Source organism: Zootoca vivipara, chromosome 4, assembly GCF_965207765.1.
Source record: "Zootoca vivipara chromosome 4, rZooViv2.hap1.1, whole genome shotgun sequence".
NCBI classification, from domain to species: Eukaryota; Metazoa; Chordata; class Lepidosauria; order Squamata; family Lacertidae; genus Zootoca; species Zootoca vivipara.
Window position 1 is genome coordinate 38,671,224 of NC_142587.1, and position 121,896 is coordinate 38,793,119.

The following is a 121,896-nucleotide window of genomic DNA, read 5'->3' on the forward strand; positions in this document are numbered from 1 at the left end:
ACTACTCAAATTTGGCCCCAGTGTTTTTCTAACACATACCACCATTTTTTTTAAAGGGAGGATTTGCCATTTTGTTGCCTATTCACTTGGCTTGAGGAGAGGCTTTTTGCAGCCCAACATCTTGAATGTTTGGGTGACATCTGTAGACTTGGCCAATAATCTGCTCACCCTGTGACCCCTGAATGCTGCAGAATTCTCTGCTTCTGTACTTTGTTTATTGTTCTTCAGCTAATTACTGATCAGTCAGATGGCCTGTCTTATGCCATGACAAGAGTGTTCAACAGTTTTTGGTGCATGTCCTTGTCAAAAGCTTTTCGGAAATGTAAATATACAATGTGTTCTGGACCCAGGGGGCAGGAGTAAACAGACAGCACTTGTAATGTAGGGAAGTAAGCAGTGGGATTCCCCATGGATCTGGTTTAAATGCTAAACTCTGTGCTATTGTTAACAAATGAGTTTACATAATGTTTATTTATTTTAAAAAAACTTACATACTGCTTCATTGTGAGAAAATTTCATAAGCAATTGATCAGGATGTTCACTGTTTATTGAGCCTCCTGATTGGTTTGAGCAGAAGTTGTACAATTTCCAACAGTCGGTATCCTACACTTCCTTGTTCCTGCAAAAAAAATTGTGTGTTTCTTTGAAATAGGTTTGTTGTGCAAAAGCTTCAGGGGTTTTTAATCTACTCTAATTGTGCAAAGGCAGAGGTGTATGCTTGAATTCCTCCTGCAAAGCAATGACAGTCTGGAAGCTACAAAGAAGTGAAATATCACTTTATACACGCATCATGGTACATGGAGGGAGTGGGAAAGAGTTGATGGTGCATAAGGCAATAATATTAGGGTAGCAATGTCAGTGCAAGAAATAAATCCCAGTTTCTGTAATAGCAAGGTGCCAAATAAAATTGGGGGGGATCTAGGAGAAAAAGAAAGCAGGAAGCCTGGCTGATTTCTTAACTACGGAGCAGCATTTTAAAACAACAGAGGCAAGGAAAACTAAGGATGATGGCATAGATGTGCAGGAGGCCTGGAAATGGGAGCCACACCAACATTTAATACAAACAGAATAGAGATAGGTACATTACAGAAAACATGAAAGTGTCTTCAATGACAGCAATTACCTCCCTATCTCAGTGTTGTTATTTGATCAGGATCTGGCTGCCAGCTATGTTGCAGTTAGAATTTTTAATTCAGCTGATACAAGCACAAATGCAAGTCTGCAAACAGGTTTATTAGCTAATAAATTCATTACCGTATGTATTGTTCATGTCTTAATGCAACTGTCACAAGTTCCAAGGCACTGCTGGGCTCAGGGGTGGAGGAGCAGGCTGAGGTGGACGAGGAGGCGGAACAGGAGGATGACATGGGTGGGGCTGAGATTGGGGGGCAGAGGCTGGGGGACACAGGCACACCCTCCTTCCAGTTGCCTTGGCTGTGGAAGCAGGGATCCCCTCTCAAGGAACAGAGTTCAGCTGTGGAATTGGAGGTGGGAGGGATTGGTCAAGCACTAGGGGTGCAGAAATCAGCGTCAGAAAGGTTTCCTTTTTGTTTATCACCCCCCAACAGGTTGATAGGTATCTTATTGCAGGCACTGTTGCCTTACTCACAACAGGAGGAAGGCAGCTGGGCTTCACCACATTTGCATGTACTGCAAACCCTCCAAGTGTCTCTGTTTTCCTGGGACAGCCCCGAATTTACAGAAGCCATCCCTGTTTTGATTTGATCCCAGAATATTCTGGAATATCCTTAGGATATCCTTATTTTCGTCAGAGAAATATTGGAGGTGATTGGAGGAGGTTCCTTCATTCATTGGATAAATTCTGGAGTTAATGGAGTTATGCAACCCCCAAGCCAAGGATATAGGTTACTATGCAACCTTTAGAAGACATCTGAAGGCAGGCCTATACAGGAAAGTTTGAAATTTTGTTATGTTTTTATATATGTTGGAAGCTGCCCAGAGTGCCTGGGGCAACCCAGTCAGACGGGCAGGGTAATAATAATAATAATAATAATAATAATAATAATAATAATATAGGATAGGGAGTCCCTGTTTTCATCAGAGAAATGTTGGAGGGTATGGTACTGTGCATTTGGGTTTCTTTCCATGCTTAGGAAACATGCCCAGAATCAGGTTTTCACCAACACAAGCAAAAGCCATTGCTACTTGTTGGCTCACAGTCTCCTAAAGCCTATAGTTTTGGCTGTTCTTTGCTGGAAATGATCCTTTCAGCAGAGACTTTGAACTATTTAACTAGCTAATTAAATAACACTAGAAGAAAGGAAAGCTTGTGGCCCCGAGGAGTGTTCTGTGAGATCCGCCAAGGAGGCCACGGCTTTGATTTCCCATTGCTTTAACTTTGTTTTCCGTGAATCTCTGTACTTTAGCTATGAAGGCAGCAGGCAGAGAACAGTGTGCTACTTTAATAAATTTAATACAAATATAAATCTGGCAGGATAGCCATAAAGGTATGAGTTACAGCAGGGGCTGTGTGGGCTGCCGTGTGGCTGCCTGTCCAATTTCTGTCGTGAATGGGTAAGATTTCCATCATTATGACATTTGAAGAGGCAAGAGACAGGGGTCCCAAACATAGGAAGGACCCAATCAATGCCTCTTTCTGGATCCCTTCAGCAATGGCTGAATCACTCAGTATCAGGGATGGACAAAAGAATGGGGATGCCAAGTTAAGCACTTTTCCCATAGGAGTGAATGACAGCCTTGCACATGGAAGAGAAGGCTTGCTTTCAGAGTCACAGTTAAGGAGAGGGGTTAACTTGTCTCCTTGTCATGGTGAGATCTTGCCCTTTCATCCTTTGGTGTTGGGGTTGCTATTGGACTGGATGGCCCTTGTGGTCTCTTCCAACTCTGATTCCATGATCTCTTTTTTGTTCACTGCTGACTTTTACTTACTTACCGTACTTACTTATTTTATTTTGTAAAATTTATATACCACTTGATTGCAGAGAAAACCTCAAAGCAGTTTCAGTTGTTCTTCAAATTTCTTTCTAACTGTTTTTATTGAGCAATTATTTTTTTATGAACCGTTTATAGAGGTTTTGTTGCAACCAAGCAGTATTTGATTTTTGATAAATCATTAGTAAAACATCTGCCATCTATTTTTTTAAAATCCAGTGCCCTCCATTTTAAGATGAGACAGTCAAAAGGCAGGGTAGAAATATTTGAAATAAACGTCTCGCTGTGATGACAATATAATAATTAAGATGGCCAATGCTAGATTTCAATAAATGTGAGCAACTCACCTAACATTTAGATTGGTGCCTGAAGTTTCAATGGTGTGTCTTGACATATCTTTACAGGGCTGCCTCAGGACATTTTGCTGCCTGAGGTGGTAAGGTACCAGGGCTGGCTAGTCCAATGATTTTGGCACCTGATGCAGAAAACACTCTTCCAGGTATTTTTAAAAAATGCAATAAGAATATCTAACTAACTATTTGCTGCCCTTTCATGACCTTCAAAATAAGCCACTCTATCAAAGGTAGGGCTGGCCCTATATGAAATGAGAGAGACCAGAAGGGGCAAGGTACTGTTATATCTCCCTCTGCCACCAATCCTGGAAATGGGGGGGGGCATGTGGGGCTCCCCATTGACAAGACAGGCAGCTGTTCGCAACAGAAAGGCTTGCTGGATTTTACCCCCATTTTGCTGCTCTCAGTTTCTTACTTGGATCCAATGCAGTCATCAGGCTGGCCCTTCTAACTGACGTTCTCTGCGTTCCAGCAGAGAAATTAAATTGCAATCAGATTTAACGGGATAATCAATAATCCCAAAGCACAGAAGACTCAGGCAAAACCTTCTGCATAAATGCATGAAGAAGGTAAGGAACAGGCTGACTCCAGGGCAGAATACAGCCCATAAGAGAAAGAAAATCACCATCCCTTGACACATTTCCCTTTTTGAAACAGAATCAGATATATGAAAATTGCTTTTTAAAAATTTGTTTCTGTCTTCTCAGCAGTGTCTCAGTGATGTTTCCCGGGCTTTGCATGGAAAGGAGGAGAAAAAAATTAATCCCTGAAGGCAATGCTAAAACAGAAAAATTCAAGTTCACTCTGTTTTTTTTCCAACTTAAACAAGAGAAGGAGAGATTTCTTTTTCTATTTCATCAAATCTGCAATAGTTTGGCTTGCTTGCAACAGAAAGTTAGCTTTCATTTGTATATAAACTATGAAATTGTATAATTCCATGTTTCAACGTTTTAAGAATAAATTTAGGCATTTATTTATTCATTCATTCTTCTATATTAAAGTGTTTTTATACCCTCCAATAATTCTCCGATGAAAATAGGGAAGTCCTATTCCATAATAATAATAGAAATAATAGTAATAATAATGGTATTATTTATACTACGCTCATCTGACTGGGTTGCCCTAGCCACTCTGGGCAGCTTCCAACATATATAAAACCATAATAAAACATTAAACTTTTTTTTTTAAAAAAAACCTATACTGCACAGGACTGCCTTCAGATGTCTTCTAAAGGTTGTATAGTTACTTACCTCCTTGGCTCATGGTTGCAGAACTTCAGACCCTCCAACATTTCTCTGATGAAAATGGGGACGTCCTAAGGGAACACGGGAGATTCTGGGATCAAATCAGAAACCAGTACAGCTTCTGTAAATCTGGGGCTGTCCCTGGAAAATAGGGACACTTGGAGGGTCTGCTCTTACAAAACATCAGGGTGATTTACAACAACTTAAAACACTTTAAAAAGCAATGCAGAGCAATCATTAAAATGACTGCCTACTTAAGTGTCATTTTACACAACTGCATAGGCCTAGGCCTATCCACATAAAGAAAAGTGTGTGTGGAGACCCTCTATCCCAGGCCTAGAAATAAATTCAGACATAAAGGCCACAACTTTATAGATTAAAAATCAAGTGAGTGGTTGCATAGGCTCTGCTTCCCAAAGCTACCCAGGGTAGCACTGACTCAGAGCATAGCATGGTTAGCAGCCAGGTACACACCTGGGACGGGGTTACCCAACTGGCACTTGCCAGCCAGGCCCTGATTCCCCCACATGTGCCCAGAACACTGGATTAGGGCAACCCCGCTTGGGGGAATACCAACCATCGGTCCAATGGATTCCTTTAAGAGGAATACCTGAATATAGGGTGGTAAGGGATCATTCCACCCTATCAGCATGAACCAGAGCCTATCCGCCAACTTACAAGTTGTGACGAATTGCTAAGCGGCAGGCGAAACCCAAGTGGCAACAGCCAATCAGCCAAGTGGGGAAAATTCCTGCCGTGCCCCTGCAACAACGGCAAACGACACACGACGGCATAGCAAGCTCAATCGAAAGCCCTAAATTCAGGCCCGTCTTAACTACTGTAAAAGATGATGTCTTATTTTCGGAGAAACACAGTAGGTGAAAACAATTTAAAACAACATGCACATAAAATCAATTCCTATCCAATACAGACACCAACTGGGATCAAAGTCTCCACTTAAAAGATTTGTTGAAAGAGGGAAGATTTCAAGAGGCACCAAAAAGATGAAGGAGGCAATGCTTGTCTTGAACTCCCTCCCACTGCATAGCAGTACAGCCACATTTAAGGCCTGATGCTGACACTGTGCAGAATGGGCCTCCAGATAGGCTGGTACCTGCAGGATGATGCCCTCTCATACGGAGTGCAGTGATCGGTTGAATATAGAACGGATGGGACATTTAGGTATCTTGGTCCCAAGTTACACAGGACTTTGCAGCCCATTAGCTAATAGGCACTAGGAGAAGGGGACGACAGAGGACGAGATGGTTGGACAGTGTTCTCGAAGCTACAAACATGAGTCTGACCAAACTGCGGGAGGCAGTGCAAGACAGGAGTGCCTGCCGTGCTATGGTCCATGGGGTCACGAAGAGTCGGACACGACTAAACGACTAAACAACAACAACAACAGCTAACGGGTAGCCAATGCAGCACTGTAAATGCAATACGATGCTGATATTTTACCTCAGTGAACAGTCAAGCTGCCACATTTTGCAGTAGCTGCTGTTTTCGTAAAACATTTGAGAAAGTCAGTGCCATTAATCATGTTGAGAAGATAGATCGTTTTGAGGGTTTCCTTTAGCTAATTACTGAAGCTTAATGTAAAGAGGCAGACAATGTTACAAGTTAATCAAGCCTTAATGGACATATTGACCAGCTAAAAAAGATTACAGTGTCTTGTTACATATTGTAACCCAACAAAGTCATTATTATTCTTTAATTGTTACCTAAACCTTTTTTAATTTTAACTAAGAATATTGGGTTTTTTTTGCTATTCTTGTAAACTCTGGGATAAGCTTGAGCAATGCAATAATTAACAGTAAACAATAAACTCTAGAATACCTTGATATGAATTCATCATTAAAGGTCTTCTTTTACTTCTGGTAAAAAAAACACAGTTATGCCGGGGTGAGGTAATGAAAGCATCCATTCCCAACTTTTACCCTTTTCTACACAACATAGGGGCCATTTCCATTTTGCCTCATAACCAAGTGTCTTTTCCCATTCTGCCATAACCATGTTTAGCCTGTGGACCTCACATTCTCATTAGATGACATCATGCCTGAATCCAGTTCCTTGGGGATCCTGCCATCTTCCATTGCGTGGACATGACCAAGCTAGTGTAGACATCATTGAGACAGGAGTGTGTACATGATTGGAATGTTCGGGAGAACACACCTTTGCTTGAGAGTGTCCTGCCATGCGGTGCCCAAAATCTTCCTGATGCAGCACATGTGGATGGCATTGAGCCATTGCTCCTGGTGGCTGTAAATTGCCCACCACAGCTCACTTCCATAAAGCAGCGTGCTCAACATGACCCTCATCTTGGTATTGGACGTTAGCATCACATTTTTCCATACCCTTTTGGAGAGGCCAGCTCAGCATCGATTGAGGCAGACAAAATTATCAACCGCCTCAAGTGTGTGGTCACCAGTGCTGATGCACAGAGTGCTGGCAACATCCTGACCCAGGATGTTGGCGTTTGCCCTTACCATCAGATCCTTGGTAATTTTTCAAAATTGAAAGCAAGGCCTCTTCTTATTTCATACTTTCTTTCTAGACTGCATACTCAATCCCTGTTCTTTAGGTTCAGGGAGGAAAGGAAGTTGAGTTTGGCCCAGATGTTGTAGAACTCCTAACTTCCATCAGCCCCAGCAAATGTGACCAATGGCAGGGATGATTTATTTCTGGCACAGGCAGAAGAGCAGAGGGGCAGTTCATCAAGTACCTGTTTTCAGCACAGACAGCAAATATCTTGGGACATGTGTGAACGCAATGTACAAGCCAGTCCTATAATGAGCTGAAATGCAGTCAGGATATCGACAGCACAGACATCTAGGCTCTAGATTCTAGAGGGACTGAGATCCCATCAAGAGAAAATTAAATTGTAAGCTTAACTTAATGAAGTTGTTTCCTCGAGACTTAAGAGATGCAGCACAGCAAACCGAAAGATTATGTGGGTCACGTCCATCCAATCCATTTAAAGCCCTCTTATACCACTTCAGCAGGCATGGCTCCCTCCCCCCAAAATCATGAGAACTGTAGTTTACTAAGGGTGCTGGGAATTGTAGCTCTGCAAGGGAATACTGGGATTTGGGAGAGGCTATAATTGGGGATGGGGGAGAAATTCGTTGAATTTGCACATTCTGAAACAATATGTGAAGTGAAACATTGACATTTACACTTGTGCAAATTCTGCTATGCAGTTTGCCAACCAGTGAAAAGCCCACTGAGCTCAGAAGATGCACTGACCCAACATGCTTAGGACCTGGAAGAGGAACAGCTCTCATTTTGGTTCACTCTCCTGAGGCTGAACTCCCGAGGCCTGCACTCCCTCCAAGTTTCACTTTAATGGCTGCACAGGCTTTCCCTCCAGGGCAGGCCCTACTTTAAGGCAGAATGAGGCAGCTGCCTCAGGCGACAAATGCTGAGGTGCATGCAGTGGCCAGAGCTGTGTAGCCCTACCCTGTACGTCCAACTAACTTGCTGCCCTCAAGCACTGTCCTTTCACCAGTATTGGAGTAAGATTCAACTAGCACTCCAGTTGGCTTCTGTATGTGCCTTGGGGAAGGGTGCCATTTTGACCTTTGCCTCAGGCAACAAAATGTCTTGAGCCAGCCCTGTTTCCCTCTCAGTTTGCAGCAAACTGTGCTCCGCTGTTCACTACGCAGCTTGCATACAATTCCCATAAATGTTAGAAGGTTTTGTTTCTGACAAAGCAGGTTAAATACATTTCCTATTAGAAGAAAAACAAGCAACGCGTGGGGGCACAAATAAATAGCATGCTGTTGACTGGTGTTTTAAAGTAAAGTTCAGACCCTTTCACGCCCATTCAGAAAAGCTGAGGTGAATAACTGGCATATGTCATTCTCAACATTTGACCCTAAATATTGACATCTGGAAGGGTAGCTGCTACTCAGACAAGTGACATTTGGCACAGCTTTATTAAATTCCAAATCAGGTTTGTTCAGTTTGCTATTCATTTGCTTATTTTTTTTCTAAATGCCAACCTGATTTTTCTCTATATTAAATTGAAATCCAAGACCTAAGGGGCTTTCATTCCTGCATTGTTTATTTTTTTTATTTTTTTTATTTAAAACAAAACAAAAACAAAAAAGGAGTAAAGCTTTTTAAAAACTCCGTTGCTGTGTTAATTGGAGCTATCTTTTAAATTAGTAATAGTGTTTATTGACCCCAATGCTGAACAGTTGCAGCTCTGATAAATAAAGTTTAACTTTATACATAAAGTTCTCTCTCCAACCTGCATACTCTCTCTCTCTCTCCAACCTGCATACTCCCTGTTTTCTCTGTACTTTGAGTGGGGCTCAGAAAGTAGCACTGAAAATGAAGGATGTACCTCAACCCAGTGGCATACATAGCATGCCTGGGCAGTTGCCCAAGGCACAAAATTGAGGCAGGGTTGCAAAATTTCAACACTCGGTGCTGCCTCAGTATAGCTGCACACTTCCACTGTTGGGCTCCAATGAAAGCAGCTTCTCTATACGAACCAGGAAGTGACTTCTCCAGACAAGGCCAGGGAACAATTCTACTTTTCTCATCTTTGTGGCTACAATCTCCTGGGTGATGTGGATGCCGTTAGGCAGTTGAATACACATGTGCACTCTGTCCATTTCCTTCCCTGCCAGCCACTCAGCCTCTTTGCGTGGCCACGGGTTCTAGCAACCCACGCTACGCCATTGCCTCAACCTAGTACCTCCAAATGTTGCTGGACCCCCAGCTTCCACCATCCCTGATCCTTGGCCTTGCTGGCTATGGCTGAATGGAAATTGTTGTCCAAAAGACCTCTAGAGCAGCTAGTTGGGGGAAGGCTGGAGAAAGCATAAACTGAGAAGAAGAAAAAAGTGGCAGTATAAGTGTGGGTTTTTCAATTGCGCCCCCCCCCAATACAACTGCTCCAATGGAGCCAGTTCCTAGGTGGGATTCAGGAATCAGATGATAATTAAATCCATTCCTGATGCCAGTTCTGCTGATTCATAAGTTGAGTGAACCATTGCCAAAAAGCATCACAATCCAGCTGTCAGGAGTATGGGCAGGAGTCAGGCTATGGGGCCTGACTCAGCTTGTGCTGGAGAAGCAAGGAGTGGCCACTCAGGTGAGGCCTCAGCTTGTGCTGGAGAGGCAAGGAGTGGCCACTCAGGTGAGGCCACTTGATACCTCACTGCACCTGGTGGCAGGAGCTGGGAAGGATAAAAGCCCAGCATTTCCCTTCAGCTCTTTGCCACAGCAATGCTATCCCTGCCTGGTTGCATCTGGCGCCTTGTTCCTCGACCCTTGGACCCTCGCCTTGCCGACGCCTTGCTCCTTGACTCCCAGGCCTTCGCCTTGCTCCTTGACCTCTGTGACTGCCTGCTGCTGGACCCTCAGCCCTGCACCTGCTCCTGCTTCTACACCACCATCTTGCCTCTGGTCCTGACGTCCTCAGCCAGGGCTTCAACCGCCCGCTGACCGTGACACCAGCTGACGTATTCCATAATGCATGAAATGCGGAAAAGATATGTGCAAGAATTTCTGGTGAAGCAGGGCCACCCTAAATGTGTCTATATCCGCTTAACCATGTTTCTAGATGCCAATTTAGACTGTGCACCAAATTGCTGTTTCTTTTAATCAACGTTTAGCAAGCAGGCAATAAGGGGATTCCTTTCTCCTGATTGAATTAACAAAAAAGCTTCCATGTCAACATGCATTCTGGCACCTTGTTCCTAAACATATTAAATGGAGAAGTAAAATACAATTGATATGAGTATGGGTGGGGTGGGGAACTAAAATTGCTCAGGATTACAGCAATAACCCACAATGCAGGTGGCGCTGTGGGTTAAACCACAGAGCCTAGGGCTTGCTGATCAGAAGGTCGGTGGTTCGAATCCCTGCGACGGGGTGAGCTCCCGTTGCTTGGTCCCAGCTCCTGCCAACCTAGCAGTTCAAAAGCACGTCAAAGTGCAAGTAGATAAATACAGCGGGAAGGTAAATGGCGTTTCCGTGTGCTGCTCTGGTTCGCCAGAAGCGGCTTTGACATGCTGGCCACATGACCTGGAAGCTGTACGCCGGCTGCCTCGGCCAATAATGTGAGATGAGCACGCAACCCCAGAGTCGGTCACGACTGGACCTAATGGTCAGGGGTCCCTTTACCTTTACTTACAGCAATGAAAGCTATATTTTCCCTTTATTTCACCCACATCTGAATAGGGAAATGTAACATGTGCAGTTGCATCAGTAAAGATTTTAGAACCACATACAAGGTTTGGTACTAGAATAAACTTCACCCTATTGGGTTTTCACTACCCCTACTTTTAAAAAAAACTCTTAAGAGGTTTGAATGGGCAAGACTTGAATTCTGAAGTTTACTCCGCTAAAGACGTATAGGAATTCAAGTTTGCTAAGGATACACTAAGCATACCCTTATAAGAGGCTTAGCCTATTTCCTTTCTTCACCCAGATCATTTGCAATGAGTTAAGCGCCATTTATCAAGGGATCTAGCCACTATGGCATCGTTATGACAACCAGTTTACAGCTGAAGTACATCTTTCCTTTTACAAACATCAAGTTCAAGAAGGGAAAATTCTAGCAGTAAATAACCATTATGTTCACATGGGCAAAAAGTAGGAATTATCCAAATATCAAACCTGTTTTTTCTGGCTCAATCTTCCTGCTTATTCTGGGTTGCAATATGACATCACACTTTTGTCAAGACAAATTAACTCACACACATTTGATCTGCTAAAATTGGGAGAACACAATTGAACGGGGGAAGGGGTAAGTTTATACAATTAAGGAGTCACATAGGTTTGCTATTCTTATCTATATTTGTATTTTGAACCAGTCCTCAAAAGACCTGGATTGGAATCTCTTTAGCACATTGCAGGTTAGGGATGAGGAGATAATGCCAGTTTAGGTTCTCATTTATCCATTGCGTGGCAAGGTCCCAAACCCTCCCGTGAAGTGGAATAAAGACAGGTTAGTGGGCGAAAAAGGCCACAACTTTACTGGTTACAGAATGTGAGTGGTATTGGTTTAGGCATTGGAAACCACATGACTATATCTGACTCCTGTCCGTCCGCAGGAAATCTTGGAAGTGTTAACCACCAGTAAGGGGAGCCCTGCTAATGCACATCAACTAGGAACTCCCCCAGGGTCACTGCTAGGAGTCATGCCATGGCCCTAGCCCCCCGCCTGGGGCTTCGGACAGAGACCACGCCCCTCGGATACCTTTAATGGGATTCCCTTGAATTAGGAGGGGCAGGTGATAGCTAATAATAATAATAATAATAATAATAATAATATATTTATACCCCGCCCATCTTCAAACTAATACTCCAATGCCTAACTGCTTAACCTTACAAAGTTGTGACTATTTGCTACGAGGTAGGCGAAAAAACCAAATGGCCGGTGCCATTGTGCCAAGTGGGGAAAAAATTCCTACCAGGCCCCTTGGACAACCAAGGCGACCAACCGAGGTCCATAGCAAGGTCAAGAAATAAAGCGCCTAACCTAAGGGAGGGAGGGCAGGAGAACTGACCAAGCAGGGAGAAAGCAGAGGTGAGTCTTAATAGTTTAAATAGCCCGCACCACACCCCTGGACCGTCTGGACAGCCTAAGGATGACGTGGCTGAGGACCATCCAATGGTGCAGAGGCTATCCCCCCATGCGCGAGGGGAGGGCTTGCTCCCAACCTGTGTGCCTGATCCCTTTGCTGTATAGGTGGTATCTGTTTTGGGGCGGCTCCAAGGACTCAGCTCTTCTTCATTATCGTTCTTTATCTTTAAACTGGTCTTGGCCCAGATAGCCCTTCAAATAAAGCACTGTCTTTTGACAACCTTTCAGACAGAGGACTGCTATCTGTAGACACATGGCAACCCTGTTGGATCGGGAGGAGCAGTTTTGGCTTGGATGAATTTGCTGACCCTTAATTGGGGAATAAACAAGAAACAGACAATTTCTTCTCCATTCCTAACCCTTTGCAATCTGACTGGAAGTTCTGCCTTTTTTAAAAAAAAGTCTTTTATTTTCAAAACATAGCTGCCAAGTCTCCCGTTTTTCGCGGGAAACCCCCGTATTTTGTTACCGTTTCCCGCTGTTATCCCGAATTGATTATATCCCGTAAATATCCCGTAAAGCTACTACCGGCGGCCATGTCCCTGCTCCTGGCTGTCTGCGCATGTCTGGACATGCACAGAAGCGATTTCTGGTGCCCAGACAGGCAGACACGGGCAGCCCGGCACCAGAAGCCGCTTCTACGCATGTCTGGACATGCGTAGAAGCAACTTCCGGTGCTGCTCTGCCCATGTCTGGGCACCGGAAATTGGGCAGGCACCGGAAGTCACTTCTACGCATGACCGGACATGTCTGGACATGCGTAGAAGCAACTTTCGGTGCTGCTCTTCCCATGTCTGGGCACTGGAAATCAGGTGGGGGCGGCACCGGAAGTCGCTTCTACGCATGTCCAGACATGCGTAGAAGCAACGTCCAGTGCTGTGCCGCCGCATAGAAGCAACTCCCGGTGCCGCGCCGCCGCTGATCCTGGATTTTTCAATCCGGGAGTTGGAGGGTATGTTTCAAAACTTAGTTAATCACTGCAGCTGATAAGCTAATAAATGGATACCAATAGTTAACTTCTTGCATGTTTAATGCAATGTTTAGCTTCACAGTGGACCAGATAGGATTCTGTGTGCAGAAGCTGCAAGTCAAACCTGCTCAGCAGTATATTCATTAATCTGGACAAGTCGCTGTGGGAGAGGAAGAAGGAAGCTTTTAAAAAGTAATGCCCCAAATCTCTCAAGACTGCACAGCAGAGACAGAGACAGTGAGTCATTAGTCTCTTGGGGCAGACCCTGGAAAACAGAGGTAGTTGGCACATAAAAGAACTTGATTTATTTAATTATTCCCGTCACACTTTTGCAATCAAATGCTTCTCTGCTCTGCCGTCTATTCACAGTTGGGCTTTGGCCAATTCACCATTTTTTAAATCACCACATATGAAATCGGAACTGTAATTAAAGGCGGTGGAGAGATACAGTGGTACCTCTGGTTATAAACTTAATTCGTTCCGGAGGGCCGTTCTTAACCTGAGGTACCACTTTAGCTGATGGGGCCTCCCGCTGCTGCCACACAGTTTCTGTTCTCATCCTGAGGTAAAGTTCTCAACCCGAGGTACTACTTCCAGGTTAGCGGAGCCTGTAACCTGAAGCGTCTGTAACCCGAGGTACCACTGTAGTCCACACCTCACGTGGGGCTTATTTTGCAGATCACATAGGGGACAACAGTTGCTTCCCTCAGTTTTCAGAGGTCAGAATGGAGAACTGGAGAAGGGAAGAAGAGCAAGACAGACGGAAGGCGACAGATGGGTGACCTCCATCGCAGTTTCATGTCTTCATGTGTAAACAAAGAAATAATACTATCACCCATGTGATTTGTGCAGCTAACAATATTAGGCTATGAATTTGCACTTTGGCCCTGCGCAAATTGCTTCCCTTTTGTAACAGACGACGTCTGATTTGCAGGCATGCTGTGCAGAAGGGGGCAGTTGGAGGGTAAGACAGATGGATCACAATCTCTCTGATTCAATTTTTGTTAAAAATCATATCATGTATTGTGGCTTTCTAAGAGTGCAAAGGCAGATGGGTTTCTTTGTGAAGTACCAGTTGGGAGTGTAATGGGTTTTTATTTTATTTTATTATTTGTTTATTATGACATTTTCATCTTGCCTTTCTTCTGCAGACAAATAGCAGCATTCATCAATGAAAAAATAATCTATATATGGTGTTTTTTTATATAAAAAAGACAAAGCAATAAAACAACAATGAAAGCAACAAAACAGCAATATCAATAAATCAATACACCAGATGAAGCAGGGTAGGGCACTGGCTGCCAGCTTCCTTTTTCTTAGCCTCAGTGTCACCATTGCACCACTGAGCAAGGAGAAGGGTGGGGACAAACTAGAATTGGTTGGCTCTGCCTACACAAACTGTCGGTCTCCCTGCCTTCTGCCCTGACAGTCCCAATGGGCTGCAGCCACCGCAGGTGGTCAGAATGGAAGCACATGGCAGGGGAAGAACGTCAACAGCTGAATAAGCCCAAAAGTTTGGCTCCGGTGGTTAGAATGAATTTGCATTCAGTGTTTGGAAGAAACATGGCAAGGAACATCTCCTGCTACAGTCATACCTCTGTTTAAGTACGCCTCGGTTTGAGTATTTTCAGTTTAAGTACTCGTCTGGAACGGATTAATCCACTTTCCATTACTTTCAATGCGAAAGTTCGCTTCAGGTTAAGTACGGACTTCCAGAACCAATTAAACTCATACCTCGGGTTAAGTACGCTTCAGGTTGAGTACTCCGCGGACCCATCTGGAACAGATTAACCCACTTTCCATTACTTTCAATGGGAAAGTTCGCTTCAGGTTAAGTACGCTTCAGTTTAAGTACTCCATGGACCGTCTGGAACGGATTAATCCACTTTCCATTATTTTCAATGGGAAAGTTCGCTTCAGGTTAAGTATGCTTCAGGTTAAGTACAGACTTCTGGAACCAATTGTATTTGTAAACCGAGGTATCACTGTATTCCACTAATCGGAAGGAATCAATGCATGGCTTCTTGAAGTTGACTTTAATTCAAAATTCAGCTTTCACTATAACGACTGGCATGTAGTTTCTTTTCACCAGTCTAGACAGGCATTGGCCCCTGGAAAACATTTTCCCACAGAGACATTATTTGCTGGTACAGCAAGCAACTATTTACTGGTACAGCAAGCACCCTCTGCGTACCTTGAGAAGATTGTGTTTAATATTGCCCATTTCTTTTCAATGTGAGAGTCGTTATCTTTTCTAACTGCAGGCAACTCATCAATGCTGCTTTCTGCCTTCATTCTGCTCCAGTGAATTATTGTTACAGATTCCTCTTCAAATGCTTTGGCCATTATAGTCAGTTCTGCAGTTCATCCTGACAGTTGTGTTGGTGTTTGACTCCATGGCAAACACAGATCACAGTCATTGCTGGAATATTTTGGGTTTCTAGTGTGTGATGCAGTGTTCAAATAACAAACTGCTCTGTTACACAGTAGTGAAAGGAGAAGTCCTTGGTTTGTGTGTTATAAATAGACCTGTGTAAAAAGAGTTGAACTGTCTGCACCTTTATTCATGCATGTACATAACATTCGCCTAAATTGCATCCCTCCCACAACTTGAAAACTATAAGGCATAGGAAATATTTATTCACACCAGTGACTTTGACATGTGAGATCATTTTAATCAAAATCTGAGATGTAGTAGTTTTAAAAAATGTGGGGATCTATCATGGAACAACCCCACTGAAGAAAAGAACAGTGATTACCCAGACCTTGTTGCTGGTTGTGAAGGGAGGCCCCATAACAGTTCAAACTTGTAGGTTTGCCACTGTGTTAAAATGCTCAAGGTTGCTGAAAGTTTGCCTTGTGTGTTATAGGCCAGGGACAAAGGGCTAGTATACTACTTAATGCATCCGCCAGTTGCTGTTTTAAGACTAATCACAATACTCAGCATCTACCTGCTACCTAGACACAAATGGGAAATGGAATGAATTTGCCTGATACAAAGGACTCAGCTACATCTTACATTTACCACATGATTACTTGCCATGTGATTCTTTGTTTATGGCTGATAAATGTGGATGAATACTAGGTGGTAGCTGGCATGCAAAAAGCAGACTGGTATATTCACCCCACTTATCTGAACACCCAGAATTCCTGGGGATGCAGCATTTGATCCAGGTTTCATTTCCACCTGAAGGAGGTCACTATAGACATATGGGTGTTTGGTTACATGTTCATGGGTTTGTTTGTTTGTTTACAAATGTACAGATTGAGTGGAGATGCAGCTTAAACTATCTGAAAGATAGCCAGTGACTACTGACTGCTTCCACATCAAATCTCCAGGAGAGCAGCCTGTGATGCTTACAGAGCCCAAAGTCAGCTCTACGTTTCTTCCACTTTTTCACTCAGCTTGCAGTCTCTCTTCACACATCAGCATCGAGAGGTAGGAAAGATGAGGGGCAACCATCAGTGAGAGGCACTCCTGTTAATTCTGCGTCTGTGACACATGCAAGGCAACTTTGCCAACTTCATCATCACTTTGCCAACTTAAAGTTAGAAGGCATGGCTTCGAGAAAAAACTGAACTCCAGGAGCACCTCTCCTCTTAGAAATGCACTGCGAATGAATAAATAAAATTCATAGCTGATGGTGGGCAGGATATGCAGTGCGGTTTCAAATTCAGTACATGACAGAAACAGCTCCATGTTCTTTAGTCCATGGATATAAGGAACCACTGTGAGTTTAAGGCATGTTGTCAATTTACTGTTTCCCTAATACTTGCAGTGTACCATGCAAGGTAGCTTCTATAAATTATGAAGTGTCTTTCAACAAACAGAACACTTCTAGAAAAAGCGTTTCTTTGTGTACCTCCTCTGCAAGAGGACCAGAGGATGGCAACCTGAGAATGGCCTCTGTTTGGGCGGCTTTCCATTTGTGGAATGCTCTCCCCAGAGAGGCTTGCCTGGCTCATTTGTTACTTTTGCCTGTAAGTACCAAGCTTTTGGCTAATTAAACAATCTATGGCCTTTTAAACTGGGGGAGGGGTTGTTGTTTTTGTTAGTTATTATGGTATGAATATATATATATTGTAAACCACCCTGTAAGCTTCAGCTGAAGAGTGGTATAGAAATTTAATAAATAAAAATAAAAAATTGACCACAATATCTTCAATGAAAGTATTACCTGCTTCTTACAGCCACAAACTAGAGGCCCCTCCAGACTGGTGGATTTATTCTGCTTTGTAGATTGCTCTGTGATGCTTCCCCAATGCTACCACATTTTGGCTAGGGGAGGTGCACAGCACAACAAAAGTGGGACGAAACAACCCTAGAAGATTAGTGGATGAAAAATTAGGGAATTTCAGCAGGAAGTTATAGGGTATATAGGACATGAAGCAGCAGGACTTACCAGGTGCAAACTGTACGGTATTAAAGGTGGGGTGACATAAGACCACCCCAACTGCATCATGGGCACAAATCGGAATCAACATGCAATAAAAAGGATGCCTAGAGGGACCCTAGTGCTCGGTACCTCCCCTCAGCCACGTCTGCTTCAACCACAGGAGCCTACCTGTACCTTGCACTCATGATAAGAGGTCCTCTGTCAGACAGGTGGGCAAAGGCTTCAGAAGGGGGTCTTCTTATTTGTCGCACCTTGTGCTTAAATGCTTTCACAAAAGAAACAAACTCCTGGCACCAATACTGATGACATTTCCATGCTAGGTGAAGCTGATGACGACTGCTGTTAATTGTTGTTGTTGTTTATCCAGGCATTTTGGTATATCAGAAGCTGGTTTTAGTGTGTTACACTTTCTTTGGGTTTTATGATCTGCCTCTGGTTTGCTGCCTTTTTAGTTCGTATTTTTGTTTCATCTATTTGTACTGTTTTCAAGTGCACATCTGGGAGCCTTTTGCTGAAAGGCAGCATATAAATCCATCCAAATAAATAAATAAATAAATCTACTGCCTGACTAGAAACATTTGAAAGCCTCCATGGCATTCTCCGGGAAAATACTACCCCCCCCCAAAAAAAATGACCTTCCAAGGGTGATTTCACACCAACTCAAACCTCAAGCGTTGCGGGAAGGGGCTCTTGTGTAAAGGTAACAAAATTGCCCAGACCTATCACATACTTTTCATTTGATTAGCTCAGAAACAGAGCACCAAAGCCTGGATTTCACCAGCAGTATCTGTGGCGAGAAATACTTATCAGTATGCAGAAACTGTTGTGAGTAAAAATTATGACTTCGGTTGATCACTTCAAATACTTTGCTGAGAAATTACATACAATATGTAATATCGTTAGCGGTCTTGCTTGTAAGTAATTGCTAATGCACAATAACCCCTGGCAAGCTACTGAAATTAATAATTAAGCTACCTTTGTTGCGAAGATATTTCATGTATAAATGACTGTCCTAACAATTAGCTAAAAGGGAAACCACGTAGGGATCCAGTTCTCCACACTCCAGGTTCTCATGTCTTATAGCAAAGGTCACCAGTAATGAACCACCACTATGCCTTAAGCTGGCAGCAAAAGCTGTATAGAATATAGGGCTTTGCTGAATCTTTCTTGGCAAGGAGTTCCAGAGTGGAAACAACACAGAACTATCACCCCCCCCCTCAAAAAAAATCTAGCTACGGTAAAGGAAGGTATGAAGATTCTATCTGCAGATCTCAAAATATGGGGTTATACACAGTGCTTTTAACTACACTGGAACCTCGGTTTATGAACACCTCGGTTTATGAATTTTCGGTTTACGAACGCCGCGGACCCATCTGGAACGGATTAATTCACTTTCCATTACTTTCAATGGGAAAGTTCGCTTCAGTTTATGAACACTTCAGATTATGAACAGACTTCCAGAACCAATTGTGTTCATAAACTAAGGTACCACTGTAGTCCTTTTTTTGTAGAAAATAAAGGTGCCGGTACTGAGTACACTTGTGTACCCCCCGGGGGGGAGCACTGGTTATACGGATTATATGCACTTATTAGTTTGTTTATGCTCACAATAGGTCACTGTTATCCTCATTTTACAAATGAGAAACTGAGGCTGAAAGCAAACTGTCCGTGAGTCCATTGCAAATATGTTTCTTAGGCCCATTTGGTCCAGCTTCCTGTTCTCACAGTGGCCAACCAGATGCCTATGGAAAGCCTGCAAGCAGCACAGGAGCAACAGCCGCAGCACGCTCCACATCTGTGGTTTCCAGCAATGGTATTCAGAAGCATGGCTGCCTCTGACTGTGGAGGAAGAACATATCCATGAGGGCTGGCAGCCATGGATAGCCTCATCTGCCGTGAATTTATCTAACCCTTCTTTAAAGCCATTGAAGCTGGTGGCCATCACTGCCTCTCGTGGGAGAGAATTCCACTTTTCAGCCCTTTCTGGAAATGCCGAAAATTTGGCTCACCATGGCAGATCTCCATGCTGTGACCTACACAGAAGTAATGTGTGCAAAGCAAATTGGGTGTTTGTTTTAAAGGGGCTGCAAACAGAGCTAAAATGAATGCATTCATGTCAGTATTTTTATTCTGCCCATCTATACCATGAAGGACACAAACGTAATACTAAACATAGTAATACCAACCACCTTTTTTTTAGGGGGGGGGATAGTCCCAAACAATAAACTTGATAAATCTACATTATTAGTGCTAAATTAGGTGGGAATGAGGGGAGGGGAAAATAATATAACCATTTACTGTGATAATTAAAAAAAACACCCTTAAATTAGGTGTCCAACTAATGAACAAATTATGGGAAGTGGTCATTAAAAACTTTATCCTTTGTGACACAACAATTTCAAGTTCCCATGTTAGGCACTGCATACAGGAACTGTGCAATTTTATAGGCATTTATTACTGTATTTAAATGCCCATAAAGGGAAGCTGCAGACTAGCATATCCAGTACAGCTTTGATTTTTTTCACCACCTTGAATAGTAATTTCTCCATCCTTGCAGGGCACAAATTGTATTCAGGAATAACCCAGAAAGCTTTCACATACTGTGTCAAACCATAGGTCTATCTAGCTCAGTAGGGATGTGAGCGTCCCTGTGGTCTAAACCACTGAGCCTCTTGGGCTTGCTGATCGGGAGGTCGGCGGTTCGAATCCCCACGACAGGGTGAGCTCCCGTTGCTCTGTCTCAGCTCCTACCAACCTAGCAGTCTGAAAGCATACCAGTGCAAGTAGATAAATAGGTACTGCTGTGGCAGGAAGGTAAATGGTGATTCCGTGGGCTCTGGCACCCGTCATGGTCCTCCATGTGCCAGTAGTGGTTTAGTCATGCTGGCCACATGACCCGGAAAGCTGTCTGTGGACAAATGCCGGCTCCATCAGCCTGAAAATCAAGATGAGTTCTGCACCCCAGAGTTGCCTTTGACTGGACTTAACTGTCCAGGCGTCCTTTACCTTTAGCTTACCTAGCTCAGTATTGTCTACACTGACTGGCAGAGACTCTCCAGAGTTTCAGGAAAGGATCATTCCCAAACATATCTGGAGATGCTGGGAATTGAACATGGGACCTTCTGGGTACAAGGCAGATCATCTATCACTATGCTTTAGCCCTTCCGTGTACCTCTGTTTCTTCTTCTGCAATTCTGCGAGCAGTTAGGCTGCTCACATCCCACTGGCTTTCAATGGGATTTAAGTAGCCAAACTGTGTATAGAATTGTAATCTAAGCTACTCTTTAGCCTGTGTAATAAAAATGCGTGCAAAGATGACCTAACTTCCATATGTGACAGCTAATGGGCAGAAATAATCATAAAAAAACCCCACAGGGACACTTTCCTAGTTGAAGTGATTCATAAATCCGATCAATCCTATGGTTCCAGATCCTATGGACTTTGAATGTGATTGCACAGGCTACGTTGGAATATCGCTGGCCTAAGTTTTGTAGCGAAGGGAGCCAAACATCACCTGCCCTCAAAAGTGCCATGTTTTTGTTCTAGAGGTGTCCTCTTTGGTTCTCAGTCAGGCGACAAAGCTGTGCCAGGTCTGGCCCATTTCAGGTTGTAGATAGACACTCATAGAGCTGTGAGCCTCTATGTACACACAACATATCTTCTATATGGAAAACTGTAACATGTTTCTGAGCCTTCTACCCCCTGAGGTCTCAAGCTTCCCCTCTTTACCTCATTTTAGGCCCCAGGCTAAGAGAGGAACACAGCAGGCCTCTCTTCAGCCTGTCCACCTCTCACCCTGGCCAGCTGTCATGCTGCTCTCTGCTGCCAGGACCCCCTGGCAACATAAGTCCACCAGGGATGCACACATGTCAACCTTTTCTTGTGGAACTGGAGTTAAGTAGGTAGGTCCTTCTGAACCCCAACATTTTCCTAAAATGTTAGCCTCTACTCCTTGCCTGTTTCCTCATTTAGGTCCGACAGCTGTTTATATTTCGAGAAATAAAACTACACCCACCCCTTTTTTCTCACCACAACATGACATTCCAGAGAGTTATCATGCAAATACTGCATTTTACAGCACTATTGAATATAAATTGGAGTTGGTGGTTTATCGTTTGGAATATAAACCAGTAGAACTTATTTTGACTTGGCAGCATTGGAGATATTGGAAGCCAAAATCATCTGTCCCCATATTTTCCCTGAACGGCCAAAGAAACGTGCTTGGAATACATCTCTGTTTTAATCCACACACACACACACCCTTGTACATTTTTATTTTCATCTGGAGCCCTTTGAGTATTTCCATTTCTGTTTTCATCCAGTACAAACGAACCATTAAAAGCCAAAAGGGTGCTCAGTCACAATAAGTGCTTCCAGCGACAAAATGTGGAGTTTATTTTATTTTGTTAAGTGATTGAAAAGGAGCATTAAAAGGTAGCAACTTATTTTGAGAGTTGCACTAGAGTGCCTCAGCTAAACAGTAAAAGAATAATTACCAACAGTGCTCATATGGAAAGTGATCGTGTCCTAGTAGGTGACTGATGCTTGTGCCCTTCATCTCAAAGACCCTGTCCAGCACTCTAAATGCCTGAGGTCTACTTGTGCTTACTTAGTAGTAAAAGAACCCTCTCCACCCAGTCTGTGACAAAGCCTTTATGCTGACAGAGTATCCTTTGTCTTAGCCCTAGCGAGTCTCCACCCATATTACGTCTTTCTGAGACTTAGGGAAGGCTGCAGTATCAACCTGTACATTAGTACACTCACGGACCATTACTGCTCGCCATCTTCCAGCTTCACCCCTATTCCATAAGCATTTGCTTGAGCCAGTGAGCTGTTATAATAGCACAAACGTTAAGGTGATTATCGAGCAATAACTGCTAACATCTCACAAATATTGTGAAGGGTGAACCTCATCCCAAGCAGGTGGTTGTGCAACCAATACTCTGGACAAAGTAGACACAGTCAGAAGGCCCCTCTTACTTGCCTGAAGCCTCTGCGTATTTGACAGTGATCTAATGAACTATGTACAATTTGTAATGTCTGCTGTAGGAACGCCATTACAGGTCCAGGTGGGGTGGGAGCAAGGTTAGGGCTCAAAGGTCTTGGATAGAGTCAATACTGAATTGTTAGAAGGCAGTGGATTTTAAGAGTATTTGTTGTGGTTACATTGATGAACATAGATATAGTAATCATGTGTGGTCTAATCTATAAGGAAGGGGGAGCTATTTCCACCTCCCTTCCCCAGGCTTTTAGAAGTGGTGCTTCTGGTCCATTTACTTGCCTTCTGTTCCGAGAAAGATGCACTATGTAAGATAATAAAAAACCACTTAGGGTTGATGTGTCTACACTCTGAAACGTAGGTCATTTAAAGTCAATACTCCCAGTGAACAATGTTATACTTGGAATCCCAGTGCTGCCCAATTGGCATATAAGGATGTTCCCTGTGCAGCTGAATCCATCCATTCAACTGTGCACAAGAAATGCCACTACTGAAATGAAATTCAAGGAGCTCTTCCTTTCACAAAATGTTATATCTGGATCCAGTGCCGTGAGTTCCCATGTGTACACATCTCAGTGATGGGCCTTGTATGAATCAGCCCAAACATGAGCAGTCTGATTCCCCAGAATTAACAGCTTGAAAACTTGTGACATAATGATTATTTCCCAACTTTGCAGGTTGTACACTAATTTTTTAGAGAGCTTTGAAGGCAAAACATTATACTTGTAAACTTCAGGCTAATTGACTGCTAATTGATTGCCCTGAAACATTTAGCATTCTTAGGCAAGATGTGCCACTAAGGTGTGACACTTCACTTCTCACAGCTGGAGTTATCAAAAGCAAAAGGCTGCTATTAACTGAGCTAAGAAAGGGGGAGGAATCATTATTAAGGGCACAATCCTTGCAAAGCTATTGATTCTGGATATCTCATTAAATATATTAAGCCTCATTTTGTCATTACATGGCACAGCAGGTACTTTGAGGAGAAAAGCATTTCCAAGTCCCTTTGAACAAGGTTGGTTTTTTATTATTATTATTTCTTAGGTCCCACACATCTATCCTTAACAAGTGCTACCCCAGCAGCAGAGTGCTCTCTTAGTTATTTTGCATATACTTGCTCCTACACAACAAGCCCTTGGCCACTACATTGCAAAATTCCAACAAATTAACTTGCACAAATACAATTATATTTGTGTTCTGCAACACTGTTAAATGATCAGTGGTTTCATTCCTAAGTTGTATATTCCAACAGTAGAAATCCAGTCCAAACCAATTTTGAAGTGCTCCTCAAAATACTGTAAATAAAAACATGTCTGAATCATAGGAAAGAACACAACACAACAAAGACTGCTTTTTCTGTAAACATACTTCACTTGAGTTCAGTCCAACAGCTATTGTTTGGAAAAGAATGCATGCCCAAGTGTTCTATTATATTCAATCAAACATCTTGAACCAAGGACCTTTTCTGTTTTCTAAACAGTCATTTGTCCCCACCAATTAATTACCGTGGCAGATTGAAGGCACCGGCTGAAGACCTCTGCCTCTGGCATCAGATCTTCACTCAGCATTGCTCTCTACAGCAGGATTGCTTCACAACTCTTGTTGTGTTTATACACTTCCAGGACAACCCCACTCTCTAGCCAGCACAAGAGGTTATCCCACCAGGTCCATAAACTTTGCAATGTTTAGTTACCTTCCTTCCAGATTCTGTCTTCTGTCTTCATTTGCCCTCCTGCCCAGAGTAACTTATGGAGAGTGACTGGCTCTCTTACCTTGCCCTCTGCAGAAGAGAATTAAAGCCATCTGATGAAGGCTTGCAACACATATTGCTGTAGCATCTGGTAAAAGTTTGGGTCTCTAACCAGCTTGGGCAACAACCCAGTAGAAGACAGGAGGGCCAGTGGTCTCTCGCTTTGACACCACGGTTATCCCTGCAATGTGTATCATTACTTCTTCTCAGTGCCGTGAGCTATGTAACAGTGCCTGAAGATGTTGGCCTCAGCACTAGGACCTCATTCTACTGGCAATTGGATAATACTTCAGCCCTGGAGAGGAGACCTCATCCTCCACCACTTCTGAGGGCAGTTGGCTAGCTTAGCAGGTGCCAGGTAGGCAATGTGTCACACACAGCTCTGTCTTCCAACATCTCACTGCCATTCCCTAACATCCGGTGACTGCCTAGTTTTAGTGCCGACCCTGTCAGCACATTTGCGACAAGGCTAGTGAGCTTTGCCTTTAACAAAACTTAAATCCATGGGGTTTGTTAGATCCAGGTTTAGTTGTGTTTATGATAAACCCACTAAAATCAATAGCAGTTTTGTTGACTACAGTGGGCATGACACAGAAAGCAATCCCAGCCAGGGAGGTACAGATTTTCTTCTTCACCTGCAGCCCTGCCAACTCCTGCCAACAGAAAATGGGAGAGGGAGCTTGCTTACTGCACCAATTTCAGGATGACACAGGGAACAATATTGGGTCTCCTGTCCAGGAAATGGGCCAGCTTTAGATCTTGCAGACCCATCGCCAGCTCTGTTCCTACCATACCCCTATAATGTAATGACCCATTTCAGGGTCTTCTGATAATTGATGCCTGAAGGCACACTTACAACAGTTGTGTATGCCCAACCGTGCTTTCAGTGGGTACAGCAGGGTCCTCTGTGGCAATGGAGTCCCCCATCCCCTGTGCTGATAGAGACTGATGGAGCCTATGTCCTAACCCCCTAGTCCTAACCCCCTCCAACAGTGCAGATTGGGTGTTAGGATTGCTCTGTAAGCCTAAATCCAACCATTTGCTCAAAATATTATTTTTGGTTGTTAAAAGTTCCAGGTCTTTTAAAATCCATTATAGCTATGTCCTAAATGTGTCTTGAAAGGAAACATTTGTACAAAAAGAAATATGAAGCAAAAATTCTAATTTTAATAAGAGCACGCACACGCACACACACACACACAGTCTTTGTTTTTTTCCTGCAGTGGAGTTATTGTGGTTTGCTTTGTGTTGCCATAGAAATGGCTGAAATATCAGGTTCTGTGCTATGATAGTCCCAAAGTAGCCAATATTATTTGCACAATGTCATTGGTCTTCCTTATTTGTATTGATGCTTCTGTCAACTTAAATAATATTCCGCCCCTGAAGACTTAGTAATTCATTGGAAGAATTATGGTGTATCGCAGAGATGTGAAAGAATGCATTTTACACAGTAGAGGTAGAGGCACAAATATTACCATATTTGTGCCTCTACTTCTACTGTGTAAAGGCTCATTTCCAATAGTCCACCTTGTTAAAATCTAACTGTACACTAGGTTTGGGAGAATCAAGAATAGATTCCATTATCCGAAGGTCCACAGAGGTCTTTGTAAATAAGCATTACGAGAAGGATGCTGACGGAGTGGGACATAAAAATTGCACAACAGAGAAAAAATAAAAGTAGAAATAAAACAAGACAGACAACAAGGTGTACAAGGTTTTAGAAATCACACTTTTAAAATACATTTTATGCAAAAAAAAAACCCAAACCCTTTCACTCATACCTGGCTAAAAGGATGAGCCATTGTTACTACCAGTATTTAAGAATTCATGTGTTTCTGTATCTTTTTAAAAATAATGAATCCAAAGATCTTTCATCCAAGGATCACAGGGCAATTTATAATATAAAAACACAAAAGTACATAACATAGTAACAAAACAACAGCCCCCCCCCCCCGTGTTTAAAAGGCCATAGATTGTTTAATTAGTCAAAGGCTTGGCAGAAGAGGAATGTTTTTGCCTGGCGCCTAAAGCTATGTAATGAAGGTGTCAGGTGAGCCTCCCTGGGGAGAGCATTCCACAAACAAGGAGCCACTACAGAAAAGGTTCTGCTGTTCCCGTCTTCCAAACCTCTCACAGAGGAGGCACATGAGAAAGGGCCTCAGATGATAATTGCTGGGTCTGGGTCAGTTCATATGGGGGGAAGTGGTCCTTGAAGTATGGTGGTCCTAAACCATTTAAGGCTTTATAGGTCAAAACCAGCACTTTGATTTGGGCTGAGAAACTAATTGACAACCACTGCAGTTGGGACAGGATTGCTCAACCTGTCTTGCCCCAGTGAGCAACTTGGCTACAAAATTCTGCACCAGCTGAAGTTTCCAAAGTATCTTCAGAAGCAAGCCCATGTATAACGTGTTGCAGTAATGTAACCTAGAGATTACCAGAGCATAGGCAACAGAAGTTAGGCTATCCCTGTGTACTAAAATGAAGGCTAAAAATAAGAAGGATCCGGCTGTTGAGTGCTGCAACATTGCAAGACTACTAGGAAAAGGGGGGTGGGAATCAGTGTACCCAAATTCCCAGCAATATTGGGAAGAGTATTGGCAACTCACAATAACCTTTCTAAGACGAATGACAGCTTGAATTTGGATATGGCTTTTCGGAGCACTTTTGTCCAGGGAGGCACGTGATTTCAATTTGAAATTGGCATTGTGCCATACCATTTTTTAAAAGGCTATTATGGTTTTTGGCAATGAAGCAAGTATTTTATAGCAGTACCATTTAATGGTCTTATTCAGCATGAAAACAATCTGATTGATGGCTATATAGTTGATACGTTTAGGCTTGGACTGCTTGCGCAGGTTGGGGGGGGAAACAGTGCAAACCATGGGAAATCCTGAAAAGATATTCTAAAGGAAATCCTCCTCCAGCTGCGCATTTTGGGCATATCATAACATACTTTCAGCTTTGATTTTACACCTCCTCTTGAACAATGACACTTAAAGGATCGTCCGTTTGTGGTAATCTCTCTCCAGACTTTGATTATGTTGTGTGTCAGAGCCCAAACTGTTTACTTGGGGGAAATCACAGAGATTCCGCAGGGCTTGTAAGTACCAGTAACACTCTGAGAAAAGAAACTGTGTGAGTAGGCGCTATCTAGTGGCAGAAGCCCTGTACTGCATACAACCTAGCATTAGGAGGGCTCCGTTCGCATACGGAGGAAATACAAAATGTATCAGCATAAAAAGAGACTGCTAGAGCAGGCCAATTGGCTCATCCAGTCCAGCATCCAGTTCTCACAGTGGCCACCAGGATGCCTCTGAGAAACTGGAAAGCAGGTCTTGAGCACAAGAGCATCTTCCCCTCCAGCGGTTTCCAGCAAATTGAATTCAGAAGCACCTCCGCCTCTGACAGTGGGTGGAGGCAGAGCTTAACCATTGTGGCTAGTAACCATTGGTAGGCTTGTGTGGCATTCTCCAACTGAACCACAGGAGTTGGGTTAGGGAGCAGTAAACTGCCCATTCAGAAAGTTGGTATCTGGGATGCTTAGAGTGTGGCTTCGTTTCTTAGAGAGGGATCTGCCCAAGGAAGGACTAAGCAACGTCCTCTTAACTAAACCAGCCCTGGCCAACAGAAGGGAGCATTGTTGGAAGTTTATGGGTGGGCCTGAAGGCTTCTTTCTGGTTGCTGGCAGGAAAAACACAATGTGTCTGACAGAAGAAGGCTGGAAGAATTACTAGGCTTAAAAGTAGGTCAATTTTCAAGGAAGATTCGGAGAGCAGATGTAGCGAGAGCCAACAACAGAAGCTGGACGCACTATCTGCATACAGGAGACAAGAGGCTAACTCCAGTGGAACTGTCAGTTTGCTAAACTACGGAACAGCAAACATGAATTCTGACCCATTTTAAAGCTCTAGATTGCAATCCCAGGCTGTGCCTTTTGAATGACTTCTTCCAGCCTGTCTCTGACCATATCTGGCTATTTTGATCATTGTCTAAATAATCTGGTACCCTCCACGACTATGACTGCATCATGCACACCTTAAAGCATATTCAAATCACATGCTTCTTTTAAAGAATCCTGGGAATTGTAGTTTACCTCTAACAGAAGTACAATTGCTAGCACCCTTAGCAAACTACAGTTCCCAGGATCGGGGAGGTGGAAAAGCCATGTATGTTAAATGTGTGGTGTGTATGCAGCCAACATCTCTGGCTTTTGGGAGCCACATATACCTACATCCAAACTGGAACTCAGCTGAAAACTGTCTCAGCACTAGGCCAAGCTCTGAAAAGGATATGCCTTTTACATAGCTGCCAAGTCTCCCATTTTTCGCGGGAAACCTGCGGATTTTAATCTGTTTCCCGCTGTTATCCCGAATAGAAAAAAATCCCGTAATTCCCCCGATTTCCTACCTGCCAGGGAGGCTCCTTCTGCGCATGTCTGGACATGCACAGAACCGATTTCGGGTGCTGCTCTGCCCATGTCTGGGCACCGGAAATCGACCAGCACCGGCACCGGAAGTTGCTTCTAAGCATGTCCAGACATGCGTAGAAGCGACTTCCGGTGCCGCGCTGCTGCTGATCCCAGATTTTTCAATGGGAGACTTGGCAGCTATGGTTTTAACCAGAAAAATAATAACTCGTTGATGGCTTTGGCCTTTCCCTGTATTTCATTCACTTCAGAAATAAATGAATTCCATACTACTGTTCATTAAACATGATTTCAGGGCAGTGTAGAACAATGTTAGTGTTAAAGTATAGGACTAGGACAAGGGAAACCAGGGGTCAAACCCTCACTTTCCAACATGAAGTCCGCTGGGTGGCCTTGGGTCAGTCACTATCTCTCAACTGGGTCTACCTCACATGGTTGTTGTGAGGAAAGGATTGGGGGGGAGAGAAGCAGGTGTCCTTGGGGAAAAGACAGGATATGAATGTCAGAATAAATAAATATTGCCATATAATATACACAAACCATTGCTAACAACCATTATCAACACCAGTGGAGCAAAATTAAAAAGGAAGACAGGAGGATTATAGAAATTAAAATGCCTGGGTAAATAAAAAGCCTGGCACCACAAATATTGTAACGAAGGTGCCAAGTGTACATCCCAAAGCCATGGCACCATGACTGAAAAATCCAAAACCAGCTAGCGATGGGATAGTTTCAATGATGGCGAAGATGAAGCCCAAATCCCACCTTTCCCCAAGTATTATTGGGATAGTTATCCGAACACTGCAAGATTTACAGACAGGGGCAGGAATACAAAAACCCAAATTGAGCAAGCATTTATAAACTTTGCATTCCCCCCTCCCCTTTAGAACCAGCACTAGAATAGTTTAGAACATACTGTTCATATTACTGAACAAGAAATGTCCATTTATCTAACAAGAGACTGTTTTATGGATTGCCTTTGGGTGTTTTTAATGAACATACTGAACACAACAACAAAATTGGAAGAGTTAAACTCATGCTGTGAGAGTTTGGATTTAATACTGTACATCAATATACTAATGGAGTACATAATTAGGGCTCTGGATGAAATAGTAAAATGTGTATTATCCTCTTCAGTTTAATTCTTTCATGGAGGAGGCTGAATGTAGGGATGTGATTTGGACCGAGAGTACTGTACTAATGTATTTATTAATCATGACAAAGAAATGCAAATTCAGGATGCATTTTTTAAAAAATAGTTTTTATTGTTTAAAATAAAGAACACACATATTTACAACAAACCTTACACAAACATACATACATTACACAAATAAACAGCTTTAAACAAAATCTCCATACATAATACATCCATTTCTCTTTTATAAACAATAAACTTCCAATTATTCTCACTGTAATTTATATTTTACTAACTCTTTATCGCACAGTTATGTATTTCTATTTATCCCTTGATTTCTTATATTCTTTATACTCTTAATCATAATTACATTTCAACCAGGTCAGTATTTTTCTGCCATTAGGATTTCATTTATACCAGTATTCATCAAATATTCTTTAAACATCCTCCACTCCTTTTGTATTGATTGTTTTGTTTGTCCTCTTATTCTTCCAGTTGTTTTAGCTAGTTGTAGTTATTCTAACATTAAAGTTTGCCAATCGGTTATATTAGGTAGATTTTTACTTTTCCAATTTCTGGTGACCAGTACCCTTGCTGCTGTTACACCATACATTAGTAATACTCTTTTTGGTTTCTGTATTTCCTCCGGTAGAATGCTTAATAAAAATATCTCTGGTTTCTTCTTAAATGTGCATTTAAGCAAGTTTTTAAGTTTTTCGTATATGTTATTCCAATATATCTCTATTTCAGAACATTTCCACCACATATGACTGTTTGATCCGCTTTCTCTCTCTCACCTCCAACACTTGGGTGACCTGTTTTTGTACATTTTGGCTAACTTCTCTGGGGTCTGGTGCCACCTATACATCGTCTTTAATACATTTTCCTTTAAAATGTAACATGCAGTAAATTTAATGTCTACCTCCCACAGTGTTCGCCACTGTTCCATTAGGACATTGTGGCCTAGATCTTGGGCCCATCTTACCATCACTGATTTTACTTGTTCTTCTTTGAGTTCCCATTCCAGCAGTAGATCATAAATCCTTGAGATGTACTTTCCTTTATTCTGGAGCAATTCCTTCTCAAATTTTGACTTTTCTTTTGCTAGACCCCCTTTTTATCTATGCTAAACCCCTGATAAATTTGAAAATATTGCAGCCAAACAAATTCAGGATGCATTTTAGCATAGTGTCATGCCAGTATTTAGGTGAAATGTTAATGACATTTTCTTCTACCCTATACTGTACTTCCATATTTATTTAAAAAAATTTGTTCCATCAGCATATAATTTTCTGATGCAGTTCAGTTTGTTTCAGGTCACTTATGAAAACTCAGCTGTAAGGCTATTAAGTATTTAATACTGCTAACATAAAATTTCATTATCTTTCTTGGCTTTATTCAAATGGATTTTGCCCATGAGGAAAATTTGAACCTTAAATTGGTGTTAAGATGTGTGAATTTTATTAATTGATGGTGTCGCAATCAAAATAGCTCATAAACTCTAAAAAGAAAAATGTTATCCGAACAGAAGGAACACAAATTATTTTTAAATAACACGGCTGTGTTTAAAAGGTGATAACTATATTGGGGATTTTTAAAAAAAAGTAAACTGGAACCATTCACAAGACCTTCTAAAAGATTTAAAAGTAGTGCCGGAGATAGGATCAGAGATTCTGTGGTCCAGAGGATGTAGAGTTGGACCTTCATCTGAAAGTAACCTTGCAATCCTGTTCAACCTCTGCCATAATAAGCCTTGGACAAATCACACTCTTCCACTACCACCGCTGTTCTTAACAGTAAAATAGTACTAATAGAGATGGTCCTTGTAAAAACATGCGTACAAATAACAGCGGAAGTCTTTCAGGCAGGTGCAAGGACAATATGAGAACTGTGCTCTCCAAAGAGGTATGAACTTCAGTTCATTTTCTAACCGTTGGTACCATCAGGGCAGAACTTGAGGGGCAGAAGTCCTCGCAGAAAGGGCAGGAAAGTTCCCAAACACAGCAGGGTTGGCTTACACTATTTTGAACTAAGTGAAGTGCAGGCAATGACCAATTGATGCGCAACCATGCATGCCAACCAATGGACGCTCTTGCACTGACCATTGAGGCCTGTAGTTTGAGCAAGAGAGCTGGAGTTTGAGCAAGGATGTTTGGAGGGAGCAATTGTGGTGGAGTTTGGCATTTGGTAAGAGCTGCTGGGTTTTTCGAGGATTTCCAGAGGTTTGGAAAGTGTTTGCTTTTCCATTGGTGTTTCAAGTATACGCGATTTCACGTAAACATGTGGTACCTCAGAATGTAACCCCCATGTAAATTGGGAGATGTATTTAATGCACACTGCTCCTGTATTATGTTGTACTGAAGAAACCACTGGAGGGCCAGAGGTGCCCCACTCCTGCTATATGGTGACCACTTAGAATGGGATTGCAAGGAAACGGCAGCCCAGGGAGGAGGGGACATCTTCTTCAAACACTTACACCACTGAACTTTTGTCAGCACAAGCCATCCAACACACTGTTTGTTGAGGAATCTGGGCACAGAAGCACAATAAAAATTACTCTTCATCAACCCACAAATGATTTCTTACATTGGCAACTTGAATAGATGGCCTAAATAATGCTAATCTATTCAAATATCTCACAGATATCCATTTTCATCTCATTCTGTACGAACGCTCATAAACAGTTCCATAAAGCAGCTTTATTAGAAAGCAAAACCAGACAACATAAACCTGCAACAGCACCAAGGAAACTGTAATTGGAAATATAGTAAGCAGTGGCTCCACTAATTGAGCACTACGAAGTTATCCAAACAAACAAATGAGCCCAATACATTTTCCTAACAAGGGCTGCCAGCGGATTTATGGCATAGAAAATATAAGCAGACATAAACTACAGAAAGGTTTTAAGGGAAAGGTATGAGACAGAGGCTTGGCATATATCTCAGCTATTTTGGCTGCTACTAGGAAATCTAAGGTCATTCTATGCTGAGCGAATATTCCCTCTGCCAACACCAGATTTTTCAGCAATTCTAAGGAGGATGGGAGTGAATCAAACTGGTCTGCAAAGAAGTGCAGAACTTTGTAAAAATAATAATGGGGGGGGGGTAATTGCGCTTGCCATATTATATGTGGCCGAGTGGAACTCCCTCCCCCCCCCTCAAAGTTAAAAAGCAACACAAAACTCTATGCAGCACAGGGCTCTTCTCGCAAAGGCTTCCATTTGGGCAGTGCTTCTTAAGAGGACCATGTGGCTAAGCTTCAAAAGAAACATGAAACGGAGACAACATCCATTTCACTTCATACATTTAATAAGGTACACGTACCTCCCAGAAAACATCTTTGAAGTTCTTGCACTCTTTGGGAAAGAAGCATGAATAAACAAGTACCTCTTTTACAGAAAGCAAAGACTTTCATTTAAGTTTTTTGGGGGGCGCTTCACGCAGCAACTAATCGTAGGAAAAAAATGCACCAGGTGTATATCTTAAACGTGTCTCTGTGTGTAACAATGCAATTATACTGAGTCAAACCATTGGTCCCTATAGTTCAGTACTGTCCACACTGCCCAGCAGTAGCCATTTTGGGTTAATGACAAGGGTCTCTCCCAGTCTCACCTGAAGATGCCAGCAAATGCCCCTGGAACTTATCATATGCAAAGCAGTGTGGAGCCTGCGGTGGCACAGTGGTTAGTGATGGACTAGGACCTGGGAGACCAGGGTTTGATTCCCCACTCGGCCGCGACGATCACAGGGTGGCCTTGGACTTGTCACTGCCTCTCAGCCTAACCTACCTCGTAGGGTTGTTGTGGGGGGTTAAATAAGGAATGGGAGGACTACGCCACCTTCAGCTTCATGGATAAATAAAAAATAAAACACCGCTATGGCTCTTCCCAAAAATCACCTTACTGGTTTCACAGGGGCTTGAAACCAGTATTTTCTGCATGCAACGTGGACATAACTTCTACACTATGGAATTCAAGTGCATGCTTAAAATGCATTTGTATGTGGGTTTTGGTTTCTCGTGGATTTTTCTGGCTGCAAATGCCAGCTCTCATTATGTTTCTATACTGTCTTGTCTATTCATTTTAGTATTTTTTAAAAAACGTTTTATACTATGATATTATTGTACACTGTCTTGAGATACCCACATAACAGGTGGTATATATTTTAATAAAACAATTAAGCAAATGGTGGTGCAAAACGGCTCCACAGTTGCACTGATCATTTCAAAAAGGCAAAGAGATCCCAGAAAGGAAAGCAACCCAGGAATGTCAATCCGCCTTTTGTTTCCTGCTTAACTGTTCAACTTGCTCATCGTATGCAAAATAAATTGATGCTTTGGATTTGCTTTCAAGCAAGTAACTGAACTACAACTATGAGTAAGCTTTCCAAACCTCCACTGCAAATATTTTTATTGATCTAATAATTTATAGTTGCATCTTCTCCACATGTTCTCTGGAGCACTGGGGAATCATCAAATTTGTCCCAGCTCCACTGTAATAACAGTGGGAAACAACTAAGTACACAGATGAATAAAGTATCCCTCATGAAGTTCAGATTTTATGGGATATGTTTTGATGGCCTGTTTTACTGCCCTTCCATATAAATTATATGAACAGAGTATTCCGCCATAATAATGCACGGCTTGCTTTAACTCTTTGTGTAGTATTCATTGAATCACAGAATGGTAGAGTTGGAAGGGACCCCAAGGGTCATCTACTCCAACCCCCTGCAATGCAAGAATCAAGCTGATTCAACCAAGTCTTAGACCCACTGTAATTAATGAATATGATGAAGCTAGGTACGTTCATTTCAGAGAGTTTATTATTATCGTAATTTATTACCAGCCCTTCATGCTAAAGTCCCAGGGCAGGTTACCAACAATTAAAACACAATATTAAGAACAGTTTACAGCTACTTACCATCACGGAAATAAGCTGGATCGTAAAAATATACCCCAAGCAAAACTTATTTAAATACCGCCCTGAGAGATCAACAACAATTTCTAAAAGGAAACAATCCCAAGGGATGAATATAAAAGAGCTGTTGAGATTTTTGTCATTTATTTCGTGGAAAGTTAAGGACAGCGCTCAGAGGCATCTGAAAAAAACCTGTAGGTGCAACTAGAAAACCCGTTTGCCTGCTTTCTATAGCCAGTGTTTAGGAGTCAAATATTTACTGCATGGAAAGATTAGCCAAAATCCTCAACAACTTCCACAAGATTTATTAGTTTATTTAGCTGCACTCCTTCTGGCCACAACAGAATAGTAAGCCGCACAATCAGGGCAGCTTCTCTATTGCTCCACTGTGCTTTAATGGCAGCAAGACTCATTCTGTCACTGTCCCTCTGAAACCCTGGGCAGCCACTGCCAGTCAGCGCATACTGAGCTAAATAGACCAACGGCCTGACTCAGTATAAGGCAGTTTCCTAAAATTGGTGCCCAAAATGCTCCTAAAATTGGTGACATACCAAGGAACTGAGGATTATACCCTGAGCAACCTTGAACAACCACAATAACTGACATTTGTAATGTACCACAATGGTTGTGTGAACTAAACCGAAGTCTCTGCTGAAATCAGGCAAGAAGTTCAGCTGCTGTCATCCATAGAGCTGATACAAATTGGCCAAATATTTTTGTCACCGCCCACTGATCTTCTTAGAAACTCATTAGATCCAACATCTAAGGCCTCATCAATAGTTTACTAAATAATGGTTTTGCATTTGTCTTTATTACTTTTTAACCTAGGTGAAAGGTAAAGGTAAAGGTAAAGGACCCCTGGGTGGTTAGGTTCAGTCGAATTTAACTAGGGGGTGCAGAGCTCATCTCTGCTTTCAGGCTGAGGGAGCCGGCGTTTGTCTGTAGACACCTTTTCTGGGTCATGTAGTGAGCATGACTAACTTAGAAGACCTTATCAACACTTTTTTGCAGCACATTTTTCTCATAATACATTATTTTTACAAGTACAGATAAAAAAGTTAATATCTGGTTTATTCAAATTATGTGATCTTAATTAGCTGCCCCCATTTCGAAAAACTCCTAGTCCTATTCAAAATCTATATGCTTCATTGTACATATTCTCATTAGTACAGAAGTGAAGTAAATATCAGCATGAACATGATCGTACCTGTCCTTGGAGACTGGTTATGGTAGGTCCAAAAATATTTATTTTTATTTAATGTATTTATTATGTTTTTGTACATCCAAGCAAATTCTTTGGGTACTTTACATAGTAGACATTAAAAGAAAAATACAACTTACAATTAAAAACCCTAATAATGATGATGGTGATGCAAAAACCCAATTAAAATTGGCATAAAGCATCCCACCTAAAACAGGTGAGTTTCTGGGAACAGAGGTGCCACCACCGAAAAGGTCGTCTCCTTAGTAGCCACCCACCATACTTCATTAGGTGGTGGTGGTGGAGACCTGAAGAAGAGCCTCCAAGGAAGATCTCAGGGTTTGGGTCATTATATATGAGAAAAGCAATCCTTCAGGTAACCTGGCCCCATGCTGTTTAGGTCTTCAAAAGGTCAAAACCAACATATTGAACTGGGCCCAGAAATGGACAGGAAACTAATGCAGATTATGAGCCGCTGTTGTAATGTGATGGTTATTTACCCGTCTTCACCCTGTTTGGGATCAACTGTTTTCAAGGCAGGCCTACATCTAAAACATTGTAGTAATCCAACTGGGAGATTAACAGAGTACAGGTAACTGCCACGAGACTATCTGTCCAGGTAGGGTCATGGTTGATAGAACAGGTGAAGCTGATAAAAGGCACTCCTTGCTACTGCCACTACCTGAGCCTCAAGTGACAGTGCTGGGTCTAAAAGTACAGTACCTGCAAATAACAAGCCTTCCCTTTAGGGGGAGTACAACTCTATCCAATGCAGACTAAACAAAACCCCAAGTGGACAGAAGCACCATCCAACGACACCAACTTTGTTTTGCCTGGAATGGGTCTGTTTAATCGCTTCAATAATCTCCTTAGCAAACCCAAGCACTGGTTTAGAATGCCCACTGCCTCATCTGGGTTAGATGAAAACAAAAAATAAACCTGGATGCCATCTGTATGCTTAGGCCCCTACATTTTGTCAGTTTTTACTCCTCATGTATGAAGTGTGAATTATAAAAACATAACAAGAGTGTGCACCCTAACGCTGCTTATTTTGTAGCAGAAAATGAATTTTGAATCGTCAGAAAATGCTATTTGCCATAATCTAGCCAGCAGAAGGAAAGAGGACATGAGCAAAAATGTGAGTTTTACTTTCTTTTTAAAATCCAATCAAATTTCCTAGGCCAACAGAATAACAGAATTGTAGAGTTGGAAGGGACAGTGAGGGTAAACTAGCCCAAGCCCTGCCAAGAAGGACTGGGGCTCGAACCCACAACCCTGAGATTAAGAGTTCCATGCTCTATTGACTGAATGCAATATAAAATAACACACATATCTTCATTTAACATTTTAATACATTTCAAAATTCAATTTAAACTTACAGAAAATCTTTAAGAAAATCTAGCATGCTTTAGATGGCAACGATCAATGTATGATAACTGAGACTCAGTCATTTAGCAGCATCAACTCTCGTAAAATTTTCCAAAGCATTTATATATGCATTAAAAAAATACAGGAACAAAGTTACTTTCCCCAGTTTTCTCTTCACATGTTACACTGGCCTGAACATTAGGAAACTAACAGTTTTCTAATGCAGTTGGTAAAATATCATCATAAGTATAGAATTTTATTTGGAGGGGAAATCGCTTTAAAAACATACAGCACTTGAATAACAGGGCACTGTCCCGTAATTACATAGGATATTAAAACACACAGCTTCTTATTCCCTTTCTTCCTCTAAGAATAATAATAATAGGCATACCATCAAGTTAGCTGGTGTCTGGACATATCTCCACTCACCTCAAAAGGGCTCTCAAAACAAACAGTGCAAAAAGCAATCCTTTGCTGCTGCAATAGTGACACAGCTACTCTATTGCAGCAGACATGCTGAAAAAGGTTCTACCTAAAATAAAGGTACTGTATCTGGAAGTTACCAGAGTCTCCAAACCTCTCTGGGGCCCAAAGAGAAACACATCTCTGTCCCTATGTCCCTAGTAGCTGTTTGAATTTTCCATGAATTAGAGCATCCCCAAACAGATGAGATCACATGGCACAAACTAGTTTCTGCTGGGAGACCAAAAGAAGGAATTAGGATTTAATCCATGTTCACAACCAACTCCCTAACAAGCTTATGCCACAGATATAGAAACTAAGATATGGGCTTGTGTCTAACTATTACTCCCTACTCTGTTATGTTAAATATATGATGAACCCAATTATTTTTCATTAATGTAGTCAGATTTTATGTATCTATAGCATCACAAGCTTCTGCTCTATTATTTATTAGATTGGTACTGTGCAGCAATACTTTCTACATTACTTCTGTCCAAGGACAATCATCGTGTACAATGGTGGAGACCAAGATTTTATTTTTATACAGAAATAAATCAACATCACTTAAGGTATTAGACAGGGTTATAATGCATCAGAGGCGTCTGTCAATCAAATAACAATATGAAGGAAACAGACCTAAAACAAATCTGTACTGATAATATTTAAGTATATTGGACAGTTTCATTTTTTAATTTGATAAGCAACGCTCTTAAGGGATTCTGAAATTTCAAATGATTTATAAATGTATTCAAAATATTCCCATACCTTCCAGTCATCAAAAATTAGCACAAAGCCAACAGTCACCTGAAAACATGAGACAGGATGAGACAGTCCTTTATGCAATTTTAAAAGAGCTATAATGCTTAAATGGAATTGATTTTTTTCCTCTGGGTCAGCAGAAGCATTGTTTGGAACGCAGGGAGATCTTCACAAGATCTATGGAAAGCAGCTGTGTGATGTTAGTCTTCTCTGGTGGTTTTAAAATGTAATAAGGTTTCCCCCTGCTTGGAATGACCTTTTCAATTATGCCTTTTCTTCCACTTCGTTTTTTATATTGGAAAGAAAGAAAGAAAGAAAGAAAGAAAGAAAGAAAGATAGAAAGAAAGAAAGAAAGAAAGAAAGAAAGATGAAAAAGAATTACTACTATGCAACCACCTTTTCTACATCTGCAATTAATATCTCTATATAAGCAAGCCCATAAATAAGCAACTGAACCATTTGACCTTGAAGCAAATGGGAAGAAAATGTTGTCACCTCTAAAGCTAGTATTTGGTTCGGGGGGGGGGGGGGAAATCTCCAACTATGGATCTAGTTTACCTGTTTCTTCCATGCTCTTCCTCTTCGTAATAATGTTCAGCCTCTTTCTGATTCGGGATATTCTTTTTCTGTAAAACTGTCATCACTAAAGTCGCCATAGCTGTCACTGAACAGAAATGGATGAATGAATCATAGAATCATAGTATTGTAATTAGGAAGGGACCCCGAGGGTCATCTAGTCCAACCCCCTGCAATGCGGGAATCCTGCCCGTAGCTGTCCTGAGAATGAATAAGAATCGTATTTCTTCCCCTTCAACACTCAATCTCTGTTAGTGCAATACCAATCAATATAAAGCATTTTCAAATCCCATTAGTTTTGGTGGAAGAATTAAACACACATTAAATGCTCTTCCTTACGGAAATCAGTAAACCTTAAATAACTTCAGCTGCTCATTCCCTCAGAATGATTAACAAAGTAGTACTGTAATCGCAACATATGAGAGCTTTCTTAGCTGCGCTAAGCAGATGAGGAATATATTTTGTGATGAGTCACTAGGTGATTAATACTTGAAATGCTTCAGCAATTGTATATCAGTCACAATAAACATGCAACACCCATAAACAGTGTAGTCATCTGAATCCACCCTTATTTTAGCCAAGAGTTCCAAATTAGGAAAATGATTGCAAATTTACTGTAATATTTTCTGAAGTGGTAGGTTAAAGTCTCTTTCAGGTTCCATTTGCTATGTAGTTTGTAAAACGCCCTTGAATCTCACTAGATGCAAACATTTGTTTAACGAAAACCTGTTTTTATTGAAGCCATATTTTTAACTTTCAAAACTGAGTCAATCTTCTTACATCAGTAGAATAAAATATCATGGTCCCTCTTATAAACTACTGTATTTCATGGGTGCTACTTGCAACCTTTGTTTGGTTTAAGCAGCTGTTCTGGTAACAGCCTTAACAGCCTTCGTACAGCATTCGGTATTGATTTCCATCTGATGGCAGAGTTGTAATTGCTCGTGATTGCTGATGATGCTTTGGGGGTGCATTCAGAAACTGTCTTCTGGTTGAATACCGGTGACTGGATGAATCCATTGACTCTCTATTTCTGAACAAGAACTTCTATTGCTTTGGTAAATAGGGATCACCAAGATTTCTGTAACTGTGAGGAAGTGGATTGTTCAACAAGCTCTTATTCTAGCCCTGTGTCGTTGGGCACCCAGGCACCCCATGGTTATCAGCTCCCCTTCACACCTGATTACAAAACAACAACAAACCTTCTCTGTGCTCTGACTGAGTGAAGAAAAGTGACTGAGGAGACGGGGGCGGGGGAGGGACACTCCTATCATTCCACCCAGTCTCAATAACATCTCTATCATTCCAACCCATCCTCAGCAATGTCAAGCATAGGAGAGGGTTTAAGGCTCAGCTGAAAGGTGTCCTTGAAAGCAGCACTTTATTTTTTTGCTATTCAAGACAAGAATAGCAGCCATGCAGTTCTTTTGGGAGGTTGGGGAACACAGCACTGTTCTCAGGGATTCAGTTGGGATTCAGCTTCCCCCTGACCCTGAGAAGCAAAGTGCCTGCTGATGGGGACTCCATAGAGAGGAGGGACTAGTACTATCTTCTGTTGTAATGAGGGGTGTTTTGCTAGTCACTGATTTTAAAAACACTAGTAACAACATGCTCAGAGAAACAGATCTTGTACTTACTGCTGCTGTACTTACTTTCTTCTGAATGTACCCAAGGAAGCATGGAATAGAACATGGTATTATGAAACAGTTTGGCATATTTCAGGAAAAATTTTAAAAAGATATTAAAATATGATGACCTGGTTCACACATCATACCGTTAAACTATGGTTGCACACCCTTTCCAAACCTGAGAGAAAACAAACCACGAGAAGAACAAAATATTTGGTCTTGGCTTCTTCTTGCAGTGTGCCCAGAGAGAAACAAGCCACAAGAACTGTTCTGTACATAACACTGTGCCAATACTTTGGTTTGTCTCTTCCTGCTTTGGAAAGGGAGGAGCGGTGTGTGTGTGTGTAATTTTAGCATGTGAAAAAGCATGTTGAGCTATTTTAGGCTGCAATCCTAAACACACTTACTTAGAAGTTAATAGCGCGGTTAATATGTAATTTCAAGAATTAATTCAAGAACAGACGTTTTATCTCTTATTATACAAAAGCCATTTCTCTTCTTTTATATCTCGGTACAGATATAACATTATCAGCTTAAAGCAACCAATTTCTGTATGAAAATAAAAAGCACAGCATTTTGGAAGTCTGCTACAATTTACAATCGCTGTTATAAATTAATAATACAAAACACAGTATTGTTTAGAGATGGCTCTAGACTGAACATGATTATAAGTTGTTACAAATTGTTATTATTTTAGTTAAGGGTGTAAATTATAAATAATCCTAATAATCTAAGGATCTTGTATGAAAAGAAGGTACTTGCTCTCATATGGGGTGGGGAGGTGTTGCCAATCTTCTCCTCCCACTGTCACTCCAGGGCAGAGCTTTCCAAACTGTGTGTCGTGACACATTAGTGTGTCAGCTGCAGTCTATAGGTGTGTCACGTGAACACGCATTGCGCTCCTCCCGGGGCTGGAAAAGGGTTAGTTTAACCTCTGGTCTGCTAGTAAAACTGAATTACTGAGTTGCAAAATGATGCATGTCTAAAAAGCATGTGGCCAACAGAAAAGTTTGGAAAGGTCTGCTCTAGAGGGTCCCTCTTCCTCTGTATTTGGTCAGTGACACCCCCTCCCCCAATCTCCAGGTAAGTACATTTTACTCATTCAGTGAGATCTTTGAATCCAAGTAATTGTTTCCTGTTAAACTTCCACAAATAAAAAAGTTAAGTTAGAAATCCTGAAATCTTTTATGATAATCATCTTTTATTCCCTGCAGACAATCATGACTTAATTAATTGCCTGGGATTAAGGGATGGGTTTCTCAACCTCTACATTTATTTGGCTCTCATAGAAAACGCAATATATCAACTTATCAAATGACCTTTTAAAACTAATCATTATTCAGAACTTTTCTAGTACACATAATAACTAATAATAAACACTTCAAAAGTAACATTACTTTTTATCACCCCCATCCTTTATCATCCTGGATGGAAGCATCCATCACACAAAACAAAAAAACAAAGTTACCTAGGAGACAATTTACATCCACGTTGCAAGTAAGCACTGAGAGACCCTGTTGCAGCAAGCAAAAGGCCAAGGTAGGCAGGTGATGGCTTCATAGGCCTTGAGGAAAACTCTGGATGGAACTGGACACCAATGAAATATGGGTGATCTACAGATAAATCCCAGAGAAAAGTAAAAAAAAAAGTTAAAAGGCAAACATATAACACTAATAATATACAAACTATTTAAATTACAATGACTTTAATCCTGATTTCAGGCATGAAAATACATATTAGTTAGCATTTAAAATATAAATGCTAATGTCTGTAAATTTTAGATAGCTTTATAGTTCAAAGAACATCATAGAAATTATCTTGTTATAAATCTTATTGCAACATAGGTTAGTATGAGTGGGAACTGCAATAAAATGTTGCAGTGTGGTCTATGTTTCTGTTCAGCCAGCCACACCCTCCCACCACCATATTCCATTTTATTCTTCCTTTCACCCAATTATCTTCCTCCCTTGAAATGCTTTCCACTTAGCTTATCAATGCTGTGAGGCTGGTGGAAGTGAACCTCCAGCCCCTTCCTTGCAATTAGCTACTTTCAAAACAGGCCCCCAGTTGAAAAACACTTGCCATAGGGGGAAGATGCTTCAATCGGTAGAATAAACACTCCGCCCCGCCCCACAAGCATATCTCAACTTGCATGCTTTGCCTACTAGTGGCAAGGCAGCTCTATTTCTGTGCTTAGCTGATTTGTTTTTCTGTTAAAGCCTACTGAGATATGATATACAATGAATTGAAAAAGATCTTTAAATATACTTTTATTAAAAAACTGGAGGCTTTTATATTGGGTATTATGGGAGAAGAAATTCCAAAAGTAGACTTAAATATGTTTATGTATGCTACCACAGCTGCAAGGACACTTTTAGTCCAGAAATGGAAATAGCAGGAACTTCCAACTTTGGAAGAATGGCAGATAAAAATTATTGAACATGCAGAACTGGCAAAACTGACAGCGAAAATCCGAAACCAGTGTGACAAACTGTTTGAAAAGGACTGGAGTAAATTTATATAATATATGAAAGAACACTGTAAACATTTGAGAATGTTTGCAGTTTGATTTAAAATATTTTGCAAAGATAATTTTTGAAACTGATTTACAAATATTAAAGTAATTTTCTTAAAGTATAGTAAGAAGGTAAATAGGGTGATATAGAAATGCTAAGAGGACTGTGATTGCTTAAGAAAGCCAGGGAGTGGGAGGGTGGTAAATTGATGCTTGGTATGAGCAAAGTTGTATGTGATATGATTTGATAGGAATGTGACAAAGGAAAAATATGAAAACTATATATACATTGCATTGCTTATGTTATTTCTTTCATAGCAGCAGTGTTTAACAACACTCTCAGTTTTTATCAAGATCTGTGTAGAACTATTTTCAGTATGTATATCAGAAGCAATATAGCAGAAATAAAACAAATGCACTTAGACAGTTCTTTCTTATAGGTTTTGAAATATCTCCAAAAGGACAACCTACGTTTTGTTCCATATCAGCATGAGACTATAGAAAGAATTCTTTCTGTCACATCCTGGAGCCAAATTTAATCACTATAGGCTTCAGGCTTTCATAATCAGGTAAGTTTACATTTTTGTTTTTACAGACAACTAGTATCTCTGCAATAATTCAGTTTTTAATATCAGTATCATACATTTGTGACAAAGGATATGTACATTCCTAAATGTGAAGTACTGACAAATGTCAGTACCTGGAATTCAAGACTTTTACACTGTCTGCTATCTGTCAGGTGTGGTTCTGTACAGTGAAGCCTCCATTTCCTATATATGAGAATGCTGCAGCTAAAAACCAAAGCCCTTACCATTCAGCTCAATGACCTCCATCCTTTTCCCTTCAGTATCATGGCCAACAAATCTCAAACCTTTATCTTCAAAGAAGTGAGTCAACTCAGGGTTCACCTTTGAAATAGCAAAGCAAAAGAGAAGATGAACATACTTTTAAGGTGAATATTGCAATACTGGTGGAGATGTGCATCCACATGTGAATCAGTATTGGCAATGCATATCGATGGCTATTGTGCTACAATGATCTCTTGCTGAAACATACCTTTTTAGATGGCTCTAATGAAAGAAAGCTTCCAGGACTAACAATAACATGGTAAGACTGTTTCAGACATAATGTCCAAACCATGGTTTGGTATTTGTGAGTCTCACACACACTTGCACTCCCCCTTTCCCCCCTTGTGTATAGATACCGGTACCCCTTTGCTCAAACATGGTTTGGCCTGACTTCCACATCAGGAAAACTATGGCTAAAAGCTGTCTCCAAACCACCATTTGAAACCAGGTTTGAAATGGTGAAACAGGGTTTCCTGAATAGCATTTGCTCAGTTTGGATATCCCGATGAACAGGAATGGAAGGGATCCTGAAAGGCACTAATGATTACCAACTCCCGGTTCAATCCCAGCACCAATAACTGAGACAATGGATTTCAAAACAGCAATCAGCAGATGTTGCAACTTGCAGATATTACAAAATATGGAAATTAGTTTTAAAGGAAATACTCATTTATCCTTTCCAGAAGAGAGAATAAAAACTCAACGTCAAGAAGTACAATGGATAGAAAGAAAGGAAGCTGCCTTTGCCTGTATACTATTGTGTAGCCTAGTAACAAAACAAACAGAATAAGAAAAAACTGTATTTAAGTCCTTTGTTGCCAGAGAGCAGTATTCTGCTATTGTTCTATGTGTCCTCTCAGAAGCAGCTTGACTTAAAGGCTTACTTTTGTCTGCAAACGTTAGCTTGCTAGATCTTTACCAGACTAGCTAAGTCAAAGTACAGTGGTACCTCGACTTATGAACAACTCAACAACCAAATTTTTCGACTTACGAATGGTGCAAATGGCCGCATGCTTACGAATTTCTCGACATCCAAACGGAAACCGTGGCGGTTTTAGATAGGGTTTTCTTGACTTACGAATTTTTAGATGGGGTTGCTTTGACTTACAAATTTTACTGTTTCCAATGCATTCCTATGGGAAATTGCGTTTCCAATGGCGCTTTTCGACACGAATTTTTCGACCTACGAAGGTGCCTTTGGAACCTTTGGAACGGATTAAATTTGTAAGTCGAGGCACCACTGTACACTTGAAAATTTCCCACCTAACCCTATTAAAAGAAACAAGGGAGTGTCCACCCCCTCTGCCATCCTTCTCCAAACTGGTGCCCTCCAAACTGGTGCTTCATCAACCCTCACTGCGGCTGACAAGTGTTTCTTTAGCTTCTTTTGGGATTGTACTCCTATGTGAAGGATTTTACCCCCTCCTCCATATTTAAGGAACAGCACATAGAAGGAAACACCACCTTGCACTGAGTTTATTTGCAGCAAGGTTTGGGACTTTCCTTGTTGAATGGGTATGTGGGACCACATACCCATTATGCAGATTCTATGAAGACTTTCCATTCCAGAGAAGGGAAATGCTAATAAAATACATTTCTGCCACACCCCTTTAAAGCCTACATTTGTCTGTAGTTTTATACAGGCTTAGGTAATAGTTCTCATGGCCTTACTGTGAAAACCTGATGGAATGAACAGGTGGTGTTGCCTTGACTCCAAATTGAGCATGGCTGATAGACAGCAAAAATTACGTTAGCAGTTACTTGCCTCATAGCGATGCCTGTGTCGTTCTTCCACAAAAACTTCATCACCATAAAGTTTCCCTACAAATACATTTAAAGGGTAACTTCTGCAGTACTGTTACAAGTAAAAATAACATTTTTATGTATAAACTAGTATTTTGCAAATCAGTTATGTATAATAATAATAATAATAATAATAATAATAATAATAATAATAATAATTTTTATTTATACCCCGCCCTCCCCAGTCGAAACCGGGCTCAGGTAAAAGAACACAGATATTCAAATAGATGCAGTCTAGCCATGTAATGTAGCAGGACAACGTTGAACATATCTAAAAGATATATAAAAGCAAAGAAGATCATTAGAATTTTAAAACAAACTTTAGGGCTACCTATCTCCCTGGACTACATGAGGACTTTGCCAGAGGCAGCTAGACACTTCCTGCATCTTATAACATACACAACAAACAAGGACAAAAAGCAGATCTAGGGGATATGTAGAGTTTAAGAAATTGGGGAAGAAGGACTGGAATAAAAGAGAAATACTTCAAAAACACATATTTTTGAAGATAGTGAAGCATGTATCTAAAAGACATGTCAGATGGGGAGTAGAAGTGCAACTTCAAGAGACCTCATGTCAAATTTTATGTCATGTCCCTTCACCTGCAGCTCATAATATTTTCTGTACTTCCCTTTTTGTAGCAAAGCATAAACTGGAATATAGTTTTTTTGCAGCTATCTTGGATGCTTGTGAAATTCAGCAGAAAGAATGGACAGGAACATAGGAAGCTGCCTTATACAGAGTCAGACCATTGGTCCATCTAGCTCAGTGCCGTCAACAGTGACTAGCAGTGGCTCCCCAGAACCTGGGACCTCCAGCGAATAAGGCAGATGCTCTGACACTAAGCTTGCCCAGCCATCTTAAAGTATTACACACTACAACTACTACTATTTAAAAAAGTGAAATGGTCTGAGAGTTCAGGGGTCAACCTCACTTTCCAGAAGTTCACATTATAAATCCAAAGTATTATGATTATGCATATTGCAATACTTGTCAAAAACAATACTGCCTAAAAGCAAAATTATACAGCTTAAATGAAAATGAATAGCTTAATAGGTTTGTTATTTGACAAATTCTTATCTTCAGTGGCATGTGTGTTGTGGTGTGTTATTTTAGCAGGCGAAACTTAATTTTTGCTAATTTCTTCAATGAGGGGTCCTAAAATATGTTTTTGGGTGTGAGAAATTCAAATCTGCTATTAATTTTGTGATTGGAGAAGAAGCACGTGAACTGATTCCAGAAAAGCAAAGAATTTTAATTTTACCATCTGAAAGTGTCAAGTAATGCTTCATAACAACAAGAAGAAGAAGAAGAAGAAGAAGAAGAAGTTCTTAGCATTCATTTTAAATGATTTGTATGCAATTTTACACACATTAAACTTACCTAAACATATAAATGCAACCCAAATACTCACTAAATGCCTAAGTCATGTTACAACTTTTTAGCACCCCTCATTTTCTGGAATTTGAATGTTGAAAAATGCAACACAGTCTATGTTTGATATTTATTGAACCACAATTCTGAAGGAATTTTTTTAAAGCCAGTTTTCATGTGAATGTACTCTTTTTCAACCCGGGATGGAAAGGTTAGAACAAATATGCAACAATAATAAAGGATAGATTGTAGTCAGGTTGTGCTTGGCTAGTGCACAACTTAGAAGTACAGGTTTCCAGGGATGCCCACAATTCAATGGCGGTTGTTCTCCGTAGCCCTTCCAGGGGCTTCAAAGAAGTTCAGGCAGTGGAAAGGGAGGGCATGAGGCATAAATCCTCCTGGTGCTTTCCAGTGGGGTCTGGGAAGTTCACTGCATCCCACAGTGTCGAGCAATCCCGTGTCTGCCAACTTGGAAGACAGAACGGGAGCGATCTGGGAGTGTGCCCCCGTCATGGACGAGCCTCTATTACTGGCATGATTTGCGGAAGGTTCCTCCTTAAACTGGATAATTGGCAGTAATCAAGAGGCACTCTCGAAGCACCATATGCAAATGGGCTGCAATCAATCAACTACCGAAAGAACCAGGACTGGTTTTCTGAAGGTATTCGAATGGTTTTCTGAAATTTGAAGATCCCTACTACAGCCATGAAAGGAAAGGGGGAAGACGAGGTGCTTTGTGCCTTCTTATGGTTTCCTAATAGTCTTTTTTCGCCTGCCCTCCTCTACATAATGAAGAGACATGTGTAGCTACTACTCGGTTTGATACTTTGAAAAAGAAGAGGGCTTTTAATTTATGCTTTACAAGGGAAGCACACTTTTTGGAAATCTGAACAGGTCATCAAATTTTAGTTGGTCTTATTAAACCATAAATACTGTACTGTATGTTAAAAAGCAGGACTTCTGAAGAAAAGGGAATATGGCTACTTGCCTTTTTTTAATGATATATATTAGGGCCCTTATTTTTCCATGATCATAACTAAATATTAAGAAAAGGTACTGAATCAAACCATTATTACACTTAAGGCCCGCAAACATTATATGAATATGTATTATTTTTATATACAGATATGGTTTTTTAAAATAAAAATCACAGAAGCAAATACATCTACCAAAGAACTTAAGACTTACTTAAGATAGAGTCCTTTGTATTAAAGATAGTTTTCCTTTCCCCTAGTCTCATTGTTCCTCCCATGTCTCCAGGATTATGTTCAGGCATGTCAATGACCTTAACGAAGAAAAACATTTACTTTGGTTTACATTATTTCTATGCCATACAAAGCAAGACACTTGGATCACCATCTTGCATGCCCATAAATCTTCCCATGTTTCTAGTACAGCAACATTGTATACAATAAAAATAGGTTCAGCCCACAGATGATGCTACCACTGAAACTGAGATGTTGAGGGTCAATGAAGAGTTTCAACATTAGCTCTGTTCTTTATATTACAGCTTCTGGCAGCATACTGGCATAGCTGCCAAGTTATCCCTTTTTTTCAGGGATTTTCCATTATGCTGAATAGGCTTCCTCGCGAGAAAAGGGAAAACTTGGCAGCTATGCATACTGGGTGTACTTTGCTCTACTGAAGGTGTAGCGCCCAGTGTATTTACTATGTGGATCTTTTGCGTTTTAGCAATCCTTTCCCAGAAAAAAAGGGGCCTGAGCCAGTTAAACTTAAGCAGTTTAGAGTTCCACTGATTTCAATGGGGGAATCAAAACTTACAAAAAGAAAAACAAAGACCGCAACACTGTCTAAAGTGAGTTGACCAGGTGATTTCTAATAATATTTACATTGATTTAATTTAAATTAACATATTAAGCATTTTGCTAAGACTGAAGCTTAGAATGCAAGAGGCTAAAATATTTTTGCTCAATTGAGATTTTAGTTTATCATCATATGGCGATTTTACTCTTGCACTTCCTATGTGTACACACTAATGAAATTTCTGTCAAATCTGGTTGAGGATCAATGCTACACAAAGAACACACCATTCACTCTTATGAAAACAATATAGAAGTTTCATAACAGCAAGCAGCTGATACAACACTGAAAACATAATCTGCTGATAAAAAGAAAAATCTACTTTTTTTTATTAGCTTGGAAGCTCAAAGCATCTGTAGCAAATATCCTCCCCCACAAAACAAAAATTATTCCTGTCCTTCAGTGGCCCATCAGCATTACAAGGATAGCTTAAAAACTGTAAAAAATATAGACAACTCTAAAACAATGCTAGAAGAAGATAAAACTCACATGAATAAAAACAACAGCTTAAAAGAGTGAAAAGCTAGCCTAATTGGGGGGGGGGGGCTGGGAAAACAGCAAGGTCTTTGCTTAGCACCAAAATGGTAACAAACCCTTCACTAATGCTAACCTATACAGAAATGATTTGACCATGATATTCTACATGGGGCTGCCCTGGAAGATGACCCAGAAACTTCAATTTGCCAGATTACTTGCTGAGATGCCTATCACCTTTTTTAAAAGACTTGCACTGGATCCCAGTGTGTTCCCAGGCCCAATTCACTGTGCTCACACTAGTGTTTAAAGCCCTAAACAACTCGAGTCACAAATATCTGAAATATCTACAGGTGTACAGAGGGACTCTCTTGCTAAGTCCACTGTCCTCAGAGGTTTGGGAGGTGGCAGTATGGGAAAGAGCATTTTCTGTGTCAAGTTCCAGGGGCCATCCTGTTAGGCTGCAGTAGATTGCAATGGATTGCTCTGAAGTTACATTAGCACCAGATTTTTTTGGGGGGGGGGATCACCCCCAACCGCCCCTCCCCTCCCTGTCCTGTATTTTGCCAGAACAAAGGTGGCAACCCTAGTCAAAGGGAGTTCTTTCTTGCGGAAATATGATTAGGAATTTTGAAACAAAGACATGGGAAAGAAGTACAAACAAACTTAAACCATTAATTATTATTGTTAATAGCAACGAACAACACAAACATTTCACAATCAGGTTGACACTCCTGCCTCAAATGACTATAAGAATGCCAGTCTCAAACTGCATCTTTTAAAGCTGCCTTGACAATTTCAGGGGGTCTTAGGTTTGCAGAGTAAGGTAAGTAAGATCTGAACTTCATGTGATAATCTATGCTTGTTTGTTTTATTGTTTTAAATAATTGCCCTGGAAACTGTAGTTTACTCAGTCTTGGGCTACTACCCTGCATGGCATTGAGTTGTAACTTCTTATCCATTTTAAAACTCATCTGGTCAGTCTGAAAAACAAGCCCCATTTTCAGCCTGCAGCACATATTAATTTAGAACTGGCACTTGAAACTAGTTCCGAAATCATTTGATATCCATATTTAAATTGCTTTACCCTGTTGGTACTATTGGCAGTATTGTATCACTTATTATTTAGAGATGTCATTGCTAACAAAACAGCAAGTGTTGTCATGCTATTCTACTATATAATATTGCATTGTGGGAAATGCCATATGAAAAGTTGTGTAATTTTTTTCAACCTGTAGCAACCCCCCTATCAAGGCAGGGTGTGTGTGTGTGTGTGTGTGTGCACGCACAATATTCACACACACCCCAGGCCCCTTCTGAGGGGCATGAATTGAAAAACCACAAAGTATGCCCAGGCACTAATCCTCCATACAGTTCAGTTGCTTAAATGCAATGGCTCAAATCCTATTATAATCATGCTACAAAAATGTTATTGTTAGAATTCACAATGCGAGACAGTGGCTATGGAAGCGCTTTTCTTAAACTGTTCAACAGAATTAGGATTGCACATCCCCACCAACAATGAATACTCCATCTGTAGCTGATCATTACAATTCCCTCGCTGGGTCAGGGAACTGAACTTTGGATGAAGTCCAAGTTAGTATTCCTAAAACACACTTAACTGGAAGTAATTTGAAATGGGCAGGATGTGTTTCCAAGGAAATGAACCTAGAAATTGTGGAGTGACTGGGTATCACCAGGCGTTTTTTTTTACCTCCACAAAGTGGCAGACAGAAAGCCGGGATATCAGGCAATTCAGTTTTTTCAACTTTTATTTCTTCATGACATATACCATTTTTATTTGCTGCTCGCCTCTTTTCTGTGTTGATCACCTGCTTCCCAATCTTGCTAATACTGTTCCAGATAAAAACTCTGTTCAAAATGCTGTTTGTCCTTGCATGCATCCTGAGTATTTAACGTGTAAATTCAAATATATTACTCTATTGCTTTTGCTTCATACTGGTGCAGTTGTAGGTAATCTTCGTCATCATCATTGCAGAGGTGTCTGTGGACGGGATATATTGATTGAAAATGTCTAGTAAACCAGATTGGTAGCTGGGTTCCTACTGAGAGTATTTTTTGAGCCAACATGACAGAGATGTGGGACTGAAGACTGGAGTAATCATTCTGTGATATTATGACAGTGGACAAAGCTGTATTGTAACTTTTGAATAAATGTGTAAAAAAACACCCCATATATTTTCTGCTGCAATAAATCTGTTCAGGCAGTCAATAGGCTGCATAAAAACAGGAATGTGTGGGGCCGTCATTGGACATGCAATTTGATCAGGATAAGGTAAAGGGATTAAATATATGAATTTGCCCTGTAGCTGCAATTGTGGAAGACTGAAAAACAGAAGCTGCAACGTGTACAGAAAACTGTTCCAGATAACAGTTTTAAACAAAGTTATTTACACTGCTTTTTTAAAAATCCTGATCAACTGTTATGACTGCTTTTGTTATCTTTTTATTTGTGAGTCATGTTGTTTAGTTTTTCATAGAACAGTGAAATATAAATAATAATCAAGTGACTTGCATATTTCTATCCTCTTTTGTGGTGATTTTTTGTTAGCTTATTCCAGTTTTGTGTTTTTTCTTTATTTCTAAGTTGAGCACATTGGAACATTACCTTTTCAGGGGTTCTATAAAATGGCCAAGACATCTACTGAAGAACTGAGAAAGGTTTTCAGCAAGTATGCTTCAAAAGGGGGTGATCCTAATCAACTATCCCAATGTGAACTGAAAGAATTAATTGAGAAGGAATTTCCAAATGTACCAAAGGCAAGTCCATAATCGTTTCATTGAGACAGCATATGAAAGTGTGTGGAAATATCCAAGTGCAATTACAGAAGTAATATCTCCCAAATATTTAACTGGGGGTGAAGAGAGCAAGACTGCAGAAAGCACAGAATTTAAAAGAATGAAGCCCCAAGCATTTCCATATAGCACTAGTGCTTTAATTTTCAGTTTTAATATCTTATTTATAGTAAAATCTTTAACGACTGGCATTCAAGTCCTTAAAGCACTGACTTAGTTATTACATTGGAAATTATGGGCTGTATCTTAAAAGTTATAAAGTGGTACCTCGGGTTAAGAACTTAATTTGTTCTAGAGGTCCATTCTTAACCTGAAACTGTTCTTAACCTGAGATACCACTTTAGTTAATGGGGCCTCCCGCTGCCGCTGCACGATTTCTGTTCTCATCCTGAAGCAAAGTTCTTAACCCGAGGTACTATTTCTGGGTTAGCGGAGCCTGTAACCTGAAGCGTCTGTAACCCGAGGTACCACTGTATTCAGAATAGGCCCACTAGGTTGCTAACTTATGTCCATCGATTTTAGCAGATCTACTCTGAGTATGACTTAGTCCAAGTGAGTGTGTAGGATTACAATCTATATGGAGCCTCATTGTTAAACAATTGGGGAAGCCAAATATCAAAAAGTAACCTAAGAAACTTTAAAAATGAACCACACAGTGACTTGAGTAAGTATAAGCCAGGGACTGCTTAACAGAGACAGCAAATCTCAAAGTAGAGAGAAAATAGCAAAAATTATTGTCACTAAGGTAAGTCACCATCCATTGAATTGATCTTCTTGTTTTGTATTAAAATCACAGGCTTCTACTACTGGTGCCATATTCAAAGAGATGGACAAAAATAATGATGGAGAAGTCAGTTTTGAAGAATTTGAGGCTGTGATGGCCAAACTAATGGGGTGGAGCCAATAGTACGCCCTACAAGAATATGAAAGAGCACTGCAATTTCGAGAAAGAAAGCAAAACAAAATCATAAAGGAAGAAACCCTAAAGTAACAGACTGGTTTCTTTCTGAGGCATGAGAACAAGGTTATGACAATAAAAAACCTCTCAATAAATGTGAACTGCTTTATTCTCTAAGCTATCATTACATTATGTGTACGGTCGACACAGGATATTTCTTTCAGTAAGGCTGTTAAACTGAATGGTAGCTGTGCAAGAGTACAACAACTTGAGCTAAAAAGAACAATTTGCTCCACAGGGTGTGGTGGGGGTGATGACAGGAGGAGAAGTGATACAAAAGCCGACACCTCACACATCTCACTTGGGTTTAATATAATCGCTTCCTCCACTGTAGTATAGTGTAATGTGAGAGTAAGCTACACATAAAGTTGAGTTAAAGAGAAGTCTTGTAAAAAGTGCATTCCTATTATCTTAGGAAAAGGAAAAGAATAAAGTGAAAGACGAGTGTTTGAAGTTTCTGAAACCTGACACATTCCATCCATATTTAACATATGCCCATTTATTAGAATCAATGAAATGTTTGGTTCATTGGATAAGGACTGCATTAGTTTGCTTGGATTCTATCTCATGCTGCTTTATAACACGCCACTTATATCTATTTGTCATGAAAAATTCCCTATCAATCTATTCTCTATTCTCCAGCCAGAGGTAACTGTGCCTGGAGCAACTCCAACCCACTTTTCTGTTTCAACAATCCCAATTAGGACGTGAGCCGTACTTTGTGATACCCTAAATCTTGGCTCTTTCCAGGCTTACTACGAACAATGCACACACACGTAATCTGATGTTTTCCACTTCAACACTCTCTGGTGACCTACATTTTCTGTTTATGAAACACTAGTTACATGGGGAAAGGTAAAGGTAAAGGACCCCTGACATTAAGTCCAGTCGCGAAGGACTCTGGGGTTGCGGCACTCATCTCGCTTTACTGGCTGAGGGAGCCGACATTTGTCTGCAGACAGTTTTTCTGGGTCATGTGGCCAGCATGACTAAGCCGCTTCTGGCAAACCAGAGCAGTGCACGGAAACGCCGTTTACCTTCCCGCCACTGCGGTACCTATTTATCTACTTGCACTTTGACGTGCTTTCAAACTTCTAGATTGGCAGGAGCAGGGACTGAGCAATGGGAGCTCACCTCAGTTACATGTAACACTAGTTAATTAATAGTAAGATGCAGCCAGCCACTTCAACGGTACTTGAATGAGCATCCTTATGCACTTCCTCACTAGCAATATTTTTAATATGCTCTTTAGCCAAAAAAGACTATGAGAACAGCTTATATAAGATCAATAAACACAGGTACTCTCTTCCCCTCGTCTTATATTCTAAAAGGCAAAACTCAAAAGGAAAAAGTCATGAGGTGGAAGCAAACTTCAGATATCTCCCTCTGCTGGAGCCTGACAGAAAATCTGCTTTTACAAATGGATCCAAATTAAAGTGACGGCCATTATTGTTACCTATATACTATCACAAAGTTATCTTCAGGGGAGATAACTTTCTACAAGCATTATATTCAAAACTGTTTATGCATTTTCCTATTATTCCTGATGTGTTTATGCACTACGTTTTTGCATCATTACCCCAGGGTTTATATAATGCACTTTACCTCAGAGCAATATCTACAGGATCTCACATTATGCTTGAGATAGTCTTTAGGTACGATCAACTGGGTATTTGCATATCTGTAACTGAATTATTTTAATGATTGTGTAGATGCAGCTGCAAAACCTCTTAGCATAGCAAAACGATAAAACGTCATGCATGTGCCAGCCCAAAGATTCATACTGAACTCAAAACCATGTACACTATTTTAATTATATATCTTCTTAAGAGTTATCTGCAGCACACACCCTTTTTGCCCCTAAGGGTTATTTGGAACTTTTCCTTTCTTGGGAGTTAAAGGATGGCAACTTTATCCATCCTTATCAGACTTCAGAGAGCAAGCTTTTGGAAACCACACCCTAAGATGTATTTAATTTTAGGGTGTATTCAACCGACTTCTTTCTTGCCACAAAAACATTTTTAAAACTTTCCTTCCAGTTGCTTCTGGATATGACACATGAACGGTGTAAAGAAATCCCCCCTTTTCTAGCCCATTTGAAAGTGGCTTTTATTCAGACTTCACTGGATACAGTTTTCAGTGAGGGAAAAAATTCAATTGAATGGTGCTTCATGCCGTCTGTGAGAGTCTGATGGTGTGAATGTCACCATGACTCTGCAGAAATCAGCTGAGTGGGTGTGTGGCGAACAAGCATGTGCACCTTTTTATATTGGAAATATGCCTAAAGGCCCAATTGGCCAAGTAAAATCCACCCTTCTGTATCTAGGTATTTTAGTATAAAAACGGTCTCTGACTTTGGTCTGATGGCCCCCAAGTGGATGAGGATCGTTGATTGAGCACCTATGTATGTCTGGATGCAGCTTGCTGGTTCAGTGGCAGTGACTCTAATGGCTGGCATTAAGGTGAGGCAAGTTATTTTGTAATTGAATTACCAAATATTAATTACCAATTGTTAGCCTCTTCCTTAATTCTCTTTTTCACTGATAATGTGTTATTATGCTTAAGTTTATAACCTCCTTAACAAAACAATGAGATCGTTTTATAGTGAATATGTGACGAGTATAGGTGATTGCAGCTGTAAAAGCCGTGGAGAAAGCCGGTGTAAAGAGCTAGCTGGGAGAAACCTGTTGTTTTGCAGTCGGCAATCAATAGATGCACTCGCTAGCAGAAAGACCCTGTACCAGAAGGCTGGGATCCGCAGTCTACCCGGAGGAGCAACGTGAGCTATTCTGAGTGAGTACACAGACACGGAGCCCGGGGGTGGACAAGATGGCGGAGCAGCTACAGGAGTCATTTGTCGTGCCGTTCCAGAGGTTGAATGGCGACAACTATGCAGAGTGGAGAGAAAGGGCCAGAATGTGGTTGCTGGGAAAGGATTTGTGGACTTGTGTGTTAAATCCTCCAACCCCTGTCGCTGATAATTCAGCAGCTGAAGCACAGAGGTTTGCAGCAGAAACCAGGAAAGACAATAAGGCTCTATGTGCCATTGCCATGAGCTGCGATGCTACACAACTGCCCTATGTGCAAAATGCTGAAAATGCCAAGGAAGCCTGGGACAGTTTGGAAAGGGTCCATCAGAGAAAAACAGCTGGAGCTAAGCTGCATGCTATGAGGCATCTCTTTGAGTTGAGACTGAGACCAGGGCAACCCATTAAGGAGCACATTGCCAATGTGATTGATGCATTCCATAAGCTGCAGCGGCATGAGCTTGTGTTCAAAGAGAAGGAAAAAGTTTATATTTTGCTGTCTAGTTTGGGAAACGCCTATGAACATTTGTGTTTAACATTTGAGTCAATGCCTGAATCTGAACTCACGATTGCTTACGTTTCTGGGCGTTTGGCGGATGAGGAACTGAGACGCCAGAAAGAATCGGCTGAGAAGGGGGGCCGTGGGCGCAGAGAAGCCAGTGGGGGTGCAGTAAAAAGCACTGAGGAATCCACTGTGAGTGCGTGCGCAACAAGGCTTTGTTTTCGGTGCCAGGAGCCGGGGCACGTAGCGAGATTTTGCCCAGCTCCGGAAGCAGCCAAGGTCACTCAGCCAGGTGCCAGGCAACCCAGCGGACGTGGTCGTGGGACCAGCCAGCAGCGCCGAGGCAGAGGACGTGGGAAAACTCCAGATAAGCCTGTCAGCCGTCTTTCTGCTGCCTTAGCAACGATTCGAAACAAAGGACAGGACAGTTTCGCTTTTATTATCGACTCAGGCAGCACCCATCATCTTGTACCGCCTTCAGGACAGATCCTGAACTGCAGGCCACTTGAAGATGAAAAGAGCCTGCATCTTGCTGATGGTTCTTCTGGAACAATTAAAAGCAAGGGTGTTTTTTATATGCAATGCTTAGACACTAACCTTGATGTTTATGTTGTACCAGGCATGGAGAATGGTCTTTTAAGTGTGTCTTGCTTATTGCGTGAGGGTTTTGAAATAAGTTTTGCCAATGGTGTTTGCAAAATTGCCAGAGATGGGGCTGAGCTGGTAAGTGTTACTGTTAGGTCTGATGGTCTGTTTGTCCTAGATGGGAGGGGGCAAGCAGGTGGAAGTAACACTGGTGATGCTCAGGCTAAAAGTGCCAATACCCCAAAGGGCACAGAGGGCGCTATCCATAAGGATTGTATTCATGCTTGGCACAGAAGATATTGTCACATGTCTTTTCCTTATGTGCAAAAAGCCCCTGATTTTGTCAAAGGTTGCAGGTTCAAGCCATGTCAAAAACACCTGCAATGCCGCGCATGTGCGAAAGCGAAGACGAAGAGATGCTCTTATCCTAGGTCTGAGAGGAAGAGCACAAAGCCATTTCAGTTAGTGCACTTGGATATTTCTGGGCCTATGTCAACGTTAAGTTTAGGTGGTTCAAAATATGTTTTGTGTCTTTTGGATGATTTCAGCCATTTTTCCTGGGTCATAACACTGAAAGAGAAGGGAGAGGCTGCCAGAGTGATACAGGAGTGGGTAGCCGAAGTAGAACTACAGTTCTCCGTCACTGTCCAGTGTTTTCAGAGTGACAGGGCGGGAGAGTTTTTGAGTGCAGAACTACAAGGGTTTTTCCGCAGCAAGGGAATTAGGCACAGAAAAACCGCTCCTTTTAGTCCACAGGAGAATGGTTTAGCTGAAAGGAAATTTAGAACGCTGTCTGAACTGGTGGAGGCAACGTTGTTTGATGCAGGACTACCCCAGAAGTTTTGGGGGGAATGCTATAAATTTGTGAATTATTGTTCAAATCGCGCTTTTAATTCAGTTGTGGACAACACACCCTACTACATGTTGTATGGCAAAGTTCCGAAGGTGCACTATTTCAGAACTTTTGGGTGTGAGGCTTGGGTTCTAATTCCAAAGCAGAAGCGCAGAAAGGGAGGATCAAGATCCAGAAAAATGATCTTCTGTGGTTACGAACCAAACTCAAAGGCTTGGAGGTTTGTACCAGCAGAGGGGGACCAAACCCGCGTTCACATTAGCAGGAGTGCTACGTTCTGTGAACAAGAGGGCTGGAGACGCATTCATGCTAACCCCGAAGTTCTTCTTGACTGGTCTTCAGGTTTTGACCAGGAAGAGGAAACTCAGGTAGCTGTTGCTGGAGTTCCAGGTGCTTCAGGACCAGATCCAGGTCAGGCAGCTGGTCCAAGTGGTGTAGCTCCTAGGGAAGTGAAGCAAGTAGTCAGAAGCGCACCGACTTCACCCCAGGTCAAGCCTGGGAAGTACAGCAAACGTGGTAGGTCACCCACTTCACCCAAAGCAAGCCCAGAGGGGGCTGCAAAGCGTAGTAAGTCTCTTGACAGTGCTGCTAGTCCGAGAGAGCCACAGTCAGAGACAAGCTGTTCGGATTTAGAGGGGGAGGATGTGGGACCAAGGCGTTCAAAACGCACCACGAAAGGTAAACCACCTGAAAGGTTTTCAGCTGTCAGTGTATGGGCGAACCTAGCAGTGTGTGAGCCTGAAAGCTTTGAAGAGGTGCAACAGTTGTCAGTGGAGGAAGCTAGTAAGTGGAAAGTTGCAATGGAGAAAGAGTTGAACTCCATGCAATCTCTTGGTGTGTATAGCCTAACACAGTTGCCAGAAGGTAAGAAAGCAGTCAGTTGTAGGTGGGTCTACAGGCTGAAACCCACAGTGACTGGAGAGCCTCAGTACAAGGCTAGATTAGTGGCTAGAGGTTTTACTCAGAAGAAAGGAATCCACTACACAGATGTCTTTAGTCCGACTTCGAGAGCGGAATCTTTCAGGATGCTTTTAGCGACTGCAGCGCAGAGAGGCCTAGTGGTCAACCACTTTGATGTGGACACCGCTTATTTGAACTCTGACCTCCAGGAGGAGTTGTACATGTTGCCTCCTCCAGGGTTTGAGAGTGACGTGCCAGGTCAGGTGTGGAAGCTGCACAAGTCGATCTACGGTCTGAAGCAATCCGCTAAAAATTGGAATTCATGTCTTGATTCTGTTTTGAAGAGCCTAGGTTTCAGGAAGAGTCTAGCTGACAGTTGTCTGTATCTCAGAGGTGAAGGAGAACAGCAAGAACTGTTGCTTGTCTATGTTGATGACTTGATCTGCTTAGCAAAGAGCCAGATGCAAGTGCAGAAGTTTGCAAAAGAGCTAGGCAAGAGGTTCAAACTCAAGAATCTAGGTGCAGTGAATGTTTATCTAGGTGTGCAGATAGACAGAACTGAGGATGGAAGTTTCTTGCTCAGTCAGAAAGGCAAGATTGAACATTTGCTTGAGAAGTTCAGAATGTCTGATTGTAAAGGGGTCAGAACACCCATGGAGACAAACTTTGTGAAAGAGTCACAAGTAAAGGACAAAGTAGCGTTTGAGAGTCCTGAAGTGTTTCAGTCAGCGCTAGGGAGTTTGTTGTATTTGTCACAATGGAGCAGACCAGATATTGCTTTTGCAGTCAATTTGCTCAGTAGAGAAGCATCGAAACCTAGCGTGCATGCTTGGAATGGCATTAAGAGAGTGCTTAGGTATTTGCAGGAGACCAAAGAGTATTGTTTGGAGATGTCAGCGCAAGGTGAGCCACAACTCACTTGTTTTGCAGATGCTGATTGGGCCAATCAGGAAGACAGGAAGTCAGTGACTGGTTTGGTAGTCAAGTTTGGAAATGCCCTGATTGGTTGGCGGTCGCACAGGCAAAGCCTAATAGCAATGTCTTCCACGGAAGCCGAATTCTGTGCGTTGTCTGCGACATGCACTGAATTGGAGTACTACAGATGTTTGGTCCAGGAAATCTGGGGTGATTGTAGCCAGCCCATCACTGTTTGGGGCGACAATCAACCATCTTTGAGACTGGCGGAGTTTGGACAGTTCAAGGCCAGAACCAAACACTTAGACATCCGCTTCCGAAACGTATGTCAGAGCATACAGGTAGGCTTGGTAAAGTTGAGGTATTGTCCAAGCCAAGAGAACCTAGCAGATGGGTTCACAAAACCCTTGAGTTTCCAACGGCATGGGGAATTCTGTGAAGGGTTGGTTTTGGGGTAAGTTTGGATACCCGCTATCCCCAGTGTTCAGGTGAGAGGGGGTGTGAGGAGTAACAAGAAACTAAAGAGTTAACTGTGTTCTGTATAGCACCTGACCACTGAGGAAGATCATGTTACAGAATGTACCAGAAGTGTTTCTGTATGTATCTGTTGGTTTCGTTTCTGCCTGGGAGACGGTCGCAAGATGTCTGCGCTCTCACCAGGTTGTTTGTTATTTTCTCTCTAGAATAAACTTAAGTAGTTATTAGAACACTTTGGACTCTGTGTGTTCTTAAGAGGCTTTTTATCCAACGGCTATACAAGTTTTCGCTGTGTGAGAAGAAGAACTCTGCTGTGTGTGTGTTTTACTGCCAGCCCGGGTCTACGGAAGCAGAGAAGCGCTAGAGAAAGCGCGCTGGGCAGATAATGAGTGGCTCCTAATTGAGTCATAAACAACTCAACGGAGCCCTATACTCGTCACAGAATATGCTATTTTAAATGCTTGGGCCCCAAGCCATTTAGGGCTTTGTATGCTACCGGTAGTACTAACACCTTGCATCAGGCCCAGTAGCTCATTGACAGCCAAAGCAGCACTTTTAGGATTGGTGACACACATTCACATTGTGTTGTCCAACTTAAGAACATAGTAACCTCATTCCCACATAGAGCACATTATAGTATTTCAGGGAGAAGATCACCTGAGTATGGACAACAGAGACCAGGCTATACCCAGTGTTTGAAACTCCCATTGTTCTAGGTGCATTTTGCAACAGGGAATTTCATTAGCGTGAGCAGTTTCTGAGCTCTGAGGCGCAGTACTGTGCCAAAGATTTCAGATTAAAACTGCAGAGTGGAAGGAAGGGAGGGCCTTTTTCTGCCTCCCCACTTCCAGCTACTATCTGAAGACTGGAGAAGAGACCCTCTTACCGTAAGAATATTAGGGGGTGGGCAGGGAGATGACTAGACCATGTGAAAAATGAACATAATATCTTAGCTGCTGTTCATTCACTTTCAGCTTTGTATTCTTGTTATTAAAAAGCGCACCTAGACATTCTGTTGTTGCGCCTATAACCTAAGATTAAGGTTCCATTTAGCTCCTAGATTTCACGTCTCAGTTTCTAACGTTGGCTATCCCAGTCCACAAATGACAAGCCAGCCTAAGATGGACATAAGCACAAAGTCAAAGAAGCTACTTGGGACTCCAGTGACAAGCTGGAATCCAGGAGTACTCCCAGACTATGCCCTGGCACAGTATCGCCATCATATCAAGATTCAGCTTCAATTGATTATCAATCTTCCAGCCCATCATGGTTTCCAACACCTTCATAGCTTCTCCTAATTCAGATGGAATGAAGAGATAAGAGCTGTGCACTGTGCTCGAAATTCTCAGATGACAACTCACAGTGTTTTTCTATAGATGTTGAGCAGCATAGAAGACAGAATGGAACCTTACAGTAACCTATAGCTCAAAAGCCACAGAGCTGAGCAACAGTCTCCTAGTACAAATAGCACTTTAGAAATGCTGCAGGTAGTAGCAGAACCGCCACAGTACAGTGCCTCCGAGTACCATCTTCCAGAGTGATTCCAGAAGGACTTCATGGTCAACCGTGTCAAAAACCATTGAGAGGTCAAGGAAAAGCTACAGGGAACCAACTCCCACTCCATCTGTCTTCCAATAAAACCCATCAACCAGGGAGACCAAGGCTGCTTTAGTGCTAAATTTGGACCTGAAACCATATTGAGCCAGGTCTAGATAAACTGCCTCCTCAAGGCATATCTGTATCACTAGAACATCTTGCCCAAGAAGAAAATATCAGAGACTAGGTGATAGTTTTCAGGCAGGACCTTTTCAAGCAGGACTGCACCACTGCCTCTTTCAATGACTCCCTTTCACAATGAGACATTAACCCTTCCCTGCACCCATCAGGTCAGTCACTTAGTTCTATCTAGACTTTATCAGCCATGATGAGCAAGGATTGAGAGGGCATGTAGCTCATCTCACTGCTACAAGTCTCCTGACCACATCTTCAGTCTGCAACAACTGATGTTGAAACCACAAGCTGCAATTTAACAATTTTATCTTCAAAGCATTTAGTAAATCTCTTGCAGCAGGCTATTGAGTAGCCTTTTATTAATGATACAACACTGATCTGTTTTATTAATGATACAACACTGATCAGTTTACCACTCACTCTGCAAGGCATAAAGCACACATTGGTTCTAGCAGCAACTGCTCCATCACACAACAATGAAGAAAATAAAAAAGAAAGCAGACCTTTTTTTAAAAAGGCCTGTCACACACAGATCCCTTTTTAGAGACTGAAGAGAACAGTGTGGAGCAGACTTTCCAAAAAGTTCCCACCCCATAAACTAGCATCACCAGTAATGTCAGCTGATGCTTAGTGGGGCATGATTTGGAGAAAATGGCCTTGTGGGCCAAACTGGACCTTCTTGTAGGCCCAGATTAGGACCTTCTTGTGAGCCCACAGGCCAGAAGTTTCCCATCCCATGCTGTATAAAGAATGGATGTGGAACCCCCTACCCCGGATTTCCCTCGCTGGGATATTCATTTAAAGATTCCCTCACTCCCAGCAAAGGGTCCCACAACCCACTAGAGCCCTCCCTGGGGTCCTTGTCACCCTGACTTGGCCAGCCCATTACATTCTTGTCCTTTGACCTGCTAGAAGTTTATTCAATTGCATATTCCAAAGGATATATGAATTACCCTATGTTTAAAATAAATTGCTACAGACCACAAATTAAGTGTGAATATTCCAGCCAACAGATAATTAGTGTGTGGCGTTGATTAACCACAAAGAATTAAGGAAGGGATAGGTGGTTTCATTCTAAGATCCTAACATCTGCTGACTCACAGGACACATGTGACAATTACAACACAATCCCAAGTATGTCTAGTCAAAAGCACACCCCAAAAAATTCCCTGGGGGTTACTCCAGTTTAGGATTGCCGCCATAGATTAATTGTTCCAGGCTTAAAAGAGTACCAATAGAAGCTGCAATATGATGTTAGTCACTGTTGTCTGGAGCCTTGTTGAATGCAAGGATGCTGTGCACCTCAAAATTTTAACTTTGCTAATTGTTTCCTAATAGGCCATCTGAATCTAGAGATGCAGGCACACCTTCATTGTACATCATGACACATACATGGAATGGAAAGTGTTGGGAGTGGTGCTTATGAACAGAAACACATGGGCAGGTCATGAAGTTATGTTCTACTATATCTGCCAGTGCTCTGGATATTATCTAAACCAGGTATCTCCTGTCATGAGTACAAATCTGATTGTCTTAGACTGTTTACTGTGGACGATATCCAGCATAGTTATATTCAGAATAAATGACTGAAATCAATAACCTAAGTACAGATTTCCAGGGGTCTACTCTTAGTGAGACTTAGTAGTACCGGTATACATCTAATATTACTGTGTGCCATATTTAATCTTAAATATTCTATTCTATCCAGAAACCATAGTGTCATGGTAACGAACTACAGAACTTGTGATCATTACAAGATATGGTATCAATCACATCCACCATTTTCATGCACATTTATAGAATTCCTATAAGAAATGTTCACTGAAAGCATAGAACTGTAGGGCTCTAAGGTCCGACATTTCATGAAAGCTTCTGTGTTATATTCAGACACTGGCCCAATTAAACTCTGTCCTATAGAATAAACCAGTAAATTTTATTCTGTTTTTCATTAAAAACAAAACAAAAACTAGAACTAAATATTGCCTTTATTCACTGCCATTCTCAATTGCCTGAACAAAACAAAACCAGACTTTACAAGGTGAAATGCCACAACCCACTCAGATATGTTGTGTAATAATGGTGTATTGGAGACTGTTAATTGCTGAACCCTATTTTAAAGATATGTTCCTTTTTCGAATGGGATACTTACTTCATGGGGTATTTATCACCAAGCAATTTAGTCCTAAAGTGCTGCCATAATAAGTCAGGATAGGCAAGCATGCAGTTGACCACACTTTCCCAAAAATTCTGTCCACATCCTCAACTTGCACAAACCAAAAGGTATCCACCAAATGTGGAAAAGAAAGAGCTGTAGCTACATCTGAGGCTGGATCTCCAAACTGGATCCCTAAAACAATCCACAGCATCCCTTCCATACATTATTGAATCACCTTATGGATTAGGAAGCTGACAACATTATGGATTATGTACATGTGATTCCAACCCCCCCCCCAAAAGATACATAACCTGCCAAAATTGCAGAATAAATTTCTGTTTTTCCCAGTTTAATGTACAGTATACTTTAGGTAGATTTTATAGTTGGTAACAGGAAGAAATGACATTTTGTAGTGAAACATTATGAGTGTTTGACCTGTTTGAGTTTGACAGAGCGGGATGGAACTCAGGAACTAACTTTTATATGGTGATTGCTTCTCTTGGCATGCCTTCATCCAAACATACAATACTTCTGCCTGTTTGAGTTAGAAACACCACTTCCAGAGTCTCCTGCTGCTGTTGCCTTTCCTTTCACCCTGTCAAACAACATCATGCCTCTCCCCATCATGCTACCTTTGGAGCAGGCTTTGAGAATAAGCAAATAAATTCGTTAGCAAAGATTTGTTCTGTTGTAAATACATATATCAACACAACAGATGGGGGTACAGGAATGCACAAGATGAATAACAGGTTATAAGTGAGAACTAATAAGATTTCTTAGATCTTATTATCAGCAGATATCAGAAATGAAAAGGAATGGTGAAAAAGACCATATTCCTTCTAGGCCAGCGATAACTTCAGAATGAAATATCCTAGCGCCCTAGGCCAGTCATTAAGCTGCCTAGATTCAATGTACACACCCAGTTTATAGAGCATACGCCCTATGAGAAATGTGGGGGTGTTTAGATGTAAAGGAGATAAGCAGGGAGAAAATGGCAGCAGGCACCACCATGTTAACAAATCAGTGCTATGCAGCCCACAATACAACAGTAGTAGTGTTCTTCATTGTCACAACAAACAGAGGTGTCGTTCTGAAGATTTAAAACATCATCACTAACAAGGTGCAGTTAATGCAGTAACCTGAAGCAGACCAGGAGTAGCACCCACCCCACTCCCTCACAAATACTTACTCGATTCTCTTAACACATCTGTGTGACTGTTCCTTCCCTCATTCCCACATCTGATCTCCTATTTCAGACATCGTAATATATCAGAATATTGCGATGTTTAGCTGCTGATATATCATAATGTTGAAAACCAGATATCGCTCAGCCCTAGTCTGTTTTTTAGTATACCTAAAATCCTTTGGTGATTAGGGAACTAACCCATATTTTGTTCAAAAAATTGCTTTGCAGAGATAACTACCATGGAGCTATAAAAAAATTTCAAAAGTAGGGGGTCTGTGGCTTGGCCTTTGAAAAATAGGGGGTCCTCAGTAAATAGCTAAATGGGAACCAGTGATATAGAGCAGGCATCCCCAAACTTTGGCCCCCCCCAGATGTTTTGGACTACAGTTCCCATCTTCCCCAAGCACTGGTCCTGTTAGCTAGGGATCATGGGAGTTGTAGGCCAAAACATCTGGAGGGCCGCAGTTTGGGGATGCCTGATATAGAGAATTCATTAAAAGTATCAGCTTAGTTTGTCCTGAATTCAGATTTGAAATTTGATATACTACTACTGGTCAATGAAGTCAGTATACTTTGCTTAAAATATTATTTTACAACCTACAGGTAGGCCATCTACCTGTATTATCTATCCCTTCTGAAAACCATTATTTGTCAAATATCTTATTAGTTTCTAACATCCTGCTAAAATGCCAAAACTACATGGAATTGTGGTAAAATCAGGATGACTTATAGTCATTTTATAACTCATTCTCTCTCTCTACTTGACACTCTTGTTCCCTTATTAGTTTCGATAAATCTGTTTGAAAACTAAACACAGGCAGAGCAGTGGAAGAAAAAACCCCTAGGTTACTTAATTCCTTTGAAAGGATAGATGTTTTCAAGGGTTACAGGTGTGCCATCTGGTATGAAGCTATGCTAAGTGCATTGCTTTGTCAGGGACTGGCGGGGCTCTGAAGAATGTGTGGCGGAGGCAGGGGACCAGTGACTTAAGGGGTTTGACGCCACCCGCAAGCAGGACCCAGGGCCCGGGGAGGAGGGAGGAGGAAGAGTTGGAGGGGAAGGAAGGTGTGCAGGATGTGGCAGAAGAAGAGGCTGTTCAAGCGACAGATGGGTCAGGAGACTCCCCACCTTCCTCTGCTGCACTGTCTCCAAGAACCAGGAGGGGCTTGAAGCAAGAAGAGCAGCAACGAGTTCCAGGCAGAAGTCTCAGGTTGTCAGTATACAACCCACCAGGTGAGGGAATATACCGTAAGCCAGCAGAGGGGCAGGGTCTCACTGTTGCTGCAACTGCGCTGCAGGGAGCATATCTGTGGGGGGACAGTTGCTTGGAGGGCTAGAGGCGTGTTTTTGCATATGCACCGCGGGAGTTGCTGTAAGTGCTTCTTTTATTGATAAGACTTAACTATTAGACGTGTGTCTTCTGGAGCTGGCATGGGCCAGGCATGCGGTGGCATGGTACTTACACCACAGATGTATTACAAGTATGAATGAGGGGAAACAGGAAAAACTTGTAATATTGCAATGTGCCTGGATACAAAGATTCTATATAGCTCCGACGAAGGTGTGGGCTGCTGTTAAAAATATAACAAAGTTCTAGTAATATCCAGCTATTTCCGTATCCCAAAAACACCTCTGAAAAGGGGGGGGGGACAAAGCTTCAGGGTGAATCCAATTACCATATTTTGTTCTTTAAAAAAATAAACTTGAATGTTAAAAGTATGTAACACATCCAACATCTGTCAGCAAAGACAAATTTCATAATCAGGGCGGAGTGAAAGGCATGACAGGGTGGAGCAGGAGAGACATAAAAGGATGCCTCAGTCTTGAGCTTCTCACATTGCATTTGCAGAGCCTCTGCTTTTGGAGTATTAGGTAAATATGATTTATGTATTCTATGTCTTTTTGGATGTCTTCTACGAATGTCCTCAATTCTACTACTTTCAGAATGCATTGAGCCACAGTGTATAAAGAAAAATGTGTTGTCTTTTTCCCAAGAAAAATATATTTCAGGAAAACATGATAAAGTTTTTCCACAGGAGAAAATACCACAGCTTCTTATATGTCAGAAGTTTCACATATGATATAAGCTAGCTTGCAATTAATGTTGTATGAGCAGAATTAGCAACTTAAGAGAAAATGATTTCATTGTAATTGCTATATAAAACTACATTTTCCACATACCTATGTAGCTGTTGTATTAAATCAATGTATTTCCCCCCTACAAACTTCAAAATATGTTAACTTTGTTTGCTCTTTTACAGCTTTTGAATATACAAAAATATGGCAGAATTTAATAGTGATCAACTCTTAAGTCTCTTCACTCAGTATGCTATAAAAGAAGGTAGCAAGCATCTGCTTTCCATGGATGGACTTAAAAGTTTGATTCAGAGCCACTTCTCAAATGTTTTGGTAAGTCTTTCCAAATTGCACTGCCAATTCACTAGATAACATTAATATTTCCCTAAGCCTGCATCTAATTTGTGGTATTTTCCAACCAAATCCAATTCACTAAAGTACAAACAAGGGACATAGTCCAACAAAGCTCTGAAGAGTTTAAAACATGACTGGGCAGCAAGGGAGGGATGGGGAGGAACAGCAATGTGGGAATAATTCAGTAAGATAGACAATAGCTTCCATTCATTGTAATAATTTATGTAGTTTCATATCCAGTTCTGAATGAAATTAATACAGACTTTACTTTGGTGAACTGCTTCTATAATGATTATTTGTAGCTGTTGGGCAACCTGAGAAAAGTAGGACAATCTGATCCTAAGAAAAGCATGTTTTACAAAAGGTGACAAAGCAAAAAGAAATCTAGTACACTGATGCTTGACTGAAAATATTGTTCAGAAAACATTTACAATATTTAGATTGCTTTTATTGATCGTACTTGAAAAGTTTTAATTTAGATGAAATCACATTTTCAAACATTGAAATCTCTCCATCAAAATGTTTTTCAAACATTTTAATTAACATTTTAAGGGTTTCTTCAGGCATATATATGGGTTTGATTATACAAAACACTGGGCATTCTATGAATGTGTTATGGTGAAATTTTAGTTATTGCTAGAATCTTAAGTAGCTGGAGACAAGGAAGTTGATTATAATATCAAATTATGAAAACAAAATTATTATTTTAGCTAAAGTTAGTGGTTGGTTTTTAAGGCGAGAGTCCTCTCTAAGTTACTTAAATAAAGAGCGTCAGTGGATTACAGAATAGGTGGGGAAATTATAAATTGAGAACTGAAAACCACAATGGAAAGATGTCAAAGTCAGAAGGACTTAAAACAACAGAAGGGTGCTCTAAGAATTACCTAGTGAACTTGCTAAATATTCCAACAATATAAAGCCCTCAAAAATTTCTTTCTCTTTTAATATGGTAGCATCCAGCATTTTTTTTTAAAAAAAAAACAGTCCCCAAGGTGTTCAATGGATATAAACAAGACTATGTCAGAACAGGCCAAACAAGAATGGGTTAATACGTGTGTGTAGAGTAAATGTTAGCAAATTTGCTTAAGTTCTGTTTAAGATCATAATAAGCATTCCAGTGTCTTCTGAAACAAAGAGTCTAGTCCAGGCTTCCTCAAGCTCGGCCCTCCAGATGTTTTTGGCCTACAAGTCCCATGATCCCTAGCTAGCAGCACCAGTGGTCAGGGATGGTGGGAATTGCAGTCTCAAAACATCTGGAGGGCCGAGTTTGAGGAAGCCTGGTCTAGTCTATCCATTTATGTACAAAATGAAATCTAGAGAAAACTATGCACAATTAATAGGTACTTTAAAATACATATGCTCCTTGCTAAGATGTAAGTGTTTCATTTATGAATTTAGTGAAAGCTAATATTTGAGATAAATTGTACATAAAAGTAATTTTTATAATAGTTTTGGAACAAAATTATTGTTTCGTGGTCATAAGTGAGATGAGTTCAGCAAGGACAGTGGGAATATACATTAAGGGAAAATCGCAGCTGAAAAAATGTAACTCACCAGAGCTATTAGGACCAGTACAATCTAGTGGCTAGACTGCTTGTTTTGAATAAGGAAGAAATACAGGTTCAGATACCCACTTAGGTGGGCAATCACCATCTTTCAGCTTAATGTGAGTCATAGAAGTATTAAAAGAAATAATAATACCCAGTAGATAAGAATGTCACAAACACTTTGGTTTCAAAATGTGCATCACAGGTCACATTCACAAACAGCATTTGCTAGCACAAAAGCTGAAATACAAAGAGATAAACGTACACTCTCAAACAACCAGATAGCGTGCTAATAAAACAAGGTATGAGAAAAAGGGTGCAGCTGCACTTTTTAAAAAGCAGTGCGAAAGTAAACGCTTAAAATGCTAATATGCTCTGCAAAAGTAGACTGAACTATCTGCAAATGTATCTGATTTCTGTTAGCGTGCCTGGTACAGCTACTGATAGTAGTGCAATCTTTGTGCCCCATGTAGAGTGGTGAGCAGAAGTCCTAACCCACTCTCACAGGGCGCACAGCATCATGGTCATGTAATACACTTCAATGCAAAGTTCCTTCGCACCTCTCAGCAACAGCCAAGAGATGGTTCTTCATCCACCGATCTACTCTTGCTTTTCCCATAAGCAGCCTATGTGGCAGGAGCCTGGGAATGAAAATAGTTGCTGAATGTTCTAGGGAAGCACTGTTCAGTGAATGGCAGTGCTGTGATCCTGGTTGTGGCCTGGAACAAAAGCAGCTTGGCACAGAGACACCATGTCTGGTTTCTATAACAATAACAAAATCCCAGCCACAGGCTAATGGAGGCTTACTTATATGGGTCTCATGTCAATCTTATGTCATAAGCTTTTAACATTTGCCCTGCCATTTCCCTAAATTAAAGGCACGTTTGGGCAGAACCAAAGCATACTTGGGCTGTGATATTAAAGGTGCAGCGAGTTAGGTTAGCCTTCTTGTCCTATTATACCTTTTGGTAGACTGTTCAGTACAGGAGGACTGCTAGAGGGGGAGAATGCAATGGCCAGAGGCAGAGCCACTAAGTATCGAGAGCAGTGCAGATTTTGCACCATAACAAAAGTTCAATGGTTTAGCTTTCTAGCTTAACCGCTCCAAGTACAGTGCTTTGTCTTTTTTCCGCAGATGTGGATGGTACTCAGTAAATTCACTGAGAGCCCTTGTGAACTAAGCCAGGTCCTATCTGCCCCACTTCTTAACGTCCCTTTACTCAAGCTACATATCTTGGTGTGATACTAGAGTCAATTATTATTGTTTTCGTTGGTATTTTAAGTTGTTACCCACCCTTTAACGCTAAGGTCACACGGCGAGTTACAACTATTTGAAAAACAACTTTGAAAACAGCTTAAAAACTTACAAATACAATTAATGGCATTTGCATATATTGGTTAGCAGAGTATTTCAATGTTTGTTTTATAAACTTCTCCTTCTGTTTCAGTATTTAAGTTATGATCTAGGTATCTGTTTTGATATGTTTTAATTTTATATTTCTATATTTGGAAAAATATTATATTATATTTGGGAAAATATTTATATTTTTATATTTCTAAATATGAATATAAAAATATAAAAAATTATATTTATCAAAGTAAGGGACAGGGCAGGTCTGCTTTTTTACACCTGGTCCCACATCCTGTTTTCCCAAATCAAGTGTAGCCTCTAACTCCTGAGAGAAAGGCAAGGAATATTGACTCCTTTTCTAACTTGGAAGAGGTACATAGAATGGGGCTGATGAAAAAAAACAGTGCTCCACAATTGTTCACATATGATACCCAACATACACCCTGATAGAATTGTACACTGTCTATAAAAGGCTTGCTCAAAATGATTGTGTATAGATAACCATGTTTCAAGGAAACAATTTAGCTTAAGTATGTTCTGTAACACTGTTCTTAAATTTACCGTATATAAAACTATTTTGCTTTGTTTCCCACTCCTTACCACCACCCAAATAAAACTTACAGGGTTCAATGTCTCTCAACGATATATCCAAATATGCGGACTTGGATAAAGACGGAAAAATCAACTTTAATGATTTCAAGGTACTGATGAGCAAGTTAGGCAGTTTGGCAGGATTGTCTAATTTGGCTGGAATAACCGGTTTGCTCTCCTAAGGCATCCAATGAAGAGACAACAGACAGAAAGTACTTCCAAGATCCCCAAACCAACCTATTATGGACATTTACAATTACATTTGTACAAAGAATCTCTCTAAAACTAAATTTAATCATTGTGGAACGATGGACGTCACTGAATAAAAATCTACTTTATTTGCTTTCAAACCATGCACCATCTTGTCCAGTGGATTTAGAAGGTTTACACAAAGCATATGCAACTGGATGAAGTCTATGGTTAATACTTCTTTTTACATCTATCTAGACCCTTTCCTATAAACTTTCCCCTTTTCACTGTTGCAGTACACTGAGTTGACATTTTATATGAGCTTTCTCTGCTATGGCTCTAAGGAGCACTGCACCACCAACTCAGTCTGCCCTCAGCCACCCATCTGTCATGTTGCTTACAATCAGTCTTGGACCGGGTCTGTCGGTCGCTGGTTCTGGCTCCACCAGCTGTTGGTCCCTCTGCCTTCCATCCTATGGAATGCACCGATGGGCACCAACCACCACCAAATAATCCTAATCTTACTAGCCATATGTTTACATCTCTCCCCTGTAAAATTCTCTGTTATTCATAACTTCTGGTTCTTTGTTTTGTAGCTGGCTTTTGAACCCTAAAAACAAGAGTAGATCTCCATAATGCAAAGCTTTTTAGAGTCTGGGAGCTTGGCAAAAGCTATTTGAAAAGTCCAACCAGTGACATATTCTTTAATTTGGGTTCTATTATCCTATACAAAACCCTAGTCAGCTCTTGATCAATGCATGATAATGGTTAGGGTGTTTTTGTCATTAAAGTAATTCCGGAATTATTCTGACCACGTGCAGCTGCTAAAATTAGTACTTATTATTTCTTCATTTACTAATCCTCAAGATAATTATCTTTTTAAACAGATTTATCCAAAACCAATCAGCCATTTGCAAATGATTCACTTATTTGCTCTATGACCTCTGTTATGCAACCGCTTTACAGTATGATCAATTGCAATGGTGATATCCCATTAAATTCGTCTAATGGAAAGTCTCATTAACTGAGACCAGAGATCATCAGGGCAAAGTGCCAAAAATGTTTTCTTTGTTGGAGCTGAGCACCATAACATACAAAATGGAATATTAACAAATGTGCAATTATTTCTTTGGATATGAAAAAGGTGTGGGGAACATGTGACCCGCTGGACTGAAACTTCTAAAATCTTTCAACATTTGGGCAGATTGGTGCTGCCCTGCTATAAAGGAACTAACTCTCAGCCTCTCTTAATGCCACTATGACTGACACAATTGTTAAGAAGCCAGCACAAAAGATCTATCAAAAACATACAGGCAAATTCAATACTTACAACAGGATTCTTTGTGTTTGGGTTAAATTCTGTAGAATTTGCATCTGCAGAAAAAGAGCAACTACATTTTAAAATGTTAAAGATGGTTAAACTAAATATAGCACCTTTGTCATTTTGAAGGAGAGGTTTTTGGCACATATATCAGCAAAACGTCATTTTGAAGGAGAGGTTTTTGGCAAATATATCAGCAAAACGTTTGGGCGGATCATATGAATTTTAACATCCACAGAGAGACATATGTTGAAAATTACAGCACTTCACAGTCTTGTCCTTGTTTCAGGAAATAAAGATAAGCTAAAGGCCAATATAAGGAGTACATCCACAGCAGAAGAATGAAGATGAGGGTCAGGAAATGACAATTCTTTGTCCACCTGTCAAATTGGCATGGCAGGGAGATCTACCCATTGGCTAGCAAATGTCACCCATCCCTGCTTTAAATGAACAATTTTCATAGAAGGTAACACACCTTGCCAGTTTAGACAGTTTCTTGCAAACTCCACTACTGCCAGCTGCATCCCCAAGCAAACTCCTAGAAGAAACAGGAAAGAAGAATGAACGAGCACAAAAATTCTCACTTTTTATATTCTAGGCCATGACCCAGTTCACATTGATCGGCTTCTGAGAACTCAATTATGGGAAAGTGGGATTTAATATAAAAATGAAATCAAATGTGTTTGCCAAAAGATTTTCCATTAACTGCTGCAACATATCACTTCTCGATAACCACTATTAAAATTCAGAGTAGTTTGGGATGGGGGTGGGGGAGGGACACTTCTTCCTTAGAACAAGGCAAAGGGTAGGCAATGCCAGAACCCTGTAAGTTTGATTTTCTAGTACAGTCTTGACAGCTCACCCTCAACTTGCCAGCACAAAACAGTCACAGGATTTGCAAAATAGGCAAATGCAGTCTACCCAGATTAATCAATGAAAACCTTACCAGAAGTGCCTGCTATAGGTAAGTACCTATATATTCATTAGTGGAGCAAAGACTGCCTCAAGCTACAACAGCAGACTGTAACATAAGATTCCGTTTTCTTCTCCTATCACTCGGACCATATTCTCATTTTCCCTTTGGCTCCTGCTTGATCCAGAACCATCAACATCCTATACCTCTTTCCCCTTCTCCCTACTTCTTCTCCTATTTAGTATTATACTGCACACTTCATTCTTCTCTTCCCTCGCTTCCTCATATATTATGATAATGCTCTCTGCCTTTCCCTCATATGCCCCATTTGCTTCTAACACTTCACCCATTATTCCATCTCCTTTCAGGGACAAACCAGATGTGATATTAATAATGTGACTGGCCATTGCATGCTTGCTTTTTCTTAGCTAAATGACAGCTATGGGGCATCCAGATTGGGACCATGGCCTGGAGGAAATGACTGTTAACACTCTGTACCCCCCCTCCCCTCCCATAGTCCCAATCTGGATCCCCTCACTTCACTACTGCTATTTGGGAAAACAACAACAACAACAACAACAACAACAACAAGCATGCACAGAGCAATCACTGATGTTCCATACATTTTCTCCCTCTATTTACTTGGTCTGCTGACATCTAAATTCCTTTCTTCACTTCCCCTATACCTTGCTGATTATTTGTCTCTAGTCGCTGCCTAGAGCTCATATACAGGAATATTAAAATCCAGGGTTGATATTTGACCAACTGCTTTGGATATTCAGAAAATGCAACTTCCACGTGCGCAGTTTCTACAATATATGTATTTGTACATCATTTAAATCAAACCTTAATAGAAACTCTCAGGTACTGATTCCATAGAAATTCTTAGATGTTATAAAACAGCAACAAATTGTTTCCAAACACAATCCAAACCAATTTCTTTCCCACTCACTCAACATTGTAGCAACATATCATAATAAAAACAACCCTTGGTTTCAAATGTGAAAACTGAAATTCTTTCCAGTATGCAAAACTAATGATGCATTTTTTTCACAAGAGACCAATTACATTTTATATTCCTGAAATGTTTAGCCCAATTTACAGACTTCCTAAACTGTGTGAGCATTTTTTCTGGCACTAATGACCACAGTGGACATTTTTGCCCTCATAAAAATTCAGAATTATCTTTGCAACTATTGGGGGTAAGCATTTGATTTGGATTTAATTTGAAAGGTTAGGTTCTTCACTGTTTAATACAATCTCAACAGGATTCATTATGCCTGCTAGATCAAAACTGAGCAGTCCTAATTTACTCCTGCTAAAGTGATTTAAATGGGACCAAACCTATAACTGTATACACCAACGAAATGGATATATGGACCTATCTACCTAAGAACCAGAAAGCTTTTTTAGTTTCTCTTTTTTGCTTTTTCCAGCAAAGTTTGGTTTTACTTTACAAACACTGGGGGCAAAATTAGAACAGACAATAGGTCATACACAATCACATAGCCACAATGATATAAAAAGTTGGATAAATGAAACCATGACAGACTTGGATTGGGGCCATGAAAATGGAAAGGGAAATTTAACCCTCCTCCCATGCACTGTTTGTTTTCCTGGTCTAAATCATCCTCCAGTATGGTTTCATCTTGTCTAGTTTAACCTTATAGCTAGAACTCTTATGAGGGTGTAAGTCTTCTTGAACTCAGTACAATATACTTCTGAGTAAACATGCTGCATGTCAAAAACATTCAGTAAGAAATGGAGTTGTACTGCAGGAATAGTCAGAAGCAGTGTTAGAAACTGAGATATGAAAGCTAGGAGCTAAATGGCACCTTAGTCCTAGGTTATGGGAGCAACAACGGAATGTCTAGACACACTTTTTTCTAACAAGAATACAAAGCTGAAAATGAATGAATTGCAGTTAAGATATTATGTTCATTTTTCACATGGTCTAGTCTTTTCCCCGCCCATCCCCCTAATATTCTTAAGAGGGTCTCTTCTCCAGTCTTCAAAGAGTAGCTGAAAGTGGGGAGGCAGAAAAAGGCCCTCCTTTCCTTCCACTCTGCAGTTTTAATCTAAAATCTTAGGCACAGTACTGCGCCCAGAGCTCAGAAACTGCTGACACTAATGAAATTCCCTGTTACAAAATATGCCTAGAATAATGGGAGTTTCGAACACTGGGCACAAGGTAGGGTGAGCTGATTTCCAGTAGATCCCTAGTGCTGCTGTGATTTTTGCAAAAAATTAAAATGCTGAACTAGGTGAGCCTTGATCTCAATTAGTAGGAAGTGCATATTCAGGCCAACTGATCACAGATTAGTCATGCCTTAATTAATAGTCTCCGAGTGCACACTTATGTTTTGTAAATCAAAAACAAATCAATTAAGCAGATGGATTCTAGTTTATAAATATGAGACTGTGCAAGTTGGCCCACTCCTGATGTTGAAGTCTTACCAAGAAAAGGTTTTTTCTTTTTTCTTGCCCATGAAATGGCTTGAAGTTTTCCCTCTGTTCCCCTATGTCCAAAACCTCCAGGAACTAATATACAACTGGAATAAAATATAAAATGAAAACACAGCAGCAGATGAGAAGATAGAATGGCGAGTTAGTTTAACATGTTACTTTGGGGGGGGGGGGGTGACATGTATGTGCAGGAACAGCAGCAAGACCTCACTGTGCACAAAAGCTTTCAGCTTGTTCAGATTTCTGAGCCAAGAGTAATACGGCTATGATACAACTAAAATTCACACCATGAAAATTGGACAGTACAAATATATCACAATCGCCATACAGCAAATCACTTCTGCTTCAAATACTGTAAAGTTATTTTTTATTTTATGTTTTATTGTGGGTGCAGAATGCCGCGGCGAGGCTCCTTACAGGGTCCCGGCCGTGGGATCACATTCATCCAGTGCTTTACCAGCTGCACTGGCTCCCGGTGGAGTACAGGATCAGGTTTAAGGTGCTGGTTTTGACCTTTAAAGCCCTATGTGACTTGGGACCCTCGTACCTACGGGACCGCCTCTCCTGGTATGCCCCGCGGAGGACCTTAAGGTCCACAAACAATAATATTCTGGAGATCCCGAGTCATAAGATGGCTAGATTGGCCTCTACTAGAGCCAGGGCCTTTTCAGTACTGGCCCCAACCTGGTGGAACGCTCTTTCCCAGGAGACCAGGGCCCTGCGGGATTTGTCATCTTTCCGCAGGGCCTGCAAGACAGAGCTGTTCCGCCTGGCCTTTGGGTTAGACTCAGCCTGACCCCTGTGTTTTTCTCCCTCATGGCTTGGATTTATGGCCTACTTGAAATGAGGCTGCACTTTAAATTTTAATACTGTATTTTAATCTGTATTTTAACTAATTGTTTTTATGTTTTATTGTGGTTCTGTTGGTGTCAGCCACTTATGGCCTACTTGAAATGAGGCTGCACTTTAAATTTTAATACTGTATTTTAATCTGTATTTTAATTAATTGTTTTTATGTTTTATTGTGGTTCTGTTGGTGTCAGCCGCCCTGAGCCCGGTTTTTGACTGGGGAGGGCGGGGTATAAATAAAAAAATTATTATTATTATTATTATTATTATAAATTTCTATAAACATTCACCAAATTGTTCAAGTTACTCCAGAGTTTCAAGTCACAAATTACAGTCCAAAATGCCTAAGTGTACATTGTACACACATTATGAATCCTAGCAGGTGCTTTGAATTGTAAACTTGAAATAGTGGAAGCATTCAGAAAGGCTTCCACTATACTTTAATGAAAATACACACTTTAAAATATATTTGTTTTCTTTTAATTATGACATTTGACAAATTTGTGCAAAACAAACTAGACTAGGCATATTTTAAAACACAAGGCATTTGCAATATGTTTAAGCCATCTTTATTGTTTTCACTTAACAACTCATAAACATTACATTTGTCAAGTTTTCAGTTTTAAAATTCCATGTCTACATGGCATTTTATGTGCCTATTCAGAGTCTCAGAACAAATTGTAAGTTTTGCAGAAAGCTTTGTTTTAAATTAACATGTTCAAAATCATAATATCAGTTCAGCATGGATAAGCTCTAAATACAGGAATCCCAATGCTTAAGGCAGAGCTTTCCAAACTGTTTGTCGTAGCATGCTAGTGTGTCAGCGGCAGTGTATAGGTATGTCGCGTGAACGCTCCCCGTGCTCCTCCCGGGGCTGGAAAGAGGTTAGTTTAATCTTCAGTTTGCTGATAAAACTGAATTACTATGTTGCGAAAGGATGTGTGTCTAAACATTATGTCACCAACATGAAAAGTTAGGAAAGCCCTGGCTTAAGGTCTAATGTGAGTTTTTAACAAATCAAAGTGTCTTTGTACAATATATTTGCAAAGGAATAAACTAACAAAAACAAGCACTTGAAATTATAAGGCAACAAGGTATTGAAACTGGAAACTTTTAAAATTATTCGAGCTTAAGAACTAGACCATCACTTACTCTGCTTTGCATAGTTTTTGCCAGGCTTGGTGGAATTTCACTGGATTCTCAACCTCTGTATTATTTTCAAGGTCTGTTGAATCTATATACTAATTAAGAAAACACATACACACTCACATTCATGTGTAAGACAATATAATTATTTTCATATAATATAACAGGCACCCCCAAACTTTGGCCCTCCAGATGTTTTGGACTACAATTCCCATCATCCCTGACTACTGGTCCTGTTAGCTAGGGATCATGGGAGTTGTAGGCCAAAACATCTGGAGGGCCGCAGTTTGGGGATGCCTGCTCTATAACTAATGAAAAAAACTATAAAAATTTCCAATTGGGAAAAAACTGAATACATGAAAAATACCATCGCCTCAGAATGGTACATACTTTTTTCCATAGATGACTAGGATTGCCAAGTTCTTTGGCTGTAATTTAAACAACATGAATCTTTGCTATGCTACGAAACTATCTTGTATCACTATATCCCCTTTTAACTTTCTGATAGAAAACAGCTTAAGCAGTTATTTTACATTTTTTGTTTTTCCAAATGGTGGAAAGGCAGGTGTGGAGGAACTTTCAGCCTGGAGGACATTAGGGGGTCCAGTTTGGCCTGCGAAGCCATTCCCCCCCCCAAAAAAACCATGCCCATCTGTCAATCAGCTGATATCCCCCATGACATCAGCTGGGGGAGGGAGGGCAGGGTTCAATTTTGCACTGGCTGCAGGTGCCTGTTCCCAATAGCAATTAGCTGATGAGTGGGGGTGAGATCCTGCTTAGGTTATGTGCCAGGCACATGCAGCCAAAGAAAGCCTGTAAAATGCAGAAGCTTGCTGCTATCAATACTTCACATAAATGCTCCAAGGCTGGCATAGTTTGATCTCCTTGTTTGGGGCTATGGTGGGGAATTGAGATGTCGCTGGATCTTTTGGATCCAAATCTTCCTCTGGTCCTTGCATGGCACACATCCTACTGACACTACTGACACTGCAGCTACAGGCCACGGACGTTTCTATGGGGAGGAGCAATCCAATACTGAATATTCCCCTCTTCCCTCTGAACTCTCTTTCCTGCTTCGGAAAGTGAGATCTGATGTTTCCTATGAATACTGAAATACTCTCCTGGGGAACACAGGAGTGCAGAGTTAAAACCACAGTCCACAGAACACTTACACCTAAAGTAGATTAGCCAGTTGAAAAATTGTAAGTGTAAATGGATATTCCTAGTCATATGTTAAATCAATGCCTTAGTACATAATACTGCAAATAGGATTAATGAAGTCAACAAATGTCCACGTTAAGTATTTGTTAAATGTATGCAATTCCCTTCATAATGCACAAATCCAGTTAAGGGAATTACTTTATCGTTTTTCAAAATAAACATGTTCAAGTCACTCCATAGTTCTATGCCCATTAAGTTATAATCAACTAATCCTTTATTTCTAAGCAATATTCATGAAGTGAAAGCCTAGCTATTAAGGAAGGAAGGAGACAGCAAAAAACAGAAGCAAGGTACCATATTTTTCCGTGTATAAGACGATGTTTTTTGATAAATTATGTTATATTGTCTTATACATGGAAAAATACAGTCTCTCTCTTTGAGCAACACAGCAACCAAGATTTCCTTGATCTTCCCAGCTGCAGTGAAAGCTTCCGCCACCAAAGACATGTTTCCACATGGGAGGCAGGCACAGCTCCCCGCAAGTGTCGCCTCCTCCTCCTCCTCCTCCTTTCCCCCTCCCCAGATGCATGTGCTGCTCTCTCTCACGCACACATGGGTGCCAGGTAGTGCAATGCCACAAACTGTGCAAGGTTAAGGGCAGCAACAGGAGCACTGCAAGGAAAGTGCATCTGGGGCCTGCTCTACCCATTTGCTTGGCAGGCAGCATTGGAGAAACATAGCAAGTGAGCACAGCTGCCTAGGGAGACTTAAGGCATCTTAAGTCTTGAGTTTAAAAAAAGTGGGGGGTCGTCATATACATGGAAAAATACGGTAAGTCCTCACCATTAAATTGAGTCTGTGGTTAATTGCTAGGGCTGAATGTTCTAGGGCCTTGAAAACAGAGGTATAGCAATCACTCAGCTTTGTATACTTGCCAACCAGAGCTACAGAACATGTCTTCAACATCCTTTCATACCTGATAATATAAAAGATCAATCAATGTGCAAATTTCCACAAGGAAGAAGGAGAGAACTTTTTTCTTATACTCAGTTAGTCACTAAATCAATGATAAACTTGAATCACCTTTTAAAGTGATGGAGATGCAATGTTGGGCAAGGAAATCAGAGGGGACAAGTTGGATACAATTTATCTTGCTAAGTCATATAAAACCTTTGTTTCAGTGTTCATTGTCCAAAATGACACATTTCAGGTTTAAGAAATCATATTAACCTATGAACATGTCTTACTAAGCCATTTCCCAGGATTATATATTAGCCCTGGGAGCACACTATAACTACTGACTTGCTACAGTCATCACAAAACAAACAGACCCTAAAAATTATGCTTGCATGTTGAGTTACTCTCTACATTGCAGCAAATAGACTTGCAAGTGCAAAGGAGGAAGAAGAAGAAGAAGAAGAAGAAGAAGAAGAAGAAGAAGAAGAAGAAGAAGAAGAAGAAGAAGAAGAAGAAGAAGAAGAAGAAGAAAAAGAATACCAACAACAAGAACTACAACAATACCTATCTGCCATTTTCTTCCATTTGAAAAGAAGATCACTTGGCTGGTCATCTATTGGTAAATTCAGCCTCTCTTTAAAATATTTAATTATCCCTTGCTCTTCCAGCAGAAGAGGCACTCGGTAAGTGGAAGAAACATCATGGATGAATATTACCTATGAAACATAAAATTTAAATTACTGATATGTGAAACTTAAAATTGAAAGATACATCCATACATATCATATACAAGTTATAGCTATTTTAAAAAATTTGCTTAAAAGGAAGAAAATACTTTAAAGCTCGCTGGTAATCAGTTTAATTAATTAATCAGTTCAATTAATTCATTAAAAAGTGCCCCAAATGAATCTGATACACAGTTCTTCTGCTATGGTGCCTACCGCAACATACACACAGATAATCTAAACACAAAGGCCTGATTCACACATCACACCAAGCAAAGCCAATGCGAGGAGATGAGCTCACAGGTGCTTCATGTAGCATTGAACTAATGCAAGCTGGAACTAATATTTGTTCTTTGTTAAAGCTTGTGCTTGTTCTGGACCCCAGGTTTCTGACTACTCATGTATAACATTGCACCACAAATAAGCTTGTAATATACTGGCAGTCCAATATGTATTATTATTTTCAATGCTAAAAAATTGCACTTCCTGCAAACCCAATTTTTTGGGGGGGGGAATCTGATGGGTCCAGTATTTTAACTTGTATTGAGAAGGCATAATTTTCTATCAAACATATAAAGAGCCTGCTGGATCAGGCTAATGGCCTGTCTAGTCCAGCATCCTATTTTCAAAGTGGCCAACCAGATGCCTGTGGGAAACCAGCAAGAAGAGCATGGGCACAAGTGCACTCTCCCCTCCTGCAATTTCCAGCAAGTGGTACTGAGACACATTGCTGCCTCCATCTGAGGAGGTAGAGCATGGTCACGGTGCCTAGTAGCCATTGATAACCCTCCACTCTATGGATTTGTCTAACCCTGTTTTAAAGCCATCTTTCCCTCTTAGGAGAGTGAGTGCTAGTGTTAAAAGAGAGGGAGAAAAAACTTTTCTCTTTCCACTTTCTCCGTGCTATGCATAATTTTATGGACTTCTATTAGAGTATGTCACCTCTTCCTTTGATTTATCAGCCTCAGTCTAAACAAACAATTGCACTTGGGGGGGGGGGAGCTCATGAATCGGTTTCATTTCATGGTTAGACAACTTTGAATAGTACATTTTTAATCTGCAAGCTTGTCTAAGAATGCAACACTGACCTCTGCTGGGATGTACAGTAATGGGAGTCTGATTTCTGAATAAGCTAATTGTACTAGTGATGAACAGCACAATCACCTGATTAAGTTTATGTAAATCACACTGAATTCAATGATGCTTACTCCCAGACAAATAGAGTAAGGTTTTTAGCCTATATTACTGTATGTAGCATAATGCATAAACTATTATAAATTACAGATAAAGAAAACCTGAAAACAACTACAGTATTTGCTTTTTTCTTTTAAATCATTTTTATTGATTCTCCAATAAAAACAGCCAATTAACATATCCATCAAATCATAATCATAATCCAATTAAAAACAATAAAATTAAATTAAAAAACAACCAAATTACAATCCAAATTATTAATTATTAATTTTTCCGGGCTTCCCATAGTCTGGACCTCTGAAGTATATCTGAAGTATAACTATTTGCTTTTTGATTATCTCAATGAGCTGCTGTTTGTCCCCTGCAACCCGCCTCCAATGTCCCACATACTCAGTCACATGAACTAAAAATAAAACACTTAGAAAATGATTACAGACATTAGAACAACTGTGACCGTAAAAGACCTCACCAACCTGTTCAGGTTCCACATGGCAAAACATGGAAATCTTTTCTTTCACAGCCATTTCTATAGGTTTAGTACTTCTGCAGACTATCTGTCAAAAATACAAATCTACAGATAAGCAGCACAAATTGTGAAAAGACCAACATTTTCCTCCTTTTTATTTATTTAAATAATTAACACAATATTTAAATGTCCTGTTTTCTATGGAAGAAAAAACACACTCCCATTGAACAACTTACAGTGAAACAACAGCATATTATCATCTAAACGATTATAAGTTTCTTTTTCTGCCCTACAATGAGCTGCTCTGCATGAGCAGGGGATACACCAACTGCCTCCATGTTAAGAGCTTTTCTGACAGAAATAAATGGACACATTAAGTGTCTATATGCTGGGGCCTCACTTGCATGTCTTGTACTTTTGCCAGAGAACATTCAATAATATGTGTTCCTTTTTTGGAGGGGAAGGGGTTCACTAACTAATAAATAAGCATAACAGATTGGATCCAGAATTTGCCTTCCACGTGTGGAAAAGCTCCTTCTATCCGATGGAAGTATTTTGTGGATGGAGACGTGCTGTGAGGTGTTGCTGGGGCTGCAGAGCGATGAATAAATCAGCAAATGTTGCCTCCTCACACCTCTCCATTCCAGGACAAGAATCCCCCCCAGTGGAACTCTGCTCACAAAACACTGAGGGAGTGAAGTCCAGAGCCGAACCAGTATGCACAGCCCAAGAATGAAGGCAAGTCCTTCAAGCAGAAAACTTATATGCATGTCTTCCCCAGAAGTATAATAGGTGGAAAACCAAACAGGCACAGAAAGAAACATAAAGTTGTGTGATCAACCAGACCCCCTAGCTCAACATTCCATTAGCATATTACGTTCCATCCAAGAATACATTGCTGTATTTAACAAAGTATTTCGATTCTGAATACGTTTTCATGATTTTATTGAACACATTCCTACTCAAACCTGACAGGGGCAGCTGGTGGATTGGATCCACCACTGTGCCAACTTCCCTGCCATCTCACACACACCCTCTTGATAAGTGCAATGATGATGTTGAAGAGATACTACCAGTAGGTATGTTGCAATGCCCCCCCACCCCCCGGGCACTCCTGCTGCCTGAGTTATAATGCTACCTTTATACTGGCTTTCCTTTCTAACATGATATTGTATAATTTTATCAAACTCACCAAGTCAGGAGAAAGGCCAAGCCCTCTTAAAGCCCGAACACTATTCTGAGTAGGCTTTGTTTTCTGCTCTCCGGTAGCATTAGGCTGAAAAATAAATGTTTCAAATAAATGTTTTGTGACATTGACTGCCATTGCAAAATTAATATCTGATAGGCAACTATATTAATATGCACAGAAGCCACTAAAGTAGCTATTTCTCTGCTTTAATGACTTGTTCTATGGTTGCCTGAGCACAAACATCCACAGTGCACAATAGAGTATGAAAATGACTTACTTGTGGTACAAGGCTGACATGGATATTGCAGAAGTTCTCTCTTTTGGCCTTAAATTGAAATTGTCGGAAAGCTTCTACAAAAGGCATTCCTTCAATATCTCCAATAGTTCCACCCAGCTGAAAAGGAACATCTATAGTCAACCAGTTTGAGCAACATGAAAGGAAATTGACTTATATCACCTCTAAATGCTTCAATTTTAGTTTAGTGTTGCTTTTTTTTAAAAAAAAAGGAAAGCAAAGAACTATCATCCTATGCAGAATGCCAAAAATAACGTAGGTCAATGAATGGTGGCTATTGACTGCTTTGACAACTGCTTCTGTAATGCAACGCACATACAGGTGAAACTCGGAAAATTAGAATATCGTGGAAAAGTGCATTTATTTCTGTAATGCAACTTAAAAGGTGAAACCAATATATGAGATAGATGCATGACATGCAAAGCAAGACGTGTCAAGCCTTTATTTATTGTAATTGTAATTATTTGTCGTTAGGCAGGTCAATTATAAATGGAATGTAATTAATGAAATGTAATAGCGATGTTTATTTTTATATTATTGTAACTATTTGTTTTACTGTGGAATTTCAAAAAGAAAGCATTTGTAAAAATTAAAATTAAAATAAAAAATAATAAGCTGCATTACTGAAATGAATGCACTTTTCGATGATATTCTAATTTCCCGAGTTTCACCTGTATGTAATAGCATTAAATATTGATTGTTTAATAATTATTTCCCTGCAGTTATTCAAAGTAGCTTTAGAATGACAAAATAAAACCAATGAGGAAAAATACTTTGCATTCACATTATAAAACAAACCCTGCCTTTATCCACAATTTCTTACTTACCTCAATTACACATATCTGTGGTTCTTTCTTATCAGCATCCACAGGAACCTTTGCCTGATTCATTACCCATTCTTGAACAGCATCTGTAATATGTGGGACAACTGCAAGGCAAACCAAATTGTAATGCTAGAAAAGGTGAAAAATGCATGACAAGATACAACTCCGTTCAAAGTAATAAATCAGAGGTAATCCAATTAAATTTGAATAAAAAGATAGCAGCATTTAAAGCTGTAGCAAATTCCTTTCATATATGAATCTGAAAAGGTCCCTCAAAGACTCAAAAATAAAGTACAAATGCAACGGATGATATCTAGGAGTAGCATCCCACTTGTGCAACAGAGTACTTCTTGCACAAGCTTTAGGAGAGTGGAAACAATATGCTTAGGAGGGTTGGGGGACTGTCTGACGCAGCCTGGGGGAAAGGTAAGAGGGTGATTCAGGGGGGAGAAAAGGAATGAGAAGTCCAACAGTTGGGCGGGTTCTAAACTATTGGAAATACTGGTACTGGTAAAGTGGGTTTGAACACTTCTGCATAAGATTTTTAAAACATGCTTCTGTAAATACAGTACATACGTCGTCATTATTTACTTTCAACATTTTGAACAGTTTTATTGCTACTTGGCATCCAGGACATGTTATGCATTTAAATAAGAAAACAGTATTGCAGAGACAAATATGGCAACAGTGGGATGCCAGCCCTGCAAATATTATTTAATCAGTCAAATACATTAGGTGTGTGTTTTGAACTCTAAGCTAATAAATAAAGAATGCTTTTTAAAACTTTTGGCAATTATACCACACTTTGGCTATGAGACACTAAACTAATCATATGAAGATGACTGAAGACTTTGGATTTGGAGGTCCTATATCAAACTTCTGCTCAAAGATCACTGGGTGGCTTTGGCCAAATCACAACCTCTCAGTCTAATCTAACACCCAGGGGTTGTTGTCAACAAGATAAATTGGGATGATGACGACAGAGGGAGGAAGGGCGGGCAGGATATAAATATGATAAAGCACCTTGAACTGTTTTTCCCATGTAATCTCCATGCCTTTCTTTATTGATGACATGCTGATAAATCTTTCCAGTGGTGATGTTGTTATCCTTGTAAAGGTTAATATCCAAGAATCGTTCATAGTTTCCCAAGTCGAGGTCAACTTCTCCACCATCGTTTAGCACAAAAACTTCACCTAAAGGAACAAATCATGCTTTTACATATTTTAGTGAAACATACATATCTATTCTTCAATCTCACAGTTATGCACAGACATATATTTCAAGTACATCTGTTCTATATGTCCAAATTAAAGAATGTGCCTTTTATATTTGACTATGAACCAGGAGCTTTTACTAGTTTCAGTATGCAGAGAAGTAAAGGTCTGCTCCAAATATGTTAAAATGGTTTTTTAAAAAAATCAAAGTCAATACAAAAGTAAGAAGAAGCACAAAAACATAAAATAAGACAGGCCAAGTTACTTTTGCTAGACACAGTGCATATTTCAAAAGTCTTGATGTTGAACAGAGGTAATTTCTTAGTAGCAGAAAGGCAATGTATAATGGTTAAAAGTAAACTAAAAATAAAACTAATTTCCACTAGCAGATGCATTGCAAACAACTTGGAGAAATCTTAACACCATTTTAGGGGTGGGAGACTCCACCTATTTTGGTAAAATCATGAAAAAAATTCATTTGGTAAAAATATCCAAATCTGTATAATTCATGAAATGACATGCCCATTATATATTGGAATGAGGCTGAAAAGGGATTTCCATTTTCCCACACTGTTTTTCTGTTCTGGGCCTATCATATATCCTTAATGCCCTGAGACATTTTCTTCTTTTATGCTTGGGTCAAGGAGAAATTAACTAACACAAAAAGAATGATTAGCTCAACAGAAAGGCCACCTTGCATCATGTCTTACAAAACAATAATAATTAGTTAAGTCGTAAAATATATTCCATGATCTGCATTACCATGGTCAGCTACCTCTACCAGAAATCATATGTCACAGATGTCAGTGCCGAAGGCTACCATTAAAAATTCACCTACTACATTAGGTCTAATATAAAATGCATCACATTTTACAGCCAGTTCTTTTGAGTGATTCTATGCTGTTGAGATTCTTAACAATAAATCTCAAATTAATTACCCTGTAATGTATGAGAATAAAAATCCTACAAATTAGTCACTCTGTCTTAGTAGCTATGTCCTTGTAACCTCTGTCTGCAAATGTGATTTTCTTTTCTTATAACTGCAAGATTGCATTGGTTCACAAGTGCCAATTATTCTAAAAACTTGGTTAGAACCACATAGAAAACAGAGGCCCAAATTAGACATGATTGTGATAGCTCTGTCTTCAAATATGGGCTGGCCTCAATAGTGGAAAACACTTGATTTATAATGCAAAAGGGACACATGGCTGGGAGATATTGAACTTTCCCCATCAGCTACTCCCAAAGTTCATCAAACCCTGGGAGACCAAGGGTTCAGAATCACCCACCCGAACACCATTCTGGTGCTTTAAATCTCTAACTCCTCAGTTTATATTGTTACATAGGTGGCACACCAACCCCTAAACTCTGCTGAGATTACAGGGGGTTCCAGGCGCTCACCACGGGATTGTGTTTCTGTTGAGAATCAAGATGTGGCAGAGGTTGTTGTATCTTTGAAAAATATGACTTATTCACATATTTACACCTAAAATTTGGATGGAGGGAGTTCAGATCTTACAGCATGGTCATCTCAAGAGGGGTTTGTTCCCCACAGCACTGCAAGACTGGACTCCAAGGCATCTCTCCCAGCCTGCCTTCAGCCAGTCTACCAACATAGATCTGGCTTTGCTCTCCTTCTTCCCAGCACACCTCTTACCCAAATACCCGTAATTCCTCCTCATCCACCTGCTATTCCAAACCTAGTTTTTAAGAGGATCATTTTTCCTGTGAGCACAACCTGCCCCCTCCCTGTCATCTTAGCAACTCCTGTCTGCCCAAGCCCAGGGATTCCTCTTGAATGTGGATCATCAACACCTTTTGTCATAAAATAAAAAAATTCCTTCAGTAGCACCTTAAAGACCAACTAAGTTTTTATTTTGGTATGAGCTTTCGTGTGCATGCACACTTCTTCATGACCTTTTGTCATGTTAACCTCTCGAGCCCAGGGGAGGCCCTTGCTTGGAAAGGAAGCTTAGCCTGTATTTTTCCACTAGCCTGGAATCTTCCCTTCAGCAGCACAAATATTAACTAGATTCTGACATTCATTAATTTCCTGGGTTTAGGGGAGGTCTCTCCTCTCCCTCCAAATTTATGACAATATATAACTGGTTTGCATCAACAGCAAAAGTCATGTAGGCTTAGGTTGGATCAGAGGTTACTAGTGATAATCAATGCAGAAAGGAATGCAACCAAATTTGTAGGGAAAAGAAGTTTGTGTCACTCGTACCATGTTCATACGGCGAGAAGGTTCCAGCATCTATGTTAATGTAAGGATCTATTTTGATTGCAGTAACTCGTAGACCACATGATTTCAAGATGGTGCCTATGCTGCTTGCAATAATTCCTTTACCAATGCCTGAGATGACACCACCAGTTACCAGGATGTACTTCATGGGATAATTTTGGATGCACTGTGGTACTTGAGCTTGAAATCTAAAAATGAAGAGTTAAAAGTGAACTTATGAAATACTACGAATTTCCCTGTAAAAAGAAGAAAAGCAGGAGCTATTTTTAATATGGAAAAGTTAAGTATTTTTCACGCTTTTCATGGAACTCCCTGTGAAATTCATGGTGTTCTAAAATTCTTCATTGACACCAGAAGACAGCAACATAAATAAGTTCAAGAAAGGACAGAGAAATTCCTAAAGACAGGACCTTCAACATCACCAGCAACAAGACAGAGTACCCAAGAAGGCACTGTGATGTTCAGAGTATTCCTAATGACAAGAATCATATCGACCATCAACAAATTTAGGTGCCATGGGCGTACCCAGGATCAAAACTAGGGGGGGGGCAAGGGGAGGGGCCAAGGCACGGAAGGGGAGGGGCCACAAAGTGGGCGGGAATGGCGAACTCGCGCTCCGCCGGGCTGTGCCCCTCCCTAGAAGCAGGGCTGGTGGGCGGAGGCGGAGCCCAGCCCAGCGGAGCGCGAGTTCGGCGTTCCCGCCCACCGCGCCGTGCTCCCTGGTTCCCCGCCGTGCTTGGCCTTGCCAGAGGGCGCGCCGGGGAGCTGGAGGGAGGGTACGGCGCGGCGGGGCGGGAATGGCGAACTCGCGCTCCGCCGGGCTGTGCTCCGCCTCTGCCCACCAGCCCTGCTTCTAGAGTAGGGCAGCTGCCCTAACTTGCCCCGTGGTGGGTACGCCCTTGTTAGGTGCTAAGTTAATGACAGCTATGTAGCCAAAACTGGGTTAAGGAGAAACAAGAGGAGGGTGCCTCAAAGCTTACAATAGTGGGGGGAAAATCTTTATAACAATAAATGTTAAAGTGATGGGGGGAAACATAACAGTTCAATGAGGACTGGGTATGGTGAGGGGCCACAGATTGCTAAACTTGATTGGGAGCAACAGAATGGAGAATTCTGAAAGAAGGTATGGCTGGCTCCCTAAAACCCTGAACAAGTGAACTCCAAAGGGTCCACTCACAGTACTCTTGTTCTTGTACGTGATGCATTGCGGAAGGCAAAATACTGAGCTAAATGGACAGTGGTATGCTTTGCTTGCAGAAGGTCTCAGGTCTAATCCCTGGCATTTCTGGGAAAAACACTTATTTGGCATCCTAGGAATCAGCTGCCAATGCCGAGGATAAGGCCCTCCAGAATGGGTCCTTCCAGTTTTAATTATCCACCCTTGCAACGAATTATTTATTAACAAATAAATACTTGTTTTGTGGCACAGCACTGCACTTATTTTTTTTAAGCGGCAAAGCTAAACAACGGCAAAGCTCAATACATTTTGGCACATGAGGCGAATAATAGTGCAACGATTGTACTGTTGGGACGGCAACGGCTGGGCCAGTCACAATCTCCCCGGTCGATCTACCTCACAGGGTTGTTTGGAGGGCGAACTGCGGAACAATCAATAAATAATCATGCTCTGGAAGGGACTCTAAAGTGTGGCGTATTAAAAGATCCCCCTTCCCAGCAACTTGAGTGCGGGCGGTAGGGAGCTGAGGAACGGAAACCCCCCCATCCTGCACCTGTTATCGCAGGTTGCGGAGAGGAGGGATCTAAGCAAGGAGGAGGCCTGAAGCTTTGCTTTGCTTTGCCTGCTGTAGGAACCAATTCCCAAAGAGTCAGCCTTCATGCCGCCGCCATGGCCGCGGGACGGAGCGCCCACTGCTCCGCGGAGCCCCAGGGGGCGGGAGAGGGACTTGGCCGCCGCCGCCGCCACGGGGCCCCTCAGGTGACGCGGGGGCCTCTCGTGGTCGCTCAGGAGAGCCAGCGCACTCGCCCTGACGGGGAGGCCCGAGAGGCCGCTTACCTGCGCCCGGAGCGGTCCGAGAAGCGGCGTCGCCACCGCAGCCAAGTTCCCCGGCCGCCGCCGCCCCCTCACCGCCGGCCCGTTGCAAGGAGACGACCTCTTTCGCAGGAGCCGTATCCCAAGCAGCCGCTAGAGGGGGGCTCAAAACTCTCCGGCCGAGCCGCTGTTTTTTTTCCCTTCAGAAAAGCAAAACAGGTCCCTGAGGCGCAGAAGTCCTGCCTTCTTAACCCCAGAAGGAATGAGGCGGAATGCGCTTTGCACGCGCACAGAGGTAGCGCCGTTTGTCTCCTATGTCTCCCTTGTTAATAAAGACAAATGCTTTCTATCATGCATGCGAGCCGTCAGATTGGCCCACAGGGTAGATTTGTGAACCATCCCTTCTGCCTGTGGGTGACTGAGGAGATAGGCAGGAAGCAAGGAAGGAGGAGCGCTGGCTTCGTGCCATAACCAGGTCCCCAAGACCTTCTTCAGCTGCTCCTGCCACTTACGGAGTACCAGTGCCACAGGCTGTCTGCCAGCTGTGTCGGAGTTTTTTGGCCCACAAAATACCTACGGTTAGCTCAATACATTTTGGCACATGAGGCGAATAATGGTGCCCCTTCCTCGCTAGGGAAGAAGCAGGAGTGGAATAGAAGTGTATTAAGGCCCATTTTTACAAAAGAGGCTGAATGATTTGCACAGGAGTCCATAGCAGATGTCTGCTTTATAATATTGTCCCTTGTCCTACACTAAAGGCAAATAATGATTTTTTAAAAATATTCAGCCACTCAGTTATTATCTTGAGACAGATGTGGGAACCTGTGGCCATTTAGATACTGTTGGACTCCCATCAGCACCAGTCAACATTGGGGAATGGGAAATATGGGAGTTGGAGTCCAGCAACAGGGGGACAGCTAAAGTTCCCTTCAGCCACCCATCCAATAGCCCTGGGAGCACTGTTAATATGCTTACCTTAGTAAGCTATAGGGTCGCAACACAATCCTGCATGCTTTATATGGCCAAGAACAAGTTTTACTAGAGCTACGCTCTAGAATATGCACATAGATATTGCAGCTTTACTAGCATGCATTTTATTCTCCTTTTAAATCTACGGGACTGAAGAGATGGCTGTATCATGTGCTAGTTTATCCTGAGATCTCTTTGGACAAGCTCTGGGACCTAAGTATTCCTTTCTGCTTTTCATTATTTGCTCTATTATAATTACTCTTTTTTTCTTTTTGGCACAAAACTCTGGTGTGACAGCCTTGACTAGTCCCTTTAGCATTAGTGCTCCTTAACAGTGTTCAGGATGGGAAATGAAGTTCAATTAGCTGTATTTATTAAACCATGATTAATGTAGGATTACTAGTAATCACTGCAGAAAACCTTCAGAAGGGAATCTGCTACAGTAAAGAAAGCAAAAGAGAGTTAATAGCTGAAAGTAATAAGATGGCACTGGCAGACCAATGTACACCTGTGAACTCAGTGGGGCATCCTGAGCAGACAAGCATACGGTAGCATTGCACCATTACGTATTTATGATGCACACACTTTTGTGGGCTACAGTTCCCTTCATGAAAGCTTATGCCATCATATATTACAGCGCAATCCTCTGCATGTTTGTTTGAAAGTAAATTCCCCTGTGCTGTGCCCACGTTAAGCGCGGGCTAGCCTCATTCTTTCAGGTGCTGCAGCCTGGTTCTTTGTAGGTTAGCCCGAAATATTGCATTTAAAAATATCACGCTACAGTACGCGACTACGCGTCTCAAAAAATTATTTTTCAGGAAACAATATTAACGTTGCCGAAGAAATGAGCTCTTTCGAACAAACGCGCACGGGCGGGAGCGACAAAATAACTAGTATACTCAGCCAAAGCCACTTGGAGGAGTGGAGAGAAGGCCTAGAGCGTCGGTGCCCGCGGTGACGCGTCGGGGTGACGTACCTCGGAAGTAGCCGAGCACCCCTTTCCGGAAACAAACAACGTTGCCTTCCTCTCAGGAAGGGGCGCCGTTCCCGTGAAGTCGTTGGAAACGGTTGAAGGGGTGGGGGGTGCGGGGCTTTGGCGCTGCATTAGTAGGCGACCTGCTCGAAGGGTCGGCGTTTTGCCACTTAGTTAGGATGCTGCGCGGCCTGAGCGGCTGGTTCGGCATGAGCAGGGAAGGCGAGGAAGAGAAGCCGCCTCTCCTCGAAGGGGAAGCCGGAGTTGCTGCCGAGGAGGGAGAAGAGGGGACTGGAGGGGACGCGGCAGTGCGGAGCCAGGAGCAGGTGGAGCTGCAGAGGGACTCGGACCCGTTTCTGAACCAGGCGAAAGGGCTGGGCAGTGAGTGTCTCCCTTGTTCCCCTTTAACGCCCTTTCCTCAAAGCCCTTCCTCTCCTCCAGACTCCCAAAGCATCCCTTCAAGCCAGCCCAGCTCATGTAAATAACCCTCACAGCCGCCCTTTTAATATAGCAAACCACCTGCTCAGGTACCCTCTTAGCAGTTGCTTGGAGTTAAGCCCCCCCCCCCGACGTGCATTTGCGCAGCGTGGAGCATCGCAGGAGTGTGCTCACTAGGGATTACTGCTAACCTAAGTGCGGCTTTCAAAGCAGCAGCCTGTAGCCTGTTTTACTCCGTGAAAGTTGCCTCGGCTTTCGTTAGTATGGATTGTGGGTTGCAGCTAAGTAGCCCTATGTGCAAGTACTCGGGGAGTAAGCTTCGCCCACTTCTGCGGGCCTTATTTCTGAGCAAACCTCCTTTTGAAATTATTGCTTCTCCTTCAGTGAGCACCCCCTCTCTTAAAGAGTTGCATCTTTTAAGCAGGAGGAAAACGCAAATCGCTCACCTCTTTCAGGGACAGTAGAAAAGGTTCAAGAAATGCCATGCCATGGATATTTCTTTAAAACAGATATGTTCTGTTACAGTTCCATACATCTTAAAACATAAATGATATTAACAAAAACAGTGGGATGTCAGCTTTGTGCCTAGTGTTTTCTTTGTTTTTGTGAAGTATGACTCTTTAAAATAGGAACACTTCAAAATTATGGTCTCTGGATGCGTTATTAATTGGGAAATAATGGTACTGTATCTTTATGCAAGCCCTGTTCTTTTCCAATTTGCAATAATGATACCGCTTGAGTTATTAAAAGTAGTATGTGACTTCTCTGAACATAATTAGATTTCTCTATCAACATTTTGTACTTTACTGAATTGTCATTATTTGCTTTGAATTTAATAGAAACTACCCCAATTGACTTTAAATTACAACTGAGGAATGGATAGTAAGCAATAAAGCACTAATTCCATAGTAGTTAGGTTTTTTCCCTAATGTAACGGCAAATACAGCTAAAATAAGGCATTAGTTATCAGTGATACAGATAAATGTTAGCTTTTTATATCTGCAAAACAGATTGTCTTCATATTAAATTCCATTTCTGTTGCTGTGTACTTTAGTACAGCTTCAAATGCGGCATCTTGAAAAAGGTACTGTTACCTTAAATTTTTACATGATACACATTGCTCTTTCCCACTGTGCAAGATGCACAGTCCAGAATTCTTCACATCTGCCACACACACACACACACACACACACAGGTAGAGGGAAATTAATGTGGCCTGTGCATCAATATGTGATTTTCTAGGACCGGGTGGCTTAACTTTTCATATAAAGTGGGCCACAAGAGTACTTCGGCATGGAACCCACAGGCCGCAAATTGCCTTATCACGTGGGGGGAGAAGCAAAAAATTGACACACCCCAAGCCCTCGTGCTGCATTCCCAAAGCTGGGTGAGGCCAGAGGTGGATTTAGGGTAGCATGGCCTGTTCAGTTGCAGTTGGCACTGAGCCTAGGGGGCACTGCAGAGTATTGCAACTATGAGGTAGTGAACTGAGCAAAATTAAAATCAAGAAGACTGGGGGCGCCAGATTTTGGCCTCGCATAGGACACTGCTGAAATTTGAAAGACCAAAGTCCACCCCTGGCAAGGTACCAGGCTTTGGGAAGGAGGAGGGAGGGCTCTAGGACCCTGCCAGAACCACCTGGCTTTGGTGAGGCAGCACAAGGCAAGGTGGGTATGGGTGTGTGTGAGTGTGAATTATTGCTGAGGGCTGCCAAAAATGCCTCAAGGCCTGCACATTAGACCACACTGTTCTAGGAATTGTAAGAACTGAATGACTGACACTGTAAGGCCCTAGTAGGTTATCATGCAGCATATCTTAAAGACTTTGTAATAAAGAAAAATGTAATGTAATTGTCTTATTTCCAAAAGGTTATCTCTTCAGTTTTGCCACTACTGCCACAAAAAAGATATCTGAGTCAGTTGCTGAAACGGCACAAACTATAAAGAAGTCTGTAGAAGAAGGAAAAATAGAAAATATAATTGACAAGGTAACTTTTCTGCTGTAAATAGTTTCTTAATAAATTTAATATCTGTTTTTGCATGTTCTACTTATATTTAATGAAAAGGTAAACCAAATCTACTTGATTATTGGACTTTATATTGGACTTTTAAGACTTCGAGCATGAGATTTTGTATACATTTTTGAATCTCCTTGTATATGTGAAGGTTGTTTATACATTTAATATTTGCACCTCATGGTGGTTTACCTTTTCATTGTTTCACCAACATCACCATGTTGTCTGTTTGTTGCTGCTACTTATATTTAAGGCTACTGACATTATGGGTTTAGTGCCAATAAAGTGTTTTGATCAAGCACTGTATTCAAGGAATAAAAATGGAAATGTAAGCCAGATCAGCAGCTAATAAAAACTTGATTGAGCTAATTTAGAAATATTTTACACACATGAATTAATCAGTACCACTCGTTTAAATTTTTATTCTTAATAATGCAGTAATATAATTCAGGCAAACCAAGCACACATAGAAAATATCCTGGAACAATTGTAAGCAGTTTACAAGAAATATATCAATTTGTGTTGCAAAAAAATATTATTTGTGAGGCCAATATTTGATATTTTATGCTGCCTTTTCACAGTTGTGTTTATCAAAGGTAGTATCCTAGAATGAAAGCAATTAGAAACTTGTTGACACTATAATGTACAGTCTGGAGGCACCAAAGTTTGAAACACCAGTCTAGAATGAGAGCCTTTGGTGTGTTGTGGTTTTAAAACTACACACAGCGGTAGCAGTTAAGGTTCTCCATGATGTGTTATTAGAAATAAGTGTAGTCATGCTTTTTCCAGCGAATATGACATGACAGTCCCAGATCTGACTATCATTGACTTGTTAAACCAAAAAGTCAATGAACCTTTTCCCAATGACACAGCTCCTTTTTAGCACAAACAATCAAACCAGAAGGCCTCTAATTAACCATAGCTTCTCGTTTCATCCAAACTAGGAAGCTTTGGTTACCAGATTCCAAGAAACACAGGATATTAAACTATGTTTAAAATTAAACATATTAAGCTATGTTTTAATATCCTGGCCTATTCAAAATGCGGCAGCCATTGCTTTCTGCTGTGGATGAAATGGGAAACTGGTAGGTTTCCTCACACCAGGAAGGAACTGTGTAGATGAGCAAAAGGTGTCCCAGCTTATTAAACAGAGATATATGGCTTGAGTATTATATTTGAAAACTACAGTTGACATTATGCAAATTTCTTTGTGTAAACAGTTTTAAGAGATGCAAAGAATAACAAAAGAGATCTGATAATGTTTCTCTTCTATTCAGTCAGTTAAACCTGCCCTCGAGCTATTATTTGTTTCTGAAACCTGTTACACATGAGCCTGCTATAGGTGTCCCTATGCTAGCTCAGAAGATTGGAAGAAGAACTGCATTGGTCTTCTAGCAGTTTCTGTCGGATACAATAGAAAATTCCCAGTTGGTTCAATCACAGCTTGCAAACACACTCTGCACACTTTTTAAATGGTTTAAAAAAATGTTTATGGGATACTATTGACTATTCGTCTCCTCTCATACCTATATCTTAACAAATAATTATGCTGCTGGAAGAAAGGGGGCAGAGTCTGACAGGTTAAGAGAGGAAGGCATGTGGAGGTATCCCAGTACTCAGTTTGAAGTACTTTAGGTTGGCTCCAGACCCACCTTTCATGAATGGAAGAACTCCTTTCATGAAAGCAAGAGATCAAGATCCAGTGGAGGTTCTTGTTGAAGAAAGGTGGGTAGAGACTCTTTTGCCAATTCCCCCTACAGCCCTCTGTGCCATCTCCCATGCTGTACCAGGACATACGGTACTACAGCCCTTTGGAAGAGATTTTCAGGTGGCAGCAAGGCAGATATATGAAAATAGCCTCCCCAGCCTTCCTCCAGAAGAGGGCTGCATGGATGGAGTTGTATCTGTGCATAGTCTGGATCCAAACCTTTGTATTGAGGGCAGTTGCATTCAAGTCACTATACAATGTGCAAGTATTTGGGTGTACTATTGGAATCTGATATATACATGTTACAGATTTGAATTTGGTTGACTTTGGGCAATACAAATAAGATTCCAGTTTTGCATGTAAATAAGTTGTTGCTAACAGTGAGAACCCAAGTAGTCTAGCAAATTTGTTGCTGTTCTATATATAACTTTGTTTTTTCTTATAGACAATTATAGGAGATTTTCAGAAGGAGCAGAAAAAATTTGTTCAACAGCAGCAAACAAAGAAATCAGGTAATGCATAACAGCGTAATCTTAACCAGGGCTGGGAAGACACAGGGCAATGGAATCCCTGCTGCATCTGCAGCCCTGCCAGTCAGGGTGTAAAGGTTTTGGGGTTTTGTTGCAGGCCGGCACAGCACAGGTGTTTAGATTGGGTCCCTCTTTTGGAGCTGAGCCAGCTTTGGATCTAGTGGGTCCATCACAGGTCCTGTCCCACCACTGCAGCGTCCTATTTTGAAGCTTAACGGTGATTTCTTTCTGCCAGTGGGAACACTGGCAGTAGTAGCATGCATTCCCCTCTGCTTTCAGATAGCACAGTAGAGATCTCTGTGGCAGCAGACACATGCACACACACTGCCAAAGGGACACCTGGAGCATCCTAATTCCCTCAGCTAAAAATGAAATTTAGTTGGGAAAACTTTTCACACAGATCTTGGCAAGAGGCCTTTTTCAATCAAAAATGCCTTTAGTTCACATGTCTTCTACTACTGAATGTAATATACATATGCTCCCCTTTTCCTTCCAGAAGCAGCTATGCCTCCTTGGGCATACAGCAATGAAGAAGAAACAATTCAGCAACAAATACTGGCATTATCAGCAGTAAGTAGTGTTGTGTTGTTTCTGTTTAAGGTTCTTCTTCCTTCTCCTTTTTGCCTACCTAAAACAGGACTTTACATTTTGAGGCATCAATGTGTTAAATAATAAAACTGTTGATGGGATTTAGTGATATCATGTTAATTGATGATATAAAGACTTCTTTTATTGAAAGGTGTTTTCCCATGTATCTGGCAGAGCTGCTTGTGCTGTAAGTTACTTTTCAAAGTAATTGATTGACAAGTGCTCTTTGGAAACAGAAGCATAACCTTTTCACCATTGACAGATGGATTATTATTTTTTTGCAAAGGACCGAAGAAACTTCCTGCGTGACCCACCAGCTGGGGTTCAATTTAATTTTGACTTTGATCAGATGTATCCAGTGGCATTGGTAATGCTCCAAGAAGATGAACTTCTGAACAGAATGAGATTTGATCTTGTTCCAAAGCAGTGAGTGATCTTCCTATATTTTCATAAGCTGTTGAACAATTTTTTAAGTCTGAGTAAAAATAATAGCTTCGTGTAACTTGCAATATTTACTAATATTGTGTTTCTATTTGTATATTAAAATGTGGCAATAAATAGTTCATGGTATTCTATTCTGAAATTTAAGTCACAATCTAAACTTGAACATTAAATTATTTCTCAGTGGGGTTTTTTTGTTTTGTTTTGTTTTTTTGGAAACCTAACTTCCCAAATACTATTATGCCTACCTCTGAGGAATTTTATTTTATCTTTGTCAGAGCTAGTAATAGTTTAGTGTGAGCTCATAGCACAACCTTACGCATAACTACTCAAAAGCAAGTTCCATTTAGCCCAATGGGAATTATTCCTGGCCAAATATACCGGTATGTAGGTTTATAGCCATCAGGTTGGATCCAGATATGCCCACCTGCAAACTCCAATCCAGCAGAGGCTTCCAGTGGAAAAGGAGGAAGAGTGATTTTTGTCATTTCCCCCTTTTTCCATGCAATCTCTCATACTGTTCTGGAAGGTCCTACAACTCTTCTGAGCTACTTTGAGGGGAACTCCTGCTCCGTTCATCTCTCCACTATGCATACAGTAAACTCCCATCTTGCATGCATGTTTCATGTTATATAGTGTAGTTATCAAAACCATATATTTTATTGTCTCCAGTGTAAAAGAAGATGTGTTTTGGAGGAATTACTTTTACCGTGTCTCCCTGATTAAGCAGTCTGCACAGCTCACAGCACTGGCTGCACAACAGCAAGCCGTGAGGAAAGAGCAGAATGGCAGCCAAGAGGATAGACAGCTAGCAGGTAGAGATTTGTTTCACTACATTGGATGGCGACTCCTTTCTCACCTGGCTGACAAATGCACATTCCAGACTTTCTCCTTCAGTCACTTTTTAAACATTTCATGTGGTGGAAGTTTCATAAATATTTGCCTTCAACCAATTGAGAACAAGCAAAATAGTTTCGTTATAGCTCCACAGATATTGTTATTGAGGAAGAAAAATCTAAGATATATATTTCCACAATATATCACAAGTTCAGGACTATAGTTCAATTTCTTCACAATAGTCAGTTATACTACTTTCTCTGTTAAGAATTAAAAATAGTTTCATGTAGAGAGTTTTGTTCTTCATGAAAGCTGTGCTGCTACCTTTTGGTGGGGATGAAGCCCTAGCCTTTCACCTCAGGAGCTGAACACGGGAACAACACATTGTTCCTTCCTTAGCTCTAAGGCTAGGAGGAAGATAGAGTGGTTTGGCCATTGCACTGAAACACAAGGAGTACCTTGAAAGCACAAGGTTAAACTACCAAGGCTCCAAATTTGGAGCCTCAGGGGGAAGCAGAGTATTATCACTAATCTCACATTATAGCACAGTATAAGGCCAGGGACAAGGGGATGGGTAGCTCCTGGCAACGACAAAATCCGTTTCAGCTATCAAGGCCAGTGAAGAATTGTGGAATCATGTTCAGACATGTGAATAAGCCGTGCAGATGCATATGAGCTGCAGCAAGCATAGAAGTTGTGCACACACACTCTTTCCCTTCCACAAAAAAGAAAGCAAAGACACCTGTGACCAAAAACCTTCAAAGTACATTTTGTTCAACCATAGTTAACAAACCAGAAAATCAAACTTGTTAACGTGGCTTGTACAAACCACAATTTTACCATACATAAAGGGAAGCTGCAGCTTGTTATAAATCAGAACCAGAAGCTTTAAATATCCTTGGTGTGAAGAGAGGAAGGGGAGGAAGTGTGTGAGTGTATTGTACTTCATGTATAATGATAAAACCATGGCTTGTTATGTTTGAGTCACTGTTCACTCAGCCACAACTTAAGCTTTAAATGCTCTTCTAAATTCTATCCTTTCTGTCTCTTTCCTAGAAACTGTACGACCAAAGACACCACCCGTAGCGATCAAATCTCAGCTAAAGCCTCAAGAGGTAACATTATTCTCCACTTAAGATTAGTATGTGTATTTACAGCATAACCATTTTTTATACTTTAAGTTTTTTAGTTGCCTGTTAGTTTGGCCAACTCCTAAATTGCTTCACAAAAAGCCCTTAAACAAATGTAGTGGAGGAATCAAGAATTTGGCTGAAACAAGGTTTAAAATGGTGGCTGTTTGAGGACCTTCAGAATACTGAGCAAAGGAGATAACCCTTTTAATTGAGCGATTGCCTATGATTGGCAGGTTCTAGCTGAGCAGCTAAAGTGCAATTCCCCCTTCCCAACACAGCACTTTGCTTCCTCTCTTTGGGACACTTTTTGGTTGATTCAAGTGTTTTATTTATACCAGGCATCCCCAAACTTCAGCCCTCCAGATGTTTTGGACTACAATTCCCATCATCCCTGACCACTGGTCCTGTTAGCTAGGGATCATGGGAGTTGTAGGCCAAAAATCTGGAGGGCCGCAGTTTGGGGATGCCTGATTTATACCATTAATGCCAGATGTGGGATGGGACAGTGGAATGGTCCAAGGGCATAGCTCAGTGCTGAATTTTCCAGCTGGAAAAGAGGTAGCTGTTTTTGTGTTGTTGGTCAGCACCAGGTATGCGAAACCTTTGACCCTCCAGATGTTGCAGGACCTTCATACACAATGCCCAGGTTTTCACCCTGGGGACATCACTAACGGCTTGACTTCACCTCCGCACTCCGTTGTCTCTTGAGACAGATGGATGCCAACAACCGCTCCCACTATCCCTGACAATGTCTGCTGGGACTGATGGAGTTGTAGCTCAGCAACATGTGGAGGGCCAGAGATTCCACATCTGACCTATGCTTTCTGCTACAATGCACATCTCATAAGATAGTAATACAGAAGGAAAATGAGGGCAAAAAGACTTTGTCTATCCCTTCTACCTGCCATGGTGATTCTCATGAAGATAAGCTATTTTACAAATTCCTATTAGGCCTTTCTTCTGTGTAGAGATTCTGTGCATGTGACCTCATTGTTTTCCCTTTCACTATAGGGAAACGGAACATAACATTAAGGAGAAATGTCCATGATATAAGTATATATATATATATATATATATATATATATATATATATATATACTTTTAAATTCCTTCACCATTTCCTGTAAATAAATATTTCCTTCCTTTTTCATCTCCAATTTAAGGAGGAAGAAGAAATTTCAACTAGCCCAGGTGTATCAGAATTTGTGAGTGATGCTTTTGATGCATGCAGCTTGAATCGGGAAGATTTGAGGAAAGAGATTGAACAACTTGTACTTGACAAGAGCAAGGAAACAACTACAGTAGAAGGTAAAAAAAAACCTTTTTGCAAATTCTGCTCCCACTCGTTATGGGTATATTAAATTTGTAAATTTATTCCATATTTTAATCAAACATAGCTTTAGAAATATCCCCTTACCCAAAGAGGATAGGCTACCTGAAAGAGTAAGATTTATGCCTTTATTTACTTATTTGATTTATTTATTAAGTTTCTATACCACCCTTTATCCAAGGCTCACAGGGTGGTTTATAATAAGCAAAGCTAGAAAGGTGTCCTGTTCTTAACACTGCTCATCTTCCCTGCATTCTGAAGTCTTGAAGTATCTTACCATAATTGTTAACAGCAGTATCCTTTATATTCCTGGACTGTGGCTTAAGCAGTATGTGCAGGAAACTGGTTTTGCGGATTTAGAGTACTTGGATGTCTAGGTTTATAGGAAGTGCATATCCCAAGGAAGAGAACAGTGTTGAAAAGAAAATGAAAATGTCACTAATTTGGGAACAGCTTTTTCATACATCTTACTTACAAGCAAGGGTTTGATTTCTATATGTGCTCAGATCTGGCCCTTCCAGAGTATTATTTCAATTGGCATGCCTTGCATGTGATTCCCAAGTGCATAGCATTTGGAATATATTTTAGTCAAAAATATGGCAGTTATTTCTTGATGTACAGGTTTGTTTTCTACACGTTCGTGCTTAAGAAAGCTTGGAAATGTGAATGCCAAAGAGAACAGACTATAAAGAAGTATTTAAACAATTGTGATTTTCCCTTACTTGCAGTTTGAACTGGTACACATAATTTTGTTTTGTGGGTAGACTAGTCCTTATTAGCAAAATTAGTACCAAATTAGTGCAGCATTTATTCAGTCCTGTGACCTGTATATGTTTTGTTTTAGAAGAAACTGCAGACTGGGAAAAGGAACTACAACAAGAACTTCAAGAATATGAAGTAGTTGCAGAGTCAGAAAAACGAGATGATAACTGGGACAAAGAAATAGAGGAAATGCTACAAGGAGAAAATTAGCCACTGCAGAAATCTTTTTTGGAAACTGATGTGAACCCATTTTTATACTTGCTTCAGAAACTTTTCTAAGGCATAAAATTGCTCTTTGTGAAAGAAAGAGAGAGAGAGAGAGAGAGAGAGAGAGAGAAAGAAAGAAAGAAGACTTCAGGTGATATGTAATCGGGTGTAAAAAACAGTTCTTTGAAAATACTGTCAATAATCCAGTGGCATATGAGGCAAGTTTTTAAAAGTTAAGGAAACAACAAAAGTTAGCTGGAAAATGTTAGCTGGATAATCAGAAGTGAATTTTAAAAATATTTTGTGAGCTGCTTTCTGTACTGGGGTTAAAATTGAAAACTTCTAACTATACTCCTACAAGTAACAGGAAGTCATGTTAATATTTTGATCCCTTTGGCTCATTTATAAATATAAGTTCATAATGCATCTAGGTATTAGTTCCTTAATACCATATGTTCTCTTAGAAAGTGTTATCAGGCTTTGTCTATAGCTTTTTTATCTTAGCAGAACCTCGGCACCTGGACATCAAAAGCAGTAAAGGTTTAGTGTGATGATATGGTGTGGCTAATCAAAAATTCGGTGATTCAATTATCCTCACTTTAGTCACTAAACAGATAAAGCAATGACTGCATAAGATATACATAAATGGCACATCAACTGGCTGAGGGTTCACTTACTTTATTGGGATTTTTTCACTCCAAGAATAATCAAGCGTTTTAGAAGAAAAACTGTTCAGTTCTTCTGTTTAAGATAAAAGTATCTCTTCATTTAATTGCTAAAATGTATAATGTACTTTAGAGGGAAGCATAGATTAAAGAGTAGAACCAAAATGTAGGAAGAAATTCAGGCTTGACCTGTGGGTGTGGTTGAGTAGTGCTATACTCATAAGTGTTAAATGTTTATTAAGGTGTGGGAGGAACACTGTAGTGTGAATAATCAGAAGTCAAAATATGACTGCCATCCTAGACTGACAAGACAACACTACAGCTGGATAAAGGAGTCAGAACTAAATGGAAGGTAATATGTTATATTTAGCAGTGTTGCAGGAGACTACACATCTAACTTTGGGTCAGTAACTAACTTCTCTTGCCTTTGTTTAAAATGTAAAGTACTAGGAACTTGATTTTATGAGCAAACTCCTGGAGAATAAACTGGTTACTAGTAACTGAAATGATGGTTGCTAAAGCATAATGTTAATTTTGCTTGATGTCCAGATGTAAAGAATTAATGAGACATCTTTTCCTACTAATTCCCAAATAAAGATTTCACAGATCATAAATAAGCTATTGTTTTCCTACAGAAAATAGCTTGGTTCTCTGTAATACATGAACAAGTTATTTGGCTTTGTGTGAAGTCTGCACTTCTGAGGATCTTTATGCTAATGTATACAGTGTAATACACTGCTACTATACTAGAAGGCTAATACAAAATGGAAACATTATATAAAATGAAGTAGATACTGTGCATTAGAAGAGAATTTATCTGAAGTGGTAATCGGTGTTGTCAATTTTTTACAATAGGCACCCTTTTTAAAAAATGTAACAAATGTTAAAAGTCCAAAAATATTTATTAAGAGATGTTTCTATGCAGATTGAGTTTTCTGTTGCACACTGCCAGATTGGATTAAGTTTTTCCTTCAAAGGGCACAATGGTTGCAAAACTAGGCTTGGGATGGGGGTGGGGGCTTTTCCTTTAGCAGGTATAGCCAAGCTGGGTCTTAACTTGTCTTGTAGGATGTCTTATAGGCTGTATTATTCTTCACCCTTACCAAAACAAGTACTAGGGGTGTGATTTACACACAGGAATACATAAAAGGATTTGACGTCCCTGTATGCCTGCTTTCAATAAACCTTGTTTATTTTAGATGTGTAAACAGTACAGTACCTGGACTGAGGTTAGTGTTCACTTACTACACTGTGCTGAAATTAGATAGGCACTAGGGTTGTATCCAAAGTTACTCTTACCTGGAGTAGATCCACTGAAAATAATGGACACGACTCCCCTGAGTCCATTAATTTCGGGGATCTATTCTAACTTAGTTGCATACTGTTCTAAAAGTGTCTCCAGGCCTCCTCTTTGCTGATGCTACTCCTTTAATGCGAAGTACATTTCTTCCTGGATAAAGCAGGGATAATCAGGCTGTGTTCACACTGAATTGCCCCACCCGTTGAGAGACCACGGTTTCACCCACCAGCATTCCATGTTTAGCAGCTTCAGGAAACATCAAAATACCTGTCCAGGATTACAAAACAACTCCTGAAAATGAAGTGGACTCACCCCAGCCTGGAGTGGGGCGCTTTGCTGAGAAAGCGCCTCAGGAGTAGAAGGCATCCCGCAGCGGACATGTGCGCACCCCGCCACTACCAGCGAGAGAAGGAAGCGCGCCTTGGACTACAACTCCCGCGAAGCAATGCGGGCTGGAGGGAAATCGAGAGGGCATGCTGGGAGTTGTAGTCTAGTCAGAAGTCTCATGGCTGCTTCTCGAGCGAGTCCTTGGCTCGCTCCCTCACTAGCCTCTTCACCCGGGCCCAATCTGTGGGCGTATCTTCTGCATCACATGACACGGGAAAGGGTGGTCGGTGATTGGCTGAGGGGAGGCGCTTCCGGCGTAGGCCGGCTTGTTTGGGTACTGCCGTCACACTATGGCGGCGCGCAGAGCTGAGCTAGCGTGTGTCGACCGTAGCCGCGCTGTGGGGACCGGACCGAGTCCTGCACCGCCGCAGGAGCAGCGAGAGGGGCAGGAGGCGGCGGCGCGGGCGTCAGGAGGCGGCTCTGAGGTAAGAGCCCACCCGTGCCGTTCTCCGTTGCCTGGGGCGGGGGGCGCCTGCTCTCCACGCGGCCTCTGCTGCTGCCCCGTGGCGCAGTGGAAACGGCAAGGGGCTTCTCGAAGGACTCCTTGAGGAAATGGGGCACGGTGTCCCCAGGAGCGCCTGCGCGCCTGCTGTTCTTGGGTGTGGGGCGACTCGGGGCAGAGGCCCTTGGGGAGGTGAGGGCTTCAGGTACGTTTCGGGGCGCAGGAACCGAAGCTTGGCTGCCCGTGGCGCCCGCTTGGTAAACTGCAGCTCAGCTAATCCGGTTCTTGCGTTTCTATTTCTCCCGGGGCGTTATGGCTTCCCCGCCGAGGGCCGGCCGTTCTCGCGTAGCCGCACAAAGTAGTAAAGACTGCAGCAGCAGGAAGAGATGTCTCTTAATAGGATTTTGTGAGCAAGTTGTTATTAATATTTTTCAGCCCTCCTTCCTGGCGAGGGATGGGAGTCAGATACAACAAAATCATATCGATATGGGTTTGCCATACGGATCTCCCAGGCGTTGCTAACAAACACCTGTTCAGAAGGAAAGCTTGCAAGTTTATGTGTGGGTATGCACTGGTTGACTGTCTGCCTTTTTTAGCCAAACCAAAAATGTGGATCGTTGAGTTTTTGCTTCTCTCTTACACACACACTGGTGGCCAGCAGCAACTGCGAAGGCCATAGGTCAGTATGGAAAGGGCAGTAAGGATGGACAAAGGCATTGAAACAGCTTTGTCCAAAAGCTACACTAAAAGCCCCTGTGATTTTTTTTTCCTGCTGGAAAAACAGGCTGGGATGTGTGTGTTGGTTTGAGCACCTCACCAAGCAGTGGGCAAGAAAGCCATCCATACAACATGTGCTTCATGAAGGCAAGTGGAAATACGCTGGCTTGGACACTGTCACTCAGGAGTCCTCTGTGCAGCAGTCAAGGAAGCCTTTCCTCTGGCCTTTTCTGATCCAGAGCCTAAAAGAGCAGATGGGGGCTTGATGGCTTGACCCTGCTTACCAAAGCAAATCTTAGCAGTTTGCTCATACTACTGCTGTAGGTATCTCCACCCACTTTTCCAGCTTCAGAGTTAGAAGACTGGTTGCTAATCAAATTTGTCCAAGGATAGTGGGACACTTGTTACAGTGAACAAAAAAGACTTTAGTAGTTGCTTGGATATCTATTATGTACTATTGGAAGAAAATTTTGCTTATGTGGGGTGGTAAATACCAGTAAAATGTAACATGTGAAAAAGGGTGCTTGGTTATATTTTGCTACATATCTGAGATGTGAAGTGTGCAAAATATGGGAAAGGGGAGGACACCTTTTACTTCTCCCAGTATTCTGCTTATGTAAAATGAATTAATCCTGCATACTGAACAGGCAGCTTACAACATATAATAAAAGCAATAACTGGATAATAAAGCAAGACTGCAGTCCTAACCCTAGTTAGTGCAGAGTTAACCACATTGAATTCAGTATGACTTCTAAGTATGATTGTGCTGCAGAAGAATAATTTATTAATATTAAATCTGACTAGACTGAGCTTTAGTAACAATACCCATTTCAAATCTCACCAAATGATTAAAAGCAAAAAATTTAACGTGCTTAAAACTCAAGGAAGGTTGGAAAAGTTCAAAAGAAAGGCTTTGTCTCTTGTAGCCACCTTGCTGAGCAAGTTACAATGCATATGGCCGAAGGCTGTATGTGTAATATATAAATTTTCCCCCACTGCAGAGAAAAGAAGGGGAAAATTTTGTTATACAGATGGAACAGCAGTGATGGCTCGAACCCTACTTTTTAACAGTTTGCCCTTTATTCTTGATATGAATACGTAGTTTGTTAGATAGCTTTTAAATATGGATTGGAAGCAAAATATTAGTTCCTGTGTTCAAAGTAATTGTATGTAGCATGATTACTCTAAAGTTCTTTAAATCATCCAATTCAACTAATGCATTCTGTACAAATCCTGCTTGAGAAACTAGTAAAGAGTACCTAAGCGAATGCAGCTTTTTAATTTTTACACAAGCACCACCTGATAACAATGGGCTGCTAATACATAATATGCTGATCACATATAGCTTGTAGATCTGCCTGGTCAAACAGTGTAAATAAGCAACCAAATACTGATGGAGCATATTACATCGTTTTATCAAAACCAATCAAACCCTAGTTGCATCCAGATTCCAGTAAACACATTGTAATCAATGGGAGTTAAATCATGACAATCTGGATCTACTCCTTAATTATTATTTTACAATTTTATTACATCAGGATAAATATACAAATAATTACTATGTAATCCATAACCAAACTCTATATTGTTAGGTAAAACAAGATAAATCTAACATTGAAACAATAATTGTGTATTTGCTGAAGATTGATTTTACTGTACAAAAATTGAAGAATGACCACATTTTAACAAGCTTACTCCATTTGTTTCTTTGACCCTTAATTAGGTAATTTAACTATAGATGACAATTCCCACATGACCTAACTTTTCTGTTTAAGATGATATGCTCAGAAGTCTCCAATATTTTGCATATAGAAATCTTGCTGCCGTCACAAAACGTTGATTCCTTGTCCTCCCCCCTTCCCCCCGTGCTATTACCAAAGATTCCAATAGGCTAAATGAATAGCTTTTTCTTTTCTAATAAGTGGAGCATCATATATTTTCATTACCTTAATTTCCCTTCATGATCCTATTTCAATATAAATTATGGCCAATATTCCATAAACTTTTCCAACCTAATCCGTAGCTTATTTCCTAAAGCTGGAGCCCAGTTAACCATGCATCTTTCCCCGTATCCGTTTGTTTCGAAATTCCCCATGGCACTGAGAGAGCGGGTGTGTGTACATTAAAAAAAACCCACAAAAAACCTGGGCTGCCCTCCCATTTGGGGATGGAACTCCATTGTTCCCAAAGCAACCCCCGCTTCGTCTGCGCTTTCTTCGCCTCAGGCCGGCGCGGCAGATGCCGCTTTGACGTCCTTTCTCCCGCGTGCGCGCCCAAGCCCCGCCCCCGGGGCGCACGCGACGGAGCTCCGGCAATAGCCGGGTATTTAAGCGGCAGGGAGCGGAAATCCCTCCTCCTCCCCTTGGCGCCGTTCTAGCCCCTCCGCCAGCGAGCTTCCGGCTTCGCAGGTTCCTCGGGTCCTCGGTGGTGGGGGACGAGGCGGATGGCGGAGCAGGTAAACCGCTTGCCGCCGCGCTCTCCTCACGCGCTCAGCTGAGCAACAGCCGCGCATCGGGACAAAAGGCTCCGGTAGTCGCGCTCCCCCCCCCCGTATCTCGGTGCCGTCCCTTCCCGGTCCTCGCTTTTCAGGGACCTTCTCGGCTCCTCGGGTGGCGGGTAGCATCTCCCGCCGCGCTCTTTGTGCCCCGCACAATCCTCAGCTCTTTTCAGGAGAAGTGGACTGTGCCGCGAGGGATTGTACCGAGGCACGGTTAACTAGAAGCGTTTGCTCTGGCATCCCTAGCCTGCTGCTATGTCATTTGTAAAATAAAATAATAATATATGGGATTTTGTCGGTGCCGTGTGTTAATCTCGGGAGGAAATACAAAGGGTTCTTTTTCGCCTGGGTAACCTGAGGTCTTTTCTCTCCCTTCAAAGCATATGCTGCTTACTGAGGAAGAACATCAACGCTGTAAATTTGGAAGGAACAGCCTGGACCGGCAGCTGAGGAACAGCAAGTGCACTGCGCTGAATACAATGTTGCAACATTCAGATACAAATTATGATGGCGCGGAAAATGCAGGTGCGTTGGAGGAGGCAGAGGATTTTATTCCCAGAAACAGAAATGTGTTGGGAGCAGCATTCTGCCCTCAGGAAGTGCGAGAGGAGACCCCTGGAAGAGAAGAGACTCGTACTGACCCACCTGATGGCCAGCAAGACCCAGAAAGTGAGAAAGGCAAAGAGAAAAACTTAGGTATATGACAGTGCTGAACCAGGATAAATAATTGCACCTTGACTTTTGAAGTTAGGTTGTCCAGCATTGAAAAAAATAAAACACTTGTTTACATTTCTTGATAACATAGCAGTTGAAAGATGGGCTAAGGTGGTGTGAAGTAATGGATCCTCTGCCATAGCCCTGCCAGTTAGGACCAGAGATGTGTATGCGGGGAGAGGGAGTCTTTGTTGTGGCAGCTCTAGGCTGGTGCAGGAGACATGCTCAGATCAGGCCCTTCTCTAATGAAATGACTGACTTAGGATCAGGTGGATACATCCCTGTCCTTGATCTACTCCCTGTTTTGGAACCCTATGGTAGTTCATGTCAGCAATAGCTTTTCAACAGCCTGTGCTTTTGGTAGTCACAGTGGAGGCCTCTGTGGTAGTTGAGTACCTCCCCCCCATGAGCAGAACCTGGCAGAGACACACTTCCACTCAAGCTTAACTCCCTCTCAGTGCTGATCAGGGGATTAGGACACCCAACTGAAGGTTCTTCTACTGCCTTGCTCTTTGCTTTTTCCCCTTTGCTTTATCAAGTCTATTTTTAGAAAATGATGAGACATTCTGATAACTGGAGAATAAGGCTATGTTCTACCTTCAGTGTTGGGGGCAGTATGCTGGGAATTGGAAGTGGGGAGATCACTGTTGTAGTCAAGTCCTCCATGTGGACTTCCCATAGGCCTCTGCTTCGCAATGTGAGAATAGGATCCTAGTCCAGATATGCCTTTTGCCTGATCCGGCAAGACTCTTGTTTATGGTACTTTGAAGAATGCCTTGCTGTGTTTCACCACTTTGTCTTCGATGTAATAATAATAATAATAATAATAATAATAATAATAATAATAATTTATTATTTATACCCCGCCCATCTGGCCAGAGATGTAGAGATCTTAAGAACTGTCCAGTATTCCTACTGTATCAAACTTCTTAGGCCCTTTTTCAGTAATGTGGCCTTGTATTGTACCAAAGTTCTTGTTGCTTTTTTTGTTGATAATTGCCTAATTCTTTGCAATTTCTAGGCATAATTATAAACATTCCATGTTCTACTGTCAACATATGTTATTCAGAGCACAAAATGTTCTGGTAATGCTTCTAAAATACTTTTCTTCTTGGTCTGTAGGGAAAGAAGTACTCTTATTGATGCAAGCTTTAAATACTCTTGCTACTCCAGAAGAAAAGTTGGCTGCACTCTGCAAGAAATATGCTGATCTGGTAATTATGTACTACAATTAAAGTCACGTGCTTTCTCTGTAGTTGCAAATTAACTCTGTAAACATGCATAGGTATTTTGGCACTGGAGTTTCATTGTTTTGAATGTTCCTACAACCAACAGAAACCGATTGAAATGTCAAATGTCAAGAACAACTAAATGTCTTAACGTTGTTATTTGCACCGTTTCTATACTGCTTAATATCAGCTTGGTAAAAGCTTATTATAACAGGATCATGGAAAAAATATTTTGTTTATGTATGTTATTTGGCACTGTCCTCTCAAAAATGAGGGAACATTTTAAACGTAAAACTCATGGTTGCATGTTAAGACATTCTTTGGTTTTGATAAAGGTGAGGAAGCAGAACTATACTTTCTGTTGCTGCTTCATTCAAAGACTCTCTAATTCAGAGGTGGGAAACCTGTGACTCCAACATCCATCAGCCCCAATCAGCACAAGTCAGAAGCAATATAGTGCAGCAGCAACTGGACAGTCATAGGTTCCACACCCAAGCTGTAATTGGAATATGTATAAATATAGAGCAAATGGTATTTACATGTGTTTTGGCTAGTTGTTTTTAGTCAAGACGCCAGCTATCATTCAGATGTATTGTTGACTGCAAGATTGCCTGTTCCCTCTCTCATGCACAATGGATAATTCCCATGCACACAAATTCTTAGAGAAAAAAGTGTGTGCATGTTTATGTGGGATCATGCCCCTAGTTTCTGGGTTGTATCCAACATGTCCGTGTGACAGCAGACTGGGCTTCTGGTTATGCAACAGGTCTTCCCCTTCTTCTCCTTCCCCCTGCATGCACCCCAGATCTGCTGTGTATTCAATTCATAAAATGTTTAGAATGTAACAAATCTTGCGTAGGGAATTCTGTAGATGGAGGTCAACCTAGGATAGGTTGTCTATGTGCACTTACTGTCTTGTCAGATAAAAAGTTCTAAAAGATTTGCTGAGAAACTTGCTTTAATTCATGGTAGGACAATGGGGGGGGGGAGAAAGGATGTGGATTCCAAAGTCACAAGATTCTGAAAGAAACTAGCACTGTGAATCCTGTTCTGAAGCTATTTCGGAAGTAAGCAGGCATATTGGTTATAGGTGTATGCATTGTGCTGGCTGAGTTGATGGGGGTAAGGACACCTAGCCATCACCGCAGTCCAAGCCTCCAGTTATACTACAAGGGTAGCAAATATTGCAAACTAAAATAACTGGGAGGTGTTGACCCTCTTCTTTAAAATAGATCTTTCCACTCTGGATAAGAGGCCATAGCAGTCCTCAATCTTACCTGGATTTGATTATGCTCCTTTATAATGAAATGAAACATAGATAATCTAAGTGTATAGCTCAGTTGGTTAGTGTGTGGTGCTCCAAGATTGCAGGTTTGATCTCCGTATGGGACAGCTGCATATTCCTGCATTGCAGGAAGTTGGAGTAGATTATCCTCAGACTCCCTTCAATTTCTACAATTTTATGATTCTGTAACAAGTTGTGATTGTGAGGTTCTGGTTCTGTTGGCTTATGGCCTATTCTGTATCTGATATCAGTCTGTCAATTGAAAACAAATGCAATCTGTTAGAGACTGTAGCTACAGAAAACCAATTCAGTTCTAAAGGGTAATGGCAAAGAATAGGTTGGTTTTTTTAAACCTCGTCTTTTTCTCATTTAGTTGGAGGAGAGCCGAAATGTTCAAAGGCAAATGAAGATGTTGCAGAAGAAACAAGCACAGGTTGTGAAAGAGAAGGTCCACTTGCAGAGTGAGCACAGCAAGGCAATTCTAGCACGCAGCAAACTGGAATCTCTCTGTCGTGAGCTTCAACGCCATAATAAAACTTTAAAGGTCAGTTTGATAAGATAGCACATGAAGCAGATTCTGAGAGCAATATGGTTTTCTAAAAATAGAGTGGCTGCCTGGGATATATCTAAACAATAGTATAGCAAAATGGAAAACAATTGGGAATGGATGGGAACACGGTCTATCGAGCACCAGTTTAGTTTATTCCTTGATGCTATGTTATAGCAAAGATGCTTGATCCTTTAAGAGTTGACCACTGGTTATACCCTGGAAATGTGTCTCTGAACAAGGATGTTAATACATTTTACACTGGGACCCAGGGATAAGAGCCTAGAAAGCAGATGGGCTTCTCTCAATTTGTATCCAGCTCTAAACCCATATTGGACGCAATGAATTATTGCAGGTACAGTGTGACAAGGATGTATTAGTAAGAGCACTTGAGATGATTAAGCAGCATACAGAAATGGTGGTATGGGGTATTGCTGTGCCAAAGGCAAGGTGGTTCTTTTAAAATGAGATTCAGAAGCAATACAAAATACACAAGTGAGTGAGAAGATTTAAAGATTTTATTCCAAAACAGCAAGCAATGTATACATAACAAGAAAGCACTCCAATCTGCCACTTGGATGCCTTCAAGAAGCGGCAAAGTGACCCCCCCCCCCCCAGGTAGCCTCAGTCTGCACGGCCCTGCAGCCGATCAGTCCATGCACGAGCTTCAAAAAAACCTCTGCCCAAACTGTCCAATTTTATAGATAGCTTGTGTGGCTTTCAAGACTGGCTACATGCAGATCATCCATTAGCCAACCCCTCCCAATGCCTCGCTTTCTCAAAACAATGCTCGGTCCCAGCTCCTGCCAACCTAGCAGTTCAAAAGCACGTCAAAGTGCAAGTAGATAAATAGGTAAAGCAGGAAGGTAAACGGCGTTTGTGTGCACTGCTCTGGTTTGCCAGAAGCGGCTTAGTCATGCTGGCCACATGACCTGGAAGCTGTACGCTGGCTTCCTCGGCCAATAACGCAGGATGAGCGCCGCAACCCCAGAGTCGGTCACGACTGGACCTAATGGTCTGGGGTCCCTTTACCTAGAAGTTAAAATTAGGGTGTCCTACTAGACCCGTCCTCACAAAGTTTGCTTATTTTACTGTTGCCCAAAATAATTACAGTAGTAAAAACGTGTTGCTTTAATCTCCCTTGGTAAAAGGAAGAGAACATGCAGCAAGCCCGTGAAGAGGAAGAGAGACGTAAAGAAGCAACTGCCCACTTCCAGATCACACTAAATGAAATTCAGGCGCAGCTGGAACAGCATGGCATACACAATGCAAAGCTTCGCCAGGAAAATATTGAATTGGGGGAGAAGTTGAAGAAACTTGTAGAACAATATACACTGCGAGAAGAAGTAAGTGAATTTATTAGTCCTTCGCTGTTTCAGACATTGCTCTGTTATTCAATAGCATTTCATTTTGGAATATTATAGCTTGATGATAAATTATCTCAAATGATCATATTTACTCTTAGGTTTGAATGTGATGCAGGAGCTTCTGGCCGTAGGAAATGCATTTGACAAAGTCATTAATAATCAAAGGTCACATATAGAAGGAAGGAGACGTCATTTAAAGCTTGACTTCATAAGATGCAGTACTTGCACGCTATGGAGAAATACAGAAAGGACTACAAATTCTACTTACCTCAACTTAGGAGCAAATGTTTGATCTATACAATGTTTCTGTATAGCAATGTGGGGAACCTGTGGTCCTCCACCTGTGCTCTTGACTCTGTCATCCCTGTCCATTGGCCATGGTGGCTGGGGCTGATGAGAGTTGCAGTCCAGCAATATCTGGAAGGCAACAGGTCCCGGCTCTTTCAGACACTCTGGGTTATATCCAGAGTTGCCTTTCAGCAAATGGAATAGTTCCTTCAATTTACAGAAAGAGCAGAGCTCCAGTAGAGGAACAAAGAGGGCCATTCTTTTCGCTGGCTTTCCGTATGTGGTGGTGGCCAGTTAGTTAAACCAGGTAAGAGCCATGATGAAGATGAGGGTAACTTTAAAGTAAAAAAAATGTCTGAAATGCAAATTCAGTTTTGAATCTTCTGAAAATGTTGACTAGGTATTGGTGGTACCAACATTCATGCTTTCTTCTAGCACATGGACAAAGTCTTCAAGCATAAAGAACTGCAACAGCAGCTGGTGGATGCCAAGCTTCAGCAAACAACTCAGCTTATAAAAGAAGCAGAAGAGAAGCATCAGAGAGAGAGGGAGTTTGTAAGTATTTCTGATTGCAAGAAAAGTATTTGAGTATGCCTAAATTTTCCCTCTGGTACAGTGTTTCTCCAAAAATAAGACACCGTCTTATATTTATTTATCCTCAAAAAAAACATGGTGGCTTATTTTCAGGGGATGTCTTTTTTTATTAAGTATGGTACAGTTTAGCCTATAAGGTTAAACTGCCTATCACTATGGCTTATTTTCGGGGTATGGCTTATTTTTTGGGTATGGCTTATTTTCGGAGAAACACAGTAGTAACTTGGTACAGTAGTGCGTTTTAGGCCTGAAACTATTAACTAGAACAAATGGTAAACTGCTCTAGTTGAATGTTCTGTCGAGTGCTTACTGTATGTTAGCAAACTTATCAGTAATCTGTATAGGTCAGAAGTCCTCTCTAGAATGTGCAGTTTGGCAACTTCTACACAGTTCACTGGCATGAAGTAAATTTGTAGCACAAAAATATATAATATATAAATAATAACAAATATGTATGTATGTATGTCTCCTGCCAACCTAGCAGTTCGAAAGCACGTCAAAATGCAAGTAGATAAATAGGAACCGCTACAGCGGGAAGGTAAACGGCGTTTCCATGTGCTGCTCTGGTTTGCCAGAAGTGACTTTGTCATGCTGGCCACATGACCTGGAAGCTATACGCCGGCTCCCTCGGCCAATAATGCGAGATGAGCGCGCAACCCCAGAGTCGGTTACGACTGGACCTAATGGTCAGGGGTCCCTTTACCCTTTACCTTTATGTATGTATGTATGTATTTGTACCCCACCCATCTGACAGGGTTGCCCCAGCTGCTCTGGGCAGCTTCCAGCACATATAAAAACATAATACAGTAAAACCTTAAACCTTACAAAAATGTCCCTATGCAGGTCTGCCTTCAGATGTTTCCTAAATGTTATATAATTACTCATCTCCTTAACATCTGATGGGAGGGCATTCCACAGGGTGGGCACCACCACCGAGAAGGCCCTCTGCCTGGTTCCCTGTAGCTTCACTTCTTGCAGTGTGGGAACTGCCAGAAGGCCCTCAGTGGTGGATCTCTCCAGGCTGAACGATGGGGGTGGAGATACTCCTTCAGGTATACATATATACGCAGTTGGGCATTTTCTAGGGCACGCTTCAACGTTCTCCCCTCAGCGCTATTAGCTGGTAGGTATAACAATACTCCCTTTGATCAAAGATTATGCCCAGGTAACAACAAAGAGATTGAAACAATCGGGCACGTTCTGCTACACTGTTCGTTATACCAAGAGACGAGAAAAGAGCTAATTGAACCGCTCCTAGCCAAACAACCCGGTCGATCAGGAGAAGCTTACACCAATTATCTGCTAGCTGACACTGATATAGAGACCACTAGGGCTGTAGCTAAATATTGCTACTTGGTGACAAGAATAAGACATGTCATGACGAAAGCAACCACCAAAGATAAAGATCCTAGTTAACCCATAGCAGATGGAGAGGCAACAGAGGCTCAGTTTTATAACAGCCATGTAATATGTTATAAAATTTTAAAACTGTGTAGTGCTCAATTTTATTATAAATTATGGATTGAATTGTATTACTCTTTTGCTGGACTTTGGCCATGTTAAAGTTTTACTTACTTACTTACATATATATGCAGCTTTGTTTCTTGCTGTTCTCATTACCTCTTAGCAGCTTAGTAATGCATTTCTACATACCATTATTTTTTCTTCTGCTCAGAATAAATACAGGTGCGTTAACGCTTGATGGCTGGGATGCCTAGCAGTTTTATGAGAGCATTAAAAAAAACTGCTACAAGAAAATCTTTAGATTAACATATTGATAATTCCATAAATTCAAAATATTTTGAACAGATAATTCTGTAGTTACTCAACAAAAGCTGTGTATTTTTAGTGAACAATTAAAGTATGTTGCAGAACACCAGATCATCACATTGTGTGATCCATGGTGCATTAAATTCTTCAGTGCACTTAAACTCAAAACATCCTTCCAGTGATGTTTATCCAAAACCAAACCTTTGTCTTTGCAGAGAAAAATCTGCAGTAGTGTTGTAGGATCTCCAGTAGTTAGGATATAATAACCAGTGATACTATCTCCTATATAGGAGTGGAATTCTGCAATAGTGTTAATAGGAACTGCTAAACAAAACCAGATAAGACCAGCTAAATATATTCACATTTTTGAATTTATTTGTAAATTTGTCTCTCTCTAGTTTTTCATGTAAAAAGGTAAAGGGACCCCTGACCATTAGGTCCAGTCGTGACCGACTCTGGGGTTGCGCGCTCATCTCGCATTATTGGCCGAGGGAGCCGGCGTATAGCTTCCAGGTCATGTGGCCAGCATGACAAAGCCGCTTCTGGCAAACCAGAGCAGCACACGGAAAGGCAGTTTACCTTCCCGCTGTAGCGGTTCCTATTTATCTACTTGCATTTTCACGTGCTTTCGAACTGCTAGGTTGGCAGGAGCTGGGACCGAACAACGGGAGCTCACCCCATCACAGGGATTCGAACCGCCGACCCTCTGATCAGCAAGCCCTAGGCTCAGTGGTTTAACCACAGCGCCACCTGGGTCCCAGTGTTTTTCATGTATCACCACTTTAATTGAAACAAATACATTTGTTCTAATTGACTTGGAAAAAATGGCTCAAAATTTGAATGCAGGCAGGTAAGTGTCTTCTGCCAATAAGTAACTTCGTTTAGAATCTCTTTTGCATAAAATATGAAGAATAAAGGCTTAACAAAATGTAGATTATGTGTTTTCTTTGGTATGAAGACAATACATTTTTTCTTCCTCTTCAGCTACTAAAAGAGGCTACTGAGTCTAGACACAAGTGTGAACAGATGAAACAGCAAGAAGCTCAATTAAAACAGCAGGTAAACTAATTTAAACATTTGCTGCTTTAAGGATGTTAATGACTTAGTTACAGACGTGATTGAGAAAATTATTTGATCTCTTAGAATTTCTAAAACATTTTCAGAAACTAGCAAATCAGTGAAACAAGTTGGAAACCCACAAGAAGTCCCTGGGAGAGGCAAGATAAGACTGTTGGGAAATTCCATCCCCCTTGCATAATAGTGCAAGATTGGTGAACTCTTGAGATAATGAGTAGCTTCCTGCTCACCTAGCCCCCTAAATCTGTGCTGGGGTTTCCCCCAACTTTTCTGGCTAGATTTGGTGGAGGGGCACATGAGAGGAGAGGGAATAGTTCTGTTGCACAAGGGGAAATCCTTGCACTAGCTTGAGCCCATTATTATTGTTATTGTTAGAAAACAGTAATTAACTCATTTGTTGTTCTGATGGTGCTGGGTACGTTTTGACTGGTCTTTGGCAAATTCACAGGACTATTATTTTCCCCCAAGGTGGCTGTTTTTGGGCCATAATGCAGGTACTTGTGAAAGCATTCTTGTGAGTGGGTTTATCACTTTTAAGTGGCTGCTCTTATGTCATGCTAGGTAAGTCTCAAAAATCAGACTTTCCTAGTGTATGATGATCCCGCTAACAAGAATAGATTTTAATATGAACCTCCACTGCATGATGACATGTGGAAAAGTTCTACCTTGTGGCAAAAGATTCTAATGCCTTGGTTCTTGGTTTGGTAGTGCCCTGCCTAAATCTAAATGCTGCTGGATTTATTTATTTATTTTTCCAGTGCTTACTAATAGTGCATGGGAAAGTCCCCCTGAGAAACTCAATGCTGAAACAAAATTGCATACTAACCTATAATATTGGCAATGACTTAACAATATTAAAACCATTTTTGTGCACACAGTGGCTTGGCTTTTTTGTTCTATGCCTTATTCTGCAGCTTAAAGTAAAAGAGATCTTGGTCAATAGTGGCACAAATAAGCAGTTCAATTGGGAATTTGGTTTCTAGAATGATTTCGGCAAAAACATGTCTTGTGGGGTGTCCTGAAAGGTTTGTAATGGATTTACATTTCACGTTTAGTGGAGGACTGATGAGATACGTTCACCCTTGACAGCCCAACCACTCATGAACTTGTTATTCCTGTAGTAGCTTCCCTTCCACCTCAAGTTTTGCATCATTATTGCATACCATGCAAATAAAAGAATTTGTATTACTTTAATATGGGTTAGGTATCCTACAGTGTAGTCCTACACACATCTACTTAGGAGAAAGCACCATTATGTCCAGTGCAACTTTCTCCCAGGTACCTGTGTGTAGCATTGCATCCTTAACCTGTTGCTTCTAAGAGAGGAGTGGGAGAATGAATGGTTAGTTTGCAAGATTTTTCCTAGAGCATGTGCATAGGTGGTGGTTGAGTTTAAAACTTGAGTGAATAGAGCTTATATAAAAGTTCTTGGGGGGGAATGGGCTCAAAGCAGTTCACTTCAGTGGGACTACTCATGAGTAGGACTTAGTTGACTACAACCCAGCAAAACAAAGAATCCTTTATTATCATTATTTTTAACTCCTTTATTTTGAAATCACATATTTCACTGTTTACCAAATAGTGGAATTTCCAGTGTGTGGCTACTGCATTTTATGTGTAACTCTAAATATTGCACGTGTATAGAGGACTTAAGCATTGTTTCCTTCAGCTTTCTCTCTACATGGATAAATTTGAAGAATTCCAGACAACAATGGCAAAGAGCAACGAACTTTTCACAACATTCAGGCAAGAGATGGAAAAGGTACTTTATTTACATGTATTATTTTTCTGATCTGCCTCATTCATTCATCTACAGTGGGGAGATAGTAGTAAGACCGCAGCCTTTTCAGTGGAGGCAGGTCCATTAGGGTGAATGGGATGGTGCCCCACCAACTTTACTCTCCCCTTATCCAGCTCCCAACCACCTGCCTGCCTCCAGAGTTGGCATTTCCTGTCAGAATCCTCTACCTCAGTGTTTCCCAACCAGTGTGCCTCCAGATGTTTTGGGACTACAACTCCCATCATTCCTGACTTGCTAGCTAGGGATGATGGGAGTTGTAGTCCCAAAACATCTGGAGGCACACTGGTTGGGAAACACTGCTCTACCTTAGCCTCAGTTTTGCCCTGTTGGAATGCAGCAGGGAAGCGGACAGACACAAAACTTGAATGAGTTGGTTCCACCTGCCCATAGACTCTTGCTACGGTCTGCCCTCCCAGTCCCAGTGGCCGAATCCTGTATACATTCACCCAGGAGTAAGTCCCATTGAACTCAGTGAAACTTAACTTCTGAGAAAAGAGGTATAGAATTACACTGTGAAAGACCTAGCTAGCCTGTGCACATCTTCATTATTGAAATCATCACCATTAAAGTTATTAATGATTTTAATTACTAAAATTAAACTGAGTGATCTTGGTATTTTTTGCTTGTGGGAGATATTATAGTGCACTTAAAACAAAAACATTTAAATGAAACATTTAGGGAGCACTAGGGGAGGAGAGGGGAGAAAGTTCCATTGCACAAGGGAAAATCTTCCTACTGATGGAACATTCACCTTAGCACTGTGTTAAATTCCTCCCACAATGTCTTTTTTCAGTTTTAATATCTCATTTTAAACAGTGAGCTTGAGTGACTTAAGAGGCATTGAGAGTTAAAAGGTAGGATTGGCTAATCTTAGGCCTCAGGCACCAGCTGGCTAAGGCTCATGGCAGTTAGTGATCACCAAAAGGTTAGTCATCCTGGATTTAAGTTTTTGCTTAAAAGAAATCAATAACTTTAACGTTTCAGATGACCAAGAAGATAAAAAAACTGGAAAAAGAAATAATAGTTTGGCGCACAAAATGGGAAAACAACAACAAAGCTCTCTTGCAAATGGCTGAAGAAGTGAGTATTAGGTTTCATGATTAAAAATCCAATGTGCCTTATATATTATGCAGGTAGCCTGTTTTGTATAGCTTTGTAGAATGTGAAGCTGAATCAAAACCACCAGGTCTTCAACCTGTGATTGGAAAGCAGACTGTACAAAAGTGGCTGAGAAAGGCTTTAGATTCTTTTTATGTTTGTGGATAAGCTTGTTAATGTCATTATCCATACAAATAACTTGGCTGTCTTGGTGAACCAATTTTTTTTTAAATAGATGTCTTCAATCATATTCTAAATACATTGGACAGTGTATGCTGCTAAGTGATTTCACTAGTGCAGTGGAACTTGCCTTCCCTATGTACCCCCTGCACCCTTCCCAAATCTGCTCCAGAGGGTTGGGAAATTCTGATGCACAGCCAAAAGTCCTTGCACTAGCAGAAGCTCTTTGTTCTGTACTGCCTGTTGTCTTTCTTTTTCTCTTGTGAAATAGTTACCAGTTATTTTTATACAAATCACTTTTATTAATATCTTTCTGGTAAACAAGGGAGGGCCCTGTTTAATGCTTCTGAACATATAATTTATAATAATGTTTCTGAACATTTCAAGTATTTCTAGCATGCTCTTCATTGTAATGCAGGGTACAACAATATATAAATGAAAACCAACCAAACATGCAATCCTAAAATAAAAAGAGCAGATAATATTACAGCAACCGCTGCAACAAGAGGAATAATCAGAAACAGGTCACACAAATGTCACCATGTGCAATCTCTTGCTTGTTTTCTGCAGAAGACAGTGAAGGACAAAGAATACAAAGGCTTCCAAATAAAACTGGAGCGTCTGGAAAAGCTGTGCAGGGCTCTTCAAACAGAAAGGAATGAGCTGAATGAGAAGGTGGAAGTTCTTAAGGAACAGGTTTCTTTAAGAGAAACAGATGTTGATCTAGCTGTGCATGTGTTGCAGTCATGCACACTCACTCCGCATGAGGAACTGGGGAGTTCTACCAATGGAGCGCAAGAAGGAATTCAGCCAGATATTGAATCATCAGTGGCAAATGACGGCTCTGAAAAAACTGTTTGCCTGGGTTCCATTCCTACTGCAGATTTTGTTGACTAAAAGTGTAAACACTGTATTGAGAGATATATTTTGTGTATAACTTTAACTGGTGGTGGTAACTATTAGTTTTGTGGTGAAAATTTTCTTACTTTTTCTACCATATCTGTATTTTCTTAGAACAGAACTTGCCTGGTACAGGAAGCTGCATAGCGGCTATTGAATAGCTTATCTATAAATTTTCCACAACTGTGTTGCACATCTGCCTCGTTTTTTAAAAACAAACTATCATAAAGGATGCATGCAGATTCCTTCCTTCTGACCCCATAGCACACATCACCATGTCATCTAAGACTCGTGTACAGATTTACCACCATGTCAGGGGAACAATTGTGGCCAGAGTGTCACAACTCGGTTTGGGGGGGGGGGATCATTGCTTCTATTAAATGATTTAAGGCTTAGTATTAAATTGTAATGACCAAATACTACAGTGAACCATAATTGGAGATGTGATGGCCAGTGGAAGCTCATTACTGGATTCATATATGTATGAACAAAACTAAAAACTCTTACAGGGTTTAGTGTAGCTGCAGTCTTGCCTACAGCTTTGAAATCTATATAATTTTGCAACTGGAAAACAGGGTTTACAACTCACATATTTCTCAGGATTGTCCTGCACAG

At 41.1% G+C, this 121,896-nt stretch overlaps 4 protein-coding genes across 12 annotated transcripts; 3 read left to right on the top strand and 1 right to left on the bottom strand.

Moving 5' to 3' along the window:
• Window positions 1-37,249: 37,249 nt before the first annotated feature.
• CTPS2 (CTP synthase 2) lies at window positions 37,250-104,958 on the bottom strand. 2 transcript variants are annotated; one of them, XM_035116088.3, is made up of 19 exons: window positions 104,701-104,958; window positions 88,486-88,691; window positions 86,067-86,237; window positions 85,047-85,147; window positions 84,202-84,318; window positions 83,928-84,011; window positions 82,743-82,823; window positions 80,915-81,066; window positions 80,237-80,369; window positions 78,239-78,327; window positions 76,229-76,323; window positions 73,334-73,396; window positions 72,868-72,911; window positions 48,437-48,533; window positions 45,837-45,892; window positions 44,035-44,131; window positions 42,177-42,321; window positions 39,063-39,168; window positions 37,250-38,785 (listed from the first exon to the last, which is right to left on the bottom strand). In XM_035116088.3, exons 1-18 carry the CDS (start codon window positions 104,766-104,768, stop codon window positions 39,099-39,101), a joined length of 1,869 nt encoding a protein of 622 aa, XP_034971979.2. In that variant the 5' UTR covers window positions 104,769-104,958; the 3' UTR covers window positions 37,250-38,785; window positions 39,063-39,098. The 2 variants fall into 2 exon arrangements, with proteins under 2 accessions (XP_034971979.2, XP_034971980.1); XM_035116089.3 differs by lacking the exon at window positions 104,701-104,958 and adding an exon at window positions 90,518-90,603.
• S100G (S100 calcium binding protein G) lies at window positions 50,319-53,419 on the top strand. Of its 2 annotated transcripts, none has more exons than XM_088667756.1 (3): window positions 50,319-50,369; window positions 52,152-52,324; window positions 53,157-53,419. In XM_088667756.1, exons 2-3 carry the CDS (start codon window positions 52,193-52,195, stop codon window positions 53,265-53,267), a joined length of 243 nt encoding a protein of 80 aa, XP_088523882.1. In that variant the 5' UTR covers window positions 50,319-50,369; window positions 52,152-52,192; the 3' UTR covers window positions 53,268-53,419. The 2 variants fall into 2 exon arrangements, with proteins under 2 accessions (XP_088523882.1, XP_088523881.1); XM_088667755.1 differs by having other exon boundaries at window positions 52,181-52,324.
• SYAP1 (synapse associated protein 1) lies at window positions 92,488-103,705 on the top strand. 2 transcript variants are annotated; one of them, XM_035116095.3, is made up of 9 exons: window positions 92,488-92,816; window positions 94,742-94,860; window positions 97,041-97,107; window positions 97,622-97,695; window positions 98,000-98,139; window positions 98,827-98,969; window positions 100,048-100,106; window positions 101,288-101,432; window positions 102,299-103,705. In XM_035116095.3, exons 1-9 carry the CDS (start codon window positions 92,615-92,617, stop codon window positions 102,424-102,426), a joined length of 1,077 nt encoding a protein of 358 aa, XP_034971986.2. In that variant the 5' UTR covers window positions 92,488-92,614; the 3' UTR covers window positions 102,427-103,705. The 2 variants fall into 2 exon arrangements, with proteins under 2 accessions (XP_034971986.2, XP_034971987.2); XM_035116096.3 differs by having other exon boundaries at window positions 102,302-103,705.
• Window positions 104,959-105,060: 102 nt separating the features above from the next.
• Window positions 105,061-121,474, top strand: TXLNG (taxilin gamma). Of its 6 annotated transcripts, none has more exons than XM_035116090.3 (10): window positions 105,061-105,200; window positions 108,812-109,127; window positions 110,268-110,359; window positions 112,033-112,203; window positions 113,358-113,552; window positions 114,297-114,416; window positions 117,210-117,284; window positions 118,972-119,064; window positions 120,088-120,183; window positions 120,952-121,474. In XM_035116090.3, the coding sequence occupies exons 1-10, from the start codon at window positions 105,066-105,068 to the stop codon at window positions 121,276-121,278; spliced, it is 1,620 nt and encodes a 539-aa protein (XP_034971981.2). In that variant the 5' UTR covers window positions 105,061-105,065; the 3' UTR covers window positions 121,279-121,474. The 6 variants fall into 6 exon arrangements, with proteins under 6 accessions (XP_034971981.2, XP_034971982.2, XP_034971985.2 ...); XM_035116091.3 differs by having other exon boundaries at window positions 108,812-109,100; XM_035116094.3 differs by having other exon boundaries at window positions 108,812-108,956.
• Window positions 121,475-121,896: the final 422 nt, after the last annotated feature.

Bases quoted from the DNA above. Each gene is read 5' to 3' on its own strand.
- S100G (XM_088667756.1), top strand. From the start codon at position 52,193: ATGGCCAAGACATCTACTGAAGAACTGAGAAAGGTTTTCAGCAAGTAT. The intron at 52,325-53,156 runs GCAAGTCCATAA...TTAAAATCACAG, and splicing joins AATTTCCAAATGTACCAAAG to GCTTCTACTACTGGTGCCAT.
- SYAP1 (XM_035116095.3), top strand. From the start codon at position 92,615: ATGCTGCGCGGCCTGAGCGGCTGGTTCGGCATGAGCAGGGAAGGCGAG. The intron at 94,861-97,040 runs GTAACTTTTCTG...TTTTTCTTATAG, and splicing joins TAGAAAATATAATTGACAAG to ACAATTATAGGAGATTTTCA. The intron at 97,108-97,621 runs GTAATGCATAAC...TTTTCCTTCCAG, and splicing joins GCAGCAAACAAAGAAATCAG to AAGCAGCTATGCCTCCTTGG.
- CTPS2 (XM_035116088.3), bottom strand. From the start codon at position 104,768: ATGTCCGCTGCGGGATGCCTTCTACTCCTGAGGCGCTTTCTCAGCAAA. The intron at 82,824-83,927 runs GTGAGTTTGATA...TATTTTTGACAG, and splicing joins TTGGCCTTTCTCCTGACTTG to ATAGTCTGCAGAAGTACTAA. The intron at 42,322-44,034 runs GTAAGGGCTTTG...ATTTATCTGTAG, and splicing joins GGAGGTCATTGAGCTGAATG to ATCACCCATATTTCATTGGT.
- TXLNG (XM_035116090.3), top strand. From the start codon at position 105,066: ATGGCGGCGCGCAGAGCTGAGCTAGCGTGTGTCGACCGTAGCCGCGCT. The intron at 109,128-110,267 runs GTATATGACAGT...CTTGGTCTGTAG, and splicing joins AGGCAAAGAGAAAAACTTAG to GGAAAGAAGTACTCTTATTG. The intron at 110,360-112,032 runs GTAATTATGTAC...TTTCTCATTTAG, and splicing joins GCAAGAAATATGCTGATCTG to TTGGAGGAGAGCCGAAATGT.